This window comes from Euleptes europaea, chromosome 6 (assembly GCF_029931775.1).
Source record: "Euleptes europaea isolate rEulEur1 chromosome 6, rEulEur1.hap1, whole genome shotgun sequence".
NCBI lineage: Eukaryota > Metazoa > Chordata > Lepidosauria > Squamata > Sphaerodactylidae > Euleptes > Euleptes europaea.
In genome coordinates, this window is record NC_079317.1 from 437,313 (window position 1) to 579,805 (window position 142,493).

At 51.3% G+C, this 142,493-nt stretch overlaps 1 protein-coding gene across 1 annotated transcript; it reads left to right on the forward strand.

Moving 5' to 3' along the window:
- Positions 1-13,494: 13,494 nt before the first annotated feature.
- LRFN5 (leucine rich repeat and fibronectin type III domain containing 5) lies at positions 13,495-99,050 on the forward strand. Its single transcript, XM_056851512.1, has 3 exons — positions 13,495-13,533; positions 91,676-93,083; positions 98,068-99,050. The coding sequence occupies exons 2-3, from the start codon at positions 91,696-91,698 to the stop codon at positions 99,023-99,025; spliced, it is 2,346 nt and encodes a 781-aa protein (XP_056707490.1). The 5' UTR covers positions 13,495-13,533; positions 91,676-91,695; the 3' UTR covers positions 99,026-99,050.
- Positions 99,051-142,493: the final 43,443 nt, after the last annotated feature.

Sequence of the window (142,493 nt, forward strand, 5' to 3'; positions counted from 1 at the left end):
TCGTTGGATGCCCTTGAGTTCTAATGTTTATGGGCTCACCGTTTATGGTGTCACAGGGCATCTTGGCCATCTTCTGGGCATGGAGTAGGGGTCACTGTGTGTGTGTGTGTGTGTGTGTGTGTGTGTGTGTGTGTGTGCGGGGGAGGTAGTTGTGAAATTCCTGCATTGTGCAGGGGGTTGGACTAGATGACCCTGGTGGTCCCTTCCAACTCTATGATCCTATGATTCTAGTAGCAATGATCTCATCCCCAGTATAAGGAGACACCTGTTAGCTGTGTCATCCTTTGTTTGCAGTTTTTAGGCCTGGGAACGTATCTCAGCTGATAAGGTATGTTAGCTGGGAAAGTTTTTGGGAAAGTTATTTTGATGAGACGGCTTATGGCCTCCTATCTAGCTGTTTCAGAAATGCGCTCATAATGTGTCAAAGTGAACTGATGTGTTTGTGCTGATTTTGCTTATTACAGTAGCCAACCAGGTACTTAGAAATCGTCACGATTCTGATAAGTGACTTCAGAGATTTATCAGATAGATAAGTTTTCTCTATAACTATGCATGCTTCTGAAGATTTCCTTGGACTGAAGCTCAGCAGTCAGAGATTGAAGGACCCCTTGCTTGGTAAGCTATAGGCTTTTAAAAATATTTGTTAAGAGCAATGAACAAGAGGCTGAATTCTGATTTGTTCTAATAGACACCTAGTTTTGATATGTATTAAAACAACGTTAGGATCTATAATTGTATTCGCCTTCATATTCACATTTTGTGTAAACTCAGTAATCTTAGTTCTTTATTAAATACTGTCTTGTTTAATTAAAATAACCTTTTCCTTTTTTTAATAAAAGAAAGATTCATACAGGTGTCAATTCATTTGCTTGTTACTTGATCAGAGAAACAGAGGACCTGCGGTCCTGGAAATAACATTGTATTATCAAAGGTTGGAAGAGGTGAAAGCCTTCTCTAATATGATAAAGAAAGGAAAGTTGTGATGCTGTGGATCAAAGCCAAGAGCAAAGCCTTGGAGTATTCTCAGTTCATATCTCTCTATGAAGAGTCAGAATAACTGACCGTTACAATGGGGAGGGGGAACTCCACTTCCCCCAACACGTGTAATTTTATGAAGCTGTATCAAGTCCCCACTTAGCTGTCTTTTTTCCAAATGGAAGAGTCTCAGACTCTTCAGCCTTTCCTCAGAGGAAAGGTGTCCCAATCTCTTTATTGTCTTGGGAGCCAGCGTGGGGTAGTGGTTAAGAGCAGTGGTTTGGAGTGGTGGACTCTACTCTGGAGAACCGGGCTTGATTCCCCACTCCTCCACGTGAATGGCTAAGGCTAATCTGGTGAACCGGGTTGGTTTCCCCACTCCTCCACAAGAAGCCAAGTGGGTGACCTTGGGCTAGTCACATTCTCTTAGAGCTCTCTCAACCCCACCTACCTCACAAGGTGCCTGTTGTGGGGAGGGGAGGGGAAGGGAAGGTGATTGTAAGCCAGTTTGATTCTTCCTTAAGTGGTAGAGAAAGTTGATATATTAAAACCCTCCTTGTTCTTCTTGGTTGTTCCCTTTTTCAATTTTTGGGGAACAAATGTCCATGCCCTTGCATAGACAGGGTCGCCCATGTGACAGTCCTGACCCACACATTCAGAACCAGAATGCTGTCCTTGCTGGGCTGCTGGCAACAAAAGGAGACCCCTCTGTCACACAGGGTGGCCCAACTCTGGGTCGGGAAACCCCTGGAGACTTGGGCAGGGAGGGGTTTAGGGAGGGGATGCTGCTCAGCAGGGAGGTGATGCCAAGGAGTTCACCCTCCAAAGCTGCCCTTTCCTCCAGGAAAACTGAGCTCTGGAGATCAGTTGTCACCCCCGAAGAACTCCAGGCCCTTCCTGTCAGTTGCAAGCCCTACTCCTTTGAAAAGCATTGCCTTTACACTGCTGTGAAAATTCTGTCTTATTCTGGTGACGTTTCATTCCTTCATGTTCGTTCTCGTTCAGCATTTCTTGTGTAGACTGGCCTTACGCCTTTGAAATTTGCAAAGAGGCTGGAGAGAGAACTAGTTGGGGTGCAGAACTGGCTGGTTGGGTTGACGTTTTGCTCTCCACTTGTGTGTAGGGAGACCATTACTCATGGCGACTGAACAGGAGCCCCATGGCGGAAGGGCATGGGCCTCAGGATACGATGTGGCAGGAAGGGCTCTGGTTAGACCTCACTTAGAGTATTGTGTTCAGTTTTGGGCCCTGCAATTTAAGAAGGACGTAGACAAGCTGGAACATGTCCAGAGGAGGGCAACAAAGATGGTGAGGGGTCTGGAGACCAAGTCCTGTGAAGAAAGGTTGAAGGAGCTGGGTATGTTTAGCCTGAAGAGGAGAAGACTGGGAGGGGATATGATAACCATCTTCAAGTACTTGAGGGGCTGTCATATGGAGGAGGGTGCCGAGTAGTTTTCTGTTGCCCCAGAAGGTCGGACCAGAACCAATGGGTTGAAATTAAATCAAAAGAGTCTCCATCTAGACATTAGGAAGAATTTCCTAACAGTTAGAGCGGTTCCTCAGTGGAACAGGCTTCCTCGGGGTGAGCTCTCCTTCCCTGGAGGTTTTGAAGCAGAGGCTAGATGACCATCTGTCAGCAATGCTTGTTCTATGACCTTAGGCAGTTCATGAGAGGGAGGTCATCTTGGCCATCTTCTGGGCATGGAGTAGGGGTCACTGTGTGTGTGTGTGGGAGGAGGTAGTTGTGAATTTCCTGCATTGTGCAGGGGGTTGGACTCGATGACCCTGGTGGTCCCTTCCAACTCTATGATTCTATGATTCCAGGACAACAGATTGTCCACCATGAGAAACAGGATGCTACCCTCAGCAGACCCCAGGTCTGATCCCGCAGGGCTCCTCTTATGCTCCAGCTTCTCCTCCTCAGTCCTCCCAGCTGTGCTCTGGCACTTGTGAGGGGCGATATTCCATCCCCTCCCCAGAAGATCCACCTTGCCAGACATGCACACATAGAGACGGACTGTGGGGGTCTTCTGAAGGTGTTTGCAAGCCGAGCAGACTTCAGAACCCAGCCCAGCAGCATCAATCCCAGCGAGACAATGGAAATCCCACCAAGCCGCGAGCTGAAGGGATACGAAGCCTGATTATGGTTCACATTTTGATGACATTTCATTAATGAAAACATCATCATGCAGCAAATGGGAAGAGAAATTAATATTTTGCATGACATTTTCATGTTCATTTGCATCGATAGGAAGACCCCCATTTTGGCAGCCTGCCAACAGAACAGCCTTGCTCTTCTGTGGGGAGTGGGCCAGGTAACGTGACATGGTGGGGGTTGGGAAACGGTGGCAGCCAGCCAGGATTCCCTTGGGGGGGCCAAAGCTCTGTGCCCCCGACTCCAGGGATTCGTTTTTGAAAAGGAAGCAGCAGAAGCAGCAGAAGAAGAAGCAGAAGAAGCAGAAGCAGAAGAAGAAGAAGAGGAGAAGGAGGAGTTGGTTTTTATATGCTGACTTTCTCTACCACTTAAGGAAGAATCAACCCGTCTTACAATCACCTTCCCTTCCCCTCCCCACAACAGACACCCTGTGAGGTAGGTGGGGCTGAGAGAGCTCTAAGAGAGCTGTAACTTGCCCAAGGTCATCCAGCTGGCTTCGTGTGTAGGATGGAGAAACAAATCCAGTTCACCAGATTAGCCTCCGTTGCTCATGTGGAGGAGTGGGGAATCAAACCCAGTTCTCCAGATCAGAGTCCACCGCTCTTAACCACTACACCACACTGGGAAGGGAAGCACCATGTGAGAAAGCCATCCTGGTGCCAACCTGCTTCAGTCGGAGTCCTGGTTTTCAAAGTTCCACATTCAGATGGTTCTTGTAGGTTATCCGGGCTGTGTAACTGTGGTCTTGGTATTTTCTTTCCTGACGTTTCGCCAGCAGCTGTGGCAGGCCTCTTCAGAGGAGTAACACTGAAGGACAGTGTCTCTCAGTGTCAAGTGTGTAGGAAGAGTAATATATAGTCAGAAAGCGGTTGGGTTTGAGCTGAATCATTGTCCTGCCCAAAGTATCAAAGGTAATGTGCTAATCATTTTCCTGTAAGTATCAAGATAATGTTCTAATGAGGGTGTGGTATGTTAATATGGAACCATTGTATCCTGAAGTGATCTGTTAATGTGTGAAATCCAAAGCTAATCAGCATGGCTATTGTGGACTGTAGTCTTTGTTAGTCTGGAGGTTTTCAGGACAGGAAGCCAAGCCTTATTCATTCTTAAACTCTCTTCTTTTCTGTTAAAGTTGTGCTGATGTTTTTGAATTTCAATGGCTTCTCTGTGCAATCTGACAAAATAGTTGGTAGAATTGTCCCGTCTTTCAGTGTCTTGGAATAAGACCCTGTGTCCTGTTTGTGTCAGTCCATGTTCAGCCACTCCGGGGTATTAACTACCTCTTGTTCTTCCAAACCCATTCCTAGTTCTATGGATAGCTAAGCAGTAAAGCCAACATGGAGGCTACATGCAGAATAATGAGAACAGCAAAAGTTCGAATGTACTTTAAAATCAATCCATTTTGGAAGGCAGATGTAAACATGGTTGCGGAAAAAATAAGCATGCCTGTGCAGGGGGGGGGGGGTTGGGATGGAAGAAGAAGAGTAGGTTTTTATATGCCGATTTTCTCTACCTTTAAGGAGTCTGAAAGCGGCTTACAATCTCTTTCCCTTCCCCTCCCCCCCCACAACAGGCACCTTGTGGGGTAGGTGGGGTCAAGAGAGTTCTGAGAGAACTGTGACTGGCCCAAAGTCACCCAGCTGGCTTCATGTGCAGGAGTGGGGAATCAAACCCAGTTTTCCAGATTAGAGTCTGCCGCTCTTAACCACAACACCATGCTGGAAGCAGGAGGCTACAACAAGGGAGAACTCAGAACCGACCTACGCACGAACACATGAAGCTGCCTTATACTGAATCAGACCATCAAGGTCCATCAGCGTCAGTATTGTCTACTCTGACCAGCAGCAGCTCTCCAGGGTCTCCGGCAGAGGTCTTTCACATCACCTACTTGCCTAGTCCCTTTAACGGGAGATGCTGCTGGGGATTGAACCTGGGACCTTCTGCAAGCCAAGCAGATGCTCTACCATTGAGCCACAACTCAACATTCCTCCTTCTCGTGCAGTTTTCATCTCTTCTTGGCATCCAGAAGCATCTCTTTGTAAGCCCTGGTCTTCCTCCCGATGGGCTCAGGGGCTCTGGGAACCAGCAGCTGCCACGTCTGAACCTGCCCAAGTCAGAAGAGAGAGTCAGGTTGTGGCCCTGGGTCTCCTCAGAGACAAGGAGTAAATGCAGCTGCTGACTGAACCGCTCTTTCTGAATCAGAAGGTTAAATAGTTACACTAACCCCTCCTTAATTATTCTGGGTTTAGATAATTATGAGAGTCATTTACATGAAATTAACTCAAAAGATGTGTCACCAGTCCCATTAATTGCCGAATATCTCCCTTTCCCCTAATTAATGAGTGTTACTCCTAGACCTAGAACATCACAACTTAATCCAGTAAAATAGATCTCTGCTTTAAGATATATTCAGCGCCACGCTGAGGTCGGAAGGAGACAGCCAGTATTCTGGAGGCGAGGAAGACAGAGCGCAAAAGCAGAAAGACCCCGTAGAGCAAAGACCCCCCAGCCAGGGCAGTCGCTGTAAGGGCAGACGCTCCACCCCTTTCAGTGTTGGCAGCGAATGAGGTGATCAGCAACACAGTACACCTGGGACTCCTGTGGAGGGGTGAGAGTGCCGACCCCAGGAAGAGTTTGCCAAGATGTCCTGATCTTGCGGCTGGCCTGATTTCAGGGCACGGGACCCTTTTCATAGAATCAGAGTTGGAAGTGAAAGCACACGGGCCGCCTAAACTCCCGGACTGGACCTGGCAATCCGATATACAGACACACGACTACTGTTCCAGCCATGCGCCCGCTCCAAAGGCTACTGGACGGCCGCTGCATGCTCCGTCAAAACTAACACGGCCGCTCCTGCGAGCTCCGTGCAGCCAGCAGCTAGGAAACAGAAGCAAGGGCCACCTCCAGTGAACCTGAGAGACTCCATGTTCCTGTGCCGAATCTGTTCCAGCCGCAGCCATGTCGTGGAAAGAAGACAGTCACATAGTCAGTGCCAACACCCCCCTCTCCCATTGCAACATCTGCAGCTTAATGGGCCATCATCAGCGATCCTGATATCAGCGATGAGTCGTCCCTCCAGCTATGCAGCAGCGATCCCCAGACGTTTGCAGAGATTGCACCTTTTGCTCCAGAACGTTAATCACTTCAGCAAGAGTTCTCCCAGTTCCTCCCAGGTTGCAAAAGCCATCGGAATCAGAATAGATTTCCAAATTCTCACGTCCCCACCCCAGCAGCTGAAGATTAATCCTTTTGTCACCTTTTGTCACCTGGGAACCTAGGAGGGGTGAAACCCCTCTCCCCGCCCCCAGAAAAACAGTATATCTGGGGTGCCCCCAGCCCATTATGTCACCTTAGGTCTTTCCTGGCATCTTTGCCGTTACTCTGTTGGTTTGGTTTTGCGCAGCCTGACCACGCTCCCTCCCGCCTTGCTGGCCAAGTCTATGGGAACCCCTTGCCCCCGCCTTTGCTCTTAATTTCTTCTGTCTTAGTCTACTTGAACTTGGACAACACCTCTTCAAGAAACGGTAACTATCACCCCACCTACGATTCCTGCCATGTTGGCATCTGTGCTTGTACTACTCTCTTTTAATTTCCTAGATTTCTCTGAATGTGTGTATGCATCACTGCGTGTATGCATTTGAAAGAAAAACATAAACTCTCTTAATTTGGAATCCCTTGACTCTGTCTTTATTTGAAGGTCACAGTTACCGGCTCTGGTATACAAAGGTTGCTCTCGCTATATAAATATTGTAGTTTGCCAACTTGCTTGCTAATTCCCCAAGTTAAAGAGCAATTTGGCTAACATAAGGGTCATCTAGTCCAATTCCCTGCAAAATGCAGGAAATTCACAACTACCTCCCCCCACACCCCCAGTGACCCCTACTCCATGCCCATAAGATGGCCAAGATGCCCTCCCTCTCATGATCCGCCCAAGGTCATAGAATCGGCATTGCTGACAGATGGCCAGCTAGCCTGTGCTTAAAAATCTTCAGGGAAGGAGAGCTTACCACCTCCCAAGGAAGCCTGTTCCACTGAAGAACTGGTCTGACTGCTAGAAAATTCTTCCTAATGTCTAGATGGAGACTCTTTTGATTTCAGCCTGTTGGTTCTGGTCCGACCTTCTGGAGCAACAGGAAGCAACTCAGCACTATCCTACGACAGCCCTTCAAGTCCTTGAAGATGGTCATCATATCCCCTCTCAGCCTTCTCCTCTTGAGGCTAAACATACCCAGTTCCTTCCACCTTTCCTCATAGGACTTGGTCTCGAGACCCCTCACCATCTTCGTTGCCCTTCTCTGGACACATTCCAGCTTGTCTACATCCATCTTAAATTGTGGTGTCCAAAACTGAACACAGTACTCTAGATGATTATACTCTTGCCCAACTCCTTGCAAACGGGCCTTTTAAGGACAGGCCAGCATCAGGATCTCTTTTTTGTTTGGCTTAGCAGCATTCGCTTTAAGGACAGGCTTTTGGGCTGGGGGAGTCATCCCTGGGCTAGGCCCTTTCTAGCTCAGCCACAGACCTGCACAGGTCCCTTGAAGGACTTGGAAGGAAAGTTTCATCTTGCATGTACTTGGCGGGGGGATAACTAAGGCTGTGGCAATATTCCTGGCGGGATTTGTCTGGAAAGTTTGGAGCGCAAAGCCCGGGGAACTGCTCCCCTGGGACCACGGAGCATGCCAGGCAGAGGTTGGCTACATTTTCTAATGAAAAGTCCAAGAGCAATTTTTGATGCCGTAACCCCAGCTTAGACAGCCAGTGTGGTGTGGTGGTTAAGGTGTCTGACTAGGCCCTGGGAAACCCAGGTTCAAATCCCCACTACCGCCATGGAAGCTTGCTGGATGACCTCAGGCCAGCCACAAGCTCTGACCCTGGCTGGTATCTGGATGGGAGACCCCCAAGGAATACCAGGGGCATGATGTGGAGGCAGGCAATGGCAAACCACCTCCTGACATCACTTGAAAACCCTACGGGGTCACCATAAGTCAGCTGTGACTTGATGGCCACCCCCCCCAAATTACCACTCATCCGCTCAGCCCTCCTGAAATGGATGCCTGGCAACAAAGTGGAGGGGGTGGGCTGCCAGGGGCAGGAGCTGAAGACCTGAAGCCTGGGTGGGGAAGGAAGGCCGCCCCTGGACATCAGGGGTCCTCCAAGAAAGAATGTGGGCTCGCTTGCAGAAAGAGGCCTCCGCCTGCCTGCGCATCCCGCGATGCAAGAGCTCCCCCCGCTTCCACACAGAAGAACTGGCGCTGGAACTAGCCAGCAATGGGGGATTCTGCAGCCTCGGAAGGGATGGAGGGCACAATCCCCAGCAGCACGCCTGCCTGGAAACAAGCACCACTGAGCACCGGGGAACTTACTTTTGAGTAGACATGTATAGGATTGCATGGTTACATTCTCAGCAAAAGAGAACGAGCCACAATGCTTGTGTGTGTGTGTGTGTGTATCTCCCATTTCCAGAGTCCAGACTTTCTATTGGGGCTGGAAAGCCCCAAGGGACCCTTCCATGGTCCAGCTTTGCAGAAAACACAGACAGGATTCTGAGGCAGGGGAGCAGCTCCAGGGGTCAGTCGCTGAACAGAAAGCCGCCATGCGAGGGACGGCTCCTTTCCTTGCGGTACGGCCCTACCCACTGAAAGAGGGACATGGATATTGGTTGCTGTCAGATCTGCAGCAGTTTCTTCAATCTTCTTTACACTCTTTAGGTAATTTGCAGGGTGCCCCTGAATACAAGCAAAACACCCCTTGAAAGCGAATCTTGTGGCCCCTTAAAAGACTAGCCAAGCTTTGGTGGACTTTCCACACGAGTCTTTGGAGGACACCCCCAGGCCGCCTGTTGATTTTTGCCACAACAGCCTGACCAGGCACCTCCCTGCCCCGCCCCCCGCGATTTCCGAACCAGTCCCCTTCTGACCAGGTCAAAGAGGCACCACAGGGGCCTTGGGACAACAAACGTCCACCTTCACAGGCTTCCTCCGGATTCCTTTAGCAGGCCTCCTCTTCCCTCCCCTGGGCGCTCTGGTCCACTTCAACCCAGTTTAGAAGAAGAGTTGGGTTTTTATATGCCAATTTTCCTTTACCTTTAAGGAGTCTCAAAGCAGCTTACAATCACCTTCCCTTCCTCTCCCCACAACAGACACCTTGTAAGGCAGGTGGGGCTGAGAGAGTCTGGGGAGAACTGTGAGTGGCCCAAGGTCACCCAGCAGGCTTCATGGGGACAAGTGAGGAAACCAATGTGGTTCACCAGATGAGCCTCCGCCGCTGATGTGGAGGAGTGGGAAACCAAACCTGGTTCTCCAGATTAGGAGTCCACCACTCCAAACCACTGCTCTTAACCGCTACACCACACTGGCTGTCAATGCACTTGGGATGAGGCATCTTGTCACTAGACTTTATGATGGAAGAAGAAGAAGAGTTGGTTTTTATATCCTGATTTTCTCTATCTGTAAGGAGTCTCAAAGCGGCTTACAATCTCCTTCCCTTCCTCTCCCTCCAGCAGACACCTTGTGAGGCAGGCGGGACTGAGCTCTAAGAGAGCTGTCACTAGCCGACCCCTGGACTAGCCCAAGGTCACCCAGCAGGCTGGATGTGGAGGAGTGGGGAAACCAACCCGGTTCTCCAGATCAGAGTCCGCCGCTCTTAACCACCGCACCACGTTGGCTCTCTCTGATGCCCATAGTTAAGAGCACTTGGAACACCAGCATTAAAGTGTGTTGTCCACCCCCCCGCCCCCAAATAATAATCCATGAACGGTCTCTAACTGGAGACGAAACAATTTCTCTGCTGAAGACATTGAAGTCACTGAGGTTTGCGCCTGGTGAGGTGGGACAGTCACGTTTGAGGCACCGGCCATTCATTGCCCTTTGGTGGCACACCGGCCTTTTGGCACCTCCGCTCTGCCGCTCCTCTGCTCCAGGTGGATGGAGCCTCCCCTTTGCACCTTGACTTGAGGGCGGGGCTGACAAGAGGGGAGGACCCTCGAGTGGACACGCCACGGCTGCCTTGACTGCACCACAGCAGCGCGGCCTCGTTGACCAAGCCTGTCCAGGGCCCACCGGTCCGCTGGGGAGGGGGACATTTCGGCCGCCCTGAGACTGGCCCAGCACAGAACACGTCAAAGTCAATAAGGCTGTGATGAAGTAGGGCAAGGGGGGGGGACTAGTCAGGGGTCCGGCATAACGAAGAACAGGAACCCTCCCTTGGGGGTCTCCTGTCCATTTTGGCTGCCATCCTGAGTCTGTTTGAAGACACCAACTGTCACGACAGGCTGACTATGGAGCATGGTCAGGTTGGTCTCGCCCTCCCAAGAATTGCTAAGGGACAGCCACGTGGGGTTTACTCTCTCAAAATAAAGCAAAAATCCAGTGGGGCACCTTGGAGACAAACATTTATTTCAAGACGAGCGGAGGTCAGTCACAGCCCCCATCCCGGGACGGGCCCTCCGACGCAGTCAGCCGAATCCACGGATCTGCCCTTGATGGGGACCAGCGGTTCCGGTCCATCCTTGAGAACTTGATCCTGTTAGGGAGAGAGCTGTGGGTGCTGGCCACCCGGTACTATGGGTGGGTTCTAACCCTGTGGGCGTCATGGGTCTGGGGGGGATTTGTCTGGTGGGTACCCCTGCCTGATACTCTAACCACTGTCCCACTCTGGCGGTTATAGTGAGGGGTGGGTCAACAGGTAATTTTTGCAAAATACTAATATTGACTCATGGATAACATAGATAAGAATGAGGGGGGATTCATGGAGGTCGAACACATGAAGCTGCCTTCTACAGAGTCAGACCCCTCTTGGTCCATCAAAGTCAGTCTTGTCTACTCAGACCGCCAGCGGCTCCTCAGGGTCTCAGGCAGAGAGGGGTCTTTCCCATCACCTACTTGCCCAGTCCCTTTAAGGGGAGATGCCGGGGATTGAACCTGGGACCTCCTGCATGCCAAGCAGGGGCTCTGCCACTGAGCCACGGCCCCTCCCCTAAATGGCCATTCCCAGTGGGCCTGTGGGCCCTGGCCAGGTTGAGCTGCCGAACAGTAAAATGCAGTCTCCAGGGTCCCAAGAAGGAAGGCACCCTCTCTCTCGCTCCATCTCACATGCCCGGGGAGGAAGGCCCTTTTGGTCACGCCCTGCTTTGGGGCATCCTTCCCAGAGGCATTGGGGGGCGGGGGGGGGGAAAGCACCCTTTCAACTTCATCCAGCAGGGCAGAAAAATGCCCAAAGGGCCGCCAAGCATGTGGGGTTTCCTTCACTTTCCCCCAAGGGCAGCTGCAGCACCCCTGCGGCCCCTCTGCACGGGCACCCCAAGAGAAATCCACCGGGCACCCCCCCCCCGCCGTGGGCTGCGTCTGGAACAGCTGCTCCAGCCGAGCCGCGGCCTGGCCTCTCCGCAGCGAACCGAGCTGGGAAGAGGCAGCCCGCAGGCGGGAGCTGGGCACCGAGGCGGCAGCGGCAGCAGCAGCAGCAGCGGGGGGCTTTCCCCCCCGCCAAAGGAAGACTCCAGCCGGCTGACAACCCCCTTCCCTCCCCCGCCCCACCTCAGGCACCCGGAGAGGAGGGGGGGCCGGGAGAGCGGGGACGAGCCCAGGTCACCCAGCCGGCCTCCCGCCCAGGAGGGGCCAACCAAGCTTGTCCCCCCGATGAGCCTCCGCCGCTCCTGGGGAGGAGGAGGAGGAGGAGGACGAGGGGATCCAGGCCGGGTCTCCAGGGTCGCGTCCGCCGCTCCCAACACCGCCCCCCCCGGCAGGCAGGCTGGCAGCCCCACGGCCCTGCCAGAGGCGGAGGCGCCCGCGGGGGGGGGGCGGGGCCGCACGGCAGGCAGGCAGCGGGCAGCACAGCCCCGGGCCGCCCTGCCGGCCGAGACCCAGCGCCCCGGCGGAGCGCGCGCGCGGGGGGGGGACGAGTCCCCCTCCACCCCCCCCCCCGTAGTGTCGTTCAGCGGACTTGCGGGCGGCGGCGAGAAGCAGGCCGGGGCGGCCGGACTCGGCTGGGCCAGCTGCGCTGCGCTGCGCTACCCCCCCCCCCCCAGAGGCCTCGGCGTCCCGGCGGGGCTTGGGGCGGCTCCCCCCCGTCCGTCGCGCCACGGCAGGCGCGCGCCTCACCGCCCCCGTCCCCCCCCGCCGGCAGCCGGGAGTCCGGCCGGAGAGCCCCTCGGGCGGAGCCCCCCCCCCGCCCGCAGCCCCGCCAGCTTGGGAGCCGGCGGCCGGGCGGAGAGCCCCCCTGGGGACGCCCCGAAGCGCCGCCCGCCCGCTGCTGGGCAGCGCCCCCAAAGCCCGGCAGGCGACGAGGCCCCGCCGGGTCGAGGCGCGGCTGGAGGAGCTGTCCGGGGCTCGGCGCCCCGCTTCCCCGCCCGGGCCTCTCCCGCCGCTGCCTGGCCGGCCGTCCGGCTGGCGAGTAGAGGCTCCGTCCCCGCCGCCCCCCACCCCACCCCCCGGCCGAAAGCCCCGCTGCTGCCGCCGCCGCCGCCTCCGTCTTCCTGCCGCTCCGGGCTCCGCTCCGCGCCCTCCTTTCCCGGCCGGGGCCGCGCGGGCCAGAGGCGCGCCCGCCCGCCCGCCCGCCCGCCTTGCGCGGGACCGGCCGCCCGCCGCCGAGCGGAGGCGCTTGTGGGGTGGGGTGGGGTGGGGTGGGGTGGGGGCGCCTTTGTGCGCGCCCAGCCCCTCGCGCCCCCCGCCCGCCCGCCGCCCCGCCCCGCCCCTCGCCGGCCGCTTCCCGCCTCCGCCACTCGGGCGCGCCGCTGACTGCCGAGGAGACGCCGCCGCCGCCGCCGCCGCGGAGCGCCTTCTTGATGCGGCAGGCGGGCGGGCGGCAGCCGCCTCCTCCTCCTCCTCCTCCTCCTCCTCTTCCTGCAGCGGCGTCGTCGGGGCCCGCGGCGGCCATGGGAGCGGCGTCGTCGTCGCGGGCGGGGGTCGTGGGGGCCGGGCGGGCGGCGGCGGCCGGAGGAGCGCGGCGCTGGGCCGGGAGCGGCGGGAGCGGCGGCGGCGGCGGCGGCGGGGCTGCGCGGCGCGCCTGCTGAAGCGGCGGCCGGTCGAAGCGGGCCAGGCGGAGGCGGCGGCGGCGGCTGGGTGCGGGCTGGTCGCGCGTCCGCGGCCTGCCGGCGGGGATGTGAGCGGCGGCGGCGGCGTCGGAGGGACGGCACAAGGTCACGGGCGCCGGGCGCCGGCCCCCTCGCTCCCCCGCTCGCTCCCCATGGGCCGGGCGGCGCGGCCGGAGCGCGCCCCCCCGGCCGGGCGCCCCGGCCCCGACCCGCGCCGCTCGGGCCCCCGCCCGCCCGCCCTAGGATGCGGCCGCAGCTGAGCGCCCCCCCCTGCCGCCGCCGCCCCTCGCAGCAGCGCGACCACGGCCGCCGCGGCCAGGCGGAGCAGGAGGGAGCGCCGCCCCGGGCGGCCCGATTCCCCGGGAGGCAGCAGGTGAGCCGCGCCGCGCCGCGCCCCTCCCCGCGCCCCTCTCCCCCCGCTGCATTGCAGCCCACCGCCCACCGGGATGCGGGCCGCGCGCGGGCGGGGGAGGGCCCGGCCCCGTCCTGCGGGGCCGCCCGGCACGGAAAACGCCCACGGGGAGGGGGGGAGGGGGAGAGCGAGGCTTGGCAGTCTGGCCCAGGACAAGCGCCAGCCCCCCCCCCCCGCCGCCCCCCCGGTTTTCGGGGCTCCGGGTCCTCGGCCGGCCGGCCGCCCCTCCGTCCTCCGCCGCCTGCTGCTGCTGCTGCTGCTGCGGGTCCGGCAGGTGGGGGGAGCTGCAGCGCCGCGTTTGGAGCTGCCGGCCGGGCGGGCGGGCGGGCGGGGAGGCGGGCAGGCTCCGGACGGCGCTCCGAGGGGGGAGGCTGGCGCGGGGGGGGGAGGCTGGCCCCCTGCGTTGGGTTTTCTCCGTCTCCCCCGGGAGGGGTGTGCGTGTGTGCGTGCGGGGCTCGGCTCAAGCCGCGGTCTCCCCAATGGAGGGGGGACCCCCCGTGCCTCCCCGTGTTCGGCTGCGCGGCTGTCTTGGTGCACCAGGAGAAGCGGAGCGGCGGGGGGGGGGTCGGCGGGGCTGCTGCGGGGGGCCAGGCGCCGCCTCTCCCGCCAGCGGCCCAGTTAGGCAGGGTGTGTGTGTGTGGGGGGGGGGGTCGGAAGTCTCCTCCCGCGGGCCTCCCTGCTGATGGGGGGGGGGAATGAGCCGCGCATCGGCGGGGGTGGGGGAGCAGACTCTTTCTGCGGAGGTCCGCCCCCCCCCCAGCTGGCCTTAGAAAAGAACGACTGGAGGGGAGGGGAGGGGTCCGGCGTGGGCTGTGGGCCCCCCAGCCAAGGGGCGCTGGGAGAGAGGTGAGCCTGGGGGACAGCTGTCCGGGGTGGGGGGAGGGCCTCTGGGAAGGGGAGCCCCTTGGGGCCTGGACCCCAGAGCTGCTCTTGGGGGAGAGGGAGCAGGCCGGGTGGGGCCTCGGGCAGGTGTGTTTGGCAAGGGGGGGGCTCCTTGCCTCCTCGCCTCCTCTCTCCTCGCTGCTGTTGCTTGGCCCTAGAAGCCGGCCCTTCCCTTTGCGCTGGGGGTGTGTGTGTGTGTAGGTTCTACTACCCCCCATCTTGCTGAGGCTTGAGGGCCTTTGCTTAGGCCCATTTCTCCCAGGAGGGTGCCTGCATGGGGGGGGGGTGTCTTTAGATGCGTCCCAGGTCACCTTCCTCTTTCGGGGTTTGGGGCTCAGTTGCCCAGGCTCCCCTTCCTGTTTTCTTTGTAGACTCTTCTTCTTACTGCATCCGGACAGCTGCGCAAAAGTCTGGGGTCCAGGGTGGTGGTGGTGGTGGTGGTTTCGGGGCTGCAGCTAACCGTATGGTCTGCAAAGTCTCCTGCTTTGGGCCTCAGTGGCAGAACACCTGCTTGGCATGCGGAAGGTCCCAGGTTCAATCCCCGGCATCTCCTGTTGAAAGGGCCTCGGGCAGGAGGTGACGTGAAAGACCCCTGCCTGAGGCTGTATGAAGCGGCTGCCAGTCTGAGCAGAGGATACGGCCTTTGATGGGCCAGGGCGTCCATTCAGTCTACGGCAGCCTCATGCGTTCATGCGCGTGCGCATCTCGTCACTCGTAAGGAGGTGTTGGGTGAGCCCCTGTGGCCTCCGTCCCCATCTCCAGGCCTGTTGTGTTCGTTGCTCAGATAATGCGTGAAGAGTTGCATAAGCACCCTATCAACCTAGAAGGCACTCAGGGGCCATCTAGTCCAGCCCCCTGTCACCCCGCCTTGTCTCCACAGGCTGCCTGCACAGCAGGAAATGAGCCACCCCTGGGGCCGGCTGAGGAGGGCCGTCCGGAGGCTGCCTTGGAACATGGAGGCTTTTGCGGGCCTAATAGCTTGAAGGCCTGAAAAAACAGGGCTGGTTGTGTAGAAAAATCTGTGGGATCCCGTCAGGGCAAAACATCCTGTCCGGGCAGTGGGATGGCTTTGTGCTTAGCAGGCTGAGCCAAGCTTGAGCTGCTGTTGGAGTGTTGTGGTGTCAGGGAGCTGTGCGTGTCCCACACACAGGGCCTGTCGCTCAGGCGGGGCTGAGCGTGTGTTTAGCCAGATCCTTCCAGGAACAAGACCAGCCGTTGTCTGAATCGGGGGCGGGTGCCGGGCCCCACGGCCTCGGGGCCTGGCACGGATTAAACGCACCCGTCGCATCTCCTGGCCGGGCTTTGTCTCTAACCTGCCCATCAGTCATTCCCCAAGAAGGAGGCCAAGGCGAGCCGGGATTGGGCCACGGCTCGCCTCTCCCTCTCCTCTCCGGCACCCTTGAGCCTGAAATAGACTCTGCTTTAGAACAGAACAACAAACCTTGGAGGGACGCGCGCCTGCCTGCCTGCCTGCCCGCCGTCTGCGGGAGCTGGTGCCGCTGCCACGCTGCCCGAGGGCTGCTCCGCGTGCAGAGGAAAGAGGAGACTGGCAGCCGGCTGGGAAGGGGGCTCGCGCTGGGAAGCAATGGCAAGCGGCCCTATATCTGGGCGCCAGAGGAGCCAAAGCACCTCTGAGCCCCCCCCCCGTTGCTGACAGGAAGAGCCTGGCCAGTGGAAGAGAATCCGATGGACATTTTTTGCCTGTGTTATGGGCAACATGCATTCAAGGTGGGGTCTCGGGTTGGAGGATCTGCCCTTCCTTCTCCTTTTCTGAGGGGAGAGGAGCGTCCCTGGAGGTTGGAGTTGGACTAGTGGGGCTGGAGGGGAGAGCAAAGGCCTGCCCTCCTCCAGCTTGTCTAGGAAGGAAAGGGGTCTCCCCCCCCCCCACAGCCACCTGGAGAGCTTAGAGCAGAGTCCATCATGGGTAGGATGTTGTGTTTGGGGTGCAGTCCTTGGCTTATGGGCTTGGGAGCATGCCCCCCCCCACTGACTTGAGTAGGGGGCGGCTTCCAAGGAGACACATCCATGGTTGTGCTGTGCTGACGCTGGAGCCTCAGAGATGCTTTGCCGGAGACTCCCGGTCCGGTCGCTTTGTGCAGATTCAGATCTTGTCATTGATTTACCTGCCTTGTGCATCTTTTACCCCCCCCCTTCCTGCATGGAGTCAAGCCTGGGATACGTGGGATTCCCTTCCTCGTTTTATCTCCACAACAGCCCTGTGAGGTAGATCAGGTTGAGATACCTGTGATGCACTAGTAGCAGCTTTTCATTGGGCCCTGTTCTCTGCCCACAGTCTTCAGCCAGACAGTGGAATAAAACAGGAGATCAGCAGAACCTGACAGCAAACAACACCGACTCCAGTCAGTGTTCACGTTTTCTCGAATTAGAGCTCACTTCTTCAGAGACGTCGAAATGTCTGTCTTAGGCCAGTGCGTTTGTATTCACAGTAGAAAGGTGGTGGTGGGGAGTTTAAACCAGCCTCTTTTTGCAACACCCTGCCCCACACATGCTCAGGCTGCCCCCCTGCCATGGGTCTGATAAAGCTGGCTCTAACTCAGGACAGGACACATTCAGTGATGCAGAATCACACAACAGGAACCAACCCACAACAAACCCTGCACAACAGTACACACCACAGTCCCCAATAATTTATCCAAGTAACTTTGTGGTTGGCGGTTACCAGCCTCTGTGAAGCAACCCTGGACCTTCCTGGGCGGTCTCCCATCCAAGTACTAACCAGGGCCCACCCCGCTTAGCTTGCAAGATCTGATGAGATTGGGCTTTACTGGGCCATCCAGTTCAGGACAAAAGATACACAGATGGGGTTTGCCATTGCCTGCCTCTGCGAAGAAACCCTGGGCTTCCTTGGTGACAGGGTGGATTTGATTTAAATCAAATTGAATTTAATCATGATTTAAATCAGTAGTCAGTAAGACTAGATTTTTATGATTTAAATCACTAGTCAGTAAATCGTGGTTTTCTACATAAACAGCACTTCTGGAGATGTTGTTTCCGGCCCCCAGGCCTTGAATTTTTTGTTGCGGTGTTTGCATTTTGCACACATGCCTGCCTTACCCATAGGTAGAAGAACCTCATTAAAATATTCCCAAACTGGGTCTCTTTTACGGCCTGCTGCCATTATAGGTTTTCTCTTCCAGGGAGAGAGTAATATGAGAAACCTCAGGCTATACATTGAATGATCCCAAGACTTGTGGCGTGTTCTGCTCAAATGGTTTCACTTTCATTTTTACTGCTTGCCCCTCCCTACTCACACTTAGCTCATTGTGCAGATCTGTTCCATTCCAATCAATCTTCTATCAATTGAACTTTTTGAAACTTAGCACTTAAGGGATAAGGGGGTTGATTCTGTGTACTTGGATTTGCAAAGAAGCAATGGGATTAAGGTCTTTTTCTCTACTCTGTATGTTCATTTTATAACATTTTATAACATTTTTGCTGTGAATGTTATGCAGATACAAATTATCAGTTTTGAGAATTGCAAAACCAAGCATCTGTGATAATATCTTCTCGATAGAAAAATTGCCCAAAATAATCTCATAGAAACCTTTGGAAGAGCATGACATTATGAATGGATTAATGGAATTCATTTACCAAAAAAATGTAAGCATTGCATCAGTATGCACCCTCATGCTACATAAGTAAAAACTAATCCTTATTTCATGATGTATCTGAAATAGATTTTTTCTCAAAAAGCATTTATCAAAAAAATCCGATTTAAATTTTAAAAATCTGATTTACCGGTAAATAAAAAAATCAGATTTTTTTAATTTAAAAAAACTATTGATTTTTTAATCAACCCTGCTTGGTGGTCTCCCATCTAAGTACTAACCAGGGCTGACCCTGCGTAGCTTCGGAGATCAGGCTATCCAGGGCTATCCAGGTCAGGGTAGAGAACCATTTGGTGAGGCAAATAAATTCCTTCTCAAGTACAAATTTTGATCCTGGTTCAAAAAGGCAAGCAAATAACTCCCCTGTTTACTCAACATATTTTTGTCTGGCTGCCTCCTCCTTGACCACTGAGGGGTTCAGTGACGCAGAGTGATGCTGGAGGGAGCCCCATGTGGCCCCCCGGGCTGCGTCCTCCTCCCCATTCTGGATTTCTGGAACTTTCCCCCATTATAAGCTCAGCCGGTTACCTGTATTTTTTTCCCCAAGTGTGGGTGGGTGGGGTTAGAGGGCTTTTTTCCAGCAGGAAATTGGCTGGGGAAAAGAGTTAAAAACCCTCCCTTTTCCTTACCCTGCAAAAAAAGCAGCCCTGGCATCTGCACGGGGGAAAAGACATTTTCTGAAATGATCACCAGATGAAACTAGATTTGAGTCCGGTAGCACCTTAGAGACCGACAAGATTTGCGGGGTATGAGCTTTCGAGAGTCAAAGCTCCGTATCTGGCGAAGATATGGTATCTTCATAAGAACGTAAGAAAGGCCCTGCTGGATCAGATGAAGGCCCATCAAGTCCAGCAGTCTGTTCAACCAGGTGCCTCCAGGAAGCCCACAAACAAGACGACTGCAGCAGCATTATCCTGCCTGTCTTCCACAGCACCTAAGATAATACACATGCTTCTCTGATCCTGGACATAATAGGTGTGCATCATGACTAGTAGCCATTGGTCACCATGTCCTCTATAAGAACATAAGAAAGGTCATGCTGGATCAGACCAAGAAGGCCCATCAAGTCCAGCAATCTGTTCGCACAGTGGCCAACCAGGGGCCTCCAGGAAGCCCCCAAACAAGACGACTGCAGCAGCATTTATCCTGCTTGCGTTCCTCAGCACTTAAGATAATAGGCATGCTCATCTGACACTGGAGGGAATAGGGATGCACCATGACTAGTATCCATTTTGACTCATAGCTATGGATAGCCTTCTCTTCCATGAACATGTCCACTCTTCATATCTGATGAAAGGAGCTTTGACTCTCGAAAGCTCATACCCCGAAAATCTTGGCAGTCTCTAAGGTGCTGCCGGACTTGAATCCCGCTCTTCTGCTGCAGACCAACATGGCTGCTCTCTGACGCAAAAGGCAGTGGCTCGAACTCAACTACAAGTGGAGTGAAGCCTGCGGATGGGGTCTGTCCCTAAGGTTCAAACTGCCCCCTGGGTACAGTGCTGGGCCCAGCGTGGGGGTCTGCAGTGGAAGAGGGGAACTGGTGGGTGGAAGGCCGGCCAGCTCATCACGGGCTCCTCCTGGGCACCTCTGCTCTCTCCCCACCCCCCAGCTTGTTTCTTGTGTAGGGGAGGGTTCCCATTCCCAGCTGCATCTTGAACACATGAAGGAACACACATGTAGCTGCCTTCTACTGAATCGGACCCTGGGTTCATCAAAGTCACTATTGTCTACTGAGACCAGCAGCAGCTCTCCAGGGACTCAGGCAGAGGTCTTTCTCATCACCTACTTGCCTAGTCCCTTTAACTGGAGGTGCCGGGGATTGAACCTGGGACCTTCTGCATGCCAAGCAGAGGCTCTACCACTGAGCCACAACCCCTCCCCTTGCATCTCCACCTTGAACCAGAACCATCGGAACTGGACGTGGTTCAAGGGAGGCTCTGCCAAATGTCCAGTGTGACAGTGTTTTGGGGAGGGGGGTCTTTGGCCCCTGCGGGATGTGGGGCCACTTCAGGCTTGTCCTAGTGCTGGACCCCCGGCAGGCCAGCGGGAGACATTGGAGCCCTGAGGGCTTCCGAGGCTCCAGGAAGGCCCCTCAGGGAGGGGTGGCGAGACGGAGATAGGGCGGGTTGCGCTGAGGAAGGAAAGGCCGGGGGATTCTCCGGCTTGGGGGTTCGCCAGAGCCCATTTTCTTCTGAAGAAAGTTAATGGGCTCATTCATGACACCTTGTGCTCACATTGTCAAATTAAAGTCGGTGAGAACTTGAGAATCTTGGGCTTCTGCCTGAAAATAATGGCCCGGGTTGAGGAACTGCTGATATTTGTCCTCTTCCAATAGTCCAGAGAACTGTCTGAATTGCTTGGGTGTGTCTCAGTCATGCGCTCTGCTGAGCTGAAGCGGGAGGGTGTGTGCGGGGGTGGGGGGCACGGTCTATTTTTTCTTGTTTCTCAGTTTGATTCTCTGGCTTTTATTCTTTTGTGCATGGTCGGAGTGCCGTCTGAGGTGTTTGTTATCAGTGGCTGGTGATTCCTTTGGTCTGTGAAAATAACGTCACTTCACCTGAAATAAACTGCTTAATCTGTGACTCTTTTCTCATTGTGGGAGGATCCGTGCAAGCAGTTGTACACTGTGAGTGGCTGGGATTTCTCAGGGGTTTTACTTGAGCTTCTTACGGCCCTGGGTGCTCAACACCTATGAGCTTTAGACGAATCTCAGCATCCTCCTGTCAACCTGCTTGGTTCTCTTTTGCTTGGCCGCCTTCCATTGGGTGTCATATGTGCCTGCGAAAGGAGGGGATGTGGCTCAGTGGTAGAGCTTTTCTTTGGCATGCAGAAAGTTTCAGGAATTTTTTTTTTTTACAGTAAGGGTTGTTCAACAGTGGAATCAGCTCCCTAGGGAGGTGGGTGAGCTTTTCCCCCTCACTGGCCGTCTTTAAGCAGCAGCTGGACAAGCACTTGTCAGGGATGCTCTAGGCTGATCCTGCATTGAGCAGGGGGTTGGACTAGATGGCCTGTATGGCCCCTTCCCACTCTATGATTCTATGATAAGGTCCCAGGTTCAATCCCCTGCATCTCCTAGTAAAAGGATGAAGTGGTAGGTGATGTGAAGGATCTCTGCCCGAGGTCTTGGAGTTGGCTCTTCCCGTCCCTTAAAAAGATATTCTAGAATTGGAGAAGCTATAGAAAGGGCCAACAGAAATGAGAACGCAGATATGAATAGATGAACTACCTTAGTAGAAGTCCAGAGTCCACCCAGGTCATTCTTGCCTCCTCTGACTGGTGGCAGCTCTCCAGGGGTCTCTGGTGGAGGTTCATCACATCACCGACTACTTGATCCCCTGAACTGGAGATGCTGGGACCCAAACCTGGGATGTTCTGTTTGCAGAGCAGGTACTCTGCTACTGAGCCATGACCCTCCCCAAATGATTTATGGGATGGAGCGTGTTTTGCCCAGAGAGGTGGTCCTTCACACTTTAAAGGAAGGACAGACGCCACGTGGCGTGAAATGGCTCCCTTGCCTTCTCTCCTGAAGCACAAGCCTCTTGGGGCTGTTCAGTGAAGCCATCTGACAGGAGGAACGAGTGCAGTTTTAAGGATTTATTTCCATGAGGTGTTGAGATTGCAGATGGTTTTAAAAAGGACAAGAGAGGTTCATGGAGGGTCTGCCAATGCTTAGAAATGCTGCTTTGCCTGAGCAGGAAAGTTCCTTCTGCGTACCGGATTTTGGGGGGTGGGTGGGTCAAGGGGTGGCTGGCCCTTCCTACCTGGCAGGACATTTGGGAGTCTGCTCTTGGGATGCCCCTGAGCTCCCAAATGGGTGCTTGTCTCCCTCTGTGGAAGGGAGGGCAGGCTTAGGGGGCCTCTCTCCTGCTTTGGGTCAGGGTTCACAGCTGGTTCCTGGGGGTCGATACCTTCTTGTTTGTGGGCTTCCTAGAGGCATCTGGCTGGCCACTATGTGAACAGACTGGTGGACTCGATGGGCCTTGGTCTGATCCAGCAGGGCCCTTCTGATGTTCTTTCTTAAGTTCTTATGTTCTTCCTGGCCTGGGTAGGCCCTCTCAGGTAGAAGTGCAAATCCTCATGTGTTGGGATTCTGCCAGTCTTCTCTGAAGCGATAAGATATCCTCTTATCTGAGGTACCACTGGCAATTTTAGGGATGTACACACTCCATGTATGGACGTCAACAAATTGCCCGTGTTCCCACTCCTTGTTTCTACTGGATGCGGAGATTTGCTCCCCTTGTTTCCACTGCTGCAACATTTATTTTATACCCAGCCCCTTGCAAAAATCCTCAAGCAGGGTTATGGACTGACCTTCCTCCTGTCATCGGTCCTGCTAGTGTCTTTCAGAGTAATGTTCCTTCCTGCTGTTCTCAAGGCCAGGAGTTCACAGCAGGTGGGGCATCTATTGGCAAGGACTTGTCGGATTTCACCCGTGGTCCTGGCATGCTCTCCAGCTTCTGGGCTTGCCCTCCTCGCCCCCTCATGCTGTAGGTCTTTGGCTCTTTTTGGCCTAGAAACACAGCCATTTCAAGCATATTGTCTACGTGACGCAGAAACAGAGGGAGCAGCGGGGCTTCTGAAGGGAAAAACGGCAGAGGCTGGGTGTGCAAAGCCCTGCCGCTCCTGTCTTTGTGCTTGGCGACTCATGGAAGTACCCAGCGTGTTAGTATATCTGTGCATTTCCAAATTATTTCTGTGTACGCAAGGCTCTTTTTCTCTCTGTTGTGATGCCAGGCTGGCACATGCGGAGATGGGGATGCCCGTTTGTGCCTCCCATGGAGGACTTTGCAGCCTCAGAGGAGTCGTCAGCCTTGGAAATCTCAAGCAGCCTTTTAGGCAACGTTTTATTGCCCAGAATGTTCAATGAAATGCTTTTTAAAGTGATATTTTAGGACAGTATTGTAGCCAGTTACGCTGCTGCAATACTGCTTTGCCAGAGGAAGTGGGGATGGCTTTCCTCTAACAAACACTTTTCAGGACTCTGTGTTGGGGAGGGGCCGTGGTTCAGCGGTAGAGCATCTGCTTGGCATGCAGAAGGTCCCCGGTTCAATCCCCTGCGTCTCCGGTTAAAGGGACTAGGCGAGTAGGTGATGTGAAAGACCCTTTTCTGCCTGAGACCCTAGAGAGCCGCTGCCGCGGTGCAGAATGCAGAGGAGGAGTGAGAAATAAGGTGTGGGGGGTTGTACCGCCATCTCACCGGAGTGGGGTAGCGATTAGAGTGTTTTGCTCGGATCTGAGAGACCCAGGTTCAGATCCTCCCTCGGCTGTGAAACTCACTGGGTAGCCTTACAGGGTTGTGAGGTCTAACGGTACAGAGAACCATGTCGACTGCTGGGAGATCCGTACAGGAAGGGCTAGATGAAAATGTCTAGGAGTGACAGGCATAGCAGATTCCTAGTTTGAGTGAAGTTGTTGCAGAATGCATTACATATATTTCCACCCACACATAAAATGGGTCTTTTGATCAGGGTGGATTTGATTTAAATCAAACCGTTTAAAATCACTAGTCAGTAAGACTAGATTTTCACGATTTTCATGATGTTGTTTCATTCAGGCCATCAGGCCTTTGCATTTCTTTGTTGCGGTGTTCCTCTAACCCATAGGTAGAGGAACTTCATTAAAATATTCCCTAACTGGGTCTCTTTTATGGCCTGCTGCCATTATAGGTTTTCTCTTCTAGGGAGAAAATAGTATGATAAACCTCAGGCTCTGCACACAAAGATCCCAAGACTTGTGGAGAATTCTGCTCAAAAGGTTTCACTTTCATTTTTACTGCTTGCCCCCTCCTTCCTCTCACTTAGCTCTTTGTGCAGATCTATTCCACTCCAAACAATCTTCTGTTCATTGGACTTCTTGAAACTTAGTACTTAATAGATAAGGGGTTGATTCTGTGTACATAGATTTGCAAGGAACAATGGAATTAAGGTCTTTTTCTCTACTCCGTTTGTTTTATAACATTTTTGCTGTGAAGAAGAGGCATGTTATCTCTGCAGGCACAAATTCATAGTTTTGAGAACCGCAAAACTAAGCATCTGTGATAATATCTTCTCAATAGAAAAATTGCTCAAAATAACCTTTACAGAAACCTCTGGAAAAGCATAAGAAGAAGAAGAGTTGGTTTTTATATGCCGACTTTATCTACCACTTAACGAAGAATCAAACCAGCATACAATCACTTTCCCTCCCCTCACCCCCGCAACAGACACCCGGTGAGGTAGGTGAGGCTGAGAGAGCTCGAAGAGAGCTGTGACTAGCCCAAGGTCACCCAGCTGGCTTCATGTGGAGGAGCGGGGAATCAAACCCGGTTCTCCAGATCAGAGTCCACCACTCCAAACCACCGTTATTAACCACTACACCATGCTGGCTCTCATGGGGCAGCCTGCTGAGGCTTCCTCAGATGAAGAGGACCTTGAAGCAACAGGCAGTGGAAGGGAGAAACAGCAGCAGGCTGAGCAGTCCCAGACAGGTGAGTTCCCCCAGTGCCTGCAACCGCCCCAGGCGGACTCACCTGTGTCAGAGTGCCAGCCGCCGGCAGTGCCACCAGAGAGCCTCCCAAAGCTGCTGGAGCAGAGGCGCCAAAGGTTCAGAGCACTCCTGCACTAGACTGCAGGCCCAGCAAAGAGCACTCCCTGCTGACAGTGATGAGGCTAATGAGCTTCACCCATCAGGGAATGCTGAGTCAAAGGAACAAGCAGCAGCTGGTTCACCCTAGGCCCATTTAGGCAGGCACTCGCATCCAGGCCTGTCTGGGAACAACTTGTTATCACCACCCTGTGTTCTCGTTTGACTCTGACATCTCCGGATACTCTTGTGACGTTGACTTTAGAATGGACTTTAATGTGGCATTTGGACTTCACTTTGGATCTAGACCTACAACAGCCCGGTAGCGACCCTCGGACTGCTGACTGGCTACGCTGTCTGCCTCTGGCCCTCAGGTCTGCCGGCATTCAGGACAATAATGTTGTGAATGGATTAATGGAGTTCATTTACCAAAACAATTAAACATTGCATGAATATACAGCCTCATGCTACATGTAGCATGAGGCTATATATTCAAGCAATGTTTAATTTAAAAACAAATCATTTTTTCATTATTAATAACCTTTGGATAATGTTTCTTAAGTACAAAATTATCTTTAGACAGATTTTTCCTCAAAAAGCATTTTATCAATTTTTCAAAAATCCAATGTTTTGATTAAAAAATCATCTTTTAGCTCCTAATGTTTCAGAAACACCTGCTCTTGCAAAGGAGCGTGCATCCAAAGTTGCCGTTTCCCCTCCTCTCCCCTTCCTCTTCTAGGAGTGGAAAGAACATCTGGTAGAATAACACCAAAGGGAGGTTTCAGGTCGGGGCCGGCACCGAGGTCTGCTCTGAACACAGACCTCTGCTGCCCGCCTTGTGGGCCCAACTACCAAGTGGCCGTCCTCATCAGCTGGCAGGAAGAGAGGGGGGGTGGATTCCAGCTTGGGGAGTGGGACTGAACCCTAAATAGCAGCATGGTCCATCCCAGTGAAAGATGGGGAAGCCCTGAGGAAGCGTTGGAAGAGCGGTGCTTGTGGCAGGCAGGAAAAGAGGCAGGAGAGGTTCTGATTTTCGCCCGGGGACGGCAGGGTGCCCCTGCCCCTCCAAGGCACAGCTGTAGCATTAGGCAGCTAATTGGGATTGCCGAGGCAGAGGAGCAGACCTGAGTTGCTCTTTCCTTGGGTGGTGCAAAGGCCTGTGATGGGATGCCGGAGGATAATCTTCCTTTCACCTTGGCCTCGTTCGGCTTCCTGCTTGCATTTATAGACGGGCTCAGGGTGTTGGCTTGAGCTCCCTGCTTGTGAACGGCGGTGACGCTAACCTTGATCAGGGCGGCTGTTGTGCTGGGCAGGATCTCACCACCCCCGTCCCTCTGGAGGTGCGGTGACCTGGGCCGTTAATCGGGAAGGGGGGGCGGGTGAGACAGGACAGACAAGGGATTGAAATCTGGAGTGGGGCTCAAAACACAGCGTGCAGAGGAGGGTGCCGTGGCTTTTTGTTTTCCAACCCAGTGGTGCTTCTCCATGTTTTTAGAGAGCTCTTGTATTGCCAGACCATGAACACACACTGAATCAGCGGCTCTCCAGGGTCTCAAGCAGGGGTCTTTCACATCACCTACTTGCCTAGTCCCTGTAACTGGAGATGCCGGGGGTTGAACCTGGGACCTTTGCGTGCCAAGCAGATGCTCTGCCACTGAGCCACAGCCCCTCCCAGTTGGGTAGCGCACCTGTGAAGCTGCCTGCTGCTGGGCCCGCTCCTTGGTATTGTCCAGGTCAGCCTTGTCTCCATTGACTGACGAAGAAAGGCCTTTGCCAGCAGCTACGATCTAATGCTTGTAACATCGTGAGACTGGGAATTTCTGTATGCAAAGCCGATCCTCTGCCCCTGAGCCCTGGCCTTGGCCCCCTATGAATTTGGGACTCTGTCCTGTGGGAAGACATTGTAAGAACCCAGGAAGTGCCTGGCTGGATTTCACCCAGTATCCAGTAAACCCAGGGGTCCCTCCTGTTTTAAAGGGTGGCTGGCCTGAAACTGGTTCCTGAAACTGGAGATGAAAGCAAAAGCCCTCTTCTTCTGTTTAGTCTCCCATGTCTGGGGTCCAGAGGTGCACTGCGGAGTGTGATTTGTTCGTGTAACATCCATGGGTAATAGCCATATTTTAACTGATCCTCCTTCATGGATTGTTTTAATCAAAAAACTAATTCTGAACCAGGCCTTAGGGTTTGGATTTTATAAAATCCTCACAATGAAACCAGGGACAGATGGGGAGATTTCTGTAGAACTTGAAGGAAGCCAAAATCTAAAACAAAAAGAAATGAACAAAGAATAACCACCACCATACATTGGGGATAATGACCGCCCCCCCCAAACGCACACGCACACACCCCATTAAAAACAGAGCTAAAATTCATATAAAGACATAAAAACAGCAATTAAAATGTTGGCCAAGAAGGAGGGATCACTGAGGGAATGCCAAATGAAACAAAAAAGACTTCGCCCGCCGGTGGAAGACGGCCACAGAAGGGGACAGACGTGTCTCCCTGGGGAGACAGTTCCAGAACAATCACCTCAGCAGCTTAGAATCATAGAGTTGGAAGGGACCACCAGAGTCATCTAGTCCAACCCTCTGCACAATGCAGGAAACTCACGACTGCCTCCCCCCCACACACCCAGTGACCCCCCCTACTCCATGCCTAGAAAATGGCCAAGACGCCCTCCCTCTCAAGATCTGCCCCAGGTCATGGAATCAGCATTGCTGACAGATGGCCATCTAGCCTCTGCTTCAAAACCTCCAGGGAAGGAGAGCTCAACCACCTCTTGAGCTTGGCTGGGTCCATCCTGGAAGCCGTGGCTGCCGCACAACCTGGCCAGAGGTTTCCTGGGGAGAGGCTGCCAGGGGGAGGGGAGGGGAGGAGGGGAGGCTGAAGGGGTGTGTGATGATGGTAGGTCGGCTGGAAGGAGAGAAGGAAGCAGGGAAAGGGCTATGGGGGACTGACAGGGAAGGGGAAGAGGAGACCGTAGGGTAGGGGGTTTAGGGGCGTAATGAGATGCCCCCCACAAGTCCTTGCAGGACCCCCCCTTGTTCTCTTTTAAAGCTGGTGGCTATCACCACGTATTTTATTAAAGCATTTATACTCCATCTTTGTGAGGGGACTCCAGGTGGCTCACAAAAGCAGAGATTGGCAACCCTCCGTCGGCACAAACGTCCAGAATGGTATTTAAAAGTGTAGTAGAAGAACATTCTTTGTCTGCGGTAATTTTCTGTGATGCAACTCCTGTGCGATGAAGGTCAGCCAGCCTTTCCCGTGGCTCCCAGGGCTGCCCAGCAGGTGCAGATTTGGGCTGGGTGCATTTTACAGCTGCGGTAGAGGAGCACAGTATTGATTGGCCTAATTTGCACGACTGCAGCCGTTCATTTTCGGGTTCTGAATTTCAGGCGGGAGGCGTCGAATGCGCACAGATGGAGAAGAGGGGGCTTTGCTTTGGGGGTGAGGAAGCTGGCTCTGGCCCTCGGCTCTGTCTCCCTCAGATGCCCCGTGGGGTCCGTTCCTCCACCTGGACGTGTGTCCAGATGTGCTGAGGTGTAAAGAGGACACAGAATGTATCACTTTCTCACGCAGGGACCTCTTGGTGAAGGAGTGCATATCTCAGTGGGTAGAATCGGCGAGGAAGTGTTCGTCTGTGTCAGGTGTATTGTGTTCGGTTTGGGGCACTGCAATTTAAGATGGATGTAGACAAGTTGGAACATGTCCAGAGGAGGGCAACAAAGATGGTGAGGGGTCTGGAGACCAAGTCCTATGAGGAAAGGTTGAAGGAGCTGGGTATGTTTAGCCTGAAGAGGAGAAGACTGAGAGGGGAGATGAGAACCATGTTCAAGTACTTGAAGGGCTGTCATATAGAGGAGGGTGCCGAGTTGTTTTCTGTTGCTCCAGAAGGTCGGACCAGAGCCAACGGTGAAATTAAATCAAAAGAGTTTCCGTCTAGACATTAGGAGGAATTTTCTAACAATTATAGCGGTTCCTCAGTGGAACAGGCTTCCTCGGGAGGTGGTAAGCTCTCCTTCCCTGGAGGTTTTGAAGCAGAGGCTAGGTGGCCATCTGTCAGCAGTGCTTGTTCTATGACCTCAGGCAGTTCATGAGAGGGAGGGCATCTTGGCCATCTTCTGGACATGGAGTAGGGGTTGCTGGGTGTGTGCGTAGGAGGTAGTTGTGAAATTCCTGCCTTGCGCAGGGGGGGTGGACTAGATGAACCTGGTGGTCCCAACTCTATGATTCTAGGTGGAGAATGAACTGGAAGCCAGGTGGGCTTGAGTTACCAGCCCATTTTCCTGTACATGCCTATGGCAGAGAAGCTTCTCGGTAGAGGCAAAGGACAGATTCTGGCTGAATGGAAAAACCTTCCGGGCCTCATTCAGCTCAGTTGAATGGCCTATTCTGAGCCTGTTGGGACGAGTCTTGGCAGCTTCTGCTGTGATAGGGGTCACTGCAGTAATGGTCCTGTTACCCTCTTTATCCCTGGCCAGTCGCATTCAGCAAAATATCACGTTGCAGAGGCAGTCAAGGCGGTACTTTGGGGAATATCGATCCTTAGCGCTCGGAGGGCGGAGCCCCCCCCCCCCTTCATCTTTTGCCCCACATTCTCCAGACTTTCTGCTCTTGTATGTTCAGGAATGAGGTCTCCAGATACTAGGAGAATCAAGCCTGTGGGATTCTGCCCGGCTGGTCTTCACGTGCCCACGATTGGCTGGCAGGCACCGAACCCTTTGAAGTGTCACTGATTGACATGATCTGGCTTTACATTGTGGCCATTTATGCAGGGTCAGTTTTGATGCTCTCTCAAAGCTCTTTTTTAAAACTTGACCATTAAAATGCCTCTTCACGGTCCCGACGCAAAAGGAGAAATTCCACCCCCCGCTCACCTGCTTCTTTGTTCCTTCCATTAGAGCCAGCATGGTGTAGTGGTTAAGAGCGGTGGTTTGGAGCAGTGGGCTCCTATCTGGAGAGCCGGGTTTGATTCCCCACTTCTTCACATGAGCTATGGAGGCTAATTTGGTGAAGTGGATTTGTTTCCCCACTCCACCACACGAAGCCAGCTGGGTGATCTTGAGCTAGTCACAGCTCTCTCATCCCCACCCACCTCACAGGGTGTCTGTTGTGGGGAGGGGAAGGGAAGGTGATTGTAAGCCGGTTTGAGTCTCCCTTAAGTGGTAGAGAAAGTCGGCATATACAAATCAACTCTTCTACTTCTAGCAACTGCTGTTTGCATAGCTAACGCCTGGTTGTGATTTTGCATGCTTCCTTGAGGGGATTCTTCGAGACACTCCCAGTGACCACTACTCCATGCCCAGAAGATGGCCAAGGTGACCTCCCTCTCATGAACTGCCTAAGGTCATAGAAGCAGCATTGCTGACAGATGGCCATCTAGATTCTGGTTAAAAACCTCCAGGGAAGGAGAGCTCACCACCTCCCGAGAAAGCCTGTTCCACTGAGGGACCGCTATAATGGTCAGGAAATTCTTCCTAATGTCTAGATGGAAACTTTTTTGATTTCATTTCAACCCATTGGTTCTGGTCCAACCTTCTGGAGTAACAGAAAACAATTCAGCACCCTCCTCTATGTGACAGCCCTTCAAGTACTTGAAGATGGTCATCATATCCCCTCTCAGTCGTCTCCTCTTCAGGCTAAATATACCCAGGTCCTTTAACCTTTCCTCATAGGACTTGGTCTCCAGACCCCTCACCATCTTTGTTGCCCTCCTCTGGACACATTCCAGCTTGTCTACATCCTTCTTAAATTGCTTTGCCCAAAACTGAACACAATACTCTAGGTGAGGTCTAACGAAAGCAAAGTGATACCATCACAACTACCTGTCCCCAACACCCCCAGTGACCCCTACTCCATGCCCAGAAGATGGCCAGGATGCCCTCCCTCTCATGAACTGCCTAAGGTCACAGAATCAGCATTGCTGACAGATGGCCATCTAGCCTCTGCTTAAAAACCTCCAGGGAAGGAGCACTTACCACCTCCAGAGGAAGCCCGTTCCACTGAGGAATCGCTCTGACTGTCGGGGAAAAAAAGTCAGATACCTTGAGAGGCACTCCTGATGGATATTTCCCTGTTCCAATGTTTCACTCCTAACACATGTTGGGAGTATCCAGCGTTGATCGACCGCTAGGGTCTTTTCTGCTGTTCTTCAGGCCCTTTTGAGGGCCGCTGCTTCAAGGACTCGCCAGGGTCCTGCCCGCTGGCAGCAGGGGCCCTTTGATGTTGCAAAGGCTGATGGTTCATGGAGCGGGGGGGGGGCTCTCTTCCTGTCCCCTCTGCTCCTGCTATCTGCAGGCACTTCAAGAAGGGCTTTAATTTTGATTTGTAATTTTGAAAAGGGCATTGTTATACATTTTTTTCACTTGATTTTGGGAATATTGATATTTTTCTGATTCCAATTAAAATGGAAATTTTCCTGTCATGACCTTTACGATATGATATCAGTACTCCCAGTGCTTGATGAAAATGGTAACCGTGCCCTTCTTGGCTTTCCAGTACAAGATCAAAACAATGTGTTTTTTAAAGTGTGGATCCCAAGACGTGAACACTGTCCTGAAATGTCCAATGGGCGGTCATGTGGAAGATGGAGTAGATTTGTTGCTCCTGAGGCCAGGACTCCGACTGATGGATGGACATGATGAGGAAGTAGATTTTGACTCCGTGTCAGGAGACTTCCTGTGCAGTGGTGGATTCAATGCCTTGAAAAATGGTTGGCTCTCTTTCAGTGGAGGTCCTTCAGCAGAGGCTAGATGGTGTCTGTCCGGCATGCTGTAGTTGAATACATCTTCCTTGACCTAAGGCTAGACTAAATGATCCTTAAGGTGCCTTCCAACTCAAAGGCTTTGGCTTTTTCCTGACATGAGTTGGTGTACAGTCTTTGTAGGGACATGGGCTGTGGTTGCTTCCCACACCTTTTGGGCTTGTCTCCCTTCCCTATGTGGGGCAGCCTGAAGGATAGAATCATAGGGTTGGAAGGGGCCATAGAGGCCATCTAGTCCAACCCCTTGCTCAATTCAGGATCAGCCTAGAGCATCCCTGACAATTGTCTGTCCTGATGCTGCTTGAAGACTTCCAGTGAGGGGGAGCTCACCACCTCCCTAGGAAGCTGATTCCACTGTTGAGCTACTCTCACTGCGAAGAATTTCCCCCCTAATATCCACGCAGTACCGTTCCACCTGTAATTTAAACCCATTACTGCGAGTCTTCTGCTACCAACAGGAAGAGCTCCCTGCCCTCCTCTAAGTGACAGCCCTTCAAATACTTGCATAACATCCAGATCACAAGATGTCATAGTTCCGCTGTACACTGCATTGGTCAGGGCCGCACCTGGAATATTGGGTGTGCAGTTCTGGAGGCCTCACTTCAAAAAGGATGTGGACAGAATGGAGCGGGTGCAGAGGACAGCGATGAGGAGGACCAGGGGCCTGGAGACCTGTGAGGAAAAGCTGAGGGAGCTGGGAATGTTTAGTCTGGAGAAGAGGCTTTTGAGGGTGGACAGGATTGCTCTCTTGAAGCCTTTGAAGGGCTGCCACTTAGAGGAGGGCGGGGAGCTGTTCCTGTGGGCAGCAGAGGAGAGGACTTGCAATAATGGCTTTAAATTGGGGGCGGAAAAGTACCGGCTGGATATTAGGGGAAAAAATGTTTACACTAAGATTTGACCACTGTGGTGCATCTCCTGGTTACATCTGGATTAGATTACTGGAGTGCTAGGGTTTGGAAACTTCAATTGGCGGAGAACGCTGTAACCAGGATGTTGACTAGAGTTGGTCTTGGGGACCACATCACTCCAGTCTTGGCTCTTCTACACTGGCTTCCAATTTGTTTCCGGACACAATTCAAGGTGGCAGTTTTCAAAGCCCTATATGTTTTGGGACCAGCATACCTGAAGGACCGCCTAATCCCTTCTGAACCTGCCCAACTGTGATATGGTCATCTTTGGAGGCTCTGCTTCGGGTGCCCCCACCTTCTGAGATTAGGTGGGCGGCTACCCAGAAGAAGACCTTCTCAGTTGTGGCACCAAAGCTCTGGAACTCTCTACCCTGGGCGATCCTTCTTCTGCCCTCTTCTGTTGCCACCTCTGCCAGTGGATAAAGTCTTTTTTTTTTTTTGGCACTCCCTCCTTCCTAGCCAATATTTTATATTTTGTATGTATCTTAAGCTCTGTTTTTTTTAAAACATTTTAATGTTGTTTGAATGAGGTGTGTTTGGGAGGAAGATTATTTTAATGGTTTTATAATGTATGTTATTGTGAATATTTTAAATTCTTACCTCCCTTGGCAGCCCTTATAAGGGCAGAAAGATGGGATATAAATCTTGCAAATCAGTGAATAATAATAAAGCGTCTGCATGCTATTTGGCCATGGTAAAAAAGGCTGACAAATTCTGGCTGGAGGTCAAGTGATGTCACACCTCTCTGGGAACTGCTGGGAACTCTATGGTGCCCCTGTTTGCCTCCAATGGCACCCCCATCTCTTGCTGGTTGCCAGTCTATGCGTGGTGTAGTGGTTAAGAGTGGTGGCTTGGAGCAGTCGGCTCTGATCTGGAGAACCGGGTTTGATTCCCCACTCCTCCACATGAGCGGCGGAGGCTCATCTGGTGAGAGGCTCATCTGGTGAACTGGATTTGTTTCCCCACTCCTATGCACGAAGCTGGCTGGGTGACCTTGGGCTAGTCACAGTTCTTTCCGAGCTCTCTCAGCCCCACCTACCTCACAGGGTGTCTGTTGTGGGGAGGGGAAGGGGATTGGAAGGTGATTGGTAGAGAAAGTTGGCATATAAAAACCAGCTTCTTCTATGCCTGGCAACCCTAGGAAAAGGGGAGAGGCCAGGGGCCCTTTCAGGGAAGGGAAAGAGGTATTAGTGGGGAAGGGGAACTGAGATACCCCCACAAGTTATTGTGGGTTCTCTACTTGTGCATGTGTGTGTGTGTATGTGTGGAAAAAATTGGATTTTTTTTCAGTACTCCCTCAAATTTCCCAATTTTTCCATTGAAAAGGTTAAAAGAAAATTCTTTGGAAGACAAACATTTTTTTCCTGGGCCTTCATGCCCCTACCTCCAGGCCAATTTGCAGTTGAGAAATTTGATGCAGGCATTACCTTGTGCATATTCAGGGATTACTCAGAACGTTGATATTTAGCTCCTGGAATCCAGAAACATCCCCCCCCCCGTCCCCGTCCCCGGCTTTATCAAGCTGTTGTGGCCAATTTTGAAGTCTTTTGCCTTCTGGGTGTTTTTCAGGGGCTCAATGCGCAAAAGCCAAAAGGCCCCTATTTCCTCCTCGATCAATTATTGATGGAGCCGTTCAAATGGGGACGACTCATCTGTGCCAAACGTATAAGTGCGTCTCTTATCTCAAAGGCTCAGACGTGCAGAATGCTGAGCTAGAAGCACTAGGACTGAGAGACCCATAAAGGTTGCCGCTGCAGAGGACTCCGGGAACCCCTGCCAATCCGCCTGGGGCTCTTTTGAGCTGTGGGAGGGGGGGGGGACGACACCAGCCAGTCTCCTTGAGAGAACTGGGGTTGACTGGGATGCACGGGCTGAAAATAAAACACTTTTTTTGTCCCAAGCCACTTTCTTTAATTTTTTTTTTTTTTGGCTTGCGTCTCATTCAAAAGTTGGATTGCGTTGAAGGCCGTTTCACTTTCCAAATAACAAGTCTGATCTGCCTCTTTGACAAGGGAGATGAAGCCCGTCAACGGTGCAGGACTCCTGCAGTGAACTTAATTCATAGATAGAATGAAAATGAGAATGGAAGCTGCAACTGAACATGGCCCTGGAGTTCTGCTTCGGTGGTGCTGTCGAGGATTTCTATGGCTCGGTCCGGTCTGTGTCGAGCCAGGGCTCTCTGCTGCTGCCTGGATCTTTCTTTCAAGAACTGTCCCAGTTGTGCCTCGGCCCTCCCTCCAGGGAGCCCAGGGCAGTGCCCGTGGTTCTCCCGTGGTCATGTTATCCTTTCAACCCAGAGGATTGGGAACTGGGCCTGCCCTGTCCTGCACCATGTTCTAACCACTGCATCACACAGGAGAAAATTTACAGTTTATATTATATTATGCTTGTGCTGGCCAATGGCCGTAACAATAAATGTATGTATGTATTATATTATGCAGTACTTAATAATTGTGGACTTGCTGTTGAGTCGTTAATTGTGGACTTAATTGTGGAGGGGTCTGGAGACCAAGTACTGTGAGGAAAGGTTGAAGGAGCTGGGTATGTTTAGCCTGAAGAGGAGAAGACTGAGAGGGGAATGAGAACCATCTTCAAGTACTTGAGGGGCTGTCATATGGAGGAGGGTGCCGAGTTGTTTTCTGATGCCCCAGAAGGTCGGACCAGAACCTACGGGTTGAAATTAAATCAAAAGAGTCTCCGTCTAGACATTAGGAAGAATTTTCTAACAGAGTGGTTCCTCAGTGGAACAGGTTTCCTCGGGAGGTGGTGAGCGCTCCTTCCCTGGAGGTTTATAAGAATAGGCTAGATGGCCATCTGTCAGCATGCTGATTCTGTGACCTTACGCAGATGATGAGAGGGAGGGCACCTTTGCCATCTTCTGGGCATGGAGTAGGCGTCACTGGGGGTGTGGGGGGAGGTAGTTGTGAATTTCCTGCATTGTGCAGGGGGTTGGACTAGATGACCCTGGTAGTCCCTTCCTTAATAATTGTGGACTTGCTGTTGAACCGTTCCTCATCCTTTGAATCAAACTGTTAGAGCCTCCCTATGCTTGTAGTTTGACCCCTGGTCTCTGTTCTGTGGGTCTTCCTTCCCAGAGAAGAAGAGACATGGCCAAGTCTGTGGAACGCCTTCCCCCTTGGGCTTCCGTTTTCTCTCTAGCGTCAACTGAAGCTCAGTCATTGTGTACCCCCCCTGGCACCCAAGCTGTTCTGGGGAGGTTGGAGGCATCTAGGTGCCTTTGGCAGGCTGCTCAGAGAAGCGGTGCCAGGAATGCCTTCATGGGGGCCCCCGGGGCTCTTGTCCTGTTCTCGGGTCTCCTTGGCTTCAGGTGGGCATCGGAGGAAGGAGCCACAGGTGCTGGGAAAGCAAATGTCGGTTCACCATGAGGTGAGCAAAAAGGGAATTTGAGGAGCAGATACGTAAAAACATTAAGGCAAAAAATAAGAAGTTCTTCAAATATTTGAGGAACAGGAAATGGCCAAGGAGGCACACTTGGGCTGTTGGATGACAAAGGAATGGAATGGGAGCATTACTATAGGGAAACAGGGAGGTACGAATTCTCTGCATCTGTTTTCACTGTGAAATCTGAGCTGAGTGGATTCTGATCTGGAGAACCGGGTTCGATTCCCCACTCCTCCACATGGGCGGTGGAGGCTAATCTGGTGAACCGGATTTGTTTCCCCACTCCTCCACACGAAGTTGGCTGGGTGACCTCGTTGCTAAACAATAACTTGTTGCTAAAACCAGCATCTGTACCGGAGGACTAAAAAGTAGGAAAGGTCATACCAATTTTTTTAAAAGAGTCTAGAGGGGATCAAGGGGGCTACAGGGCTCAGCCACCTAATGTCTGTTGCAGGACATTGGTAGAGACTGTTACTAAAGACAAAATTAGTAAGAGCATCAAGGAACAAAACTTAGGCAGATCATGAGGGCAGGAAGGGATGACCCAGTGCTCGGTTCTTGTGGTGCTTTCTTATATGCCAATTTCTAGTTTGGGGTCGGGAAGGAATTTTCCTGCAGGCCAGATTGGCCCGGGGATCCTGGAGTATTTCTCCCCCACCCCCTTCCTCTGGGCATAGAGCAGGGGTAGCTGTGAATTTCCTGCATTGTTGGACTAGATGGCCCTTGGGGTGCCTTCCAGCTCTGTTTCTAATAGCTGGAAATAATGTAGACACACAGTTGAAACCCTACACAGTTGAAGAACCCAAGCAGAACACGTGAGCCTGCTTTTCGCCTCTTGCTCACTAGTTCCACACAAAGCTCCTGTTAGCACAGCTTATTCACGTGCCCCTGGTTGCACACTCCAAGATCTACTGTTTGGAGGTGGAAAGGGATGGAGCTGCACTGATACAGATGGTGGGCATGAGATGCGCCTCAGATGAATTTCCTACAAGTGCTTGCTTGATGAATTTTCACATCTTCAGGATAAATTGAACACCCCCCCCCAATAAATTAAAAGAAGTGCACATTAACCATTTACCATCTTTGGAGAGCCAGCGTGGTGTAGTAGTTAAGAGTTGTGGGCTCTAATCTGGAGAACCAGGTGCGATTCCCCACTCCTCCATGTGCAGCCTGTCACAGTTCTCTCCAGACTCTCTCAGCCCCACCTACCTCACAAGGTGCCTGTTGGGGGGGGGAGGGAAGGTGATTGTAAGCCGCTTTGAGACTCCTTTCGGTATAGAAAAGCGGGGTATAAAAAACAAGTCTTCTTCTGCTGCAAAGATTGTTTCCCTTGTGGCTCTTGTCCTTTCGGTCAGTTGTCGTTCTGCTCCGTATTTTGCTTTGAATGCTCCTTACAGTGATAAGAGCAGCCCTGCCTTGAAGAGTCCAATCAGGGTCCTTTCAGGGGGGTTGGCTCTGCTCCTCCATGGCATACCGCAGCAGGTTGGATTAGGGTTCTGGATGAAGGCGTTGTTGTTTTTAAGAGTGAAAAATTCTGGGAATAAATCTTTTTTCTTTGCAGAACCAAAAAGGGAACATTTGTTTTTAGCACAGATCTTTGACTGGAATGCGTAAATCCCCCCAACTGCCTCTTTGTGTCCTGCCTGGCACTGGGGTCATAATGAAGGGGCAGCAGCAGAATGTATTTCATTGATTTATACTCTGCCTTTCTCACTGAGGCTGAAGGCAGGTTACAGAATATACCAGAATGCACCCCAGACAGCAGAGAACAACCAATGAGCCCTGCAATAGGACTAGGATGGCAGAATTAGAAGGTAGTGTCAGCCACAGACTTCCTAGGCAAAGGGTAGAGGGAATTACGCTGGTAAAAGACAATGCAGTAAAAGCAGGAAAATGCCTCAAATAGTCATTGCCATGAACTGCGCTCCCGTTCCATTACAAAGGGGCCCTCCGGGGCTCTTCCGTTCTGCTGCAGTTTGTCATGCTGAAGGCCGAGAGGGAGGGCTGGGGGCTCAGAGCGTAGTCTGGGAAGCAGTCCAAGGTCATTCACAGTTCAGGCAGAGTCCCAGATACCAACACAGGCAAGGGCAGTCCAAGGCGTGAGTCAGGGTCAGCCCAAGAGATCAGGATGCCAGGAATCCAAAGTATGACAGGGAGACAAGGCCGATACACAGGGAAGTTGATGAGTTGCTTGCACAACAGCCAAGCCTACTTGACGGCTAAAATAGGCCTGGGGTGAGCCAGCTTTTGCTCATTACCCTGTGTTGCCATTCCCTGCCTGGTGAAGCTCGTTAGCCTCATCACGGTAGTCAGCACTCTTCACTGGGCTCTTCCCTAAGGTGTTACCGGACTCAAATCTAACTGAATTAGTAGACACTATGAACCCCAATTGCCTTGCCGTGGTGTAGTGGAAATTACGCTAGTAAATGACAATGCAGTAACAGCAAGATGATACCTAGAATAATCATTGCAGTAGATTACGACCCTTGTTAGTTATAAAGGTGTTCCATTGTACCTGTGTCCTATAAAAATGCCCTCCTGAAGATTTCTGTTTTGCAGATTTTGTAAACTCCTGAACCAATTCTGTTTTACATAGTTTGTGGAATGATAGAAGTGTGGGAGCCTTAGAATTGTAGAGTTGGAAGGGACCACCAGAGTCATCTAGTCCACCCCCCAGCACAATGCAGGAAATGCACAACTACCTCCCCCCCACACCCCCAGTGACAACGCCTTCCTGACCTCCTCAAGATGGAGGCCACAAGAGAGGATGCAGATGAGGTGAGGAGCCATGGCTCAGTGGTAGAGCATCTGTTTGACATGCAGAAGGTCCCAGGTTCAATCCCCGGCATCTCCAGTTAAAGGGACTAGGCAAGTAGGTGATGTGAAAGACCTCTGCCTGAGACCCTGGGGAGCCGCTGCCGGTCTGAGCAGACAATACTGACTTTGATGGACCAAGGGTCTGATTCAGTAGAAGGCAGCTTCAGGTACAGGCAGCTTCTAGCTTTACCCATCTGCAAGGCGGTACCCTTGGAGGGCCTTGATCAGATGAATGACGCTGTCGTTGGTGAGCACCGGGGGAAAGGCGCTGCTGCAGAGATGAGGGACCAAGGCCACGAAGGGCTTTGTGTGTGCTAGCCGGCACCTTGAGTTGAACCTGGGAACTGATGGGCAGCCAATGGAAGGATTGCGGAATGGGGCTTGTATTCTTGTTCCACTGACCTCCCCATAATCACCTAGCTGTGGCATTTTGTACCCACTGAAGTCTCTTAGTTGGCTTTAAGGGCATGCCATGTACAATGCATTACAGTAGTCTAGCATTACAATAGTCTAGGCATGCCATGTACAATGCATTACAGCCAGCCAACTCCCACAGGGGTTTCGAGAAGCCAGCTGGAGCCCAGGAGGTTGAGCAGATCTGCTTTGCCTTTGGGCCCAGAATGAGGTGAGGTGTTTGGTGCTCCCATTCCGTTCTTCCTGTGTTAGCAGAACTCTGTTGGGTAGGGGCCGTGGCTCAGTTTGTAGAGCATCTTTGACGGACCAAGGGTCTAATTCAGTAGAAGGCAGCTTCATGTGTTCATTAATTTATTTAGGAGAGAGGCCGTGGCTCAGTGGTAGACCATCTGGTCGGCATGCAGAAGGTCCCAGGTTCAATCCCCGGTATCTCCAGTTAAAGAGACTAGGCAAATAGGTGATGTGAAAGACCCCTACCTGAGACCCTGGAGAGCCATGGAGAGGGGCTGTGGCTCAGTGGTGGAGCATCTGCTTGGCATGCAGAAGGTCCCAGGTTCAATCACCAGCGTCTCTAGTTAAAAAGGACCAGGCGAGTAGGTGACGTGAAAGACCCCTGCCTGAGACCCTGGAGAGCTGCTGCCGGTCTGGGTAGACAATACTGACTTTGATGGACCGAGGGTCTGATTCAGTATAAGGCAGCTTCATGTGTGTGTGCATGTGCGTAGAATTCCTGGCTTACAATCGGGAAATACTGACTGCATCGCGGTATTGGAGTCCTTCAGGTTTTGACATCTGCCTCCTGACGGGAGAACCTTGCTGCGGAGATCTTTCTGCTAGTTGGTGGCGGCACATTCTGTCTTTGGGGCAAGTTGGGGGGCTTGGTTGTTCTTCAGCCCAGTCGTAGGACTGTGTCCTCAGGAGCGTGCTCAGTAGAACTTACTCCAAAGTAAGCGTGCCTGGGCTTCCAGCCTAAATTTGCATGGAACAAATACACCTTCTTGCATGGAAATAAGTCTATGTTGGGTATTGATTTTTTTCAAAAAAAATTATCCTGCTTTTAGTTTTATGCACCTGAACCTTGAGCTGTTCGTTCAGATTTCAGGGGTGCATACCTGCTTGCTCCAGAGTAGAATGGTTACAGTCAAGCGGTGCATGTTGGCGTTAATGGGGCAATGGATTTTGACCAGAAGTAATGATTTCAGTGGCTGAGCCCCAAGCGAGTATTTTGTTCTTCCTTTGTAGGGGAAAAGGTCTCTCTCTGTCTCTCTCTAGCGACTGCAGTGATGCGTCTTGGAAGCGCATGCTGCGGCACAGGGCCGCCACTTTTGCTGTGCCTTTTGAGGGTGTGTAATCCAATTTGCATAATGTTTTCATGAACCCGGCAGGTGCCAAACCCCAGTTGCTAAATAGTGGATGTTTTTCACTTACTTTGCAGTGTTCTCATCCAGAGATTCTTACACCCAAATGTGAAAATCTGTATCATTCCTTGAAAAATGGTGATTGCATGGCCTTTAAAAATGGCTGCATTTGCAAATCAATTTATTTCTTATTTGTCCTTCTGCTTATGATGAGTCGCATCATGTTTTCAAGAGCTAGGATTGTGAATAAAGACAGCTGGGATTCTCAGGGTTGTAGCTAGGGTTGCCAGGTCCCTCCTGGCAACTGGTGGGAGCTGTTGGGAGGCGGATACAGGGGGCATGATGACGTCACTTCCGGTGGGATGTAGAAGTGCCAGCATCGCGCTGCCCCTTCCCGATGCTCTAGCACTTTGCCGAACAAGTCTGTGGTTTCCATAGAGTTTTGGGGAGAGGGATGGAGCATCCCCCTGTGTGATGCTAGCACTTCCGCAGATCCCCCCCCATGTGATGCCATCACTTCCAGCACGATGCAGAAGTGCTGGCATCACATAGGGGGATGCTCCGTCACTCTCCCCTCCTTTCCGCCAGCCTGCTTCTGCCTGCCAAACATCTGAGTGTTGGTGGGCAGCGGCAGGAATCCCCAGGAGATTGCCACCACCAGTGGGCACCTGGGAACCGTAGTTGTTGCAAACCCTGTTGTGTGGAGTCTGGGGGCCCCACGGTCCCTCAAGGCAGGCCTGCAGAGAGCTTCAGGTTGCCCGGCCGGCTATGGAGGAACTCCCTGTCTCTAACTCACATCCTAGGATGCATTTTAGCAAGGACTGTTGGAAAAAAGCAGGCTTTGTCAGGGTTCCCCTCCCCCCCGCCCCGGTGATTGTGTGAGTTAGCCTGAGTTCCCTGGCGGCCTCCCAACAGAGCTCTGTTGGGGTCTTTTTCTTCCTTCAGCACCACACGTGGATTCTCTGCCACCTCCCAGGCAAATGACCCAAGGTCCCGCTGGGGCTTCTGCCCCCTGTCTTCTGTCCTTGTGGCCCTCGCAGGCTGCTCGACTTTGGACTCTGGGCCGTCTGGCTCACCTGGAGCCGGTTCCAAACAGAGCTGCAACCAGCTAAATTTGTGCCTTAGGCAAGAATATAAAAGTGCATCTCCCCCCTCCCCCTGGTACTTTCACGGTGATTGTAATAAGAAGCAAGAATAGCACCGTGTTTATTTTAGTCATAGAGAGCTGCATACACAATCAACTAATGCATAAGTGAGTATTTAATTTAGTGTTTTAAAAAATACAAAATTAAATTGCATCAGGTACGACCATTTTTTACAATTTCACTTTTCGTGTTGTCAGTGGTATTAACATTGAACAAAATTAATATGTTTTTTATTTTTAAAATCTGCTTGCTGGCAGGCAACCAGGAACATTAACATGAGCCACAGAGCACTGATAACTTTCATAGTTAAATTGTGGAACTCCCTGCCCCAGGATGTGACGATGGCTGCCAACTTGGATTTGATGAGCCCTCTTGGTCTGATCCAGCAGTGCCTTTCTTATGTTCTTATGAACTGTCTTAGTTGTTTCTATTTCAAACTTTCTCTGATGCCACAAAGCAACCAACCACTGTTCTCGAATAGAGTGGCGAGGGTCGGGGGAGCAGGCAGCCTGGAACCGTCAACGTCCACGCTACCACGCAAAGGCTGACATTTGCAAGGCTTGGTTGCAGCTGGTGGCTGTGGAGCCTAGTGGGACTGGTAGGACAGAGAGCAGCAAATGGCGGGCACGGGCAGAGCAAACCAACCCTCACTTGGTCCCCATCCCCGCCCCTTGCACATTAAAAAAACTCAAGTACGGTTATCAGTTTCTTAACAGATAGATGCCATGTAAATGCACTTCAGAAGAGTCTCTTCAGCTCAGCAGGCTTCTGTGTGATTCTCTGTAGGGAGAAATGGTGTCGTCTCTTCCCCCACCCCTTCCAACCACCTCTCCCTACCACCAGCCCTTCAACCACTTCATAATGGTTTGCCTTTGTTCAGGTAAAATTTTAGATGTCAACAGCTCTCTATATTGAGATGCTTTTCATCTTAAGCTTGTTCCTCTGCCTCCCTGGCTTCTGCTGTGTTGCCTGGCTGCAGAAAGGCCTTGTCTGGTTTGAAAAACCAGAGGACCGACTGGCGTCCTTGAGCTTTGTTTCCCTTCCCTTTCTTTTGCATTCTTATGGTTCTGGCTGCCTGATTTATAACCGCTGCTAGCCAGGCAGCAGGTGGTGTGCAGGTGTTTGTGAATGAAGTAAACCCTTGTGTGTATTTTGGGCCTGTGAATCCTGGAAGAAGAATCGGCACTTGCTCCCACTGTCTTGTGCTTTGCTGTGCCCTGCCCACCAGCCGTCCCTCCCCCTGCCAATGCCAAAGGGGAGGGGCCGTGGCTCAGTTTGTAGAGCATCTGCTTGGCATGCAGAAGGTCCCAGGTTCAATCCCCGGCATCTCCAGTTAAAGGGACTAGGCAGGTAGGTGATGTGAAAGACCTCAGCCTGAGACCCTGGAGAGCTGCTGCCGGTCTGGGTAGACAATACTGACTTTGATGGACTGAGGATCTGGTTCAGTATAAAGGCAGCTTCATGTGTTCAACTCTGGGACGGCTAATTCTTGATGGGGTAGAGCCAGGAGGGTCCAGCAGTTTGGAGCATCACTTGGGATTGCTGCTCTAACCCCTTCTGTTTTGCCTCTGGCAAATCTCACAAGGTCTGGACAAGAAATACAAGGAATCAAGCTCCTATAAATATCCTCATCAGAGAGGGTCTCCTCAGCTTGCTCCTCGTGGGAAAAGGGAAGTGCAGCCTGGCCAGGCCCTTCTAGACTACAGAGATCAGCTCTCCTGGCCAAAACGGCTGATTTAGAGAGGGGGCCGTGCAGCATTATACCCTCCTGAGGTCCCTCTCCTCCAGGAATGTCTCAGCCTGGAGCTGGCTGCCCTATGGCAGAGGTGGCCAGGCTGGTGTTGGGGCCATGGAGGTGGGTCCAAACGGCCCTTCTTGTCTGGCATGACCCTTCATAAGAACATAAGAAAGGCCCTGCTGGATTAGAGCAAAGCCCATCAAGTCCAGCCGTCTGTTCACACAGTGGCCAACCAGGTGCCTCTAGGAAGCCCTCAAACAAGACAGCTGCAGCAGGTATTATCCTGCCTGTCTTCCACAGCACCTCATAGAATAGGCCTGCTCCTCTGACCCTGGAGAGAATAGGTACGCATCATGACGAGTAGCCATGGATAGCCCTCTTCTCCTCCATAAACATGCCCACTCCCCTCTTAAAGCCTTCCAAGTTGGCAGCTATCACCACATCCTGGGGCAGGGAGTTCCACAATTTAACTATGCATTGTGTGAAGAAATAATTGGAGGAGGCATGCTCCTCTGTTACTGGAGAGAATAGGTATGCATCATGACTAGTATTCATAATAAGATAAGAAAATTCCTTCTAGATCAGACCCAGGCCCATCAAGTCCAGCCGTCTGTTCACACAGTGGCCAACCAGGTGCCTCCAGGAAGCCCAGAAACAATACGGCTGCAGCAGCATTGTCCTGCCTGTGCGCCAAAACACCTAACAATAATAGGCATGCTCCTCTGACCCTGGAGAGAATAGGTACTGTATGCATCATGACTAGTACTCATTTTGACTTATAGCCCTCTCCTCCATGAACGTGTCCCCTCCCCTCTTAAAGCCTTCCATGTCGGCGGCCATCACCATATCCTGGGGCAGGGAGTTCCACAATTTAACTGTGCATAGTGTGAAGAAATAATTGGAGGAGAGCTGCACAGCAAGGCTTCCTTGGGCTGAGCCCGTCGGCCCGACGACCAGCCAGGTAAGAGGAGCAAGAGAGGCCTCCCGCTTGATGGCCACCACCCGTCTTCTTTGCATGGCAAACAGAGCAGGCACCTCTGGGTTTCTTGAGGATGTTCGTGTGGGAGAAGACTACACTCCAGAGGCCCCACTCCCCCAGACTCTTCAGGGCAATTGTTATTGTTGTTGTTGTTCAACTTTTATTCTGCTCTTCCCAACAAAAATCGGGCTCAGAGCAGATATTTATTTATTTATTACTTGCATTTATATCCCGCCCTCATTCCCAGCAAGCCGGGCTCAGAGCAGGTCACAACATGATTATAAAAGCATCAATAACTATATTCTATATCATTAAATAGAACAGGGCATACAAACCAATTTAAAACTGTAAAACCTGAGATTAACAATCTGTCTAACCATCTGTCTAAATAAAACCTGATTAGCAGTATATCTAAATAAATGTTAACAATATATCTAAATAAAACCCGAGATTAACAATATATCTAAATTACGTGAGTTTTCCCTTAACAAAGGGTGAACAAGCAGCAGCAGCAGTACATTTTAAAAAAAATACACCATAAGGAAAGGCCCTCCTGGATCAGACCCAGGCCCATCAAGTCCAGCAGTCTGTTTGCACAGTGGCCAACCAGGTGCCTCCAGGAAGCCCACAAACAAGGTGACTGCAGCAGCATCATCCTGCCTGCTGTACCTAATATATCCACAGGACCTAATATATTCAGCATGCTCCTCTGATCCTGGAGAGAATAGGTATGCATCATGACTAATATCCATTTTGACTAGTAGGTAGGGCTGTTGATTCGGTTCGGCCTGAACTGAAAAACAGCCAAATTTCCCCTGATTCGGTGGTTTTTAGTTTGGGACGAACCAAACTCAAAAATGGGGGGAAAACGTGGGAGCCGAATTCAGCGAGTTCGGGAGTTCACGAATAAATTCGGCAAATTCGGGGCGCAGCAGCATAACCGTCATAAGCAGCATTCTCCCCCGGCCAATCGGTGGCCAAGCTGGGTCTTCTTCTGGCCAATCAGTCAGGATTGAGTACTGGAGGAATCAGCTTCTGCGCGGCCCGGCCGGGGAGAGAAAGAGAGAGAAATCCTCGTGGGGGGGTGCGTGTGCACATTCACTCCTTTTCCGTGGCTGCAGGGGGTGCATTTTGGGGGGTAGAGACCCCAAACTTTCAGCGGAGCTTCAGACGAGCCTTCTTAAGAGACCCCCCAAGTTTTGTAAACATTGGGTCAGGGGGTCCCGAGATATGGTCTCCACCCCTTTTCCCTCCCCCCTTTTCCATTTCTGTGGCTGCAGGGGGCGCTTTTTTGGGGGTGCAGCCCTCAAACTTTCAGCATAGTTTCAGACGAGCCTTGTTAAGAGACCCCCCCCATGTTTTGTAAAGATGGGTTCAGTGGGGGCAGAAATATGGGCTCCCCCCTTATCTCTTTCCGTGGCTGCAGGGGGTGCATTTTTGGGGGTGCAGCCCCCAAACATTCAGCATAGCTTCAGACGAGCCTTCTTAAGAGACCCCCCAGGTTTTGTAAACATTGGGTCAGGGGGTCCCGAGATATGGGCTTTCCCCTTTTCCCTATTGGGATGAATGGATCACCAGATCCTGTATGCATCTCCAGAGCGGCAAATCCAAGGCAAAACCTCCCGTGCTTAAATAGATTCGTATTGGATTACCCAGTCCTCCCAGCCCCTCCTGATGGAACAGAAGACAGCCACAGTAAGACCCCTTTGGGGGCTTTAATCTATAATTTTTCTCCTGTGTGTGTGTGTGTGTGTGGGGAAAGCAGAGTCTGTGTGTGGGTGGGGAGAGAGCTGTTTCTAGGGGTGGGGGGGAAGCCAAAGGGGGCTTTCGCCCATTCTGCCTGGGGTGTGTGTGCCCCCTCGAGTCTCTCTCTCCCTGGTTTGAGGGAGGGGGGCTTCAGTTGTGTGTCCTCAGGTTTTTCCTAATTCATAAGATCGGTTAGGTCTATTTTGATGCTTGCTCAAAACTGGTTTTCAAATGGTGACTTAAAGAATGCATTTGCCTGGTCCCGAGTCCGATGCAAAAGGGGAAATTCCACCCCCTCCTGCTCATTATGCATAGCTAGCTGCCTCTGTCCCTTTCCATGGTTTGCAAACTCCCAGGTGTCAGGTGTTGCTTTGCATGGTTGCAAACGTGTTGCTTTGCATGGTTGTGTTGCTTTGCAGTTGTGTTGCTTTGCAAACTTCTTCGCACCTGCCCCGCCCTTGCTCCCCACAGCTCAGCTGTTTGTCGGGGCTGGGAGCTTTGTGCTGGGCGGCAAGCTCTGCTTAGAGATGCACATTAAGGGTGGGTGGGACCCCTTTCGGGGCCCATATCTCAGCCCCCCCGACCCAATCTTAACAAAACTTGGGGGGGTCTTGCAAGAAGGGTTCTTTGAAGCTCCGCTGAAAGTTTGGGACCTCTACCCCCCAAAATGCCCCCCCGGAGCCGCGGAAAGGCGCAGTTGTGTTTTTAATGGCTTTATTCGGCCAAATTTTTCCCCTGAACTTTGAATTTGCGCCGAATTGCACGGACCCGAAGCGGGGGAGTTCAGACTTTGGCATATCCCGAATCCAGACGGGCCGAATTTGGCCGAATCCGAACTATACCAATTTTTTTTTTCAACAGCCTTACTAGTAGGCATGAATAGCCCTCTCCTCCATGAACATGTGGGATCTTGCATGGTGGGGGGAGGATTGGGGTCACTGGGGATGTGGGGGGGGTAATTGTTAATTTCCTGCAATAGGCAGGGGGTTGGACTAGATGACCCTGGTGGTCCCTTCCAACTCTATGATTCTATGAACATGTTCACACCCCTCTTAAAGCTTTCCAAGTTGTCAGCCATCACCACATCCTGGGGCAGGGAGTTCCACAATTTTACTATGCGTTGTGTGAAGAAATACTTCCTTTTATCTCTTTGAATCTCTCACCTTCCAGCTTCAGCAGATGACCCCGCGTTCTAGTATTATGAGACAGGGAGAAAAGCTTCTCCCTTTCCAGTATCTCTGTGCCATGCATAGTCAGATATAATAGCATAACGGCACAGTGCAGGGACAAACAGCAAGAGAGGATTTCCTGAGAGGGTCCAGCAGGGAGGCCAACTGATGTACAACCGTCGCTGCCCTCAACCATAGGCCCGGCACAACTGAACCAAGTCCTTCAGGGCTCGAGTTTCACTTGACCGCGAGTTCTACCGGGCTGGTGACAGGGCCGGAAAAACCCTGGCTCTGATTGAAGACAGCTGGGTATGCCTTGGGCCAGGGATCACCAGCAGGTCGGCTCCAGATGAGTGCAGTGCTCTTTGGAGGATGTATTGGGAGAGGCGGTCCCATAGGTATGATGGTCCCAGATTGTTTAGGGCTTTAAAGGTCAAATACCAAATCCTTGAACTGGATTCAATACTCAAACTGGAGCCAGTGCAGCTGGCGGAGCTCGGATTGACTATGCACTCTCCACAGGGTCCCTGCTGCCGTGTTCTGAAGCAGTTGTAGTTTCCGGAGCAGTCTCAAGGGTAACCCTGCATAGAGTGAGTTACAGTAGTCTAGCCTGGATCGCTGTGGCCAGATCAGGATGGGACGGGTAGGGGACCAGCTGCCTAATTTGGTGAAGGTGAAAACACGCCCTCCTGGCAGTATCTGTGACTTGGGCCTTCCTTGTAAGGAAGGCATCCAGGACCACGCCTAGGCTCCTGGTACCAGTGGAACCCCATCAAGACTCGGGAGCTGAAGCCCAAACTCTCTTCCTCCCCGACCCAGCCACGGGACCGCCATCTTTGTTGGATTCAATTTCAGCTGACTTGGCTTCAACCATTTCTCCACAGCTCCCAGGCGCATGGCCGGCGTCTCTGGGACGGCACCCAACCGGCTGTTCATCAGCAGATATAACTAGGTGCCATTTGCATATTGATGCCACCCTAGCCTGAAACTCCGGACTAGCTGGCCGAGGGGGGCATATATAGATATTAACAAGCATTGAGGTGAAGATCGCCTCACTCTGTGGCTACGGATTGTTTCTCTGTGGGGTATCTGGTTCAAGGATTTGGTATTGACCTTTAAAGCCCTAAATGGTGAGAGCCAGTGTGGTGTTGTGGTTAAGAGAGGTGGTTTGGAGCAGTGGAGTCTGATCTGGAGAACCGGGTTTGATTCCCCACTCCTCCATGTGAGCGGTGGAGGCTAATTTGGTGAACTGGAGTTGTTTCCCCACTACTACACACAAAGCCAGCTGGGTGACCTTGGCCCAGTCACAGCTCTCTCAGCCCCACCTACCTCATAGGGTGTCTGTTGTGGGGAGGGGAAGGGAAGGTGATTGTAAGCCGGTTTGATTCTTCCCTCAGTGGTAGAGAAAGTCATCGTCTACTACTACTACTACTACTGCTACTACTACTACTACTACTACTACCTGCCCCATGTTTCGGGAAAGTGGGCAAGGCCCTTGTCCGGTGGGCTTCTGGTTGTCAGGTGGTTTCCATCTTGAAACAGCCATGGCCAGAGGAGTGGACAAACGGTCATTCCTTCCGGCACCCAGGCCTCATTCCAGGGAGGGAAGGAAGCGTGGCGGTTTTAGCCGAATGTGGCTCTCTCGGAGCCGTCGCCCGAGTCCCGTCGGTTTGAAAGGTCAGAACTGGCACTTTGTCCGGGGCGCAGGAGGCAGGCGGAGGAGGCTGCGTTTATTTAGAATATCGATGTCCCTCGCTGCTTGGTAGTTAAAAGCCTCCACTATGATACCAGCAAGCAAAAATGCAGTGAAAAAGTAGTGAATAAATAAGCAGCCTCTGGAGAGGGAAGAGGAAAAATGCGTTCTTATGAAAGTTGCAGGCGAATAAAACCATCACCTTTAATCAACAAAGGAATGGCTGGAAGTAAATCTTCCTGCCCCAAGAAAAGGACGAATAACCGGCACCATTCTGCTGGCTGCCTAGGGTGCATAAATACCACGTTCCTCTGGCGCCTGCGAGCTGAACGGACCTGGGTCTCAGCAAAGCGCTGTGGTTTGTCACACACCTTTTGACCTCTCAACTGATGGGCAGGTTCGCTGGGGCATAGGATCCAGGCTGCCTGCTCTGGGGATCCTGCCCCCTCTGGCAGCCACATTGCAGGCAAGCTGCACTTCTCTGAATGTCTAACAAGGGGTCACAGAATGAGTTGCAGCAACATGATCCCATTGCTAATGCTTGGGGGGGGCAGGCTGAGATCTCTCCTGTCCAGGAAGTGTATGGGGTAAAGCTCACTTATTTAACAGTACGTGGCTGCTAGACTCTAAGAAAGCTGTAGACAAACTGGAACATGTCCAGAGGAGGGCAACAAAGATGGTGAGGGGTCTGGAGACCAAATCCTATGAGGAAAGGAGCTGGGTATGTTTAGCCTGAAGAGGAGAAGACTGAGAGGGGATAACCACCTTCAAGTACTTGAAGGGCTGTCATATAGAGGAGGGTGCCGAATTGTTTTCTGTTGCCTCAGAAGGTCGGACCAGAACCAACAGGTTGAAATTAAATCAAAAGAGTTTCCATCTAGACATTAGGAAGAATTTTCTAACAGAGCAGTTCCTAGGTGGAACAGGCTTCCTCAGGAGGTGGTGAGCTCTCCTTCCCTCGAGGTTTTTAAGCAGAGGCTAGATGGCCATCTGTCAGCAATGCTGATTCTATGAACTTTGCAGGTCATGGGAGGGGGGCATCTTGGCCATCTTCTGGGCATGGAAGAGGGGTCACTGGGTGTGTGTAGGGGGGAGATAGTTGTGAATTTCCTGCATTGTGCAGGGGGTTGGTCTAGATGACTCTGGTGGTACTTTCCAACTCTATGATTCTAGATTAACTGGTCACCAAGGGATGCTCACTGCAATTACTGAAACTATGCAATTGCATAAGCGATCCAAGTCACTGGAATAACGCCGCAATAATATTCTGGTAGCTGCAACAGCTGCACAGCAGTCAGGAGTGAAGAGCTGCCACATGGCTCTTCAGAAAGAGGGTCTCTGCCTGAGATGGGTACTTGTCTGACACACCTGGGAAGGAACGGCACAGACCAGGCACCGCCCAGAAATGGCCCCAGCTCCCCGGCTTCCAGTGGTCAGATGCCTGTCCAAAGCAGTGTCTGTGCAGGGAGTCTGGATAGCCATAAGAACGTAAGAAAGGCCCCGCTCGATCAGACCCAGGTCCACCAAGTCCAGCAGTCTGTTCACACAGGGGCCAACTAGGGGCCTCCAGGAAGCCCCCAAACAAAATGACTGCAGCAGCACCATCCTGCCTGTCTTCTACAGGTGGCTTCAGTACCCTGCTGCTGTTGAGGGTGTCTGGCCTGAAGAAGACCGGCAACCAGTGAGGAGCCTTGATCCCCGGTCTGCACTGTGGGTGAAGGTTCCTGGGAAGCTCTGGAATTCCTGCTCTTTGTTGGTGGCTCCATGGTGCCCTCCCTGCCAGGGCTGAGCCGGGGGAGGGGCTCTTCTCATCCAGCGCCCACTTTAATTCATTTGTGGGCACCCCACTGCTTTTCCTTGTGGGTGCTGGCTGCTTGGCAGAAGGGCTTTGTGTTGCTGAGACAGGCAGACTTGCTTCGTGGTTGGGCCTTGCAAGTGGAGGTCGCCCAAGCCATGCTGGAGGTGAGTGAGGGACCATGCGGTGTTTTGGCAGAGGCTGCAGTAGGTGGGGCTTCCGGACAGGCAGGGAGCCCCTTTTAGCTGTCGAGCGGCGGCTGCTTGATCGGTCCCCTGTGGATTTGCTCAGTGCTGTTGTGTATGTGTGTGTGAAGTGCCATCAAGTCGCTTCCGACTCATGGCGACCCTATGAATGAAAGTCCTCCAAAATGTCCTATCTTTGACAGCCTTGCTCAGGTCTTGCAAATTGAGGGCTGTGGCTTCCTTTATTGAGTCAGTCCATCTCTTGTTGGGTCTTCCTCTTTTCCTGCTGCCCTCAGCTTTTCCTAGCATGACTGTCTTTTCCAGTGACTCTTGTCGTCTCAGTTTAGTCATTTTAGCTTCTAGGGTCAGTTCAGGCTTGATTTGATCTATAACCCACTGATTTGGTTTTTTGGCCATCCACGGAATCCGTAACACTCTCCTCCAACACCACATTTCAAAGGAATCTATTTTCTTCCTATCAGCTTTCTTTACTGCCCAGCTTTCACACCCATACATAGTAATAGGGAATACGATGGCATGTATTAATCTAGTCTTGGTGGCCAGTGACACATCCTTACACTTCATCCTTTGTGCTGTTGCCACCAGGTAACTGCCGGTCCCTCTGTCCCCTGTAGTGCGAGGGTGAGGAGCTGTGAAAGGTGCTGGAGAATTGCCCCCCAAGGACCACCACTTTTCTCTCCACCCCCTCGATCTCTTGGCTGCTGCCCCTGTGGTTGGTGATTCCCCCGCCTTTCTCTGCACAGGGGGCTTCTGGGACTGCACCCCCTTCCTCCCTGGTTGCTTCTTCTTTCCCAAGGGGGGGCACTTTTCCTCAGAGTGTCTGTCTCCATTGGGGCTCTCTGCTGGCCCCTGGGCAAATCCCAGGGCTTTCCCTCTGGCCTGGGATGCTGGCATCTGGCTGCTCCCCTTCCCCCTCCTTCTGTGCAAAACTAATCTCTGTGCAAAACTAATCTCTGCCCCCTCACCCAGCCTTCCTCTCCTCCTCTCCCTCCCTCCCTCTTCCTCTCCCTTTCACAGACACCTTGTGTGGTAGGTGAGGCTAAGAGAGCTCTAAGAGAACTGCCCAAGGTCACCCAGCTGGCTTCATGTGGAGGAGTGGGGAAACCAACCTGGTTCTCCCGATTAGCCTCCGCCACTCATGTGGAGGAGTGGGGAATCAAACTTGGTTCTCCAGATTGGAGTCCGCCGCTCTTAACCACCACATTGCGGTGGCTCTCAGAAGACTGGGCTGCAGAGACCCAGAGCAGTTCTTGTGGGGAGCCTCATGTGCCTCCTGTGGCTCGCAGCTCCATTGGGCTTGGGAAGGCATGGCTGCAGACCATGCAAGTGGAACGGCAGCCTGGGGCTGTGGGCTGCTGTGCCACCCCAGGGATGCCAGAGGTCCCTGGCACAGCGGGTGCTGTGGGTGCTGCTAGGTGTATCCACAGTGAGAACTGGTGTTGACGTTCTGGACCTCTGGCAATGATGGGATAATGGGATGCTGTTCCCCACTGGCAGATCAGAATTGGGGCATGGCTGTGTGTTCTGCGCATGACGTTGTGTTGCCTGCTGCTCCCCAGTACAAGTGGTTGTCCACTGTGTGAAATCGGACATCAAACGAGATGGGCCTCTGGCCGCTGTGATTCAGCAGGGTTGCTCTGGGGGTACTTTGGCCAAGGATGAGCCCCCCGGCCAGCCCTTCTCTTGTCTGTCGCCTTTATTTACACTTTTGTCTGAGCTCACTGTCGCCTGCTCTTCGGATTTGTAGATTCCTCTGCATTTTGTACACACACCGAGCGGTTTTAGTGTTCAATTTACATGGCATTTATGCCTCCAGTGTACACCTATAATGTATAACACTAATTTATTGGTTTGCACATTTTTCAGTTTTTGTACTTTTATGGGAAACATTTGGTGTGAGGAAACAGAAAATGGCAGGCAAATAAAGAATCACGAGCTCAGCTACCGGATGGGAGAAGGCAAAATGGGGGTTGGGGGAAGAAGGAAGGGTGGGCAAGTGCTTTGCACAGCGAGGGGTCACAGTTGCTTACTTGACTTGCCTCGGGGACACAAATGCCTTTCTCAGAGAACAGCAGCTGCCCAGCCTGGAGGGACACTTTGTGGGGAACTGGCCATAGTTGGGATCCGAGCAGGCCTGGGGAGGGCCAGGGAACACCAGGCATTCTCCCCCAGTGGACCTTGAGGCGGGGCTTGAAAAGCTGGCCGGTCTTTCTTGGATGTGCAGAACTCCAGCTGGCTTCTCCTCACCCTATAATCATAGAATCATAGAGTTGGGTCCACCAGGGCCATCAAGTCCAACCTCCTGCACAATGCAGGAAATTCACAACTACCTCCCACCCCCACACCTAGTGACCAGAAGATGACCAAGATGCCCTCCCTCTTATCATCTGCCTAAGGTCACAAAATCAGAATCTGTCGGAGGGATGCAGGGCTCAGGGATCTTGGACAGATACAGTCCTCCCCTCTGGTCCCCACCTGAGTCAGACCACATCTCTCTCTTTTTTTGCCGACATCCCTCAAAATGTATGTCCCCATTTTATATCAGACAAACTGCTTCTTAGTGCTTTTTCAAACCATGCTTGTTAAGCCTAGAGATGTGAAGTTTGAGAAAACTCCAGGCGATTTTATGTACGGCACCACCATAAGAATATAAGAAAGTCCCTGCTGGATCAGATCAAGTCCAGCAGTCTAGCCAACCAGGTGCCTCTAGGAAGCTGGACCTCTGGGTTTCTCAAAAACAGGTCATGCCAAACTAATGTCAAATCTTTTTTTGAAAGAGTGACAAGTATAGTAGATGAAGGGAATGCTGTAGATGTAGTGTACCTTGATTTCAGTAAAGCCTTTGATAAAGTCCCCCAAGATCTTCTTGAAACAAAGCTAGTAAAATGTGGGCTGGACACTGCCTCTGTTAGGTGGATTGGTAATTGGTTGACCAACCAAACCCAAAGGGTGCAAATGAATGGCACAACTTCATCCTGGAGAGGAGTGACCAGTGGGGTACCATAAGGGTCTGTCCTGGGACCGGTACTATTTAATGTTTTTATAAATGACTTGGATGATGGGATAGAGAGCATGCTAATCAAATTTGCAGATGACACCAAGTTAGGAGGGGTAGTTAATACCCCGGAGGGTAGGGTCAGAGTTCAGAATGACCTCGATAGACTCGAGAGCTGGGCCATAAGCAATAAAATGGATTTCAATAGGGAGAAGTGTAAGGTTCTTCACCTAGGCAGAAACAACATAAGGCACAGGTACAGGATGGGAGAGAGTTGGCTTGACAACAGTACACGTGAAAGAGATCTGGGAGTCTTAGTGGACCACAAACTGAACATGAGTCAACAGTGTGATATGGCAGCTAAGAAGGCCAATGCAATTCTGGGCTGCATCAATAGGAGTATTGTGTCTAGATCAAGGGAAGTAATACTACCACTCTATTCTGCATTGGTCAGACCTCACTTGAAATACTGTTTCTAGTTTTGGGCTCCACAATTTAAGAAGGATGTTGACAAGTTGGAGCGTGTCCAGAGGAGGGTGACCAAAATGATCAAAGGTCTGGAATCCATGCCCTATGACCGTGTTGGTGAACCTATGGCATGCGTGCCGCAGCCGGCACGCCAAGCCCTCTCTGTGGGCACTTGCGGACCCGTCGCCTCTGCCTAGGGCTGTGCCGTGTTGAGGGCGCTGAGGGCGGTGCTCCTTCTCCCCAAGCCCATGCTCCCCAAGCCTGTGCTGGCACCCTCCCTCTCCTTGCACCCGGGGCAAGCCCCTCCCTCTCTCTCAGCTGAGCTGCGGCTGCAGCTCCGCTGTTTGTCGGGCGCCCCACCCATCTTCAGTTTGGACCGGGAGGCTTTGGCAGAGCACCTTGCTACGCCCCCCTCTCAGCTGAGCTGCAGGGCAGCTCAGCTGTTTGTCGGCCCCCCCGCCCGTCTTCAGTTTGTCTGGGGCCCCGCCTGTCTAAAAAAGCATTTAGAAAATTCTACAACATTTACAGACAATCCTACAAGCCATCAGGAAATCTACAAGGGATTTTCTAGCATTGTAGCAGCTGCAAAGGTGAATTTTAGTAACAGATTTTTACAGTTCCATAAGATGGAGACAACCCTGTGTTTTCTTACTTCTCCAGATAAAGCCAAATTTGAAGAACTTGATCTTTCCTGCCTACACTGGTTAGATTTAGAAAATCTGGAAATGGAGCTAATAGAATTTCAAGAAAGCTCTATCTGGAAAAATAAATTCTATGACCTGTGTGAAACACTTGAGAAGATAGAAGGGCTGCCAAAGGACAGCACAGTTAGTTCTGAAAATGAAATCCTTAAAGTGTGGAATTCTCTGCCAAATAATTTTAAGTCAATGAAAGCACTTGGGATTGCTTTCCTTACTTTGTTTGGATCATCTTATGCTTGTGAGCAGCTGTTTTCAGCTTTGAATTATATCAAATCTGACACCAGAAACAGGCTAACAGATGACCTGAGTGCTGCATGTGTTGCTCTCAAACTTACAAAGTATGAGCCAAGGGTAGACAAATTATCAGCATACACACAACAGCAGCAAAAATCACATTAATTGTTCCAAAAAATTGACGATGTCCTCAAAGATGTCACAAAAATGGTGAATTACATCAAAACTCGTGCTCAGTTTCAAGCACTTCTTCAGGAGGTTCAGGCACAGTATAATTGTTTACTTATGTACAATAATGTCTGGTGGCTGAGCAGAGGACGAGTCCTGGAGAGATGCATGCCAAATGCAAACTTTTACCTTTCAATAAAAAGTTGTTTGTATTATTGAAAGCTCTGTTATTGTGTTTTTCTTTTAACACAAAATATGAATGTGAGTTGTTTTTTTCTAAATTGAAACCTCAGTATTCAGGTTAAATTGCCGTATTGGCACTTGGCGATAAATAAGTGGGTTTTGGGCTGCAGTTTGGGCACTCGGTCTCTAAAAGGTTCGCCATCACTCCCCTTTGAGGAGAGACTTAGGGAGTTGGGTTTGTTTAGTTTGGAGAAGAGAAGGTTGAGGGGAGACATGATAGCCATGTTTAAATATTTGAAGGGATGTCATGTTGATGAGGGAACTAGCTTGTTCTTTGTTGCTCCAGAGACTAGGACACGGAGTAATGGATTTAAAGTAATAGAAAAGTGATTCCACCTAAACATTAGGAAGAACTTCCTGACAGTGAGGGCTGTTTGATGGTGGAATGCCCTGCCTCGGAGGGTGGTGGAGTCCCCGTCTTTGGAGGTCTTTAAGCAGAGGCTGGATGGCCATCTGTCGGGAGTGCTTTGATTGTGGGATCCTGCATGGCGGGGGGAGAGTTGGGGTCACTGGGGATGTGGGGGGAGGTAGTTGTGAATTTCCTGCATTGTGCAGGAGGTTGGACTAGATGACCCTGGTGGTACCTTCCAACTCTATGATTCTAAGCTCACAAACAAGATGACTGCAGCAGCATTGTCCTGCCTGTGTTCCACAGCACATCATAGAGTTGGAAGGGACCACCAGGATCATCTAGTCCAACCCCCTGCACAATGCAGGAAATTCACAACTACCTCCCCCCACACCCCAGTGACCCATACTTCATATAATAGGCATGCTTTCTGATCCTGGAGAGAATAGGTATGTATCATGACTAGTATCCATTTTGACTAGTAGCCCTGGATAGTCCTCTCCTCCATGAACATGTCTACTCCCCTCTTCAAGCCTTCCATGTTGGCAGCCATCACCACATCCTGGGGCAGGGAGTTCCACAATTTAACCATCCCTGAGTTAAACCTGCATATGGCTTAACCGGCATCTGAGGTCCTTTGAAGACTGGGTTTAGGATTGCACCAGGAGAGTGGTTCTGTCCGAACTGTACACTCCTTTTTGTTTCCTGCAAAATTTGTGTTTTCTCTTTTCACGGCTTTTCTGGGTCACAGATGGCGAAACTAAGCTACATGTGCTAAGGTAGCCAAAGGTGTCGCACTTTGCAGCTCTCTCTCAAACAGGGCTTCCTGCTGCATCCCAACCATTCCTTTCACAAACAGAGTTTACTCTTTGCCGCCGCCACCACCAGGATAGGAGTTGGAGGGAGAGATGTCTACCTGGACACTAGACGCTGGGGAGGGGGGAGCCTTTGGGAATCTCATTAGCTATGTTGCCGACTAGGTGGATTGTCCCTGCTTCCCTCTTATGCCTGATATGCATGAATCATGGTTGGGGGGGGGGTCTCTGATTGCAAAGACCAAAGTATACATATAGAAAAAAAAAACCATTGCTTACAGCAAGTAAAAGTGTGAAGCTAAAGAGCATCTGAGCATAAGGGTCAGCCCCGCCCCCCACAGTCGCTGGTTCGGAGTGTAAATCCCTCTCCCTCCACAAACCAGGGCCATATCCCCTTGAGAAATTTGTTTTTCTGCCCGCACGAATCAGGGCCGCTGCATCTGCTTTGGCCTTCCGGGGTCTGGACCTTCCACCTCCCAATTTTGCTCTGCGCTGTAACAATTGAAACGGAAAATGCACAAAAAATGCCGCGTCCCCTGCAAATCCACACCTGACCTGAAATTAGCATAATTGTGCTCATTGCTAATCTGAATTCAAATTGGCTGCCTTGAAAGCAGGGGCATTGATAGCATTTTCAGTCAAATTGATGAACAGCTGACCATTTGACTCCAATGCAGCAATTTCCACACAGTGTTTCTTTCCAACCTCCTTTGGGAGGACCCAAGAAAGGCGGGGAAAATGAGATGGGGTGGCTGGAGAGAGCGGAGGGACTCTCTTCTGGGCTTCTGGTCCCCTCCCTTGTGATCAGATTTACATGATGGCTTCCAGTAGAGCATCACTGTGCTGATTTTACGTAGTCTTGCTTTCAAACAGGGTGGGTCTGATTTAAATCAAATCAATTTAATTCGCTAGTCAGTAAGACTAGATTTAAATAATGGTTTTCTACATAAACAGCACTTAGAATCATAAAGTTGGAAGGGACCACCTGGGTCATCTAGTCCAATTCCCTGCACAATGCAGGAAATTCACAACTATCTCCCCCCCCCACACACCCCCAGTGACCCCTTCTTCATGCCCAGAAGATGGCCAAGATGCCCTTCCTCTCATGAACTGCCTAAGTTCATAGAATCAGCATTGCTGACAGATGGCCATCTAGCCTCTGCTTAAAAACCTCCAGGGAAGGAGAGCTCACCACCTCCCGAGGAAGCCTGTTCCACTGAGGAACCGCTCAAACTGTTAGAAAATTCTTCCTACCCACTCTCAGGATGTTGTTTCATTTCAGGCCTTGCATTTCTTTGCTGCTGTGTTTGCCATGTGCACACATGCTTTCCTTACCCATTGGTAGAGGATCCTCATTAAAATATTCCCCAACTGGGTCTCTTTTACAGCCTGCTGCCATTATAGGTTTTCTCCTTGAGGGAAAGAATACTTGTAAAGTATTCTGCTCAAAAAGTTTCAATTTCATTTTTACTGCTTGCCCCTCCCTACTCGCACTTAACTCCTTCTGCAGATCAATTTTACACCAAACTATCTTCTATTCATTGATAGGGTTGCCAGGTCCCTCTTTGCCACTGGCAGGAGGTTTTTGGGGTGAAGTCTGAGGTGTAGATCTCCTGGCGGGGGGGGAGAGGCTGGGGTTGCCAGGTCTCCAGCCACCACCTGGAGGTTGGCAACCCTAGGAGAGGCTATGCAAAGGAAGGAAGGAAATTGGCTTTCCCCCCTACACACACACACACACACAGTCACCGGCGCGATCGGGGGAAGCCTTCCAGGTTTCCCCCACATGCACGCGTGCGGCCCTGCTGTGGCAATGGCAGCTTCCGTGGGAGAGTCCGCGGGCCGCACCAAATGATGTCGCGGGCCTTAAACAGCCTGCAGGCCGGAGGTTCCCCACCCCTGACTTAAGAGGTAAGGTGTTGATTCTGTGTACATAGGTTTGCAAAGGAGCAATGGGATTAAGGTCTTTTTTTTTCAACGCTGTGTGTTTATTTATAACATCTTTACTGTGAAGAAGAGGCATGTTATCTCTGCAGACACAAATTCACAGTTTTGAGAGCTGCAAAACCAGGCATCTGTGATAATATCTTCTAGATAGAAAAACTGCTCAAAATAATCTTACAGAAACCTCTGGAAGAGCATAACATTGTGAATGGATTAATGGAATACCTTTCCCAAAAAAATAAAATAAACATTACATGAATATACAGCCAAAAAAACAAATCAGTGGATTATAGATCAAATCAAGCCTGAACTGACCCTAGAAGCTAAAATGACTAAACTGAGGCTGTCGTATTTTGGTCACATCAAGAGACGACAAGAGTCACTAAAAAAGACAGTCATGCTAGGAAAAGTTGAGGGCAGCAGGAAAAGAGGAAGACCCAACAAGAGATGGACTGACTCAATAAAGGAATAGAAAAGGGCAAGAGTCCAGTAGCACCTTAAAGACTAACAGAAATATTTTCTGGTAGGGTATGAGCTTTCGTGAGCCACAGCTCACTTCTTCAGATCTTCAGTTCTGAAGAAGTGAGCTGTGGCTCACGAAAGCTCATACCCTACCAGAAAATATTTCTGTTAGTCTTTAAGGTGCTACTAGACTCTTGCCCTTTTCTACTACTGCAGACGGCTACCCACTGTGAATTATCAATAAAGGAAGCGGCAGCCCTCCATTTGCAAGGTCTGAGCAAGGCTGTCAAAGATAGGACATTTTGGAGGACTTTCATTCAAGGGTCGCCATGAGTCGGAAGCGACTTGATGGTACTTAACACACACACACACAGCCTCACTAATCCTTATTTCATGATGAATAACCTTTGAGTTATTCTTAAATATCTTAAATAGAAAATTATCATTAGATTTTTCCTCAAAATGCATTTTATTTTTTAAAAATCCAATTTAAATTTTAAATTTAAAATGTCTATGAAAAAAATCTGATTTTTTCAAAAAGCCATTGGTTTTTTATCCACCTTGATTTCAACAACCCTGTGATATAGTATGGTACTGTTTGCATTTTGCAGGTGAAAGGCTGAGGCTACGAGAAACTGGCTGAGCTGGTATCTGGCCCCCTCCAAAATCCTCTCCGCAGGCTGACCAATGCCTGTCTCCCCCTGACTGCACAGGGGAATGACCCTGTGGACATGGACCTGGGTGGGGGCACAAAAGGCAGCTTCTGGGGGGGGGGAAGGAGGAGCAGCTGTGGTGTCCGGCAGGGGCCACCTCTGACTCCTGTGGAAGGGGCTGTGGCTCAGTTTGTAGAGCATCTGCTTGGCATGCAGAAGGTCCCCGGTTCAATCCACAGCATCTCTGGTTAAAGGGACCAGGCAGGTAGGTGATGTGAAAAGACACCTGCCTGAGACCCTGGAGAGCTGCTGATTCAGTAGAAGGCAGCTTCATGTGTTCATGGGAAGCCTGGTGAAGGCTTGAGGGGACGGCCCTTGCCAGTGGGGAGGGGCCCCCACAGCCCTTCTCCTTAAGGCCTTTGAACATAAGAGCATAAGAAAGGCCCTGCTGGATCAGACCCAGGCCCATCAAGTCCAGCAGTCGGTTCACACAGGGGCCAACCAGGTGCTTCTAAGAAGCCCCCAAACAAGACCACTGTAGCAGCACCGTCCTGCCTGTGTTCCACCGCACCCAAAATAACAGGCCTGCTCCTCTGATCCTGGAGAGAATAGGGATGCATCATGACTAGTATCCATTTTAAGTAGTAGCCATGAATACCCCTCTCTTCCATGAACATGTCCAGTCCCCTCTTAAAGCCTTCCAAGTTGGCAGCCATCACCACATCCTGGGGCAGGGAGTTCCACAATTTAACTAAGCATTGTGTGAAAAAAATACTTCTTTTGTCTGTTTTGAATCTCTCAGCCTCCAGCTTCAGCAGTTGACCCCACGTTCTAGTATTATGGGAGAGGGAGAAAAACCTCTCCCTGTCCACTCTCTCCAAACCATGCACAGTTTGGCCTTCCACAAGGAAGGAGACAAGCCTCCCCACCCTCGCCCGAGGCCCAAGCAATGTCTCTGCCTCTACCCCACGTGGGGGCTCGGGGCAATATTTCCCATGTGCTCTGCATGGCTCAGTGCCACAGGCCTGCCCGCCCCCCCATGAGCCTCTTGGAGTTCCATAGTTGTCCCCAGAGACCCCCGTGCCTTTACGGAGGTGGATGCGCGATCAGCCAGAGGCTCAGCAGAGGCTTAGGGACAGAGTCAGGCTCCGTTGGGGTCATCGGTCTTGTCCCCTTGGCCTGCCTTCCGCACCCTGGGGCTTGCATGCGGCAGAAGGTGCAAATCCCGGCGGCCCTTGGCAGCCAGCCAGCACACGGGCACTGCCGCCTGCCCTGCAGTCCTTTGGGCTGCGGGAGGAGCACGTGGTGCTGCTACGGCTGTGAGTGACTCCCTCCCGGCACTCTGCTGCTTTCCTTGCCTGCTTTCACACTTCTGGTGTGAAAGCATGTGTGCCCCCCCCCCATGGCACTCTGTGTGTGTGGGCTGCCAGGCCTGGAGAAGCACAGCCTGCTCCCTCTCTGCGGAGAACTCTGTTTAGCAGCTGGTCGGGGGGGGGGGCAGGGGAGGGCCGTGACTCAGCGGCAGAGCATCTGCTTGGCGTGTGGAAGGTCCTGGGGTTCAGTCCCCGACGTCTCCCGTTAACGGGCTCTGTGGAGCCGGGCAGCAGAGCTGGGGCTGTGGGGCATCCCTCGGCAGATGTTTGGCAGTTGAACTGCGCCCCGTCCGACGTGCGCGGCCAGGCCCTGAGCCAGCCAGGGGTACGTTTGCCTGCACCAGACAACTTCAGCAGCTGCCTCTCGGCTGAAAGTGGACCGACGACTAACAGCGAGCCAGTGGGGAGCGGGCTTCGAGTGCCCCCTCAGCCAAATAGCCACGCCGTGAAGAAGAGAAAGAGCCCCTTTTCCTCCCCCTCCCCTCCATGCAGACTGGGAGCAGGAGGCTTCTTGCCTTGCAAGGGGGGGGGAGGGGAGAGGGCTTCTTTCTGTTCTGCCCCCTCCAAGCCGGGCAGGGACACAAGCAGCGCTTCTAACCTGGGGTTGTCCAGTCCCTCTTCACCACCTGCGGGAGGTTTTTGAGGCGGATCCTGAGGAGGGCGAGGTTTGGGGAGGGGAGGGACTTCAATGCCATAGAGTCCAATTGCCGAAGCGGCCATTTTTCTCCAGGGGAACTGATCTCTATCGGCTGGAGATCAGTTGTACTAGCAGGAGATCTCCAGCTACTACCTGGAGGTTGGCAAACCTATTCCAACCTCCCCGTGGCAAAAGGAAGAGGAGTAAGAGCCCATTTCTCTACTCGTCTCTGCAGTCCAGGTCAACAGCTTATGGTGGGGAGAGGAAAAAAAGGAAAACCAGCTACGCTCCTGATCAAACCCCTCCCTCCATTTGCTGCATCTCAGCAAGCCTGGAAAGTTTCCAGGATGGGCGATCAGAGGAACGCAGCTTCCCACAGAAGGAACAGGGGGGCTCTTCCTGCTAGTCCCTTGCTTCTGTGATAGGAGGTGGAGATGGGGTGGCTGGGTGCACCTGTCTCAGGATTACCTCATATGGGCTATTTAGTCTTCAGTGTGGTCCTCCCTCTTTTTGGCCCACACAAGCAGGGTGGGTAAAAAGATGGGGGTCTCTCGTTCACCCTTCCCATGTATCTTGAGAAGGTTCAGAAAAGAGCAACCAAAATGATCAGGGGGCTAGAGCAACTGTCCTATGGGGAGCAGTTAAAACACTTAGGGCTGTTTAGGATGGAAAGAAGGCGACTAAGGGCAGGCATGATAGGGGTCTATAAAATTATGCATAATATGGAGAGAGTGGGCAGGGAGAAGCTTTTCTCCCTCTCCCATAATACCAGAACGCGGGGTCATCTGCTGAAGCTGGAGGGTGAGAGATTCAAAACAGATAAAAGGAAGTATTTCTTCACACAATGCATAGTTCAATTGTGGAACTCCCTGCCCCAGGATGTGGTGATGGCTGCCTACTTGGAAGGCTTTAAGAGGGGAGTGGACATGTTCATGGAGGAGAGGGGTATTCGTGGCTGTTAGTTAGAATGGATACTAGTCATGCTGCATACCTATTCTCTCTAGTATCAGAGGAGCAGGCCTATTATTTTGGGTGCGGAGGAGCACAGGCAGGATGCTGCTGCTGCTGTCTTCTTGTTGGTGGGGCTTCCTGGAGGCACCTGGTTGGCCACTGGGTGAACAGACTGCTGGACTTGATGGGACTCGGTCTGATCCAGCAGGGCTTTTCTTGTGTTCTTATCTTTCCAGCATATTATTCTATGCTCAGGGTGGCTCTCCCCTCCTCTGTTTTATCCTCGCAACGACCCTATGAAGTAGGCTGCCCCAGGAGCGTGTGATTGGCCCAGGGCCAACCGGAGAGCTCTGTTGAGTGAGCTGCTGCCGTCGAATCCCCAGACTTGAGTCAGAATCCGAGGGGAGCGGCTCTGGACTCTGCGGCGGCCTTAGGACGTGCGGCGTAATGACGCTCCCTGCAGCGTAATTGTGCCGCTCTGATTAATTACATAAGGGAACAGCATGGTTTAAGTGGGGGTGTAAAATCTGGGTGGTTGGAGCCATGAAGCTGGATCTGATGGCGATGCATAAGGATGAAGCAATCCAAGAAAATCCCGTTTGGACCTTGTAGGCAGTTTCAAAAAAGGTTTTGTGTGGTGTGTGTGTGAGAGAGAGACTGAGAGAGAGAGAGAGAGAAATTGTCCCTTGCCTTGGTGACAGAACACCTCCAGCTGGCTCCAGCGTCAACTAGTAACACCCATTGGTCTTTCTGGGCCGTGCTGGTTGTCGGCCACTCCGCCACTCCGCTCCTGTGTTAGCAGCTCTTCCTTTTATCTTCCGACGGCTGTGCGATTGTGACTTTGAGGCCTGTCGTATGTGATTTTCCAATGTCCCTTATTGCATCCTTCTTGGGAGATGCTTATCGAAAGTGGCCTATAAGTGGTGCTTAGATTAGATACATAATAAGTGAAGATCGGTGTTCTAGAGACACGGAAATGAAATCAAAAACAATCATGAGTTGTTGGTATTTCATTTTTTTTTTCAAATTTCGAAGGAAATTCAAGCCCCATCCAGTATTGCTGTCTTCAGACCGGTTGCCGGCATTTCAAAGGCAATTTCAAAATTGACTTGATGCTCACAGCAGGCAGTCGTCAAAAATAATCCAGCTAGTTTTGCAGTTGTCAGGGGGTGTTTAAATATCCTGGATTTAGTTGATTTCAGGATTTAAGCAAATGGAGCAAAGCAGTGCTCCCCCCCCCCTCGAAAATGCAATCTGTGGTCCTCTAGTGATGATGAAGCGGGTTCAAGCAAGGAGAGGGAAGGATGGTTTCCCAGGCTTGCCAACCTCCAGGTGGGACCTGGAAATCTGGAATTCCAACTGGTCTCCAGATGACTAAGATCAATTCCCCTGGCGAAAAGGGCTACTTTGGAAGGTGGGTGGTATGGGCTTCTATCCCTCTGAGATCTCTCCCTTCCCACATCTTGGTCATCTTCTGGGCATGGAGTAGGGGTCTCTGGGTGTGTGTGTGGGGGGGAGGTAGTTTTGAATTTCCTGCATTGTTTTAGAATAGAATCCTAGTGTTGGAAGGGACCACCAGGGTCATCTAGTACAGCCCCCTGCACAATGCAGGAAACTCACAACTACCTCCCCCCCTACACCCCCAGTGACCCCTACTCCATGCCCAGAAGATGGCCAAGATGTCCTCCCTCTCATCATCTGCCTAAGGTCATAGAATCAGCCTTGCTGACAGATGGCCATCTACCCTCTGCTGAAAAAACCTCCAGGGAAGGAGCGCTTACCACCTCCCGAGGAAGCCTGTTCCACTGAGGAACATTGTGCAGAGGGTTGGGCTAGATGACCATCGAGGTACCTTCCAACTCTATGATTCTAAGTGGTGTTTATGTAGAAAACAATGATTTAAATCTAGTCTTACTGACTAGTGATTTAAATTGATTTGATTTAAATCAGATCCACCAATGCAGGAAGGAGGCCCTGATCCGTAGCATGTGCTGGTTCATTCCAACCAGTTGGTTCTGTGTGTGACCCCCAAATTCCATGCGGAAAGGATAGAACGGACCAGAACTGTGGTAGGCTGCGCTACCTGGGATTAAAGTATGGGAGAAAATGGGAGAAAACAGGATTATGGAATGTACCTTAAAAGCTCTCTCCATCTTGCCAGTGGCAATAGAAAAGAATCAATTGGAAATATTTTTTCTCTTTTGAAGTTTTTTATAGGTAAATGTAGTCCCTTGGGGTGATGTCACATCACGTTTACTAGGTAGACTATATTTACAGGATGGTTTGCCATTGCCTTCCCCTGTCGTCTACACGAGTTTTTACTTATTCCACATGTGTAGAATGAAGAATTGTAAGTAAGGCAATCTACAAAGTTACCTGGTTCCTGTATGTAGTAGTACAAGAAGAAGGGTTGGTATTTATATATCTACTTTCTTCACCTTTAAGGAGTCTCAAAGCAGCTTACAATCATCTTCCCTCCCCCTCCCCACAACAGACACCTTGTGAGGTAGGTGGGGCTGAGAGAGCTCTAAGAGAGCTGTGACTAGCCCAAGGACACCCAGCTGGCTTCATGTGTAGGAGTGGGGAAACAAATCCGGTTCACCAGATGAGCCTCCGCCGTTCATGTGGAGGAGTGGGGAATCAAACCCAGTTCTCCAGATCAGAGTCCACCGCTCCAAACCACTGCTTTTAACCACTACACCACTCTGGCTCTCCAATGTAGTTTAGATATACACAACGTATTTTGAAGTATAGATTGTTTAATTGTGAGGAACGTGCTCTGCCGAGTACGATAATGCTATTGAAGATTTCAAAGCTTTCAGTATTACCACGTTTGCCTCCATGTGCAAACCTGCTTCTGGTTCAGCAGTGACTTCTGAGTCTGCTTCCGTCCAGGTCATTTGCTCCCCCCCCTTCTTTGCTACAAAACTCGTGCGTTCTGCTTTCAAGTTTTATTTTCCCTCCCACTCAGATGGCAAAAACTAAAGGATACAGATGATGAAGGCAAGCGAGGCCAGCCGCTGTGAGCAGCTCTCTCTCAGGACCTTTTAAGTTTCATAAATATGCCTAATAGTACATCAGGGTAAGCTAACCACAGTAGGAATTATTCATTTTCTGTTGTTAAAGTACTGAAATAAATTTAGATTTGAGAAGCAGGAATATTGCATAGACTTCCATTTACTCCCCAAACGTTCATGTTTTTTGGGGGGGGGGGTGAAAAAAAGTCCCCCTCCCTCCTGGCATCAGCATTTCTGGAAACGTTCTGTCTCTGGGTGGCTGGATGAGGCCTGGCTGCAGGTATGAGGTCAACCTCTTTGGCTTGCAGCAAGGCCTGGACTGGGAGCCAGTGAGGAAGGCTGAGCACCCGCTGGGTGGCCCGTGGTCCGTGCAGAGATGCCAACTGGGCCTGGTCCTCGAGGAGGAAGAAGAGAGAGGAGCCCCCCAGGGTGCCAGACGGCTCTCTCTGCCTTCTCCACAATTTAAGAAGGATGTAGAGAAGCTGGAACATGTCCAGAGGAGGGCAACAAAGATGGTGAGGGGTCTGGAGACCAAGTCCTATGAGGAAAGGTTGAAGGAGCTGGGTATGTTCAGTCCGGAGAGGAGAAGACTGAGAGGTGATATGATAACCATCTTCAGGTACTTGAAGGGCTGTCATATAGAGGAGGGTGCCGAGTTGTTTTCTGTGGCCCAAGAAGGTCAGACCAGAACCAACAGGTTGAAATTAAATCAGAAGAGTTTCCGTCTAGACATTAGGAAGAACTTTCTAACAGTCAGAGCGGTTCCTCAGTGGAACAGGCTTCCTCGGGAGGTGGTGAGCTCTCCTTCCCTGGAGGTTTTTAAGCAGAGGCTAGATGACCATCTGTCAGCAATGCTGATTCTATGACCTTGGGCAGATCATGAGAAGGAGGGCACCTTGGCCTTCTTCTGGGCATGGAGGAGGGGTCACTGTGGTGTGGTGGTGGGGGGAGTTAGTTGTGAGTTTCCTGCATTGTGCAGGTGGGTGGAGTAGATGACCCTGGTGGTCCCTTCCAACTCTATGATTCTATGAATCTATGATTCTCTCCTCATTGCTGGGCAGGATTTCCAGGGGTGGGTGGAGGGGTGTGTGCGTGAGGGAGTGAAGGTCTCTCCTCCTCCTCTGCTGTGTCCTTGCCACAGATGAGGGAGCTAACAACACAGGGAAAGACGTCTGTGCTTGAGGAGCGAGGCAAGCCCCTGGGGCGAGGAGGCTGCCTTCCCCAGGAAGCACCTGAGACTGAATCAGGGCCCCCTTGGTCCCTCAATGCCAGTATTGCCCACTCAGACTGGCAGCGGCTCTCCTGGGTCTCAGGCAGAGGTCTTTCACATCATCTACTGCCTGGTCCTTTTAACTGGAGATGTCTTCAGGATTGAACCGGGGACCTTCTGCATGCCAAGCAGGTGCTCTGCCTATGAGGCACTGCCCCTTCCTCTGGAGGCAGCATCCTTGACTCTCTGGTCTGAAGCCTCCCCCTCCTGTTCAAAGAAAGGGGGGAAGAGAGGTGAGATGTGGGGGCAGGAGGGGCTGCAGTTTTGCTTGCAGGGACCTCCTTTTGACCGGCCTCTTCATTGGGGCTCTCCAGAAATGTGGGTCTGGGAGCAGCTGCCCAGTGGGAGCCTCCAGCCCAGGTCTCATTCGAGCAGTGCCCAAGGGCAGACCTTGAGGAGGCAGGCGGTGACCCCCCCCCCATCAGTGGCCCCCAGCCTCCCCCTCTGTTGAGGCTGTCTTCTCAGGGGTGTGTGGAGTCCTTGGCCCCTTCGGTGGCGCTTGCAAGCTCTCGCTCGTCTGCTGCTGCTGCAGCCCCTGGCTTGGTGCCTCTTCACAAGTCAAAGAGTAAACTCTGTTTGTGAAAGGAATGGTTGGGATGCAGCAGGAAGCCCTGCTTGAGAGAGAGCTGCGAAGTGCGACACCTTTGGCTACCTTAGCACTTGTAGCTTAGTTTCGCCATCTGTGACCCAGAAAAGCCGTGAAAAGAGAAAACACAAATTTTGCAGGAAACAAAAAGGAGTGTACAGTTCGGACAGAACCACTCTCCTGGTGCAATCCTAAACCCAGTCTTCAAAGGACCTCAGATGCCGGTTAAGCCATATGCAGGTTTAACTCAGGGATGGTTAAATTGTGGAACTCCCTGCCCCCGGATGTGGTGATGGCTGCCAACATGGAAGGCTTGAAGAGGGGAGTGGACATGTTCATGGAGGAGAGGACTATCCAGGGCTACTAGTCAAAATGGATACTAGTCATGTTACATACCTATTCTCTCCAGGATCAGAAACCATGCCTATTATATGAAGTATGGGTCACTGGGGTGTGGGGGGGGAGGTAGTGAATTTCCTGCAATGTGCAGGGGGTTGGACTAGATGACCCTGGTGCTCCCTTCCAACTCTATGATTCTATGAGGTGCGGTGGAACGCAGGCAGGACAATGCTGCTGAAGTGGTCTTGCTTGTGGGCTTCCTGGAGGCACCTGGCTGGCCACGGTGTGAACAGACTGCCGGACTGGATGGGCTGTGGTCTGATTCAGCAGGGCTTTTTCTTATGTAACACACGGATTGGCAATGCCAGCCACAAAAGTGGAGGAACTGATAAAGGCTTTCAGGGCCAACACAAGAGCACAAAAAGAAGGCCCAAGTGTGTGTGTGTGTGTGTGTTTGGCAGGTCTCTCATACACCAAACAATAACTGCACTGGGGGATGTCTTGGGGGGCGGTGCCCCTCCCATTTTGTTCAGCTCTACGGTGATCCCTTCTGGGTGATTTGAGCCTGGTAGCACCTTAAGCTTTTCTACAGCAGACCAGTACAGCTCCCCTTCAGAGCGGGGAGCCAGTGTGGGAGAGCACTGAGGGTGTTGGGCTGGGACTGGGAGACCTGGGTTCAAATTCCTGATCTGGGAGGCGTCCCCTGCCTCACAGCATTCTTGGGAGGAGGGGAGAGCAGTGGGTGCAGGATAAAGAGAGGATGAGGAAGGGGGCAGAGGAGCAGTAGGGGAACTGGGCCCTGGCAGATGTGGGGGGGGGCAGTGCCCAGCAGGTCATGGCGGGGGTGGTGGTGGAGGGAGATGCTCCCAGTTCGCCTGCCTGTCCTGTTCCTGGAGATTATTCTTTGCACCTTAAAGAGCAGAAGTGACTACACTTCTGCTTGCTCTTTTCTTTCCATAATGTATGCACACGGACAAAATATTGTAGTGCATTAAAGCTGAACACATCCCGTCTTAACCTTTGAAAACAAGCAGTGAACAACGAATAGTCCTCGAATCTGAGTATATCACAACATGTAACCTTCATAACAATACCAAATATTATGTTAAATGAGAAGCAAATTTGGAGTCTAAATATATAATAGAATTTCAGCCTGCACATGTTCCTCTGGTTTCAGCTTATTCCACTGAGTTATAAAAGGCCTCCATCTTTTAATAAATACTTCATATGGATATGCCTTTTTTTACTCTTAATTATGTCCATATTGTGATTGTATCCATGATCCTATTAAACCAGCATTTTCTTAACCAAATTTCTATTGTGGTTGTCGACTTCTGCCTGAGACCCTGGAGAGCCGTTGCCAGTCTGAGTAGACAATGCTGACTTTGATGGACCGGGGGGTGGGGGTCTGATTCAGGATAAGGCAGCTTCATGTGTTCATATGTTCTTTGTCCAATATTTTGCAACAGATATTCTTGCTGTTACTATCAGATTTCATAATAAACATCCATGTTTTCCACTAACCATTTCCCCAAACAAAATTAGCATTGAGCTACAAAACACATTATACTTAGTGTTCTTACTAATTATTTCATATATAACTTGCCAAAATTGATTCACAACTGGACAATTCTAGCAAGTATGTAAAATATTCTTTTACTTGAAAATGTTGCCAACATTGGTCCACACCATTTTGTAAAATGTTTTTGCAAATTCTAGCCAGGGTGGAAGATTACCTATACATTAGTTTTAAGCCGCTGCAGTCAACTTGTTTGAGGCTTCCTGGAGGCTCCTGGTTGGCCACTGTGTGAACAGACTGCTGGACTGGATGGGCCTCAGTCTGATCCAGCAGGGTCTTTCTTATGTACTTATGATGCATACCTATTCTCTCCTGGATCAGAGGAGCATGCCTGTTATATTAGGTGCTGTGGAAAGCAGGCAGGATGGTGCCGCTGCAGCCGTCTTGTTTGTGGGCTTCCTAGAGGCACCTGGCTGGCCATTGTGTGGACAGGCTGCTGGACTTTATGGGCCTTCTGGGTCTGATCCAGCAGGGCTTTTCTTACATTCTTATTTGAACTAACAGCCTTTCCTCTTTCCTGCCTGCTGCATCTTCTGGCTTTCTTTCTTGCAGGCTCTCCCCACTTGTAAGTGATCGTGGTACTTGTTTGGGAGTGGGGTGGGGGCCTGTGGGCCTTTACCAGGCTTCCCTGGTTGGTCTCAGCATACTCAGGGTGCATCACGCCTTGCCTCAGGGATGCCCAGACAGCAGCTGTGGCTCCAGCAAGACTCCCTCTCCATCCATCAAAGCGAGAGGGGAGAGGGCAGGAGCCCCGGAGGGCGACAGGCCCTGGCTGCAGAGGGGCTGGTGTGCTGTGGCTGCCTCTGGCCTCATGGGTACCACTCCTCTCTGTTCTCTTCCTGCTGGCCAAGAGGCCGAGAAAGAGGCTGCCCCCTGCTCAGGGCCCATGAGAGGCAGGTGTGCTGACTGCCCAAAGAAGCAGACTTCTGACAAATGCTCTCTGGCCCAACACGTCAGAACAGTGGATGCAGTCCGGCGTGGAGGTCCCGCTGCAGGCGCCGAGTGCCTAGAGTGGGGCGGTGTCGGCCCTTGTGATTGGCAGGCAACACGAAGCTTCCTGACTGGCCATGTTGGATGCTGGTTCTGGCAGCCTGGCCTTCTCTCTTGGGCCCCCGGTTGCATGTGGGGAGCCTGGGCTGCAGTCCTTGGATCCGGGGCTGGCTGCTGAGATCTCGTCCCCATACCAAAGACTGCCATGCACCACCATCCTTGGGACACTCATTTGTGCCCTTGAAAGTTGGGGTACAGAGACCTCCGTTCCGGTGGACAGGCAGAGAAAACTCTCAGCTCCCTCAGTGCTTCTTCCATGAAGGTCCTTCAGCTGTCCTTGGGGAGGCGGCATCAGCCGACCATTCCATATTCGGGTTGAGATTCTGTGGCGAGGCCTTCATATAGAAGAAGAAGAGTTGGTTTTTATATGCCAACTTTCTCTACCATTTAAGGAAGAATCAAACCGGCTTACAGTCACCTTCCCCTCCCCACATCAGACACCCGCTGAGGTAGGTGGGGCTGAGAGAGCTGTGACTAGCCCAAGGTCACCCAGCTGGCTTCATGTGGAGGAGTGGAGAAACCAACCCGGTTCACCAGATTAGCTTCCGCCGCTCATGTGGAGGAGTGGAGAATCGTACCCGGTTCTCCAGTTTAGAGTCCACCACTCCAAATCCCTGCTCTTAACCACGACACCATGCTCGCTCACAGAGAAAGTGACATTTGTCCTGGAAGGTGGGTGATGGGCAAACTTGCCCCAGCAGGATTTTTCTGAGCATTCTTAGAAATTCTCAAGACAAACTAAATTTGTTTCTGAGAAATTCTGGGGGAGCGCTTGCCCCCTATCTCCCCTAATCACCTGGAAAGGGAAGGATGGTGAATAGGGCTTCCAGAGCTGGTTGCCCTGGAAGATTTTGATTCTTTTATTTATTAATTTACAATGCTTTTCTCTTCTTGTAGTAGGCTGGCTCTGCGTTCCAGTCTGGCGTTGTTGTTCTGCTTCTTCACTATACTGGGATAATAGTGTAATCTAGCCTGAATAGCCCAGCTTGGCCTGAGCTCAGAAGCTAAGCAGGGTCAGACCTGATTAGTACTTGCATGCGAGACCACCAAGGAAAACCGGGGTTGCTCTGCAGAGGAAGGCAATGGCAAACCACCTCTGCTTAACTACCTTGAAAACCCTGCAAGGGGCCTGCAACTTGGTGGTGTAGCCGCAGCAACAATATTACTACTCTTTTCCTGCTGAGTTCATAGAATCAAAGAATCATAGAGTTGGAAGGAACCATCAGGGTCAAAGTTTGCAAATTAACAAAGAGTTCATCTGCGTGGCTTCTATGCAGTCCCACATTGGGACTGCACAGGCGCAGGCCAGCCACGGATACGATTTGTCAGCTTCTAGCAAAATCTAAAAGAAAGTGCTCCCCCTCCCCTTGGGGCATGCAATCTCCCCGCCCACGGTCACATGACCCAAGGAGGAGGGAGCACTCTTCCCTCCAGTTCTCTTTCTGCCGCCATGGAGAGAGAACGTGTCAGCATCTCTCTCTAGCCATGAAGCCCAAAAAAGCTCCACTTTTCAAGAAATGCACTGTGTGTGGTACTAAGATGGCGAAGAATGACACCCACACTGAATGCCTTCTTTGTCTGGGGGAAGGCCACATTCCGGCAGCTTGTAAAAGTTGCTCGAAACTCACCAGCAAGGCCTTGAAGGTTCGGTCGACCCAATTACTTTCTCATCTCTACAAAGAGTCGCTTCGCCCACGAGGTCGTTCTGCTGAACCGGGTACTTCGACCGGTAAGTCCCAATCCGAAGTGGGACCCACTACTAAAAAGCCCAAAAAAGTTGGCCCTTCTAAGAAGCCTTCCTCCGTCATTATTCGGCCATCAAAGTTTATTGCTCCGTTTTCGCAAGATGGCCACGGCCGCGGCTCATGCTTTCCACTCTAAATCGCCTCGGCGTCGATCACCTTTGAGGTTGCCGAAGTCCCTTCGATGCCGATCGCCTTCGGCATCTCCTCGATGCCGATCCCAAGCCAAGTCGCCTCGTTCGCCTCGTCTGTCTGAGTCGCAAGCTCCCGTTGAAGCAGCACAGCAGCCCATTACCATTGAGGATTCGCCTCCTCATTCCCTGGCTACCCCCTCAGTTCCGTGTCCAAGCAGGGCCCAGGAAGACTCGGCTGAGTTCAAACAGCACCTCCTTCACCTTTATAAAGATGTGCCTCCGGGGCTTAACAAGTCCCCATGGCCCGATGAAAAGGGCCTTGGGCAGAACCTACAGAGCTCCAGGTCGGTGCCGATCAACCACCCCCTCCTGTGAGTGCTCAACAAGACTCCCAACATTTGCTTGAAAGGAATCAAGCGGAGTCTCCTAAGGGTTCGTCCCATCTCCAGCCCGGCCAACGGCCTCGGCGTCAATTGACTTCTCGGTGCCAGTCTCTATCCCCGGCTTCGTCTGGATCCAGTCGGCGTCGGTCGAACTCACGTCGTCGCTGATCTACCCGTCGCAGCTGGTCTTCTTCTTGACGTCGATCGTCTTCTCGGCGTCGAGCCGATCGTCGGAGTCGATCCGTTTCCTGCAGATGCTGGTCATCTCGTGGGAGCCGATCCCATCGTCAGAGTCGATCCCTTCATCGGAGCCGTTCATCCCGTCGGAGCCGTTCATCCCGTCGGAGCCGATCCTATCGTCAGAGCCGTCAGAGCCCATCCGGTCGTCGGCGCCGGCCCATTTCTCGCCGCTCCCAATCTCATCGGTCTTCATCTAGACAGTCTTCTTCCGGTCATAGCCGTTCATCCCGCTCACGTACTCCAGCCGTTCAACAACACCAGTCATCACCTAAACAGTCAGTTACCGGACATTGCCGTTCACTTAATCCAATTGGTACAGATGTTCAACCTCGCCGTTCTTCATTCAAGCAGCCAATCACTGGACATAGCCGTTCACTTCATTCACGCACTCCAATCATTCAGAGGTGCCGTTACTCCTCTAGGAGCTGGTCTCCCTCTCGTCAGCATGGAGAGGTTTCTCGATGCCGATATCCTACTCCTTCCGTCTACTCGGGCTCTTCGGTTGACCGACGTTGTCGTCATCGATGCTCCGGGTCTCGCTTGCCTTCTGGAGGCTCTTCTCAGTGTCTACACACGCCATCTCATCGTCCTGATAATCTTTCCAAGGATTCCGCTCGTCCAAGGCAAGAGTCGCTTCGCAAGCCTCCACTTTCCAGGTCTCCTATGTCAAGGGACACTGATCCATCCGAGTATGACACCTCCTACTCCCCTGATGAGGATAAGGATGAGGAATCCTGCACTTCAGCACCCTCACCAGAGGGTTGGGGACTCTAAGCCGCTCTCTCCTATGGGAGATGTCCGTTTATATGCGGAGCAGCTCATTTGCATGGCAAAAGCTCTCACAATTGAATTTAAACCGGAGTATTCCGGCCCTATATTGGCCATCAAGCCAACCAATCTTCCCGCCCATATCGTTTCCAGGGTTCCTTCCAACGACCCTCCTTCCGTCTGTCATTTCCCCTCCCGCAGCAGGACAGTAAGTTCCCACCCAAACTAAGGGCCCCTAAAGATCCCAGAGGGTCTTCCGGCCAGTACAACAAACCAAAGCAGGCATGACTAGACGTGTCTGCTTGTTTTCTTGATCGCCTGTCGGTTTTCTACCACTCATGGTCTGCTATTACCACTGATGTTTGGGTTCTCAAAATAATAAATGTTGGCTACTTCATAGAATTTGATATGTTACCTCCATACAGGCCCACGGGCTGCTCCTTTTTGCCAGCCCCAGACCTACTCGTACAAGAGGTTGCCACTCTCCTGTCTAAGGGAGCTATTTCAGAGGTTGCACCTTTGGTCCAGAAGGTGCAACCTCTGAAACCTCCTGCTTTTTTCTTGTGGATAAAAAAGGGGGGGAAGTGCCCTATCCTGGATCTCTAGGACCTTAACGTCTTTATTAGGACCAGGAAGTTCCATATGCTCACGCTCCCAGAAGTGCTTCCCCTCCTGGATAAGCACATGTGGTTCGTGGTGTTAGATCTCCGCGTCGCTTATTTCCATATCACAATTCATACTGAGTGTCGCCAATACCTAAGGTTTGAATGCAACGGAAAATGTTACCAGTACAATGTGTTGCCCTTCTGGTTGTCCACAGCCCCCAGGACCTTTACGAAGTGCCTTGCAGTAGTGGTAGCCCACCTTGCCTTGAAGGGTTGCGTGATATTTCCCTACCTTGACGATTGGTTGGTGGTGGGTCCGTCACAGTCGGAATTGGCCACACAGGTGGACTTAATCCTCTCAGTCCTCAATAATCTGGGTCTTTTGGTTCACTTTTCTAAATCTAAGCTCGTACCTGCGCAAATACAAACCTTCATTGGAGTGCAGTTGGATGCTGTCCAAGCCAGGGCCTTCCTCCCTGTACAGAGAGCTTGCGCCATTCAGAAAATAGTGGCTAGATTCACAAAAAAAGGTTTCAAATGGCCCATCATATTCAGAGGTTATTAGGCCTTATGGCCTCTACCACGGCCGTGGTAGAGTTTGCGAGGCTCCGTATGCGTCTGCTCCAAAACTGGTTCCTCCGGGCGTTCAGGCTCAATGTTGATCCCCAATACAAATGCCTTTCCATCCCCAGATATGTTATTTCCTCCTTGCAATGGTGGGTGCATGATGCCAACATCCTCTCAGGTGTCCCCTTTCATCGCCCTTCTCCTCAGAGGTACCTGTTCACAGACACTTCCCTATCAGGATGGGGGGCTCATTGTGGTGACCTTACGGCCCGGGGCACCTGATCTTTCCTAGAATCCCGGTTGCACATCAATTTGTTGGAGCTGCGTGCCATCCATCTTGCTCTGTCTTCATTCACAGGGCACCTGGACGGACAGCACATTCAGATCGTCACAGACAGCTCCACTGCCCAGTTCTATATAAACAAGCAGGGTGGCACAGGGTCTGTTTCGCTCTCCAAGGAAGCCAGCGACATCTGGGAATGGGCCATAGCTCACCGCGCTACACTCGTAGCGATTCACATTGCGGGCAAGAGCAACACACTAGCAGACGCTCTGAGTCGCCTTCCCAATCAAGCCCACGAGCTCACACTGAGCAGCGATTGTCTCCACCAAATATTCCACCTGTGGGGTTATCCGCAAGTAGACCTTTTTGCAACACACCTCAACTCAGTGTGTCCCAAGTTCTATTCGAGGGCAGGAGCCAGCCTGGGCTCAATGGGAGATGCCTTTCAGGCTGTTTGGAACGGGGCTCTGTTTTATTTCTTTCCCCCATTCCCTCTATTTCACAAGGCCCTAGCTAAAATGAACCACGACAAGACAGATGCCATCATTGTCACTCTGTTTTGGCCCAGGAGGTTGTGGTTTGCAGTGCTCATGTCACTTGCACAAGGGAATTACATTCTTCTTCCGAAGAATCCCTTCCACTCCCCGGCGGACCTGCAACTTGCGGCCTGGAGGGTGCTACCCCGGGGCAGTGGTCTGACAGGGTAGCTAAGGTTCTGTTGCATTCGTTAAAGTCTTCCACTCGGCGGTCCTACAACGCTAAATGGAGACATTTTTCTGATTGGGCTAAGGTTATAAATGTTTCACCAATCATTGGTTCTTGTAGGTTATCTGGGCTGTGTAACCGTGGTCTTGGAATTTTCTTTCCTGACGTTTCGCCAGCAGCTGTGGCAGGCATCTTCAGAGACAGCCCGGATAACCTACAAGAACCAATGAACTCTGACCGTGAAAGCCTTCAACAATATTTTGTTTCACCAATCAATTGCCCACTGTCTGTTGTGTTTGATTACCTTCTATCTCTCAAAGATGTTGGTTTATCTAATTCTTCCATTAAAGTTTATTTAGCCGCAATATCGGCTTTTCACCCGGAGATTGACTCCTTCTCAGTTTTTTCTCACCCCCTTTCAAAAAGTTTCTGAAGGGTCTCAATAACTTGTACCTTCCTGTCACTCCACCAGTTCCCCAGTGGAGTCTCTCCTTAGTCCTTTCACAGCTCATGAGACCTCCGTTTGAGCCATTAGCTACTTGCGAATTGGCCCTACTATCCTTCAAGGCGGCCTTCTTAGTAGCCATTACCTCGGCAAGGAGGGTGAGCGACATCTCAGCACTGTCACATTCCCCTCCTTATACAAAGTTCCACTCGGATAGAGTAGTATTGAAGCCTAAAATTTCCTTTTTACCTAAGGTCGTTTCAGCCTTCCACCTTACACAGGACATTGTCCTTCCCGTTTTTTTCCCTCATCCATCCTCCAATGCTGATAGGGCATTACATTCCCTAGATGTCCGCAGAGCCCTTCTTTTTTACATTAAAAGGTCTCAGAACTTTCGTAAAGATGACAACCTTTTTGTTTGCTTCGGCGGGCATCGCAAAGGTCGTCGTGCTTCTCCTCAGATCCTCTCGAGGTGGATCACGTCAACCATCAAGATGGCATACGAGTTTGCTCACCAGGAGTGCCCTCCTATGATCAAAGCACATTCTACCAGAGCTTATGCGGCTTCCATCGCCTTCTCCTCTAAGATAGATCTCTGGGACATCTGTAAGGCTGCTACCTGGTCCACGCCCTCTACGTTTATGAAACACTACGCGATGGATGTGGACTCGGCAAGAGATGCAGCCGTGGGATATGCTGAATTGCAGTCTTTATTTCGGTGACTGTCCCACACCCACCGTCCTGGTAAGCGAACTCGCTACTCTCCCAATGTGGGACTGCATAGAAGCCATGCAGATGAAAAACAGAGTTTCACTTACCTGTAACTGTTGTTCATCTGGTGGATCTTCTATGCAGGCACACATCCCTCCCTCCTTCCCCGCTGTGGGACCTCTCCGCTAGACCAGTGGTTGGTTCCGTGGCAGCAGGTTGGAGAACTGGAGGGAAGAGTGCTCCCTCCTCCTTGGGTCATGTGACCGGTGGGCAGGGAGATTGCAAGCCCCAAGGGGAGGGGGAGCACTCTCTTTTAGATTTTGCTAGAAGCTGACAAATCTTATCCTTGGCTGTCCTGCGCCTGCGCAGTCCCAATGTGGGACTGCATAGAAGATCCACCAGATGAACAACAGTTACAGGTAAGTGAAACTCTGTTTTTCACTCATTTTTCAACTGTCAATGAACTCCGTTACGTAGAGCTACTTTCATCTTAGACAGTTAGTTGAAACAGTTGCAGAAAAATGTTAGACTAATTGTTTTTTTTTTAATAAAGGTTAAGAGCTGAGACTGGCCAATTTATCTTGCTATATCGATTGTGACTCATATGCACATGCTAATTGGCTTATTTGCACTTACGTTGATTATCTCATATTTAGAACCATACAGTTGTCTAGATATGATCACATGATTATAATAGATCAGATTTAGAGAAAGATAAGATTGATAGATCAGATTTAGAGAAAGGTAAGATATGCACTAGTCTGACAAGCAAATCAGATTTCTCTGGATGGTAGTTTCAGAAGAAGACAAGGTGAGATTTCTGGGTGGGTTATGTGGACTTTTTGATAATCCCTAAAAGCAGTGAGACAACATATGAACATATGAATATATATGAACCCTTGGTCCATCAAAGTCAGTATTGTCTACTCAGACCGGCAGCGGCTCTCCAGGGTCTCAGGCGAAGGTCTTTCCCATCACCTACTCGCCTAGTTCCTTTTAATTGGAGATGCCGGGGATTGAACCTGGGACCTTCTGCATGCTAAGTAAATGCTCTACCACTGAGCCACGCCCCCTCCCCGAACAAGTTGAACTTTAAAACTATTACTTGCTATAATGTGATTAAGCAATTCTTGGAACTTTAATAATTTTAGTATATATCTTCACAGTAATGGTAGGGTTAATTCCCCCCCCCCCGTTCTGCTCAATAAAAATAATATTTTTATTTTCACAACCAAAGGTAAAAGTGTCTACAGGTGTTCTGTCTGGTTTGCTGGTCAATAGTTCAGAGAACCAAACTAAATCCCTTGACTCTTTTGTATTATCAGAATTAAAGGTTGTTAATCTCCCTTTAATAGATAAATCCTGGAGAATTCTGCTGCTAGACAGTTTTTCACAGGCAAAGCCTTTAAAATTGTTTAGTGCAGGTCCTCTAATAGGATGCGGGAGGGAATCTCTCCTTAGAGTGGCATTTTTATTATTATTATTGTAATCCAATAATTGCTTTTTATAAATCCTCAAGGTGAGAGGTCCTGGATGAAGGACAGGAGCAAATGTGCTTTACTGTAGGCTATTGTTTAAAATATATATTCTAGATGGTAGTTAGAGGCATGCAGGTATGTCTAGTGGTCAGTGGGTTTTTGATAGAAGATGGTTGTTATGTGTCCATTTCAAAGGTTCACAGTGGTATCTAGCAAATATGCCTGTTGTATTCCTTGCTCCATGCTGAGATTCTTGTTCAAGTGACAACTGTTACAGTCCTGGTGGATTCTTTCCAGAGTTTCTCTCCCATGGATCCAGTTGGTGAAAATGCCATCAGAACATCTTAAGTCCAGAGACAGTTGATGTGCCCAATTGCTGATAGTCCGTCTGGAGATCAAGTCCTGTGAGGAAAGGTTGAAGGAGCTGGGTATGTTTAGCCTGGAGAGGAGAAGACTGAGAGGGGAGATGATAACCATCTTCAAGGACTTGAAGGGCTGTCATATGGAGGAGGGTGCCGAGTTGTTTTCTGTTGCCCCAGAAGGTCAGACCAGAACCAACGGGTTGAAATTAAATCAAAAGAGTTTCTGTCTAGACGTTAGGAAGAACTTTCTAACGGAGTGGTTCCTCGGTGGAAAAGGCTTCCTCGGGAGGTGGTGAGCTCTCCTTCCCTGGAGGATTTTAAGCAGAAGCTGGATGGCCATCTGTCAGCAATGCTGATTCTATGACCTTAAGCAGATGATGAGAGAGAGGGCATCTTGGCCATCTTCTGGGCATGGAGAAGGGGTCGCTGGGGGTGTGGGGGGGAGGTAGTTGTGAATTTCCTGCATTGTGCACGGGGTTGGACTAGATGACCCTGATGGTCCCTTCCAACTCTATGATTCTATGAGTTATACCATTCTTCCAAACTTCCTGGGATTATGGGGAGGATGGGTGTGATACATGTACATAGGCAGGATTATCTTGCAGCAGCACATATCCAGCCATTTCAATTTCCCTGGTAGCCCAAGGGCATAAACCCTCACGAAGCGGCACACTGTGGGATCTTCCTTCTCATAAAGCGGATGGAAGAACATTGAGACGGGCAAGGATGAAAGCTCCTGCATTTGGGAATTGATACATTTGCTAAATAGTATGACCATTCTTGTTCCTAAAGTGATGGTATTTTGCAGCAGAATTTAAATGGTGTTGAAGTTGAATGTCCCAAATCCTTTGCTTGATTTCAGATTTAGTTTCGGAATAACCCAAGGCTGTTAAGCTGCTAGGAGAACATCCAATGGATTGTAATTTCTCTGAAAGGGACCTTTTCCATTTTGACTGAAAGGCAGTCTGTTAGTGTCAAAGATGCAAGACCCAGAGGAGAGAAAACATTCTTCAGCCAGTAATACATGAGCTTCCAGAGAAATTAAACCCTCTTCTGACGCAAAACTGCATTAGGAACACAGTAGGGAACCGCAAGTATGGGTCTCAGAAATTCAGCCTGAACTATTTCGAGGGATCTGTAGTTATCAGAAGCACAGCCACAGTACTAATACTGGAGCCAGTAGGGTATCGAGTGTTTCCTGGTTTTTGAATCTTGGGTGGTAGATAGAAAATACCATGTTGGGGTTCCTGAGGTGTATCCATGTCAATTTGTTCCTGTATACACACGGGTAGCTCCTTCATAGTCTTGTTAAGATCTTTCTGGAGTTATTTTGTGGAGTCTGTGGAAAATGGTGTCTGAAATGGGTGGTTTTAGAGAGTTGTAGCTTCCTGTTTGCTGCCCAGTTTCACATGAGGCTGCCTTATACTGAATCAGACCCTTGGTTCATCAAAGTCAGTATTAAGAACATAAATGCCCTGCTGGATCAGACCCAGGCCCATCAAGTCCAGCAGTCTGTTCACACGGTGGCCAACCAGGTGCTCCTAGGAAGCCCACAAACAAGACGACTGCAGCAGCATTTATCCTGCCTGTGTTCCACAGCACCTAAGATAATAGGCACGCTCCTCTGATCCTGGAGAGTATTGTCTGCTCAGACCGGCAGCGGCTCCCCAGGGTCTCAGGCAGAGGTCTTTCACATCACCTACTTGCCTGGTCCCTTTAACTGGAGATTCCGGGGATTGAACCTGGGAATCTTCTGCCTGCCAAGCAGAGGCTCTACCACTGAGCCGCAGAATGAGTTTCACTTCTTTGTCATTTTCCTTGATCATGAATCCAGCGCCTTAAGAGGCCAACAAGATTTCCAGGCTGTAAGTTTCTGAAAGTCAGAGCTCCCTTCACCTGATATGGCATCTGACGAAAGGAGCTTTGACTCTTGAAAGCTCGGACCACTGAAATCTCGTTGGTCTCAAAGGTGCGACTAGCCTCGAATCTGGCTATTCTATTGCAGACCAACAGGGCTACCCTCTGAAATAAGGCCAGGGTTGTTTTTGAGGCTGCACGGGGCATCCCTTTCTGCAAGGCTGAGGTTGTCTTGCAAATGGTGCTTTTTGTTGATCACTTTGGTTTAGGCACGGTTAGGAAAGCCCTGGATGTCGTGATCCAGGGAGGCATGGTGTGTGACCTTCAGCAGAGGTTCCAGGTTTGGTTCAGCTTCTGAAAACCCCTCCTCATGCCCCCTCCCTCGTGTGCATGCTGAAGACCCGGGAGGCTTGTTCTGCAGGCCAAGTGAGTCAGCAGAAGAAGCAGCAGCAGACAGGTTTGCGTGAAGGGGGGGGCTTGCACCCCCATGCAGGGGAGGTGGTGGCGATGGATTAGAATCATAGAATCATAGAGTTGGAAGGGACCACCAGGGCCATCAAGTCCAACCCCCTGCACAATGCAGGAAATTCACAACTACCTCCCCCCTACACACCCCTAGTGACCAGAAGATGGCCAAGATGTCCTCCCTCTCATCATCTGCCTAAGGTCACAGAATCAGCATTGCTGACAGATGGTCATCTAACCTCTTCTTAAAAACCTCCAGGGAAGGAGAGCTTACCACCTCCTGAGGAAGCCTGTTCCACTGAGGAACCGCTCTAACTGTTAGAAAATTCTGCCTAATGTCTCGACCGAAACTCTTTTGATTTAATTTCAACCCGTTGGTTCTGGTCCGACCTTCTTGAGCAACAGAAAATGGCACCCTCCTCTATATGACAGCCCTTCAAGTACTTGAACATGGTTATCCTATCCCCTCTCAGTCTTCTCCTCTCCAGGCTAAACATACCCAGCTCCTTCAACCTTTCCTCATAGGACTTGGTCTCCAGACCCCTCACCATCTTTGTTGCCCTCCTCTGGACACGTCCCAGCTTGTCTACATCTTTTTTAAATTGTGGTGCCCAAAACTGAACACACAGTACTCTAGGTGAGGTCTAACCAGAGCGGAGCAAAGCGATACCATCACTTTGCGTGATCTGGACACTATACTTCTGTTGATGCAGCCCAAGACTGCGTTTGCCTTTTTAGTTACAGCATCACATTAGACGGCTGGTAGCTCTGGCAAAGGTCTGTGTGGGATTGGCTGATCTGATGCAGGTCCCGGTCTGTTAAAAAGGGAGCTCCGAGTGTGTCCCCAGTGCTGCAAACGTCTTGCTGTGTTGCTGTCTGTGTTGGGCAGGATCTCCAGCACGGAGAAATCCGCCCCAGATGTAAAAAGTTGACTTCTTTCGATATAATTCCTGGCCGCTTCAGACAGGAATGGTGTGAAACAATTTTTAGGGTGAAACAGTTCCTAAGTCAGGATCAAAGTGTTACGCTTGTGTAGCTTGTCCGTTGCCGTGATCCAAGAGGACTGTCCCCATGTGCTGATTTCCTGGGCCAAATGTGGCTTCCCAGCACACATGAGCAAGCAGGCGCTTACGGGTAGGCAGGAGCAGCCTGTGTGCTGAAGCCGTGTCTCCACCAGCAATGCCTCCTCATCCCCTCTTGGTGGTAGGGGGGCATCTGCCTGCCCACCCTGCTTTGGCTTCTGGCAGCACCTGAGGTGGAAAGGCAAGGCAGGCTGTGTGGCAGCAGGCTTCTTTGTGTGGCTGGAAGGCAGTCATGGGATTGGGGACATGGAAGAGGACACTGCCAGCTGGGAAGGCTTTAAGAGGGGAGTGGACATGTTCATGGGGGAGAGGGCTATCTCTGGCTGCTAGTCAAAATGAATAATAGTCATAATATACACCTATTCCCTCCAGTGTAAGATGGGCATGCCTATTCTATGAGGTGCTGTGGAACGCAGGCAGGATGGTGCTGCTGCAGTCGTCTTGCTTGGGGGCTTCCTAGAGGTACCTGGCTGGCCACTGGGCCAGACTGCTGGACGCAATGGGCGTGGGTCTGATCCAGCAGGACCTTTTCTTATGTTCTTAAGAGGAATTTGATTGACAGCCATTTGCATTTAATTTGCATGGCCCGTCCAACTAGAGGCTCCTCCTTCACCATCACTGCGAAGAGGATTCGTTTTCTTTAAGGAAGGTGCATTCTTGAAACCGGCCCGGCTTTCCTCCTTCAGCTGGGTCACGACTCAGGAATTGCTTGGAGGTTCCTTTAGCGAAGAAAGCCTCTGCTTTCAAGCCGGAGCCCCCCCAGCAATGGGTAGCCACAATGTTTTCAGTTCTGCGGCAAACAGCTGTGTTACAAATCCCGGGCGGGGGCCCTTTATCTTCTCTAAAGGCTTCTGCTTCAGTAATTTCAGGAGCCATTTGGAAAGGAGCCCTCGCTGTCTCTCGTTACTATAGCAATCCGGTCGGAAAGACCAAGCGAGACGAAAGTGCTTTGCTTCCATTTTGTGGCCAAGAGAACGATGCCATTTGCCGTGTTCAGGCTGCAAACGGCGGCTCTCCGGGCTGACTGTCGTGTTGCTGATCTGACTCATCCAAATACATACCCGACGCGGTACGGAAGCCTGCCAAGGAACGGACGCATGTCTCGCTCAGACACATCCTTGCTTGTGTGCAGCGCTTTTCCGTCATGATTAGTGAGATGCAGCTTGCCTTGCAGAGTTCTCCAAGGGTATCAAGCAACTATTTACTTTTCTGGACGTGCCGATCTATAGATGGAAGTGATTCTTTTTTGCTGCCATTTATCAATGGAAAGTTCTTAGGTGCCTCCTCCGCCCCCCCCCCCCCCGCATGCTGAGTGATGATCTTCACCCCCTCCAGACAGGAGCAAGAACAAAAATGGAAGAAGGGAGAGAAGCCGATGATACAGCCGGCAGCCCCCAGCCCACTGGAAAGGGCCAGGACAATGTGAGCAGAGTTGGGGAAATAATCCTGTCCCACACCCCTAGCGCTGCTCTCACTGGACTTTTCCTGAAGCATCAGGATTTGCAAAGAACATTTGCTAACTGTGGGCCTTCCAACTGCAGAGAGACCCACAGGATACAACAACGTAGTCGCAGGCAGAGAGGAAACAAAGAAGAAGAAGAATTGTTTTTTATATGCCAACTTTCTCTACCACTTAACAAAGAATCAAACCCACATACAATCTCTTTCCCTTCCCCTCCCCACAACAGACACCCTGGGAGGTAGGTGAGGCTGAGAGAGCTCCAAGAGAACTGTGACTAGCCCAAGGTCACCCAGCTGGCTTCATGTGTAGGAGTGAGGAAACCGACCCGGTTCACCAGATTACCACCAGAGATGACACGGGTGGTCCCTTCCAACTCTATGATTCTATAACCTACCTTTATCAATAAAACAGAGGAGGAGAATGATGTTAGCTGCTCTGGATCCCCATTCGGGTGAAAGGTGGGATATAAATAAAGAAAATAAATAACTATGTATGCACCTGTCATAGTGAGGATGGTGCTGAGTTGTTTTCTGTTGCCCAAGAAGGTCGGACCAGAATCAACGGGTTGAAATTAAATCAAAAGAGTTTCCGTCTAGACATTAGGAAGAATTCCCTAGCAGAGCGGTTCCTCGGTGGAACAGACGTCCCCGGGAGGTGGTGAGCTCTCCTTCCCTGGAGGTTTTTAAAGAAGAGGCTAGATGGCCATCTGTCAGCAATGGTGATTCTGTGATGAGACAGCAAGGTAGATTTCCCCACAATATGGAAGATCCATTTAAGCAGTCTGATTTAATAAGTTTGTAATAACCTTTTTTCCTTTCTGTAAATGTATTGAAAATGTATTAGGACAGCAAGGAATTAGCTTGTTGCTGGGCAGGATAACTCTATGCGTGTGTGTGTTGAGTTACCAGGGGAAGAATGTCTGTCTGGATACTAGCTAGCTGTGTGTGTGTGCTAAGTTAGTAGGGTAAATGTCAGGGAAAAGTTACTGTGAACAATAACAAGAACTGGAACTGGAAACAACTGCCTGAGCTCGAGAGGCTCCAGTCTTTGTAAACAACCCGATAGGCGGGGAATGTTGACGCCTCCTCTCAAGGCATCGATTTTGGTTAAAAGCGTGCCCCCCAGTATAATCGGGGCCCAGGTATTTTGCTTGCTAGAGCAATTGGGTGACCAGCTGGAATAAACCGTTTTTCTTGATAATGATCTCGGGTCTCTCTCCCCCCCCACGACCCCCCGTTTACCACGTCAGTGACCTTCGGCAGATCATGAGAGGGAGAGCAGGAAGGGTTGCGTCAGTGTTTGGCTCTTCTGGCCCTTTCTTACAAGCCCAGGGCAATGCCGATTGGCACTGGGGGGTTCAGGAAGGAATTTTCCTGCAGGACAGATTGGTCCAGATTGGATCCTGGAGGGTTTTTTTTTCCTTTTGCTATCTTCTGGGCATGGAGTACGGGCCTCTGGGTGTGTGTGGGGGGGAGGCAATTGTGAATTTCCTGCATTGTGTAGGGGTTGGACTAGATGACCCTGGTGGTCCCTTCCAACTCTATGATTCTAAGATGCCACAATGGCACCTATCCCCAAGAAAAAGGGGGAAGAGTAGAGGGAGGAGCAGGAAAGTAGGGCTGGCAGTGGAAGCTGCGAGGGCTGTCCTGGTATGCTGCTGGTGGTGCCAACTGGCCAAGCTCAGAAAAGGCCACCTTGGATTGGTCCTTGTAGGTTATCCGGGCTGTGTGACCGTGGTCTGGAGGTTTTCAGGACAGGAAGCCAAGCCTTATTCATTCTTAAACTCTCTTCTTTTCTGTTAAAGTTATGCTGATGTTTATGAATTTCAATGGCTTCTCTGTGCAATCTGACAAAATAGTTGGTAGAATTGTCCCGTCTTTCAGTGTCTTGGAATAAGACCTCCAGACTAACAAAGACTACAGTCCACAATAGCCACGCGGATTAGCTTTGGATTTCACACATTAACAGATCACTTAAGGATACAATGGTTCCACATTAACATACCACACCCTCATTAGCACATTATCTTGAGACTTACAGGACAATGGTTAGCACATTACCTTGGATACTTTTTGCAGGACAATGATTCAGCTCAAACCCAACCCCTTTCTGACTATATATTACTCTTCCTACACACTTGACACTGAGAGACACTGTCCTTCAGTGTTACTCCTCCGAAGATGCCTGCCACAGCTGCTGGCGAAACGTCAGGAACGAAAATACCAAGACCACAGACACACACCCCGGATAACCTACAAGAACCAATGACCTCTGACCGTGAAAGCCTTTGACAATATTTTGAACGCCACATTGGATGCTCAAAATGGGGGGTGGGTACTTGTGGCGTGGAGCATGTGTGGCTGTATGCTCCACTGAGAGCATTTGGTGGTTGCTCCTGCCAAAAGAACGTGCGAACTCTGCAGGCAGCTTGCAGCCCCACTCACCTCTAGAGCACTGGAAACACGCTGGGCACGCTTCGAAAAGAAGTGCAACTGAGTGTGTGTGGGGTGGGGTGGGGGCGGTTGCAGCAATAATGGGTTTAAACTCCAGGTGGAAAGGTTGGATATTGGGGGGGGGGAATTTACAGTAAGAGTTGTTGGAGTGTGGAATGGGCTGCCGAGGGAGGTGGTGAGCCTCCCCCTCACTGGCAGTCTTCAAGCAGCTGTTCCTGCATTGAGCAGGGGGTTGGACTAGATGGCCCGTATGGCCCCTTCCAACTCTGTGATTCTATGATTATCTGGCTGCCAGGAGCTCTGCCTGTATGCTGTAGTTGTGAATTTCCTGCATTGTGCAGGGGGTTGGACTAGATGACCCTGGAGGCCCCTTTCTAACTCTATGATTCTATAAAATCTTGGTAGCCTTTAAGGAGTCACCGGCTTCCTGCTTGTTATTGAAGTGGTTTATGTTTCCACACCATCTTGAGCATGCCAAATTATGACTCTTGTATCCTTTGCAACTCACTTTGAGGCCTGTGTGCTGATCCGTCCCTGACTTTGCATAAGGGAAGTGTGGCCTCGTGAACAGGAGCATGAAAGGGAATTTGACCAGCCTGTCGGGCAAAGTAAAAAGATGGATCCAATGCCAAGCTGGCTAGAATGATTCCATCCGGACACACATGTACTCACATGAAGCTGCCGAACCCTGAATCAGACCCTGGCTCCATCAAGGTCGGTATGGTCTACTCTGACTGGCAGCAGCTCTCCTGGGCCTCAGGCAGAGAAAGGCCTTTCCAATCACCTGCTTCCAAACCTTTTCAAGGGGTGTTGCTGGGGATTCAACCTGGGACTTTCTGCATGCCAAGCAGGTGCTCTACCACTGAGCCACGGCCCCTTTACTGGTTGTGTGATATGGCGGGTGGGGAGGTCATGTGAGTCCCTCAGCTTATCCCCTCCCCTGTCTCTAGCCAGCCTCCGGCCCACCTCCTCACCCCCTCCAAGAAGGAGCTGCCTTCCGCAGGGATGGGTGTTTGGAGCCCTCCACGGCTGACCCACATGGGAGGTTTCCCACAGCTTGTGACTGGGACCTGCTCCAAAGGAGTCCCACCCTTCCCATTGGGAGACATTCCAGCGTCTGAGACAAGATGTCTCATCCTCAAAAATGTACTTAAAGATCACCCTCGAAGTTTGCTTACTGCCAGAATTAATACCGAAATTATTCTCAGTGGAGCAGTACCGATGGCTTTATTCTAAATTTTGACAATTTCTTGCAGGAACCATCTCCCTCCCCTGAGTTCGGGGCGAGCAGGAAAAGGAACACATTTAATTGGTACATTTACAGTCCTGGGCTGTCTGGCTCTGTGCTAAGGAGTCCAGTTGCTTCCTTTCTAACGGGATGTATAAATTGGGGCGGTATCGGCTTCTGCAGAGAAGAGATGGCCCTCTCAGCTGCCTGTAAAAATGGATTGGCTTTTATAAGCCTTTCCCGCTTCATCCAGCGAAGGCAGGTTTTCTCGAGTGTCTGTGACAGCCGGGCCAGTCAGCTGCATTGCCCAACCTTTGGTCTGCGATGTGAGGGGCTGGAACCCAGTGCCTGGCAAAGGGGGGGGCGCGCACACTCTTCACCCACAGCAAGGGGCTGTGAGTCGGGAGGCAAGGATTTCTTTATTGGTTGGCAAACAGTTTTGTGAAGGAGAAAGTCAAACAGGAATGCGGTGTCATCTGGGAGAGTTTGCATTTGGGTCTGAAATCAGAAACGTCCTTCCAGGGGAAACGGCACCCTTGGCGAATGCACCGGATTAACCCCTTCCCACCCCCAAAGTCTGCCTTATTGACAGAGACCCGCCAGTCTGGATGCCAGCATCCCTTCCAGGGGCATAATCAGAACGGGCAGCCTCTCTGTCATGGTTCGGGGCGTCTGGAGCCTTTGTGTGCACGGTTTTTGTATCCATGCTGCACTCTCAGTCCTTTGCAAGTGGGGGGGGGCAGGGCTGAGAGAGAAGGGGTTTGCCCAGCATGGTCTAGTGAGGCTGGACCGGGGTGGGTGGGTGGGTGCGGGGGGCTGTTCAGGTCCCACGCTGAGCCTTCTCCCTTGGGAAGGAAGCCCCGGCTGGGTTGTTGCCTCATCTCTTTGAGACCAAGTCTGGCCTCAGATGACTGGCAGCAGCATGAAGTGGGGTGGGGGGGACCTTGCCACTTGTCATCCCCTGTAGTATTGGAGCAGGGGTGGAAGGAACATAAGAACATAAGAAAAGCCCTGCTGGATCAGGCCAAGGCCCATCAAGTCCAGCAGTCTGTTCACACAGTGGCCAACCAGGTGCCTCCGGGAAGCCCACAAACAAGACGACTGCAGCAACATTATCATGCCTGCTTTCCACAGCACCCAAGATAATAGGCCTGCTCCTCTGATCCTGGAGAGAATAGGTATGCAGCATGACTAGTATCCATTCTAACTAATAGCCATGAATACCCCTTTCCTCCATGAATATGTCCACTCCCCTCTTAAAGCCTTCCAAGTTGGCAGCCATCACCACATCCTGGGGCAGGGAATTCCACAATTTAACTATGCGTTGTGTGAAAAAATACTTCCTTTTATCAGTTTTGAATTTCTTACCCTTCAGCTTCAGCAGATGACCCCCCGCATTCTAGTATTATGAGAACCCTCCAGGGGGCTTTACTGGTGGCCCCTTTCCATGGCCTGTGGTTTGACTGGGGTATGTCAACTCTGGCCATGGTGCCTGTGTCCCCACTGGTCTTCAAAGGTATTTGCAAACTTGCCCCTCTTAACTAACATCCTGATGTGACTGATGTCTTGTTGCTCGTGTTTTTAGCATTCCCAAAAGCTGGAGTGGGGGGGTGGGGGTGGAGATCAGTTAACTTGATCACCACAATGCAGAAACGAGCGAGTTTTCCTCCAGTGATTGTAAGCCAAGTACACCAAAGTGTGCGCAGGCAGGACTGAGTCACACATTTTTCTCCCGTGGGAGAAGTTATGGCTCAGTGGTAGAGCCTCTGTTTTGTATACAGAAGATACCAGGTCCATCCCCTGGCATTTGCAGCCAAAAGGATCAGGAAGGGCAAGTGATGTGAAAGATCTCTGCCTGAGACCCCCAAAGAGCTGCTGCCGGTCAGAGCAGGCAAGACTGACCATGAACAACCAAGGGTCTGACTAGGTGTGGCTGATAATTCCCAAATGTTCAAAATACATGAGAGGCTGGGGAAGCTGTCCAAGGACAAAGTCTGCTTTTTTTCTAAGTGGGTGTGTGAGGAACCTGAAGAAGTACAGGGAAATGATGAGAAAGTTGAAAAGAGCAATCATCCATAGTATCATAGATTGAATCATAAAGTTGGAAGGGACCACCAGGGTCATCTAGTCCAACCCCCTGCACAATGCAAGAAATTCACAACTACCTCCCCCCCCACACACACACACCCAGTGGCCAGAAGATGGCCAAGATGCCCTCCCTCTCATCATCTGCCTAAGGTCATAGAATCAGCATTGCTGACAGATGGCCATCTAGCCTATTCTTATAAACCTCCAGGGAAGGAGCGCTTACCACCTCCCAAGGAAGCCTCTGTTCCACTGGAACCGCTCTGACTGTGAGAAAATTCTTCCTAATGTCTAGACGGAAACTGTTTTGATTTAATTTCAACCCGTTGGTTCTGGTCTGACCTTCTGGGGCCATAGAAAACCACTCGGCACCCTCCTCTCTATGATAGCCCTTCAAGTACTTGAAGATGGTTCTCCTATCCCCTCTCAGTCTTCTCCTCTTCAGGCTAAGCATACCCAGCTCCTTCAACCTTTCCTCATAGGACTTGGTCTTTAGACCCCTCACCATCTTTGTTGCCCTTCTCTGGACACGTTCCAGCTTCTCTACATCCTTCTTAAATTGCTGTGCCCAGTAGCACCTTAAAGACTAACACAATTCCTGGCAGGGTATGTGTGAGCTTTCTTGAGTCACAGCTCACTTCTGTGATAAAGTTAGCCCTGATAGAAAATGTCCTAAGGGCTTCTTGGAAGACTGCACAAAGTAGAGGTGCAAATTTTACAGTGCATGAACATCGGCACCGACAAAGGGAGTTAAAGGTGGGACTGGTACAAGAGGCAAGGAGGGGGGCACGTAAGTGAGGGTCTTTCTGCTCAGGTGCTGAAGTTCAGGGTCTGAAGCAGGTTGTGTTTTTGAAGGTTGCTTCTAGCACGTGGTCCTAGCGGGAGGGGTCTCTGCTCTTTGAGGTGAGTCATCTGATACAGCCTCCTATTTTGTGAGGCCTGGGGGAGGAGCTGGAAGTCATAAGAACATCGGAAAGGCCCCGCTGGATCAGACCCAGAAGGCCCATCAAGTCCAGCAGTCTGTTCACACAGGGGCCACCCAGGGGCCTCTAGGAAGCCCTCAAACCAGACGACTTCGTAAAGCAGAGCTATCCAGAGGTCGGGGCTCTAAGGAATCAGGCAGCACCTCATGGCACATGAACATTAGGCAGACATGCGCTAACAGAGGGAGTTAAACTTGGGAATTGCGCGGGTACGTTTGAGTCAGAGCAGGAGGCAACCACAGAAGTGAAGCAGCTCTAAACCAGAAGGACATGTGAGCGAAGCTCCTCTGTGAATTCAGGGTTGAGGTGGCAGAGCAGCTTCTGAACTAATACCTTGAAGAAAGACAACAGCAGGGGGGGAAAGACTGTAGTGGAATGGCCCCAGTGGCCAAGGGGTGGTGGCACAAATCCTGGGGAAATGTGAGTGGGAGCAGGCGGGAACTTGAGAATAAGAGTTGGGCGGGTAGTCAGAAGACAATCCTGGAGGGCCATGCGTGGAAACCTAGGGGAGGTCTGAGGGAGGGCGGGGGGCTTCCTTAGAGAGGGACATGAGCTACAGGTGCCTGTATACCAGTTGACTTGCAGGTAAATTATGCTATTTTCAACCAACTCCCCAAGTAAAGTGTCTTTGCATTGTGGCCCCAGTTGCTTTGTGCAAACGTTTCTTATGATGGTTTATATTTGGGATGTAGTTTTGATTTTCAGAAATAACCAAAACTAAGGCAACTTTGTAGTCATGCGTCATTGGTATGGAAATGAGCCATTGATTTTTAGTTATGACGCCCACTGAAGTATCCTTAAATATCCCCTGTGTTTTGTAGTTCACTGAATGTCATTATTAAGGCTAGACGGGTAACTTATTTCATTCTGGATATGGCAAGAGGCATCTGAAATCCCTGTGTCGGTCATCAGTGAAGCCCCCCCCCCGCCATCCTCTCTCTCGCCTGCGCTTTCGTGTCCGTATCTTTCACGCAGGATTTCATCTGAGGTTCCCCAATAATGCCTCTTCTCTGCTCTCTCTTTCAGGATCCTGACCCCGCTCTACAATGGAAAAACTGCTTTTGTATCTGCTGTTCATTGGCTTAGTGGTGAAGGCCCAGATTTGCCCCAAGCGCTGTGTGTGCCAGATCCTGTCTCCAAACCTTGCGACGCTTTGTGCCAAGAAAGGGCTTCTGTTTGTCCCTCCCAACATTGACAGGAGGACCGTGGAGCTGCGGCTGGCGGACAACTTTGTGACCAATATCAAACGGAAGGATTTTGCTAACATGACCAGCTTGGTGGACCTCACGCTCTCGAGGAATACAATTAGCTTTGTTACGCCTCACGCCTTTGCGGACCTGCGGAACCTGAGGGCCCTGCACCTGAACAGCAACCGGCTGACCAAGATCACCCACGACATGCTCAGCGGGCTCTCCAACCTGCACCACTTGATCCTTAACAACAACCAGCTGACTTTGATCTTCTCCACAGCGTTTGACGACGTCCTGGCTCTCGAGGAGCTGGATTTGTCCTACAACAACCTGGAGACGATTCCGTGGGATGCTGTGGAGAAGATGGTCAGCCTGCACACCCTCAGTTTAGACCACAACATGATCGACAACATCCCCAAGGGGACGTTCTCTCACCTCCACAAGATGACCCGGCTGGACGTCACGTCCAACAAACTGCATAAGCTGCCCCCTGATCCCCTCTTCCAGCGAGCCCAGGTCTTGGCCACCTCAGGGATCATCAGTCCGTCCACATTTGCGTTGAGCTTTGGGGGGAATCCTCTGCATTGCAACTGTGAGCTGCTGTGGCTGAGGCGGCTGTCCCGGGAGGACGACCTGGAGACGTGTGCTTCCCCCCCTCTCTTGTCGGGTCGCTATTTTTGGTCCGTCCCTGAGGAGGAGTTCCTGTGCGAGCCTCCCCTCATCACGAGACACACCCATGAACTGAGGGTGCTGGAGGGCCAAAGAGCGATCCTGAGGTGCAAAGCCCGTGGAGATCCGGAGCCCGCCATCCACTGGATCTCCCCTGAAGGCAAGCTGATTTCCAATGCCACGCGGTCCCTGGTGCACGACAACGGAACCCTGGATATCCAGATCACCACCATGAAGGACACGGGGGCGTTCACTTGCATCGCTTCCAACCCGGCGGGGGAAGCCACGCAGTCCGTGGACCTCCACATAATAAAGCTGCCTCACATACTGAACAGCACTAACCACATCCACGAGCCGGACCCCGGCTCTTCGGACATCTCGACTTCCACCAAGTCTGGCTCGAACGCCAGCAGTAGCAACGGGGAGACAAAAGTCAGCCAGGACAAGAAGGTGGTCGTGGCAGAAGCCACGGCGTCCACTGCCCTGCTGAAGTTCAATTTCCAAAGGAATATACCTGGAATCCGTATGTTCCAAATTCAGTACAATGGGACTTACGATGACTCGCTTGTTTACAGGTAAGTGGCCCCCCAAACCCCCCTCTGCTTCTCACTTGCCTTGAAAGCCCCTTGCTGGGGTGGCCGGAGTTTGGTTGGGAGTTGATGGCACAGATGTATGTCTGTTGGGCTTGTGGCCGCAGCGACTTCCTCTGCCCGTTGTTGACTTTGGAAGCGTGTGGGGCTGGCAAGATGCAAGGAACTGACTGGGCCTGCCCCAGAGACAAAGCTATGGGGTGGCACAGAGATGGGCATCGGAGAGAGAGGCCCATCCCGTGGCTTTGGCTAGCTTTGAGAAGGATTTTCAGCACTGTGTGTGCGAGGCCTGGGTTTTGAGGTCAGCATAGTTGCTTAAGGCTTTTTATCCCATGAGGGGGTTTAGCGCTGGTTTCAGTCGAATTTTGAAATGGGCAGTGTTTGCGTGAAGCTGTGGACACAGCATGGAGTTAGGCTGTGGAAACTTGGCTGTCCAGCCCCTAGGGCTCATGGAGGCTTCTGGCTATGTTGAGCCTCCATATACAGAGGCAATGAACCTCTGAATACCAGTGCTAGGGTCAGGAGCCTGGAGACCAAGCCCTACGAGGAAAGGCTGAGGGACTTGGAATGTCCAGTCTGGAGAAGAGGCGGTTGAGTTGGGACAGGATTGCTCTCTTGAAGGATTTGAAGGTTTGCCACTTGGAGGAGGGCAGGGAGCTGTTCCTGTGGGCAGCAGAGGACAGGACTCGCAATAATGGGTTTCAATTATGGGCAGAATGGTACCAGCTGGATATTTTGGTGAAATTTGCAATAAGGGTTGTTCAACTGTGGAATGGGCTACCTAGGGAGGCAGTGAGCTCCCCCTCACTGGCAGTCTTCAAGCAGAGGCTGGACAAATACTTATCAGGGATGCTCTAGGCTGATCCTGCATTGAGCAGGGGGGTTGGACTAGACAGCCAGTATGCCCCCTTCCAACTTTATGATTCTATGAGGCTACATCAGGGGGAGTCCTTGGCCCCTGGGTCCTGTTTGTTTCGCCCTCCAGGCTAACTGGTTGGCTGCTGCATGAAACAGGTTGCTTAACTAGGTGGGACCCTCACTGGTTTGATTCAACAGGGCTCTTCTGAGGTTCTATGACCTTAGGCGGATGATGAGAGGAGCATGGAGGAGGGGTCACTGGGGGTGTGTGGAGTGGGGAGGTAGTTGTGAGTTTCCTGCATTGTTCAGGGGGTTGGACTAGATGGCCCTGGTGGTCCCTTCCAACTCTATGATTCTTACGATGGGCCGCCACACCAGTGTTGCTCATATAGCAGTTTGCTTGGGGCCACTGTCATGGCAGTGGATCTAGGCCTTGTGCCTGGGTGTCTTGCAGAGAACCAGAGGAAGCCACAAAAGAAACCTCACTCAGTGGAGGGAAGGGCCGGCCACTCCAGGAACGGTGTTTGGCTCGGCCTGGGGAGATGTGTGTCCAGCCCACCCTGAAGTGGTCGAAAGCGCAGCCAGAATGATGGTTTGTGAGCTTTTCTTCCCTTTACTCAAGAATTTGAGGTAGAGAGGGCAAGGACTGTGCACCCTGTCGCAAGCAGAGGCACCTCAGAAGACTGAGGAGGAAGTGCGAGAGGATAAGAGGGTCTCGCTTTGAGGCCTGCGAATTGGCCAGTCACACCTTTCAAATCCAATTTGTCAAAAAATGTTGTTTCTTGAAAAGAAAAGAAAAAGTTTCCCAGTCTCTTGCTGGTAACGTGAAAGCAGCACGTATGAAAACCGTAGTGACGGACGGACGCCGACTGTGGGCTTCGCAGGGCTGTATGTAAATAACAATAGCCGGGCAGAAAGCGCTTGGCAACCTGATCCGAGGGCAGGTTTTACAGGAGTCTCTTCAGTAGGAAGAGGCTCAGGCAGGGATCCCCAATGAAGCCTCAGAGCCTCCGCCTTAGCCTGACTGAGGTCACGTGGAGACAGAGGCCTGGAGAATCAAAGCCCTGCGAGGAAAGGCGGAGGGACCTGGGAATGTCCAGTCTGGAGAAGAGGAGGCTGGCGGGGGGCAGGATAGGTCTCTTGGAGTATTTGAAGGGCTGACACTTGGGCAGGGAGCTGTTCCTGTTGGCAGCAGAGGAGAGGACACACAATCATGGTTTTTAAATTGCAGGCGGAAAGTACAGGCTGGATGTTAGGGGGGAAAAACCTTTACAGTAAGAGTTGTTGGACGGTGGAATCGGCTCCCTGGGAGGTGGTGAGCTCTCCGTCACTGGCAGTCTTCAAGCACTTGTCAGGGATGGCTGGAGAAGCACTTGTCAGGGATGCTGTAGGCTGATCCTGCATTGAGCAGGGGGTTGGGCTAGATGGCCTCTAGGGCCCCTTCCAACTCTATCATTCTATGACTCTCACCTTAACTGTTGTGTTTGCTTGGCTTTGTGCAAAATAATCTGTCATTTGTGCCTGTGGTTCTTGTCTGGCCTGGAAGCTGTGGCATCCTCTCTCTATGGGTCACCACTAGTTTAGTCCACTGTGGCAAGAAATTTTTCTTCCAACCTTAAGTGCAGGCTGTATTGGGATGCCTCTCTTCTCTGAGAAGCAGTGTGGGGTAGTGGTCAGAGCAGTGCTGCTCAGTGGCTCTTTGATAAGCCCCTTGTTGCTCTTCCCCTGTTTGGCACCTGCCCCATCTTTCAGAAAAGTAGACAAGGCCCTGGCCTCGTGGGACTTGTGGCTGGCAGGTAGTTTTCACCTTGAAACGGCTGCCACTGGAAGAATGGGTATGCTTTGAGTAGGGTAGCTAGCCGGGCTTTTCACTTTGGCAGTAGTAAAAATGGGTGGAGCAACATAGTGTGATGTCACTTCTGGTTGTATCTGGAAATGACATCACAGCTTTCTAGGAATTTCCTGATCTCTCTGGTAAAAACCAGAAGTGACGTCATTGCTTCCAACCCCACACTTGTACTCCCACTGGAGTGACGACCGGAGGCAGGGACTGGGGGATGCGGCAGGCAACCTGGCAAGCCTCTCCGTGGGCCTCCTTGTCTGTGGGCCTCACGTCCAGGATGGGAGTCAAGGCAACTCTGCTGGTTGACCATAATTGCATACGATTGCCGCTGTGTCAGGGTGCTAGGCTAAGAGCTGGGAGACCCCAATTCACAGAATCACAGAATCATAGAGTTGGAAGGGACCACCAGGGTCATCTAGTCCAACCCCCTGCACAATGCAGGAAATTCACAACTATCTGCAAATTTAATAAGCATCCCCTCTATTCCTTCATCCAAATCAATTATAGAGATGTTGGACAACACAGGGCCCAGGACAGATCTCTGAGGCACTCCACTAGTCACTCCTCTCCAAGTGGACGAGGAACCATTAACAAGCACTCTTTGGGTGCGATCTGTCAACCAGTTGCAGATCCACCTAACACTATCAGGATCTAAATCACATTTTCCCAATTTGTCAACAGTTCAAACCCCCACTCTGTCACAAAGGTCCTGGGAGACCCTGGGCCAATCATACGCTTTCAGCCAAACCTGCCTCACAGGGTTGGGGTGAGGGTAACAAGGTGAGGAGAGCGCCATTCAAGTCGCAGCCGACTTATGGTGACCCCAACAAGGGGTTTTCAAGGCAAGTGGTTCAGCAGAGGTGGTCTTCCATTGCCTTCCTGTGCAGAGCCTTCATTGGTGGTTCCCCCATCCAAACACCGACCCAGCTTAGCTTCCGTGATCTGATGAGATGGGGCGATACTATGCCATTCCACACCCCAGAGCGTTCCATAGACTGCTGTATATTCTTCCTTCAAGGAAGAGCTGGATAAAAATGCTCTCTCTCTCTGTGCAATGTACCATTTCGACGTACGATCCTCCTTCAACCACTAGAGCAGAAGTGAGCCCCCCAAACAACAATGCCCTTATGGCCGTACGCAGCAGATGCAAGCGGGGGAAGGGATTTGAGGATGATGATGATGATGATGAAGAAGAAGAAGAGTTGGTTTTTATATGCTGACTTTCTCTACCACTTAAGGGAGACTCAAACTGGCTTACAATCGCCTTCCCTTCCCCTCCCCACAACAGACACCCTGTGAGGTAGGTGGGGCTGAGAGAGTTCGGAGAAAGCTGTGACTGGCCCAAGGTCACCCAGCTGACTTCATGTGGAGGAGCGGGAACACAAATCCAGTTCACCAGATTAGCCTCCGCTGCTCACTTGGAGGAGTGGGGAATCAAACCCGGTTCTCCAGATCAGACTCCACCACTCCAAACCACTGCTGTTAACCACTACACCACGCTGGCCACCATGATGATGATGATGATGATGATAATAATAATTTATTGCAGTCATAGACCAGTAAATATCATATTGTATTGCTACGCTACAAATCCAAAATCTATAACCTTACATTTAAAAAACTGGTAACAGGACAAATAAAATAACTATCCGCAGTATAAAACTTGGAGCAGAGTTACTAGACTTATTAAATGTCCTTATCCTTTCCATCAGCCCTTTTCTTGCTCCGGGCTTTTATCATAGCAGCACAAAAAGTTTGCCACTTGTTTTGAGATCATAGGATTTTCATCAATTAATAATTTATCCAGCCATACTTGCTCTGGACTTTCTGTGAATTTGACTATTATAGGATGGACAAACTTAACCCTCAGGCCACTATAATATGGGCATCGAAAAAGACACGCTTCGTTGTCTCGACCTCTTCCATGGAACGTGGGCAGAGTCTCTCTAGATATGAGTTTGTTTGTTTTATGTATTTGCCATCCAGTAATGCCGAGGGCAGAGCCCCACATCTTGCCCGAGTGAAAGCTCTCCTAATTCGGTGGGCTTCAAGTTGTGAGAGATAAGAGGCCGGGGGATTTGAGGAGTGCTAGGAGGACCGACCAAAGATTATTCCCACCCACCCCCAGCAAATCTAGCTGCCCCAAGCACTGCTTTTATTAGAAGGACTCCTGTTCTGGGTGGGGGTGGGAACGGAGGTGCTGGGCTGCTATGGTTCAACCCCCACCCCCAGAGCTGCCTGCTAACACTTCTCTCTGTCACCCCCTAGAATGATCCCTCCCACGAGCAAAACCTTCTTGGTCAACAACCTGGCTGCCGGGACCACCTACGACTTGTGTGTCTTGGCGATCTACGACGACGGCATCACGTCCCTGACGGCCACGCGGGTGGTGGGCTGCATCCAGTTCACGACGGAGCAGGACTACGTGCGCTGCCACTTCATGCAGTCCCAGTTCCTGGGGGGCACCATGATCATCATCATCGGAGGCATCATCGTGGCCTCCGTGCTGGTCTTCATCATCATCCTCATGATCCGGTACAAGGTGTGTAACAATGGCGGGCATCACAAGGTGACCAAGGTCAGCAACGTTTACTCCCAGACCAACGGGGCGCAAGGCCAGGGGTGCAGCGGAGCCGCCGTGCCCCCGTCCGGCTCCAAGCAGGCCGTGACGGGGCACGAGGAGAGCGTGCAGTGTTGCAAGGTCGGCAGCGACAGGGCGGGGCAGTCGTCGGACGCCTGCTGCAGCCAAGACTCTTCCACCGCTACCAACACTTTGCCTCACGCGTGGACTCCGGGCCCTTCCGCTTCCCAAAAGCTGAAGCGGAAGCCCATGCCCAATCCCGGCAGCGAGCCGCCGCCCCCCAGCGAAGGTGCCGCCCCCAGCCTGGAGGCCCAGAACACTAACCGCAACAACTCCACGGCCCTGCAGCTGGCCAGCCGTCCCCCGGACTGGGCCAAGGGGGGCCCCGCGTACAAAAGAGCACAAGGCAAGCCAAGTAAGTTCCTCACTTTGCCAGCCGACCCCTCCCGGGCCAAACGCAGGTACTCCTTGAACGGGGAATACGTGGAATACCGTGGTTGTGTGAGCTCCCCGGCCCCGGGGGGTTTCTGGTCCAAGCGGAGCTTGTCCATGAACGGGATGCTCGTGCAGATGGACGGCTCCGACGTGGATAGTGGCAAAGCAACTTTTTCCAGTTCTGAGTGGATATTGGAAAGCACGGTGTGAGCAGCTGTGGTGGTTTTTTTCTTTTCTTTTTGGTTTTTTTCCATTAAAAAAAGTGCAGCAAACCTCACCTACCCAACGCTGCCTGAGGACTCCCGGAGCCTCCCGGGCAAGGGGGCACACTCCCGGCCCCGCTCGCGTCTGCGTGGAGTTGTGCGTGAGCCACACAGCACTTCTGCCCTTTCTGTGGGGGTTTTTGTTTTACTTAAGGCGGCAACTGAAGGCAGATCATTTTAAAAGCTCATTTTTTAAAAGGAAAAAAAAAGGAAATATCTATATGTTTAAAGGGGAACCGCATGAAATAACACCCGTGCCTTCTCCTCCTCTAGGATTGGCATCCTGATTCCGCAGTAGCAGAAAGCAAACGTGAGCGCAGTGGCAGGAAAAGAGCCTTTTTGTAGAAAGGGGATCGCTCTGCCCTCCGCACCAACCAACGGCCACTTAATGGATCAGTCCGTATTATACAGTTTTTTAAGCGATCCGACTCTCGTTCTCTCGCTCTCTCCCGTTTTCTTTTCCAGTGACGATGGTCTTGCCTTCATTTTCAGGCAACTGCTGTACAGAACCAACAACTCTGTGTTGTTATGTTGTGTAAAATAAAATATTCCATAAACACAATCAGCTGGTGTTCCCACCAACCCACCCCCAACCCCGGCATCATCCTTGGCACTGCTGTCTGGAGGAGCCCTGGGCGGAGCTTCCTTTGGCCCCGTCTTTTTTTTGGGGGGGAGGGCACGACCAGGGGACACAATGGAGGGTCAATGTGGGGGGGGGCCACCGGAGCTCCCGCTCGGCTGGGAAAGGCCAGGCCGGGCTGGGGGAAAGGCCTCTGATGCCATTAGCTAAGCCTTCCTGCCTCGAGCTTTAGCGGGGGTGGGGGGACATCCCAGAATGATTTCCTTGGCCATTTATGCTTGGTAATTAGCAGCCCGTTCCAGGCTGAAGTGCCCTGCATATTTTTTTGAGTTTTTCCCGCTGAACCGTCATTCAGGAAGCGACTGTGAAGCCAGCCCAGACCTGCTTGGCATTCCTTAAGAGCCCCTTTAACACGACCTTTTGTGTTTGCTTCGCCTCCAAACTGAAGAATCCCCTCAAGGAAGCACGCAAAACGTCAGCCGTGCATTAGCTATGCAAACGGCGTTTGGCTAATGGAAGGAGCGAAGGGGCAGGCGAGGGGTGTGTGCGTGTGTAATTTCTCCTTTTGCGTCGGGACCGTGAATAGGCATTTTAAAGGTTGCATTTTTAAAAAACGGCTTTGAGCGAGCATCAAAACTGACCCTGCATAAATGGCCCTTGGCTCCAATACGGGGGAGTTTACTGGGTGGAACCAGCAGTAGTTTGGGTGAAGATTCCATTCTTGTACTTCTTTTAAACGCTGTGAGTCCCCTTTGCAAAGTCATCCCCCTCCCACACCAGCCCAGTAAAACAGAATTAAAGAATACAGAAGCAAAGAGTTAAATTTAAAAAAGTGTTTGTGAGGCCTCCCCCCACCTCCCCCTCGGTGGGTGCATATAAAATTCTCCTCGTCCAAATTTCTTCCCTAATTTGTGGATGCTGAATGCCTCGTTCTTTGTCCCAGTACAGATAGCCATGATTCCCTGGGCTGGATTCCGGGTGCTTCTTCAGCACGGACCGCAATTGGTCCTCACAATGACCTGGGGGTGCTGGGACATGGGCATACTGGTTACAGGGTGGTGCTAACAGAATCGTCGTGTGGGGTGATTTTTGCATGGTGGTTTTTAATTTTATTCTCAAAATACAATATTGTGTATAAGCCCAATTAAATCATACATTTAAGAATAAGAAATATACATCAACTATATACAGGAAGAAGTGTACACTGCAACTGTAAACTAAAGCCAAGGCATAAACACTGTTCCGGTAGGTGATATGCTCAAGGGCGCCCAAAGTCAGGAAAAAACTCCTTGTAAATGCATTCGTTCTCCACACACACACAAACACACACACATGCACACAAACCCCATGGGTACACTCAGAGAATTTAATCATGGAAACGGTGCAGGGAGGAAAGCGTGTTCTGCCTCCCTGTGGTCCCAATCCGCACCAGACCCTGGAGTTGCATTTCCAGCGAGGAACTCGCAAAACATCAGAGTGAAAATCCTCATGGCCGACCTTGAGACAACCGCAATGAATAGTTTGGCCCTTAGATCGTGTCCTTGGAGTCTAGTACCCTCAAAGCAATATCTTCAAAGCATTCTCGGTGATCTCAGCATTGCTAAATGAGTTGCGTCTCTTATTAAATAATTTATACTAAGTTTGCTGCCTTTTTTGAACTGTGATTTAAGGCATGCGCATATCTCCTGGCACACCATGTTAATTTATAAAGGAAAAAAGGGTGACACGCTAAATAATGTAGGAAGCTTTGCCGTTATCACTCTGAAGTTCGTTGTAGAAGTTCTCAAGGTAAATCGAGTGGCAGGCAGAGAGGAGCCTGGGGCGCAGAGAGCCCTGGGACCGGGAATGGAACGGACGTCATCTGCTCTTCCCGCAAGGTTTCTTTCCTTGCAAGTCTGGGCAGCTGCGTGGCCAGTCAGGGGTCCCGGAATGGACAGCCGTTTGCCCCCTTGGCATCTCCCTCCAAGCACGACTGGCGACTCCCATTCTGAAACAGCCAAGCCTTGGTGGTCCCACTTTGGGGTCTCCTTCTGGTTAGCCGTGCCCCCTTTACCGCAACTAGCATCTACCCAAATGAGGCAACTCCTGTTTCTTTGTTCAGAGGATGCATTTGCTCCCTCTGCAGAGACCTGCTCTTCTCTCTGCATCTCAAAAGTCTATCAGCACCAAAAATGAAACCTGAGTTTGTAACCCAAAATTCGATCTCAACAGAAATGGCCTTGCTCGCCTCCTGAGGATGGGCAAGAGGAAGCTCAGTGGGGCCTCTCTTGGGAGGGCGTTCCCGAGACGGCCACGGCCCGGATCTTGCCCTCTTTCACCTCTTGTGGAGAGGAGGGGCACAGTGCCGGACCCCATGAATGGCTGGCTTCCTCTTGGCATTCCTCAAAGGGGGGCATTTGCAGCCCCTCTTCCCTGCCTGAGCCAAAGGGCGCTTCCTTGGCCTCCGGAGTGACAGTGTCCATTCAGAAGAAGTGCCTTTCAGGCTACCGGCCCTTGCTTGCGTTCAGCCTCAACAGAGCAGCCAGCCCCTTGGTTGCTCCAGCAGAGCTTGCCGTGGCCGCTTCAGCCGTGGGGGGCTTGGGCTGCTGTGGCTCGAAGCCCGACTGTTGAGGGGGCGGCTCCCACCGTGTGGCAAAACCTGGCCTCATCCCCTGCTTCTGGGTTTCCAAGCATTTGGCATAATCCAGTGACTGTTTTGTTGGGACGGCTGAAGGGGCAGGGAGCTTTGGCTTCTACGTTGGCAATGCCAGTGCCTCCTTCCTTGCCAATTGGAGCCAGGGAGCCCCCAAGGACTTTCCCCCCAGGGCAAGCATTCCTGGGATTATTCCACTTCGTGCAAATGGAATTTCCCATTTAGGGTGAGAAGGCGGGGCTCTGGCCTTCTGGTCAGCTGGGCAGAGGAGGGCCTTTGAGCCAGTGCAGCTGGCCATGACGGCGGTGGCCATGGCTGAAATGGCTTTTTGTTGTTGTTGTTGTTGTTGGACAGTTATTAGGGCACAAGAAGCCTGAATGTTTCTGTGTTGTCCCCAGCTAGGGTTGCCAGGCTGTGCTGGCAGAAGGGTTGCTTGAGGAGCAGCCTTCCAGGAGAGAAATTTCAAAGAAAAAAATTAGGCCTCTTCTACTTACAGGAAGCTCTGACCATAGGACTCCTGGTGATTCCTAGGGCTACCCAGAAGTGACAAGAGGTAGCTCTAAGAATTGCTGAAAACTCTGTAAGCAGATGAGTCCTTCTTTTTCTTTTTTAAATTTTCTCTGCTGGAAGTGGGGGTGGGCAGCAGCACTGTGGCTCAGAGACGCAGGTTCCGGGTTCGATCCCTGACCTCCCCCTTCCCTGCCCAGGACCCTGGAGAGCCACATCTGGCCAGAGCAGCCAACTCAGAGCTAGACAGACGGAGGCTCTGACTCAGCTCTGGAGGTTCTTGGGAGGTGGGGAACCTTGAGGGCCTTGATAAGCAAAGGCGTCACATGCAGAAGGCTTCTCCTAGCTCAGCAGGAGAGAGGCAGCTGGGTCAGGAGGCAGCCTCACCCCGGCGGCTTTTTCCCACCCCCTCTGGTGCACCTTTCCCTTGGCCTCTTTCCTGGGCTCTGCAGTCCTTCCTGGGTTGGGCTGGGGCTCCACAAGACAGGGTCCTTCTGCCCTTTCTCCTGAGTCTGAGTGGAAATCCCTCGTCACTCCCTCTGAAGCAACAGGTTGGAGATGCAAACCCCAGCCAAGCGCTGCTTTGCAAAGATGATGCTCAGAGTCTCCCGCATCCCTTTCCACTGTCTCCTGTCTTCTCTCTCTGGCCTCTCTCCATTGAAGCCCTAACGATGGGTGTTGCAGAGCAGAGGAGCCAGAGCCAATTGACTGAAATAAAATGCAGGGTAGTCGCTCTGAAGGGGTAGAGGGTCTGTGCGCAGTTGCTCACGTGGTTCTTGCCACTGGCTGAGGCTGGTCTTTTAGATAAGAGAGGGGATGTTTCCATGTTCCTTCTGGAGCCCTGTGGGACTGTGCATGGGGTGTGCCGTGCTCCAGCGCTGACACCTTTGTATCTGGGACTCTTCTGGGACAGTCCTGAGCCTGCTTTCAGATCCTGGGGCAGAAGGTGCTGTCATGATATCTTCTGTCGTTTGGCAACTGTGGTTTTCCAAAGCGAAATCCGGATAGGCTGGGGTTCCCTTTTAACGGCTGGCTTATTCCATTGGTGAGAACAAAAGCGACGCTGAATGAAGAAATTCTGCCACGGTGTTAGGGTGAAGCTCATCCCCCTGGGCAAGAGTAGCAGGGCCCGAGACGGCAACTTCCATGGGATAAAAGAAAACCTCTTTAACCATCAGTCCAGCACGAACTGGCAATATTTATGCCGCTTGAGTGACAATCATAAATATTTCTAATTGGCCGCAAGAGGCACCTGCCCTCCCGATGTGGGGCTGCTTGACCTCCCAAGCCAGATATTTCTGCCCGTCGTCTGCTGTTTCGAGTGGCGCAGAAGCAGAAACACAAGTGGGCTGAGCGCAGTGTGGCTTGTGCTGCAGCCGGTGCTCTCCTCCCTCCAGTGCCCAGAATCTGGCGTCCCCAGATCATGTTTGCCTTCGCACAAGCAGCTGCTGCGGCCTTGGCCTTGCCCCTCGCCCGGCTCTAGAGCTCTTGTGCAGGTGGACATTTTGCACTGGGTCCGACCCCAGGCGTGCTCCATCGATGCAGCGTTAGCAGGCAGGGAGAGGCAGGGAGTTGGGCGTTCCTTGCAAAGTCATTTGCAGGCTGCTCCAAGGGCCCTGCCTTTCTGTGCTTTCTCAGAGGGGGGAAGGGAAGCCTTGGCGGGGGTCACAGACCCAGTCAGCCCAGACTGGCTGCCAAGCGTCCTCTGCTCCCAGAGGTGCTGTTTGCTGCATAAAGAGCAGCGCTGAAAGGAGGAGGGGAGAGGCGTTCCTGGACCCTGGAGGGCTGCCCCCCTGGTGCCGGTGGCCCTTGGCATGATGCATGATTGCGAGAGTTGCAATATTGCTTTCAGGCTTACACCAAAAACCAGAGTGGGGTGAAAGGCAGCCTTTTTTGCAGGGGACCAAAGCAGGCGAGGGACGTACCAGCAAGGAGGGCCTGAGAGAAGGGCCGTCCCCCGCTCTTACCATGGCCCTGAATTCCAAGAGGGTCCCGAGCAGGGAAGCACCGGGCGGTGTGGAGGACCAGATTCTGGCCACCTGGTGGCACCTGCTTGATCAGGGTGTGTGTGTGGGTGTGCAAAGGCCACTGGGCCACAAAGTCTGTGACTTTCGGGGGTATCTTTGTTTTCGACCTGAATAATTCCCGCCTAGTGATGAGCGTGGCTCAGTTCAAACATGTTCAGCCTGTGCCGAGCGGAGGCAGGGTGGCTACCCCGGACCTCCCGTCCCCTGGCTCCTCCTGGCCATTTGCTGGCAATGCACCCCCCCGCTTCCCCCCTTCAGGCTCCCATGGGCTCAGAGCCCCCAGGAAGCCCGGCTGGATCTTTTCCTGCCCGTAGAACTGCAGGGATGGTGACTGAGCCGAGTCGGACGCATGGCCTCCTCATGGTCTTCTCTGTTTCTGTTTCCGCTACACAGAAGCCGGCCTCAGCCTGAAGAGCGCTTGTCCGCCTCCGCCTCCCGAAAGCGTGGTCAGTAACCCTTGCACACGACCCAAATCCCTCCGGTTTCAACCCGCGGATGACTGATAGGGCCCAGGGCTGCTCCGCCGGCAGGACCTTCGGACCCGGCGCTTCGGGCCGGCACCAAGGACCTCCCACAGAGACCGAGGACGCTGGAGCAAGGGCCTCCCCCAGCCGGGTTGCGGAAGGCCCGATGCCCTCCCGACCTCCTGCTCATTGCGAGGGTCTTTCTCTGGCCTTGGAGACTTTTTGTGCCGCAAACCGGGTGGGAGAGGGGCGGGGAGGGGCTCTGCTGTGGCCCCCGTTCAGATTTCGTACTGCAGGTGGTCAAGGCACCGATGGTAAAACGCTGCAGGATGTCTCTCCCCAAATAAATGGTTTACTATGAGAGTTCACATGGATTTATTTGTGGAAGGGCCAAGGGGAGGGGCTGTGGCTCAGTGGAGGAGCGCCAGTTTGGCATGCGGGTGTGCCCGCACTCAGCCCCTGCAGGCATCGCCAACACCAAGACCATTCTGTCGGAGGGGCTGGAGAACAGCCTCCTTCGCCTGTCACGGTCGTTAGCTTAGATGGGCCGAGGGTCTGACCCCAAGCGCAGGCAGCTCCCCAAACATCCACTCCCGCAGAGAGGAATCCCTCTCTCACCGATATGGTGGGGTTTGGGTCAGCGCCCTCCCCCCACACACACATCTGTTCCCATATCAGTGCCTCCTTGTGGTGGAGAGAACATTGAAAGAACACCTGATGAAGGTTCTGGCTTCTGGGCACAGCAAAGAGGAGGCTGATGTCTAAGTTCATCTCCTTCCCAGCAGCACATGAGACTTCTTCTTTGAAATGTGCCCCCTACCCCCTTGCGGAGGCAGGAGTGCTTAGGAAGATTATCTTCTGGGGAGAGGCCATGGCTCAGTGGTAGAACATCTGCATGGCACGCAGAAGAGCCTGAGTTCAATCCCTGGCATCTCCAGGTGAAAGGACCAGGCAGGAGGTAATGCAGAGAGCTGCTGCCAGTCTGGGTAGGCAATACTGACCTTGATGGGCTGAGGGTCTGATTTAGTAGAAGGCAGCTTCGTATGTGTATGGTGACCTTGAGAGTCTGACACATAGCAGAGAGAGATCATGTGACCCTCAGATTCACATTCAAGCCAAAATCGGGAATTCCAGCGGATCTGAGAGCCAGTGTGGTGTAGTGGTTAAGAGCGGGGGACTCTGATCTGGAGAACCAGGTTCGATTTCCCACTCCTCCACATGAGCAGCAGACTCTAATCTGATGAACCAGGTTGGTTTCCCCACTCCTACACACGAAGCCTGATGGGTGACCTTGGGCCAGTCACAGTTCTCTCTGAACTCTCTTCGTCCCACCTACCTCACAAGGTGCCTGTTGTGTGTGTGTGTGGGGGGGGGGGGAGCAATTGTAATTGTTTGAGACTCCTTTCGGTAGAGAAAAGTGGGGTATAAAAACAAACTTCTGAAGAAGATTCTATGTTCTGATTGCTAAGAAATGGATGCTCGAAGGCGGTGGGACCAGTCCAGCCCCAAGTCAGCTGTAGTCCAGCGTCCACGTCTCCTGTTGGGCTGTGTCCAGGGAATTCTGCTCCCAATGCTGGTTAATGTGCCTAGCGAAGCAGCTGAGGAGGTTGTGGCACTGAAGTTCTCAGAGTTCCTTCCCAGATGCTCAACTGAATGGCTGCCTTGCTTCAGCTTCCTGGCAGCCAGATCACATGAACACATGAAGCAGCAGCCCACCCACGGAATCAGACCCTCCTGGGTCCATCAACGTCAGTACGGTCTACTCAGGATGGAAGTGGTCCTCCTGGGTCTCTTGTGGAGGTCTTTCCTATCACCTATCCCTTTATCTGTTAAACTGGAGATGATGGGGATTGAACCTCAGCATGCAAAGCAGAGGTTCTTCTACTGAGCCAGGCCCCCTCCCTGTTGTCTCTGGGGCTGAGCAATTCTTCCTGGGGATTCAAGACACGTTCACGATATCCATTTGTCTCGGTGTGTGGCAACTTCGGACTGGAGCCAACCATCAAAGAGAAGGAAGCCCCCTTCCCTGGCTGGCTCCTCCTCACTCCAAGGTGATCATGGGACACGCCATGAATGCTGATCTTGGGCACAGTCAGTCAGAACTATCCCCTCCACCCTTCCTACATGTGCTGTGAAGGATAGATTTCATTGACCCCCATCAAGGGCCGCTTCACCTTGCGATAGTCCCACCACCTTTCTCCCCCCCAAAAAACAAACAGTGTCCAAAAGACTCCACAACGGAGCACTCGCCACAAACCCCCAAGCCCACCAAGAAGAGAAGTCCACCATTCATTTGGCTCTTGTAGCCCACCTCTCCAGATGGGGACTGTCGGAATCGGCCCCTGCGTGGTTTCTCCAAATGGAACAGGAAGGTACACGTCCCAGGTGAGGGACAAGCCCCCCCCCGCCCCCCCCCAGAGGCCAGTCGCCATCACACCCTCTCCTCACTACACAGCCCTGCCAAGCAAAATCTGGGAAACGGCCCAAAGGTTCATGCTGCAGATTGCTTTGATGGGAACTCTGAATTATTAACGATCCGCGCGGTGCATATTAATGAGGCTGCCGCCTTTTGCAGCAGTCGCCGGCAAAGAGCAAAAGCCGGGGCCTGCCTTCCGTTCCTGCCAGGAGGAAGCGAGCGGTGGGTGGGAAGGAAATATTTTCGCAGGGCTGTGGGTCCTGGCTGCAGCCATCTGATGAGCTGGTGGTTGTTTGTCAGCGGGATTTTCAGTGGTTCCTTCTGCCTCGCTGTCCAAGCACAACGAGGGCGAGCAGCAAGGTCCTCTCTGGAGAGGAGGGCGAGCCAGGTTGTGGCTTCCAGCCGCAGGAAAGAGGATGCTTGTTCTGCTGCATACCTAATTGCATGTTGCAACGTGCCTGAACAAAACTCGATTGATGGTGCCGTGGCTAATACTGACAACGTAAGGAGGAGCGATTGGATCCGGCCCTAACAGGAATTCCGCACAGGAGAAGTCCAGGAAGAGCCAGTTGAAACTACGGCCAGATCAAGACATGCTGAGGCCCTAAGCAAAGTCATGTTTAAAAGGCTCCAGCATAATATGACTCCCCCCCAAAAAATGTTTATTAACAAAATGTAGCACTTTTTTGTGTCCAGGGGCTCCACATAAAAATGAGGCCCTGTGTGTTACTGTACTTAATTGGTTCATCAATCCGGGTTTGATTCCCCACTCCTCCACATGAGTGGTGGAGGCTAATCTGGTGAACCGGGTTGGTTTCCCCACTCCTCCACATGAAGCCAGCTGGGTGACCTTGGGCTAGTCACAGCTCTCTCAGACCCACATACCTCACGGGTGTCTGTTGTGGGGGGGAAGGGGATTGTAAGCTGGTTTGATTCTTCCTTAAGCGGTAGAGAAAGGTGGCATATAAAAACCAACTCTCCTCCTGCTCCTCTGCCTCTACTACTTCTTCTTCAAGCCAAAGAATGGACCAGGAGCTCAACAGAGAGCCAGATGGTGCACCGGTTAGCGTGTTGGTTTTGGTCCAGAGACCACCAGGATTCCCATTTCTGCCGAGCTGTGAAGCCTTTGCTTGCTTGGCCTGACTGCCCTGTCATGAGAATAAGAAAGGGAGCCACCATGCACTGCCACCTCCCCCTGGGGAATGTCTACGGTCGAAATGTGTGTTGTGCCGCGGAGTCCTGGCTGAAGAGGAGCCAAGTGCTTCCCAAAGGGACTCCAAGCTGTGGGAGAAGGGATCTAGCTAGGCTTATGAGTGAGGGATAGCTCAGTGTGGCTTGGGGGCAGGTCTGGGCAGGAGTGGCTCTCAGAGGCGGCATAAGGACAAGCCTCCCCCCGCCCCCATTAGCTCTGCATCTCCCACTGGAAGGTCAGGAGTCAGCAAACAAAGCCCTGAGGCAGCTAACCAGGGGCCGTCCCTACACACACACACACACACACACACACACACACACACACAGCTTGGCCAATAGATTCTGCCCGGGCTTTCCAAACAGCGTGCACAAGGATGCCCAATGCAGGCTGGCTCATCTTCAGCTGGGGTCTGGACCCTTGACCCACGGGCCTGAAGTCGGGGTTTCTGAGTGGAAAAGAAGGCAGAGTTGGCTCCCCCAAGCGGCGTTGGCTTCCCTGAGATCCGTGCCCTTTTGCCATTCTCTCTCTGGCAGAGCTCAAGATGCAGCTGGTAGGCACAGGCGTTTGTCACTGGATTATCTAATGACTCCTGTCATTACCAAATGGAATCCATTTCCAGGAGGAGCAGATGGGATGGAGGGGGGCTCCTGTCCCTCTACGAGTTGTGTGGGAGAGGGAATTCTTGGCAGGCGGAGTGAGTCGTGTTCGGCTAAGACGCTGCACCTGTTGAAGTTGCCTCTTCCGCCTGTCCCGTGGGCTAAGATCAGAGCTACGGGAAGTTTCCAGCAGTGCAACAAGATGCCCAAAACTGTGTTCTGCTTAGCCTGGAGGCTTGCTCCATAGGCATGAATGGATAAATGATGAGCTGTGGCTCAGCGGTAGAGCATCTGCTCAGCATGCAGAAGTTCCCCGGTTCAATCCCCAGCAGCATCTCCCGTTAAAGGGACCAGGCAAGTAGGTGATGTGAAAGACCTCTGCCTAAGACCCTGGAGAGCTGCTGTCGGTCTGAGTATACAATACTGAACTTGAGGGGCCAATAGTCTGATTCAGTATAAGGCAGCTTCATGTGTTAAACCTTGTGGGGAGGGGCCGTGGCTCAATGGTAGAACATCTGCTTGGTATGCAGAAGGTCCCAGATTCAATCCCCGGCATCTCCAGTTAAAGGGACTAGGCAAAGTAGGTGATGTGAAAGACCTTTATCTGAGACTCTGGAGAGCCGATGCCAGTCTGAGTAGACAATTCTGAATTTGATGGACCAGTGGTCTGATTCAGTGTAAGGCAGCTTCACGTGTTCATGTGATCCTGCTTCAGCGACAGGCTGTTGGAAGGATGCGTCGCTCCCGGACCTCTGGCTTGCGTGATGTCTCTCACGTGGGCAGCCCTCAGAACAGAACTCCAAGTCCCAGACTCCACCGAGAGGCTAATGACACTCCCCCACCCCACCCCACCCCACCCCGCCAGTAGCCAGGCAGTTCTCAGGCTCCATTTCAAGCTTCTAGTTACAGAGACAAGGAAGGGAGAGGAGCTGACTCTTCCGCCCCCAAACAGAACACTGTTTCTCACAGAACAAATGAGCTGGTTCCTTGAGGTTCCCAGGTGTATCTTCCAAGCACCTGGAGCCCGCTCAGGGCACCTCATCCTAAACAGGGAGATGGCCTTTTGCTTTGCTGCAGGGGGGGTCACACGAGGGCAGCTGCCCCCATGGGGTGCCCCATGAGCTCCTTCCAGGAGGCATGGCTGGGTTGGCATTTTATTTGCTCCCAGTCTCGTGAAGGCCCCAGTCAGGGCAGTCCCCACGGCCCTTCCAGGGTACCCAGGTTGTGTGGATGGAGCGTGGTTTTTTCTCACAGGAGGGGGGCCGTGGGATGGCCACTTGGGTTCCTCTGGGACTCCTCTTCTGATGGCCCTTGGCACGGTTTGTGCCCCGGGCAGCTGCTGCCCGCCTCAAGGAGCCTCTTGGGTGGTTCTCGTTGGTTGGGGGGGGAGCTTCTCACGTCGGATGTCGCCACAGAGGCCCGCAGGGCGGAGCGGGGCCACCCCTGGCTGCCAAACCAGACTGGGTCGTGAAACGGCGGCATTCCAGCAGGTACCAGACCTGTTCCAGAAATGGGTGGAGGCCTCGGCTGCAGGGAAGGGAAGGGTCTTTTGCCCCTCCTGACAGTTGGTCACGTGAGGGAGCAGCACACCCTACCCTGCCCGAGAGGGACCTGTGACGGACGGGGCAGCGTTTTCCCTGGGCCCCACTGGACTGGAGAGTGAGTTCTCCCGTCCCGGGATGTGCTGTCTGCTTGCTGAGGTGGAAGGAAGGTCTGAGTGAAAGCAGTACGTTGGTAACCTCCCCCCACCCCCAAGCTAGTGGTGTCTGGGAGTCCACCCCCCCCTCAGTTACTCAACACCAGAAGAGCCCAAAAGCTGGGGAGAGCGGCCCCGCCTGGTCTCTGGGCCCTCGTTGGCAGCCATTCGGCCCTCCCCTCTGAATGAAGAGCCCCCCCTCCCCACTGATGTGCCTTGAGACCAGTCCTCCATATCCAGAAGGACTCATCCCAAAACAACCGCCTGGCCTCCAAGCCGGAAAAGCCCATTAGATTCCCCCCAGTCCATCCCATCTCCTCGGTGGTGCCCAGCTTGGCTGTTGCCGGCTGTCAGCACAGGAGGCTGAGAGTGGTGCTGCCCCCTCTTTCTGGTGGGGGGAGGGGGCACCAGGCTGTCCCACCCCCGAGCTGGGTGGGGGACTTTGAAATGAAAAATTGACCCTGGTTTCCAGCACGCCCACACCGGCCTGCAGACCCGGCCGGCAGGTGCTCCTTGCTGCGTCCTCCCAGGACTGTTCCCGGAAGGCAGCGCTCTCTCTCGCTTTCCCAGCAGGCTGCAGCCTTGGCCCACCACTGTCTGTCTGCCCTGCAGCCCACCCCCACTTCCCCCTGCCGTTGTGCCCCCCCCAAAAGGCCTGCCCTGGGCCACAAAGGGGGTCTGAAATGTCTCCAGTAAGATGTACGGAGAGTCCCCTGTGCTCTGTTACAGTGCAGGCGTTGTGCCTGCCAGGATGTGCGTGAGGTCGTGAGCAAGCACAGGCAGCGCAAACCAAAAAGCCTCCAGTGCGAATGTCACCATGAATGGCAGGGTGGCCTCAGGCAATGCTGTGACCCCCCCCCCCAGCCATGGAGCCAGTGGGGTCCGTCACAGTTTTAGTTACCCTCCCAGGGCTGCTGTCAAAGGGAGGAGGGCAGAAGGGTGTAGCTGTCTTGAGCTCCTTGGAAGAAAGGCAAGAAGAGCAGGAGGCCCCCAGCGGCAAGAGGGGAATAATCGTGCCGTCATAAAACACGAGGCAGAAATTCTCAGTCTTCCTCCTCCTCCTTCGTGGGTGTGATTCCAGAGCCCTGCTTCATGCCACGGCCTCCTGCTTCCTTGTGCAATCGCTGGCCACCTTTTCTCACGCAGCATCACACCAAGCGGGGTGGATTGCTACACTGCAGCCCCTGCCTGGCCGTGAAGAAGGGCTCAAGGGCTGGTCCTCTGTCCACACCAAGGAGAATGCTGGCATCCATAAGGAATAAGGCCGTAAGAACCTAAGAGGAGCCCTGCCGGATTAGCCCATCTGGTCCAGCATCTTGTCTCACACAGTGGCCAACCAGTTCTTCTGGAGGCCCAACAACAGGGCATAGGGGTCAAACTGCCTTCACTGGTGTCACCTCCTGCCACTGGGATTCAGAGGTTCACTGCCTCTGAACATGGAGGTTCCCTTCAGTCACCATGGCTAGCAGCTACTGATAGACTTTTCTTCTGTGAATCTGTCCAATCCCCCTTGAAAGGTGTGCATGCCTGTGGCCATCCCTACATCCTCTGGCAGTGAATCCCACATTTTAATCACTTTCTCTGTAAACAAGCATTTCCTTTTGTCCATCCCGAATCTGCTGCCCGTCACCTTCATTGGATGTCCTCAAGGTCTACTATTTTTGGAGAGGGAGAAAAAGTTCTCGTTGTCAACTGTCAACACCACTTGTTTAATTTTACAAACCTCTTATCATGTCTCCCCTTAGTCATCTCTTTCTAAGCTGAAAAGGCCCAGACTCTTCAGCCTTTCCTCATAGGGAAGGTGGTCCCAATCATCTTTGTCGTCCTCTGCTGTACCTTTTCAAGCTCTGCAATGTCCTCTTTGAGCTATGGTGACATGGGCTGTGCGTATCAGTAAACCCAACCTAAAAATAAAGCCGAAAAAGGCCTTTCCCCCCAGCTTTTTTTGGATTTGATTTAAGCCGAATATTAAAACTGGGAATGAAGCCTAAATTGAATAGGCAATTGCCGAAAAAGCCAAATACCTATTTGGTTTATTTCAGCTTCAGCTTTCCCCAGGCTTTTCCCGATGGGAATTTTTTAATGAGCTCTGGGGGGTGGGGTGGGATTTTTGAGGTAGAGTCACCAAATGTGTAGTGTAGCTGCAAGGGACTCTCCTTGCATGAACCCCAAAGTTTGGTAAAGTTTGGAACAGGGGGTACAATTTTATGGGCCCCTGAAGGGGTCACCTCCCTCCTCCATAGGAAAGCATGGTAGAGTTGCTCACCATAGCTTTGTGCGGGCCTACTGCAAGCATACTGAATTTTCCCATGATTCTTGGGTGCACAAGCAGCCATTACAGACTATGAAAAGTAGGTATTTATTCTCCTGGAGGGGGCATTTTTCGAGGTAGAGTCACCAAATTTTCAGGTTAGCTGCAAGGGAGTCTCCTTACATGAACCCCAACGTTTGGTAAAGTTTGGGACAGGGGGTCCAATTTTATGGGCCTCTGGAGGGATAACTGACTGGGGAATTCAAGGAAAGTCCCTTGCAGCTACCCTTAAAATTTGATGACTCTACCTTGAAAAATACCGCCCCCCAGAGCTCCCCCCCAAATTATATATTTATATTATAATGGACCTGAATTTTGGGGGGAAACCCAGAAATAGAAGAAGAGTTGGTTTTTATATGCGGACTTTCTCTACCATTTAAGGAAGAATCAAACCAGCTTACAATCGCCTTCCCTTCCCCTCCCCACAACAGACACCCTGTGAGGTAGGTGAGGCTGAGAGAGTGTGACTAGCCCAAGGTCACCCAGCTGGCTTCATGTGTAGGAGTGGGGAAACCAGCCCAATTCTCCAGATTAGCCTCTGCCACTCATGTGGAGGAGGGGGGAATCAAACCCTGTTCTCCAGACCAGTCCACTGCTCCAAACCACTGCTCTTAACCACTACACCATGCTGAAAGTCGAAATACCCATTTACCGGTATGAGTATTTGGCTTATTTCAGATTTCCTGAAAAAAATTGGGTTCAATAAACCCGAACCCAAAATTAACCAGAAATATTTTTTTTGCACAGCCCTAATGGTGACCAGGAAGAGCCCCGTGTCACAGAGTGGTAAGCTGCAGTACTGCAGTCAAAAGCTTTGCTCATGACCTGAGTTCGATCCCAATGGAAGTTGGTTTCAGGTAGCCTGCTCAAGGTTGACTCAGCCTTCCATCCTTCCGAGGTCAGTAAAATGAGTACCCAGCTTGCTGGGGGTAAAGTGTAGACGACTGGATAAGGCACTGGCAAACCACCCTGCAAACAAAGTCTGCCTAGAAAACGTCGGGATGTGACGTCACCCCATGGGTCAGGAATGACCCGGTGCTTGCACAGGGGACCTTTACCTTTTAATGGTGTCCAGAACTGCCCACAGTATTCCAAACGAGGCCCCACCACTGATCTGGATGGGGGCATTATAATATCAACCATTTTATTTTCAGTCCCTTTCCTAATAATCCCCAACAGAGTTTGCCTTTTTTGCCGCTGCAGCACAGGGGGTTGACACTTCCGTTGAGCCGTCTACTACACGCCCCCGAGATGTTTCCCCCTCTCCATCTCAGCAGACCCCATTAGCCTATACTTGAAGTTGGGATTTTTTGATCCAATGTGCATCACCTTACGGTTGCCAGCAATGAACTTAATTTGTCGCATTGTTGCCCATCCACCCAATTTGAGGGCAGGGTTTTGAGCTGAAGCCCCTTTGCAAAGGAGGGGAGACGGGCAGCCTGGGCAAGGGGGGCATAGGTAAGGGGCAGCAAGTGTGAGGTGAGGGGGAGGAGGAAACGTTGCAGGGCAGGAAGGGATTAGTAGGAGGAGACTTATGGAGCTGGGTTTGTTTAGTCAGGAGAAGAGACGGTTGAGGGGTGACACGATAGCCATGTTTAAATATTTGAAGGGATGCCATGTTGATGAGGGAACTAGCTTGTTCTCTGTTGCTCCAGAGACTAGGACACGGAGTAATGGATTTAAACTAATAGAAAAGTGATTCCACCTAAACATTAGGAAGAACTTTCTGACGGTGAGGGCTGTTTGATGGTGGAATGCGCTGCCTTGGAGGGTGGTGGAGTCCCCGTCTTTGGAGGTCTTTAAGCAGAGGCTGGATGGCCATCTGTCGGGAGTGCTTTGATTGTGGGATCCTGCATGGCAGGGGGTTGGACTGGATGGCCCTTGTGGTCTCTTCCAACCTTGTGTGATTTTGTGATTTTTGTGATTTGAACAAGTACTTTAGCGTTTTGGCGGCCTTAGTGCACCTAAGCAGAAGAACAAGACTTCTCCCTTGAGGGCCATGTATGTGCTGAACAGTTTGTTTTCTGTCTTCCCGGAGGATCTCTGCAGTGAGAAAGGCAGCATTCCCTTCCAACCAGGGGTGGGGGTGAATCTACTAGTGTTCTTCCAGACTTTCATGAGTCTCAGTTTTCACTAAGGGGAGGGGTCAAGGCTCAATGGTCCTCTGCTTGCCAGGCAGAAGGTCCCAGGTTCAATCCCCGGCATCTCCACTTAAAAGGACCAATCAGTAGGTGATGTGAAAGACCTCCACCTGAGATCATGGGGAGCAGTTGTGAGTCCGTGTTGACAATACTGACCTTGGTGGGCCGGGGGTCTGATTCAGTACAAGGCAGCTGTGAGGGTCTCTGTCTTTGTGTCTCTGCTTTCCATCACCTGCTGTGTTATCAGTGAACTCGTAAAAGCAGTTCACACCTTCTGGTCTCAGGCGCCAGGCCTGATGGCCCATGTATCTTCCCCCCCCCCGCTGTTCTTCCTGCCAGTACTCCCTCAGGCCGATGCGGCCTTGGAAGTGTGATAGCCGCCCAGACTTCCTGGGATCTGTCTGATGTTTTGTATTATGCCAAGCTTGTAACTTCCCATAACAATAAGTGTGAACCCCAGTGCCCCAGTGCCCTGGAGTCAATATATTCTGTAAACCCGTATAGCCCCTCACTTGCAACTTTCTACCTGTGCCTGTCTCATCTCCTGAAGGCTTCAATAAATCGATTGTTTCTGTATCAACGTCTGAGCAACTGATTTGGAGAAGCAAACTCAGAGAGGGGGATCTCTCACATTAAGTTGCAAGTCCTTGCCTCTCGGACTGCAGCTGTACCGCTTTGGACAGAATGTCAGCCGACGAGGACACCACCCCTAACCCCGATGCCCCCAAGGAACCGGACGAGCCGGAGAAGCCGGACCCTAAAGAGGAGGGAGCCAAGCCAAAGAAACCGAAGGGTCGCGCCCCCGACCAAGATCGGGACGGACGTCCCCGGGGGCTCACTTATTGGCTGGACTCTCCCAAGGGCTGGTCGCTCTCGCGGACTGCGGCGAAGGATCGCCGGTTGGCCTTCCCCAGCACGGGACTCGAAGGGGACCCGGCCCGCAAAGAGGCCCTCATGGAGGAAGAACGAAAGCAGTGGCAGGAAGACCGCCGGGCTATGCAGGAACAGATGGAGATCATGCAACGCGTAATGGGTGAGATGGCCACGACCCTAGATGCGCTGAAATTGCAACCTCCAGCCGGTGCTCCCCCAGACGGGGCGCCAGTAGTTCCGCCCGCAACCCCTGCCCCCCCGGCCCGTCGGGACCTGAAAGTCACGTATGACGGGTCGGGAGACCAGTTGACCTTTTTTATGGTCCAAGTAGACATTTTTATGCGGGAACAAGGCCGAACCTTCGTTTCTGAGGAGTCCCGGGTGCAGTACGTGGCTTCCTTACTGCAAGGGGAGGCGGCTGCCTGGATGGTGTTGCAGTATGAACTCCGCTCGCCAGTGCTGCGAACCCTGGACGAGTTCATGGTAGCACTCCGAAACCGTTTTGAGGACCCGACTCTAGGTGAGCGGGCTAAAGCCTCCCTGATGCAACTGCGCCAAGGGACTAAGTCGGTGGCGCAGTATGCAAGTGAGTTCCAGTCACTGGCTAGCCGAATTCTGGACTGGAGTGAGGCTACCTTGGTACAATGTTTCAGGGAGGGTCTCAACCCAGACCTCCAACATTGGGCCTTCATGCAAGGGAACCCCCCGGATGTGGAAGGTTGGGTTCGCCATGCTGCTGACATCGAGAATCGCAAACAACTCCTGAACTTGTCCAAGCAACGGATTGGGCGAGACCCCAGGCCCCGGGGTGACCGTGGCCGGGAACTCCGGCAAGGGGGTGGCGGGGTCCTCTCGGCCGCGGAACGCCGCAAGCGGTTCGAGGCCGGCGTCTGCCTGATCTGCGGGGGAAAGGGTCACTTTGCATCGCAATGCCCCTCTCGCTCAGGCCGTCCGACCCCTCCCCGCCAAACCCAGGCCGAGCCGACGAAACCGGCCGCCGACAGCCAGCCTCGCCGCAGAAGTGGACCACTGAGCCGGCGCTCCGGCGCACCCTCCGCTCTCCACGCACGTCCCCAGGATGGGGCATCCGACTCTACGGTCCCATCGGGGTCCCGGATTACAAATACCGTCTTTGATTCGGACGGCTCCCCGGAGGCCACTACCCCGTCCCCCTCTTCCAGCGAGGAGGAAGAGTGGGAACAGCCGGCAAAAAACGCCGTCGGTCTGCTGTAGAGGGGGCTCCGCAGCAGACCGTCCCTATCGTTGTGCAAGGAGCTCCACCGATGGTAAGCGCCCAAGAGGACAATGTATTTGTGCGTGTCCATCTGTCCCTACCCAAAGGGGGTCCCCCGTTAGAGGTCCCCGCGTTGGTCGACTCGGGGTGTGCCCGCACCATGATAAATGAGGAAACTGCCAAGAAGTTGGGTGTCCGGCGCAAGCGGCTTCCGGGACCCCTCCGTTTTTCCCAAATGGACGGGAGTGACTTTAAACGGGGCCCGGTGACCCACAGAACTGCAGCCGTGATTATGTCCGTGGGGGAACATTGGGAACGGTTGTATTTCACTATCGCCCCTATTGTAACCCCTGTGGTGTTAGGGATGAACTGGTTAAGGGGGCACAATCCCTCCATTGATTGGGTTAAACGGGTGCTTTCCTTCCCCGAAAACCCCTGTGGGTTGCATGACAAGGAACGGGTACTCAGGACTCCAGCCGCCGCACTGGTAGGGTCCCCCGCCCCAGTCTCTCCTCAATTACCCTCTGAGTACTCGCAATTTACTGATGTTTTTGATGTTAGAGAGTGCGACGAACTGCCTCCCCACAGAGAAACGGACTGTGCCATCGAGATTGTAGGGGAAGGCAAACTGTCTAAGGGAAAGGTTTACCCCATGAGCCCTAGTGAAAAGACAGTGTTGCGAGACTATCTGGATGTCAATCTGGCGAGGGGTTTCATACGCCCCTCCAAGGCTCCTTATTCAGCCCCAGCTTTCTTTGTAAAGAAAAAGACGGGAGATTTAAGACTGTGTATTGACTTTCGCAGACTGAACGCAGTCACCCAGTCTAATGCTTACCCCCTCCCTCTTATTCCTGACCTTCTAGCACAATTAAAGGAGGGCCGAATCTTCACCAAACTGGACTTGGTAGAAGCCTACCACCGCATTCGCATCAAAGAAGGAGACGAACCCAAAACGGCCTTTTCCAGTTGTTTTGGGATGTTTGAGTACCTAGTCATGCCGTTCGGACTTTCGGGGGCTCCGAGTGTCTTTATGCAATTAATTAATGAGGTTTTGCATGATTTGCTGTTTCGGGGGGTGGTGGTATTTCTCGATGACATCCTTATTTACTCTGAAACCATGGAAGACCATGTGCGCCTAGTGCGAGAGGTGCTCCAGCGGCTGCGGGAGCACAAACTGTATGCTAAGGTGTCCAAATGTGAATTCCACCAACCCTCCATTACATTTCTGGGGTATGTGATCTCCCACCAAGGGTTGGAAATGGACCCCGCCAAGGTCCAGGCAGTGCGGGACTGGGAACCCCCCACTACCCGCCGCCAACTTCAGCAGTTTTTGGGGTTTGCCAATTTTTACCGGAACTTCATTCCTAACTTTGCCCAAGTTGCGCTTCCCCTCACTGCCCTGTTGCGTACCAAGGACAAGGGGGCTAGCGCCGCGCTTCCCTCAGCCCGTTTGCAATGGTCCCCCCAGTGCCAGCTAGCTTTTGAACGTTTGAAGCTACTTTTTTCATCCGAACCCGTTTTGGCTCACCCAGATTGCACCAAGCCTTTTGTGGTGCAAGTGGATGCCTCGGATGTAGCCATGGGCGGGGCCCTATTGCAGAGGGATGAGGGGGGACGGTTGAGACCATGCGCCTACTTCTCCAAGAAGTTTTCCCAGTCTGAAATCAACTGGGCCATTTGGGAGAAGGAGGCAGCAGCGGTCAAACATGCCCTTACCATATGGCGACACTTCTTGGAAGGGGCCGAACTGCCATTCGAAGTGTGTACCGATCACAAGAATCTTGAGGCCCTCAAGGGGGCTAGAAAACTCAATGCCAAACAGGTTCGGTGGGCCCAATTTTTCGCTAAGTTCCGGTTCACTCTCAGACATGTCCCTGGCAAAGAAAATGCCCTAGCCGACGCTTTGTCACGACTTCCCCAGTATCGCAACGATTTCGATCGCCCAGTCGACTCCCTGTTCACTCCCGAGCAGCGAGGGGAAGTTCCTAGCTTAGCCGTCACCACCCGGTCCCAAGCCCGACCACCGGAGACCCCCCCTACACTCAAAGGCATCCCGGAAGCCTTCCAACAGCGACTCCGGGACGCCTCCTTGCAGGAGGAGGAGCATCATCTCCTCCCCACTGGTCTGGAACGTACCAACACTTGGTGGGTGCAAGGGGGGAAACTGTACGTCCCCTCCTCTCTTCGCAAGGAAGTATTGGGACTTGTACATGGTGCCAGGCTAGCGGGTCATTTTGGTTTCATAAAAACGCTTCACCTGGTTCGAAGACAATTCTGGTGGCCCGGTATGAGATCTGATGTAGAGTTGTATGTGCGCAGCTGCCCAACCTGCGCCACAGCCAAGAAACGGATGGGAAAACCCCCAGGGCTTCTCAAACCGCTTGAGAGCCCCTCCCGTCCCTGGGAAGTCATCGCCATGGATTTTATCACCGACCTACCTCCGAGTCGGGGAAAAACGGTTCTTTGGGTTATCACAGACCTCTTTTCCAAACAGGTTCACTTCGTTCCATGTGCAGGCCTTCCTTCAGCCCAGGGCTTAGCTAAACTGTTCATCACACACGTCCTCAGGCTACACTCGATCCCGAGGAAGGTCCTCTCCGACCGGGGGGTCCAGTTTGTTGCCAAATTCTGGCGGGCCTTCCTAAAGTTAATGGGAGTGGAAGAGCAGGGCCTTTCTTCCGCCTATCACCCCCAAACGGATGGTCAAACAGAACGAGTAAATGCGGTGGTAGAATGTTATTTGCGTTGCTATGTAAATTTCCACCAGGACGACTGGGTCGACCTGCTGCCATTTGCCGAATATGCGTATAACAATGCGCCTCATTCCTCTACCGGCTTTAGTCCCTTCCAAGTTATATACGGGACGGATTTCGGCCCTTTCGGTTCTGCCCCCGTCTCGCCAGAGCTCCAGTCTACCCCTGACCTTCAGGAGTGGATTCAGGTGGTTAAATCCACCTGGCCATGGTTGCTCAAAAATCTGGAAAGGGCAAAAAGCAAGTACAAGGAACAAGCAGACAAACACCGGTCTCCGGGATGGGAACTCAAGGTGGGGGAGCAAGTCTATCTGTCCACCAAAAACCTCCGCTCTCTTCGCCCCTGCAAAAAACTGAGCGACCGTTATGTGGGACCTTTCCCCATTACCAGAGTAATCAACGAGGTTACTGTGGAACTGGACCTCCCAAAAACTCTGAAAGGAGTCCATCCAGTCTTTCATATAAGCCTCCTCAAACCCTATGTGGCAGCCCCCCAGTTCCACCCCCCTCCCGCACACGAGATTCCTACCGTAGTAGGAGGGGACACCCATTTGGAAATATCCAAGGTTTTAGACTCCAAATGGAAGAAAGGGAAACTGTTTTACTTTGTTCGCTGGAAAAACCTTGGCTCCGCTCATGACGAATGGGTGGCCGCACCCCACATGGCGGCTCCTCGCTTAGTCCGGGAATTCCACCTTGCTTATCCCGATAAGCCTCGTCCTCTCGGGGACCCCGGGGGGGGGCCTTAAGGGGGGCAGAATGTGAGGGTCTCTGTCTTTGTGTCTCTGCTTTCCATCACCTGCTGTGTTATCAGTGAACTCGTAAAAGCAGTTCACACCTTCTGGTCTCAGGCGCCAGGCCTGATGGCCCATGTATCTTCCCCCCCCCGCTGTTCTTCCTGCCAGTACTCCCTCAGGCCGATGCGGCCTTGGAAGTGTGATAGCCGCCCAGACTTCCTGGGATCTGTCTGATGTTTTGTATTATGCCAAGCTTGTAACTTCCCATAACAATAAGTGTGAACCCCAGTGCCCCAGTGCCCCTGGAGTCAATATATTCTGTAAACCCGTATAGCCCCTCACTTGCAACTTTCTACCTGTGCCTGTCTCATCTCCTGAAGGCTTCAATAAATCGATTGTTTCTGTATCAACGTCTGAGCAACTGATTTGGAGAAGCAAACTCAGAGAGGGGGATCTCTCACAGCAGCTTCATGTGTTCCTTGTGAAAGTTGCCACAAGGCTTTTGACACGTTCTCTCCCTTCACCCTTCGGTGTATTTTCATGTGCCTCCACTCTACTGCATCTTGGGAGAGGGGAGGGGGCTCTGTCCACCACCACCTGTCCTTGCGGCATCTTTCATTGCCCCCCCCCATCGCTGCTCCTTGAGGCTTCCTCCTGGTCTAGCTCTTGGATCCGGGCCCCCTGCTGGGTCAGGCTCAAGATAGGGCCGCACATTGTCCCCCACCTCACCGAAGAGGGGGGAGCATTGGCCCGGCTGCCATGGCAACAGAGTTAGGCTCCCTCTCCCCGTGGACAGCAGTTCCCTTGCAAACTGCTTCTCATCACAAGGGGATGTGCAACCCTTGGCCCAACATGGGCCAGATGCTCCTGCCTCCAGCTCAACCTTTTCAAGGGAAAAGAGGCCATAGGTTCACTGCTGGGTGAAAATGGAGAAACTGACAGAAGGCAGAGAGAAAGCAGCAAAGCTCAATGCCTCAGTTTTCTCCCTGAAGAAGAGAACTAGAGATTATAGTAGACAAGCCACAGGATCCAGGCTGCTGGTTGACATGAATAGGGAGGTAGTTGAGAAACAACTGGTTGCATTGGATGAGTACAGATCCCCCAGGCCAGATGGTATGCACCCGGGAGTGCTCAAAGAACTTTCTAGAGAGCTTGCGGAGCCTTTGTCAATCATCTACCAAACCTCTTGGAGGATGGAAGATGTGCCACAAGATTGGAGGAGGGCGAACATTATCCCAATTTTTAAAAAAGGGTGACCCAGGAAACTACAGGACAGTCAGTTTGGCCTCTATCCCAGGGAAGATACTGGAGCAGATATTAAAGAGATCAATAGGCAAGCATCTGAAGGACAACTTGGTAATCCCTTACTGCTGGTTAGCTTGGAAAGAAGGTGGCTAAGGGGAGACATGATAGAGGTGTATAAAATTATGCACGGCATGAAGAGAGTGGACAGGGAGAAGCTTTTCTCCCTTTCTCATAATACTAGAATGCAGGGTCATCTGCTGAACCTGGAGGGTGAGAGATTCAAAACAGATAAAAGGAAGTATTTCTTCACACAATGGATTTCCTGGATATTAGGGGGGAAAGTTTACAGTAAGTTGTTCCACAGTAGAATCAGCTCCCTAGGGAAGTGGCGAGCTCCCCCTCACTGGCAGTTTTTAAGCAGAGGCTGGACAAGCCCTTGTCAGGGATGCTCTAGGCTGATCCTGCATTAAGCAGGGGGTTGGACTAGATGTCCTGTATGGCCCCTTCCAGCTTTATGATTCTGTGATTCTCTTATTCTAAGGGTCTGAGCCTGTGCCTCCCTCACCTGCATGCAGATACTTTTCTGCTTCTTACATAGGATGGCTGCATTTCCGCAGGGAACCATTCCAAATGGATGGTCGCCCTTCTTGATTAGAAAAGGCGCAAGATGAGCTCCTTCCCTGCTAATGTTTCCCAGAGCTTGTTAACATTTCTGGAACTTTCCCTTCTTAATGGTCAGAATTGGACCCCTTCAGTACTGCCACATATGTAGCCTCTTAGGCAGTGTTCTGTTCCACCCCCCACCCCCACCCCCATCGCCTGTGTCTTTGACCTGCTAAACGTTCTTCCCTGCTTAATTTCCTACTCTTGGAGCTCCCTTCATTACAGGATCGGAGCAGAGGAATTAAGTGTCCCTAATAGCCTCTTTGGAGGGCCATTATCAAAGGCCCAGTGAGCTTCCTTAAATGCTCCTCGGCAGGCAGCCGGAGGCCGCTCCGGGCTCTCTCTCCTGGCCGACTGAGTACAGCGGTTCTTGCTGGAGGCAGCCGGGAGGGATTGCAGCAGGTCAGCTGGAAAGCTGAGCCGGAGCAACACACCGTTCCTGTGCATTGTTGTGCGTGCTGGAAAAGGTTCATCCCAATTGCGCTCTCTCTCTCTCTCTCTCTCTCTCTTCCCCCACCCCCCCGGTATCTGAGTGTGTGTGTGAGAGAGTTCTTATCCCATCTATGCTTAGGGTTGCCAACTCCCAGGTAATAACAAAAACAGCAGAGAACCTGTGCTGCAGCAGACCAAGTTAATATAAGGAACAGAACGAAAGGCTCAAAGAAGAAGCAACTATTCAATATATGTTTACTAACCATCTACTTAACAAATATACAGATGTAGACCTATACATGCACTACATAAGCACTGCAACACAAATCCTATACATAGATAATGTGTGTGTGCATTAAGTGCCATCAAGCTGCTTCCGACTCATGGTGACCCTATGAATTAATGTCCTCCAAAATGTCCTATCTTTGATAGCCTTGCTCACATCTTGCAAACTGAGGGTCGTGGCTTCCTTTATTGAGTCCATCCATCTAGGGCTGTTGAAAAAAAAATTCGGTAAAATTTGGATTCGGCAAAATTTGGCCCGTTTTTATTTGGGAAATGCCAAAGTCCAAATACCCCCGATTTGGATCCGTGGAATTCGGCACTAAGTTCAGATTTCATGATTAAATTCGGCCATTTAAAGCCATTAAAAACACATGTATGCCTTTCCGTGGCTCCGGGGGAGCATGTTTGGAGGTAGAGGTCCCACACTTTCAGTGTAGCTTGAGGGGACCCTTCTTGCAAGAACCCCCAAGTTTTGTGAAGATTGGGTCAGGGGGTCCCGAGTCATGGGGCCCGAAAGGGGTCCCCCATTTGCCCATTGGAATAAAGCCATTAAAAGGGATGTACTAAAACGAATGACAAGTCAGCCCATTGGAAGCAATGGGAGAGGCTGCCCAGACCATTCAAGATAAATGGGAGAGGGGAATGTTGGTTGACTTGCATTGACTCCATTGAAATACATTACAGGGGATGTACGAAAACGAATGACAGGCTAGCGCATTCGAAACAACAGGAGCGGCTGCACAGCCCATTGGAAACAATAGGAACCAGCCAGAGAGAAACTCACTGACTCACAGTTAACTCCACACGAAGTTGGCAACCGGTGAAAAGCACAGTCCCACACAGAGGCAATCAAGCCCACCCCCAGCAGAACAGGTAAACCCACCCCCGTTGGCTTCCTCCCTCACACACACACACAGAGAGAGAGAGAGAGAAACCCCCCCATACACACACACAGGAAAAAAATTATAGAGAAAAGCCCCCAAATGGGTCAAACTATGGATGTCTTCTCTTCCATCAGGAGCAGGGACTGGGAGTCAGGACTCAGGAGTAATCCAATATGATTCTAGCAGACTCAACCACACATACTCTCTGGCCATTTATGCACGTGAGGTTTTGCCTTGGATTTGTCGCTCTCTAGATGCACATTAAGGATTGCCTGCTCCCATTCATTCCAATGGGTGGATGGGGGGGACCCCATAACTCGGGATTAATTGCCTTTTAGTCAGACCCCCGGGCTGGGGTAATGGTACGGCCCAACTGCCGAGGCAACCACAACGGCCTTCTCCCGCGCTGCATGGGAGGAATCCGCAGCAAACGGGGCTGGCCCAGAAGAAGACCCAGCTTGGCCACTGATTGGCCGTGGGAGAATGCTGCTTCGGGGGTGCCGAATTTGCCCGAATTTATTCGGCGCCTGCTGGAACTCGCTGAATTCGGCTCGTCGTTTTCCCGCCTTTTTTTAAAATTCGGTTCCATCCGAACTGAAAACTGCTGAATCAGGGAACATTCGGCTGTTTTTCAGTTTGGATGGAACTGAATCAACAGCCCTACATCCATCTCTTGTTGTGTCTTCCCCTTTTCCTGCTGCCTTCAACTTTTCCTATCATGATTGTGTTCTCCAGTGATAATACTATGCAGAAACAATACTCAAAATCTGCGTTCATAAATCCAAACAGTCCCCAGAAATTCCTATTGATGAGAGGGAGGGCACCCTGGCCATCTTCTGGGCATGGAGTAGGGGGCACTGGGTGTGTGTGTGGGGGACGTAGTTGTGCATTTCCTACATTATGCAGGGGGGTGGACTAGATGACCCTGGTGGTCCCTTCCAACTCTATGATTCTAAGTAAATAAATATCAACGTGCTATTCAAATTCGGGACTCCCATATACACCGGGCAGTGATCCCTTAGTTTAATTTTGCCTGGGAACGCACATGTATGTGCTTTACATGCAGAGGGGAGGCTCCAAACATTGAGGGTCATACGCATGTAGGTCATTAGGGTAACAGCGTGGCTTTTTTGGTGGTGGAGCATCACCTATGGAATGTCCTTCCCCAGAGGCTCCTTTGGGACCTACCTTACTCTCCTTTAGGCGCTAGGCCAGGGGTCCCCCAAAGTGGGCACTGAGGCATTTGCCAACATCTTTCCTGGCACCCACCAACCATTTTTAGAAAGAAGATGGAGCCATGTGGGGTTCTTGCCCTGCGGGGCTTCTGATTTTCTGCGCAGAATAAAACAACACTATTTCAGTTACAGCTTCTGCTGCAGTGTCATTTTCATTTTCTCTCATTCTTCTTTCTAGTGTATTTTTTTTTTAAAACTCCCCCTCTTCTTCTCCCCTTCACTTGGGCTTCTTCTGTGGGTGTGGCTCCACCCCCCGTGGCCACCATTTTGTAGTTCTGGCCACTGCCCTTTGTCAGAACTTCAAAGGTGAACCAAACTATCACTATGCAAGAGATCACTTCAGCAATTGCAAACCAGAAAACAAACAAAGCACTGGGCCCAGTTGATTTGACCGCAAGATACTACAAATGCTTTGAAGAAGAAGTAGCCCTACATTTGCAAATCTGTTGAATGATATACCAGGAAGCAAAAATATTCCAGAAACGTGGCAAGAAGCGCATATTACATTAATTCATAAAGAAGGAAATGATCCACAATTGCCTGCTTCGTATAGACTGATATCCTTACTAAACATGGATTATAAAATATTTGCTTCTATCCTGGCTGAAAGATTAAAAAAAAAAAAAGGCCAAATCATACACTTTGATCAAACTAGCTTTATCTCGAAAAGACTTATGCGGGACAATGTGTGTTTAATTATTAATGCCATAGAACATGTAAAACAGAAAAAATCCAAAGCAGCTTTTATTTTTCTAGATGCAGAAAAAGCATTTGATAATATTCAATGGGACTTTCTATTAAAGACTATCCAAAACCTGAACTGTGGTAACAAATACATACAATGGATTCAGAGCATATATCAAAGACAATCAGCAAGACTAGTGATTAATGGGAGATTATCTGAAAAATTTGAAATTAATACATGCACCAGACAAGGCTGTCTGTTATCTCTGCTCCTGTTCAACATGGCCTTGGAAGTACTAACAACCAGATTAAGGCAAGATGAAAAAATTGCTGGTTTGAAAGCTTCTGGCGAGGAGTATAAATTAAAGTGCTATGCTGATGATGTGGTCTTAACTCTGGAAAATCCGGCAGAATCAATAGTACATCTTATGAAAGAAATTGAAAAATATGGTCAATTATCAAGAAACAAAATAAATAAAAACAAAACAAAGATCATCTTATAAAACATAGAAAACCTGGAGAAGCAAAATACCCAGCAAATAACAGGATGAAAATAACAGAAGAACTGGTAAGATATCTGGGAATCTACCTTACTGGAAAAAATCAAACATTGTTAAAGGACAAAATATAAAAAAACCTGGCTATTGATACAGAATGACCTAGAAAGATGGACTAAATTAAATCTGTCTTGGACGGGAAGAATAGCAGTAATAAAGATGAATGTGTTACCGAGATTGACCTTTCTTTTTCAAATGCTCTCAATACAAATAGAAGAAAAAATACTGGCTGAATGGCAAAGACAAATTAACAAATTTGTGTGGGCTGGTAAAAAACCAAGGATCAACTTTAAAGTCATGCAAGATGAGAAGAAAAGAGGAGGACTGGCATTGCCAAACATTAAGTTATATCATCAAGCGGTAGGACTATATTGGATTGCCGATTGGATGAGAGATCCAAATCAAAAAATGTTGAAGATAGAAAAGGGAACATGGGATCATGGTTTCCACTATTATCTATGGAAAGCAAAAAAAGTCAGAGATCTTTACACAGAAACACATCATTAAAGATGGATTGATGAAGACCTGGATCATGAACAAAAACAGATTAAGTCCTCTACCATCTCTAATCATGTCTCCTACAGATACATATTTAAGTAAGGGAGAGAGAAAATGCACAGATTTTATAAGATATCAGGACATGTTAAATGAACAAGAGGAAATAAAATCTTCGGATGAAATGAAGCAGATCAAAAATGTAGATTGGCTAATCTACAATCAAACTATCATGAAAATACGGCACGACTGTAATCAACAGACTAATTTAAAAAAGAATACAGAATTTGAAAATCTAATCAGTAAAGAGAACACAAATTGGGGAAAATTTACAAATTATTGCTCAAATTTGAAACGGAACAAGAGCAAGTTAAAGTATGCATGATTAAATGGATGGAAATTTTTAAGAAGGAGATAACAAGGCAGCAATGGGAAAGACTATGGACTAGGTCAATTAAATTTACTGCCAGTAATAATGTGCGGGAAACTGGTACAAACAATTTTTTAGATGGTACATCACACCAATGGATATTAAAAAGACAGACAAAACATACGATTGCCGCTGCTGGAAATGCAAAGACAAAGATGGAAGTTACTTCCATCTGTGGTGGACTTGTAAAAAAAGTTAAGAAATTTTGGATACAGATTCATCAAGAAATGCAAAAGATTTTGAAAATCAAATTTCCAATGAATCCGGAAATAATGTTATTGGGGATGGCACCAGAGAATCTGGAAAATAATCATAGAGAACTTTTTGGATATCTGACGACTGCAGCAAGGATAGTACTGGCAGCATCATGGAAACAAGAGACTGTTCCGGATTTAGAAAAGTGGCAACAAAAAATGGAAGAATACGCGGTGATGGCCAGATTAACTAACATCTTGAAAGAAAGAATGATTGAAGACTCATTGAAGAAATGGGAATGTTATTTTGAATATGCTAATTGGAAACTGTAGGGAATTTTTTTTAATAGAGATAGAAAACAATAGTCACATATCTTGAATAAGTAGTAAATAAAGATAAATTTTTGGAGTATAAGCACAGTTAAGTTCAGCAATGTTTAAGTAAATAACAACAGAACAATGTTCATGTAAACTGATAACCTGAAGTAAGCACAACATGTATAAATGGAAGTGTTTGAATATGTTTGTTCATTATCTTTTGCTTTTGAAGATGTTAATAAAATATCTTTTAAAAAAACGAACTCCAAAGGTGCGCCTTGAAAGGTTGGGGTCCCATTTGGCCAGGCTAAAACGTTTCTTTTTGCCCAGACTGTTAACAAAAGGGGTTGAGGTTTCTGTGCTCTGCTCTAGCCTGAAGACGGTCTTTTATGTGTAGTGGTTATGTTTACTTTTATGTTTTTTTTTAATCCTCTGGCCTTTTTTAACAGCGTGTTTACTGTAATTGTTTGGCCACCTCAATCACGTCTCTGGACGGGGGGCGCGGACATTTCCCAAATAAACAAAAGCCTGCAAGATCAAGAATATTGTGTCGGCTTGTCCTGGTCTAGCAGGCAGAATACACAGGAAGAGCCCTCCTGGAGCTAATATAAACATTAAAGAATCATAGTATCATAGTGCTGAGAAGGGTCCTAGAGGCCATCTAGTCCAATCCACCATACAATGCAGGAAACCCAAAGCTGCAGCATTCCAAATGGATGGCTGCTGCTACACCTCCAGTGAAGGAGAATCTACCTTTCCATACCTTAAGGTCGGTCTCAGAAATGTCAATGTCCCTCTCCCACTTTTAGTATCCATCTGGGTGTGTGTGTGTGTGGGGGGGTAGTTTGGAATTTCCTGAGCCTTTTTGCTCAACCGAGTTGGTTTCCCCACTCCTCCATGTGAAGCCAGCTGGGTGACCTTGGGCTAGTCACAGCTCTCTTACAGCTCTCTCAGCCCCACCCACCTCCACAGGGTGTCTGTTGTGGGGAGAGGAAGAGAAGGTGATTGTAAGACAGTTTGATTCTCCTTAAAAGGGTAGAGAGAATCAGGGTACAAAAACCAACTCTTCTTCTTCCTCTTCTTCTTCCTCTTTTTCTAGGCCTCCTCCTCTCTCCTTGCTTGTGACCTGCAGAGCTCAGCAGCCCTGGTGGAAGAGAAGGCGGCTCTGGGCCACCCCTCCCCTCCCCTCCCCTCCCCTCCCCGTGAGCAGCTCTGCCATTGGCCATTCTGAGCACACCCCACAGCAGATGAAGGATAAAATTCCCTGATACTTCAGCGGCGAGGTTTTACATTAAATCTCTGCGATCATCTCTCTCGCATTCAGTGCAAAAAAAAAGCTCCTCTGGGGGGGGGGGTCATTTGCATCCTGCCAAACTGCTTGATGCTCTCAATCACGCCCCCCCCCCCACCGTGGCCCACTTGATCCGTTGACAGAGCCTCTGTCAGGGAGCCTGCTAGGGCCCCGCAGGAGGAGGATTTGCATTCCTTGGCCAAAGTTTACCCCGAGAAGCGGGAAGTGTCTCATCTGGCTTAATGGCTGCTAATGAAGCACGGAGGCAAGCAGCAGGGAGCAACAGAGAGACGGATGGATGGGGGGTCACCTGTTTGCGGAGGTGAAAAGGGGGAGGGCAGATGCTGGTCTGCACCCCCCAATGGTCCCCAGAGGGGCTGAGGAGGTGTTTCCTGGGTCCTGGATCCTGCCACATTCAACCACCTGCCACTGCTGATGAGAGCACACTGTTGCCAATTCAGAGAATCAAGAGGTCCCAGGGCCAGAAGCTGCAAATTCCTGTTGAGTTAGCACAAGGCGGATTGTCATTTCTTCAGCATCTTTGCAGTGGAAAATGATAGAGGGAGGGGGCTGGACCACTCTCCCATTCCTGGCTTTTCTCTGAATCTCTCTCTCTGCAGTTCCCCCCCCCTCCTTTCAGGAGATCAGAAAGGAATTCACCTCCAAAACACAACTCTAGAATGACACAGAGTGCAAAGGGGATGGGAGAAAAGGCTTTGCCTTCTCCCCGACTTTCACCCCTTCTGAAGGCTGTTCGCAATGGAGCTGCTGTCATCCCCCCCACCCCCACCCCCAAATGACTTTGCTGGGTAGATAGTAAATTTCCCCAGCAGGAGATCAGAATCCGACTCCCAGCTGATCCCTCACCTGCTGAGAGTCGGCTGGTGGTGGCTGCAAGAAGCCTGTTCTGGCCAATTCACACAAATAGGTTGCGATCAGCCCAAGAGCCCACCGATTTATTGGCTTCCTGATCCCCACCGCTGCATGGGAAGTGAGCTGAACTGGCACATGTTTGAGCATCCCTAAGTAGAACACGGAGGATAGCTGGGGCTGGAGAGCATGAGTGGGGGGCATAAAAATACTCTATGTAAATGAAAACCCGACCAATGAGCCGGAAATAGGCCTTGCAGCACTGCTCAAGAAGCCAGGCTTCCCTTCTGCTGAGGCTACCATATGAACATAAGAAAAGCCCCGCTGGATCAGACCCAGGCCCATCAAGTCCAGCAGTCTGTTCACACAGTGGCCAACCAGGGGCCTCCAGGAAACCCACAAACAGGACGGCTGCAGCAGCATTGTCCTGCCTGTGTTCCACAGCACCTAATATAATAGGCCTGCTCCTCTGATCCTGGAGACAATGGGTATGCATCATGACTAGTATCCATTTGGACTAGTAGCCATGGATAGCCCTCCATGAACATGTCCACTCCCCATATGTCCGCCCCCAGCCCAGACCCCAGGCAGCCATAGTAGGGCTGGAAATGTCCACAGTTCCACACAGCAGGTACTGCCATATTGGGTGAGTGGGGGGAAACCTGTTTGGTGGGCTGCCCAGTCACCACTTCTTCTGGGTCTGGTGTGCTACTGTGCTAGGGAAAGGGAAGCCCAGCATCACAGACAGGCACCACAAATGCCTGGAGAGAGGTGTGGGGTTCCTCCCCTCCTACCCCCAGGTCTGCCATGCAGGTGCCACTTCCTGTGCCAGCTGTTCCCAAACTGGCCCCCAGCTGCTGCAACAAGGGACCCCCCCCCGCACCCTGTTAGAGGACCCGCACGAAACACTTCTGAAGGCTTTGCCTGTGCAAAACTGTCTAGAAGGAGAGGAAGAGGAAGAAGAGTTGGTTTTTGTACCCTGATTTTCTCTAACTTTTTAAGGAGAATCAAAACCATCTTACAATCTCCTTGCCTTCCCCTCCCCACAACAGACACCCTGTGGAGGTAGGTGGGGCTGTGAGAGCTCTAAGAGAGCTGTGACTAGCCCAAGGTCACCCAGCTGGCTTCATGTGGAGGAGTGGGGAGACAAATACAGTTCACCATATTAGCCTCCACCGCTCATGTGGAGGAGCGGGGAATCAAACCCGGTTCTCCAGATTAGAGTCCACCGCTCTTAACCACCACACCACACTGGCTCTAGCAGCAGAGTCCTCCAAAATCTATCTCTTAAAGGTTGATTGACAACTTTTAATTCTGACAATACAAAAGAGGGGTGAGCTCAGTTCTTTGAACTTTTAACAGCAAACCAGATAAAACACCAGTAGAAACGTTTATCTTTTATTAAGATAAAATTATTTTTATTGAGCCAGACAGCAAAAAATTCAGGCATGAAAAAGTTAACCCTACAATTATTGTGAAGATGAATGCTGAAATTATCAACGTTCCTTGCGTTGCTTAATCATATTATAGCAAATAATAGTTTTAAAAGCAAATCAGGTTCCAGCATTTTGTCTCACTGCTTTTAAAGATTATCAAAAAGCCCAAATTATCTCACCTAGTTGTCTTCGGAGACTTCCATCCAGAGAAATCTGATTTGCTTGTCACAGTAGTGCATATTTAAAGAAACATTTCAGTCTTATCTTTCTCTAAATTTGTTCTATCTTAATGATGTGATTACTATCCGGATAACTGATTGGTTCATAACTAAATATGTGATAATCAACCTAAGAGCAAATAAGCCAGTCAGCATGGGCACATGAGTCCCATCAGATACAGCAAGATAAGAGGGCCAATCACAACTCTTAGCTTCTATTAAAAAGCAATTAATCTAACTTTTCTGTAACAGCTTCAATCAACTGTCCAAGATGAAAGGGACTCTAAGCAGAGTTGGCTGACAGTTGACAAGTGCCTGAACGCTCGGCTAGCTTGCAAACCCAGCAAGGAAAGGCTAGTGGTGTTACAGCTTCCGCTACAGTGCAGTTCCTTAGAAGGGTGTAGGGCTGAGAGGAAGTGAGTGACTCAGCCATGAGGGTGCGTGTGCATGTACACTGGGTGGTAACCTGGGTGTGGAGACAATATGGTCTATGCCCACCATCTAGGGTTGCCAGGTCCCTCTTTGCCACTGGCGGGAGGTTTTTGGGGTGGAGCCTGAGGAGGGTGGGGTTTGGGGATTCCTCAGGCCTCACCCCAAAATCCTCCAGCCGGTGGCAAAGAGGGACCTGGCAACCCTAGATGGTGGGCATAGACCATATTGTCTCCACACCCAGGGTCTCCAGGGCTTTTGCTCAGAAGGTGCCAGGTTCAACCCCTGGCATCTCCAGTTGGCAGGACCTGGGGCTGCAGAAGACTTGTCTAACTGAGACGGAGCCACTACTGGTCAGGGAAGACAAGATGGAGGCAGCACCCTTTGCTGACATTCCTGCCATTCAGATGGATCTTCTCCCGCTGACCAACATGTACCCCTCCTCCCATTTCCCAGCTGGCTCCCAGGCACTGAGTGGGACAGGGGTCCGCCAAGGTCCACCTGCTCCCCTCTCCCCAGGCTTCTGCTTCCCGGTTCACCCCAGTGCCCCTTTCCGTGAGCCTCTGGCTCAGAGACGCCCCCACCCATGGGGTGCTTGCAGATCCCCACTAGGCCCGGCTTCCTCTTCTGGAAATCCTTTCCCGGGTGGTCGATTTTGGGTATATTCTTGTCTAACTCTGCTCCTTTCACTCATGGCGACCCCATTTCTCTCAGGCTCTTGTCATAAGGGAGTCTCCCCCTTTCCTAACGATGCAACATTAGTTTTGAAGCCGGCTAAAGAGATTTAGTGAGACGGGGGGGGGGGGAAGCTCCCTTGTGCCCTTTGTGTTCCTTCCCTGCCAGCAAAAGCCAGAGGCTGGTCTTCTGCCTCGCCCTCCCAGCCTGAGGCCAGAAAAGGGTAAATAATGTGTGGAGAGAAGAAGGATCGCCTCTTTCCCTGCCGTGGGGGCCTTAGAGGACCAAGGGGCTTATCACGACCCAGATGCCACCTGACTTTGTCAGTAGGGTTTCCAGCTCTGGGCTGGGAAATACATTTTGTGGGTGGAGCCTGAGGAGTGGGGAGGGTTTGGGGGAGGGGAAGGACTTCAGTGGGGTATAATGCCATATATTCCACATTCCAAAGGGGCCATTTTCTCCAGGGCAACTAATCTCTGTCACCTGGAGATCAGTTGCAATAGCAGGAGATCGCCCGTTACCACCTGGAGGTTGGCAACTCTATTTGTCAGACTGGGGGTCTGGGTGGTATCATTCTACACTAGGGTTGCCGTTTTGCCAACCTCCAGGTACTAGAAACAAATGAAAGGAATTCCCTATGCTGCAATAAGTGTGACTTAATACAAAAAATACAGCACAAGGCTCACAAAATGCTTAACCCACAATGCAAGAAATGTTCACTTAAGGTGAACTAATAGTGAACACAGAGAACAAACAGACATAGTGCTGTACAACAATAAGCATATGAGAACACACAACTACTTATCAAAGAGCATATATACAAAAACAGTCCAACCGTTGACTTCCAATATCAGAAACAGTGCTCCTGTAGGGCGGTCTGTTAACTTTTCAATGGAGCTGTTTCAAAAGTGCATCCTCTGCTGCTCGGAAAGTAGCGTGGCAAACGCAATAAGCGTAACGGGGCTTGGTTGTAGCGTATCCACTGATCCTTTTGAGGTGTTCTTATTTATATCCCTCAGGCTTTATATTTAGGTATATTACAACAATAAAGCGGTACGTGTATCCCAGGTATTTAAATCCATGTTTCACCCTGAGGCTTCTTCAGCCTATAAAGAATTTAAAACAACCACTGTGATAAGTAGTTGTGTGTTCTCATATGCTTATTGTTGTACAGCACAATGTTTGTTTGTTCTCTGTGTTCACTATTAGTTCACCTTAAGTAAACATTTCTTGCATTGTGGGTTAAGCATTTTGTGAGCCTTGTGCTGTATTTTTTGTATTAAACCTCCAGGTACTGGCTGGAGATCTCCTGCTATTTCAGCTGATCTCCAGCCGACAAAGATCAGTTACCGTGGAGAAAATGGCCGCTTTGGCAATTGGACTCTATTGCATGGAAGCCCCTCCCCAAACCCCGCCCTCCTCAGGCTTTGCTCCCCTCCCCCAAAAAAATCTCCAGGTATTTCCCAACCCGGAGCTACAAAAACATTGCTGCTTCTGGACGTTGATTTCTGCCTACTTATTTGTGTGTGTGTGTGTGGGGGGGAGGCGTGCTGTCAAGTCACAACTGACTTATGCCAACGCCATGGGACAGGGGTGTCAAACATAAGGCCTATGGACCAGATCCGGCCCCTTGAGAGCTCTTATGTGGCCTGCGAGCCACTCAAGGCAGCCACCACCACCCCACACACCCACACACACTCGATCTGGGCTGGCGAGGCCTGGCCCGGCCGACCAAGTGACATTTACGTCATATCGGCCCTCATAACAATTGAGTTCGACACCCCTGCCGTAGGGTTTTCCAGGCAAGAGATGTTCGGAGGCAGTTTGCCATCGCCTGCCTCCACGTCACGTCCCCAGTAGTCCTTGGAGGTCTCCCACTCAAATTTTAACCAGGTCCAACCCTGCTTAGCTTTTGAGATCTGACGAGATCAAGCTAGCCTGGGGCGATCCAGGTCAGGGCGCCTACTTATTACAAGCAGGAAACTAGGGTGGAGGCCTTCTTCATGGCTGGGGGGGGGCTTCCCATGAGCTGGGGTGGCCTTGGCCCCCTCCCACTTATCATAGAATCATACAATCATAGAGTTGGAAGGGGCCACCAGGGTCATCTAGTCCAACCCCCTGCACAATGTAGGAAATTCACAACTACCTCCTTCCCCGACACCCCCAGTGCCCAAAAGATGGCCAATATGCCCTCCCTCTCATGGACTGCCTAAGTTAATAGAATCAGCATTGCTGTCAGATGGCCATCTAGCCTCTGCTTAAAATCCTCCAGGGAAGGAGAGCTCAGCTCACCCCCCCCCCCGAGGAAGCCTCTTCCACTGTTAGAAAATTCCTCCTAATGTCTAGACAGAAACACTTTTGATTTAATTTCAACCCGTTGATTCTGGTCCGACCTTCTTGGGCAACAGAAAACAACTTCTCCTCTGCTTGCAAGCCAGTGTACAATATCAGTTTCCTTCTCAGCATCTCTCCTCAAATAGGAACCACAGCTTTATGGATTGACTTGAAAGGGTTTTTATGCTGTTTTCCCACAAAATGTGTTAGTGTGGCTTACAAATTGGTCAATTTTTAGTATTTCTTTTTTTAAAAAAATAAACATTCCCTGTCCCACCTGATCTCTCAAGGCAGCAACCAGGTTGGGAGGACATACATTATTCAATATGAAGAAATGGGCCTAAAAGCAGTGAACAACATAGCAATGAGATCTTGCTCAGCTGGTGGCGGGGTGGGGGAGAGCGAAAGTCTTCCAAAACGAGCCACTTCACAGCCGGTACGTGCGCGCTCTACCCTACCAGAGCCCAACCTAAAGGGACGGCCGCCAAGAGAACATTAGCTAGTTTATTGCAGGAAAAAAAGTTCTCGTGCCCAGAAGATGTTAATTACCCAACGATTAAGAGCAGATTGAAAAGATTGCAGAAGAGCAGAGAGAAATGTCAGCTGCAGCGGCCTCATGATTTCCTGTTTACTCATCATACACCTGGCCTATTATTCTAAATGTTCCTCCATCATTAATTAGGAGAAAACCTTTGCCGGCAGCGCAGGAGCAGTTCTGGCTTCCCAAAACAAGTGTTTGGAAAACATTTACTTCCCAGCATCAGGCAGCATTCTGCTGAGCGATGCTCCCCGGTGACCCCCTTGCGGCCCTTCCCCCCTTCATCATGTCCACCCAAGATGCTTTGGATTCCAGAGCAGAGCAAAAGAATGCAAGAGGATGACACATGGATCAAACTGGGGATCCATCCGGTCCAGGACCCTGTCTCTAGCAGTGAGCTACCAGAGGGGCTGTGGAGGGGCCATGGCTCAGTGGTAGAGCACCCACTTGACATGCAGAAGGTCCCAGGTTCAATTCCCGGCATCTCCAGTTAAAGGGACTGGGCAGGTAGGTGATGTGAATAGACCTTTGCCTGAGGGCCGCTGCCGGTCTGAGTTTGATGGACCAAGGGTCTGATTCAGTATAAGGCAGCTTTATGTGTTCTGATACCTTTAAGAAGTCCATAAGCAGGGTGACAGCCGTTCCTCACAACGGGTAATCTGTGGCACTTTGCCTTTGAACATGGAGGCTCTACTTAGCCATCTTCCATGATCTAATGGCCCTCACTGCATCTCGGCCCTCAGTTTGCAAGTCTGTTAAAGACAGGATATTTTGGAGGACATTGATTCATAGGGTCAGCATGAGTTGGGAGTGACTTGATGGCACTGAACGCTAATGAAGGACTTGTGGACAATGTCAGCTTTAACCGTGGTCTTCCTCTTGTGGGCTTCCTAGAGGCCCCTGGTTGGCCACTGTGTGAACAGACTGCTGGACTTGATGGGCCTGGGTCTGATCCAGCAGGGCCTTTCTTGTGTTCTTATGTTATATTGTCCCCAGTGGGAGTGATCAAAGAGGAGCTTCTGTATTCCTCACATGGGGGGTGGCATGTTCCCAGGAGTACGGCATTTTAGTAAAATAACTACTAGGCTAAGAGGCACAGTTGCACTCTTGCTTTTGGTTTTTTTGCTTTAATTCCCAGTGTCTGTTCACCAATTCGCATAATCTATGCTACCGTTATGCAGGCAGATTCCATCAGAAGCAAGTTGTGGTTTGCTGAAATTCTTTCAAGGGGCGTATTAGGATCTGTTCAGCTTTCAGAGGAAGGCAAGAGGGTCTCATCTGTGAAACCACCAATTTGGCTGTGTGTCAGGTAAGCCCTTAAGTGTATTATTTTTTAAAGTGTACTCGGAAAGGGTTTGCAAACGTGGCCATCGCCTCTTGACAGGTGTGGGTCTCTGTGAACGTAATGGTGCCCGTCTTGAGGCAAATGCCTTGGCTTCCCACTCGCCTCAGGGCTCCGGCCGGGGTCTTCCAGGCCCTGCAGAAGCACCTTCCATCGCTTTTGCTGGTCTTATTGGGCAATGACAGAATTAGAGCTCTTTGTGGATGTTGTGCTGTATTGATGCTATGATTTATTTGATTTATTGCCTGCATTTGCAAGATGAAGCAGGGCCCACATTTTATTTATATCTATAAAGTGAATACTTGAAAGGGCAAACACAACAAGTAGAGGCAGCATGTTGCATGCACCCTAAGGGGCCTTATATTTGCAGCCACTCTCTGTTGCATGAACCGACATTCTGCGGCAGGCAAGGACATGCTTCTAGTGCATAAAAGAATCATAGAATCATAGAGTTGGAAGGGACCACCAGGGTTATCTAGTCCAACCCCCTGCACAATGCAGGAAATTCACAACTACCTCCCCGCCCACACCCTCAGAGACCCCTCTTCCATGCCCAGAAGATGGCCAAGATGCCCTCCCTCTCATGATCTGCCTAAGGTCATAGAATCAACATTGCTGACAGATGGCCATCTAGCCTCTGCTTAAAAACCTCCAAGTAAGGAGAGCTTACCACCTCCCGAGGAAGCCTGTTCCACCGAGGAACTGCTCTGTTAGAAAGTTCTTCCTAATGTCCGGACTCTTTTGATTTAATTTCAACCCGCTGGTTCTGGTCCGACCTTCTGGGGCAACAGAAAACAACTCGGCACCCTCCTCCGTATGACAGCCCTTCAAGTACTTGAACATGGCTATCATCTCCCCTCTCAGCCTTCTCCTCTTCAGGCTAAACATACCCAGCTCCTTCAACCTTTCCTCACAGGACTTGGTCTCCAGACCCCTCACCATCTTTGTTGTCCTCCTCTGGACCCGTTCCAGCTTGTCTACCTCTTTCTTAAATTGGGGTGCCCAAAGAGAAGTGCTGCACCTGATGCGAAGGCACACAAGTCATTGCCCTCGCCGTGTCCAGAGCTGGCTCTTCTGTGGGTGCTTGCAGGAGGGGTATCTGGCTGTAGAAGGCAAAGCCCCCCTCGGGAGTCCTGTCCCTGGCAGGTCCGTATTGTCCTATCTGGGGCTCCACCAGCGCTGTGTCCTGACAGGTCTGCCTAACCACAGAGGCCGGGGTGCTTTGACTTCTGCTCCAGGATCCAGTAGGGTATAGTGGTTAAGAGCATCAGATTCTAATCCGGAGAACCGGGTTCGATTCCCCACTACTCCTCCACATGAAGCCTGCTGGGTGACCTTGGGCCAGTCACAGCTCTCTCCTAATTCTCTCAGCCCCACCTACCTCACAAGGTGTCTGTTGTGGGGAGGGGAACGGAAGGAGATTGTAAGCTGGTTTGAGTCTCCTTAAAAGGTAGAAAAAGGTTGTTTCACTCATGTTTGCCCCTGGTCTGACTCGGTTGTTCCTTGGAGTTATGCATGAGTTTTCCGCCTATTAGAGATGACCTCACTGCCAGCCCTCACAAATCCTGGGACTTCCCGTTCCTCTGTTAACCCGATTCTTCCCTCCCTGCTGAGCTCATCCCCATGCATAAAGCAAAGCATGGGACACACAAGCTTGGTTTCTCTCACAGCTAATCACAAAGTAGCGTGTAAAGAGGCCAGGATTCAAATGCTTCCTGCTTCCTGGGAGCTCTTTCTGAGCAGAAGAAAGGCTTTTAAAAACCAAGGCTTGGATTTCTTCCCCCCTTCTTTCAAATTGCTCTGTTTTTTGTCTTTTGTTCTTAAAATGCTTTGTTATATAGCAATTGGGTTTTGGAGGGAGGGGAATTTTCTCTCACAATAAGCTCTACAAAGTAAGGCAATTACAAAGCAGCATTTAAAGTGGTGGGACTTGATTTGAACTTGGAGACTGCTGGCGCAGAGATTCCCAAAAGGAAAGTGTGGGTCCAGCGAGCAACAAATCTCAGGTAAAACACCCAGGCATAAACGACCATCATCAGCATATAAAAACCAACTCTTCTTCTTCCATCATCTGCCTGCAGCTGACCTTGGGCCAAAGCAGCTCAGTGCTCGGGAGAAGAATCCTGCGGAAGGGAACAGCGGAGAAGCAGAGAACAAGACTGGCAAGGGGTGTGTGTGTGTGTGTCTGCTGTGGGCCTAAATAATTTGGAGGCATCTGCAAACTCAACCATTTTTAGGGTTGCCAGCCTCCAGGTGGTAACTGGAGATTTCCCGCTATTGCAACCAATCTCCAGGCGACCAGAGATCATTTCCCCTGGAGAAAATGGCCACTTTGGCAATTGAACTCTATGGCATTATACCCCATGGAAGTCTCTCCTCTCCCCAAATCCTGCCGTCCTCAGGATCCACCCCCCAAATCTTCCAACTTAGAGCTGGCAACCCCAGCCATTTTACAGCTGCCCCCAAATTCCAGATCATTTCAGAATGAAAAGAATAGCACATGCCTCGTACCAGCCCCCTGGAGGATCCCGCTGCTCAACCTCCTCCACTGAGCACACCTTTGCTCCTCCTTGTACCTACTCCATGGGAGGCCCCCTCCTCTTACACTAGGACTGCTACTTTTACCCAAGAGGCTTGGGTCAGGGGATGGGTCAAACGTTTTGGGGGAAGTCCAGACAAACTGATCCTGCTTCAGCTAGTCTTTTTCTTTTGCAGGATTGCAAGCCAATGTTCAGAAGATGTCACCCGGGGCTCTGCAGGTTCAGCATCCTGGGCCTCGCCTTGTCATAGGAGAAATTATATGGATACTCTGCAGTGGAGTCATCTGAGGACACAGGGTTGTGCAAACCGGGGTGAACGGCAGTTCACATCTGCGGTGTCAACAGAATAAACCCTGCTTGGTACCGGATGCAGAACGCTTCCCCTGAAAGGCCCTGTGCTCCCGCCATGCCATTTTAGCAAAGGGAACTTTTCACTTTAGCCCATCTCTTTCCCAGAAGGAGCTCCTTCCTCCTCCTTCCCTCCATCAACTGGCCTTCTGCACTGCTGGTTTTGGCTCCGTCATCGCACACAGCCTGCCAATTTCGGGGTTATTTTGCCTCAAACAAATATCGCATCTCATTTTCCACTGTAATCCATTTAATTGCTGGAAGAATGGAAACAGCTGGCTTGCGAGCCTTTTAAATGCAAAGCGCCCGCGTCTCCTTGTCAATAACAGCTTATTGCTCTGTAAGGAAAGGGAATTGGAGACAGTTGATGTGTCAGTTGACAAGGAAACTCCAGGACTGCCAGACAAGGCAGAGATCCTCCACGAAGATGAACCATGCAAGAGCGGGTGACTCAGGACAATCAGCTCAGCAGAATTTGTCAGAAGAAAACGATTATTGTCAGTGCAGCCAGGGCACTGAACGAAGAGGGGCTGTGGCTCAGAGGTAGAGCACCTGCTTGGCAGGAAGCAGGTCCCCTGCTCAACTCCCAGAATCACCAGTTAAAGCAGTGATGGCGAACCTTTCAGAGACCGAGTGCCCAAACTTCAACCCAAAACCCACTTATTTATCGCCGAGTGCCAATGCGGCAATTTAACCTGAATACCACCCCCAGAGGGGGCCCAGAGGGAGAGGCTAGGGTTGCCAAGTTTCTCTTTGTCATGAGTGGGAGATTTTTGGGGTGGCGCCTGAGAAGGGCGGGGTTTGGGGAAGGACTTCAGTGCCATAGAGTCCAATTGCCAAAGTGGCAATTTTTTCCAGGGGAACTGATCTCTATTGGTTGGAGATCACTTGTAATAGCAGGAGATCTCCAGCTAGTACCTGGAGATTGAGAACTAGTTCCTTAGTGTTTTCTCTCTACATATCAAGACAAATGGAAAGGTGTTTGGAGGATGGCTTGTGGGCACTTCAAAGGGGGGATAGGACTGCACGCCCCTCCGCCCGCACCGACCCAGAGGGCGCCGGAGAAGCCTCTGGAGGGAAAGAAGGAAGGAAGGAAAGAAGGAAGAAAGGGAAGGGAGGGGGAAAGGGAAGAAAGGGAGGGAAAGAAAAAGAGAAAGGGAAAAAGAAATGGAGTGAGGGAGAGAAAGAAAAATAGGGAAAGAAAAGGACGGAGGGAGACGGAGAAAGGAAGAGGCCACTCAAGTATGGGAAGTTTTGCCTTGGATTTGCCACTCTCCAGATGCACATTTTCCCCCATCCGGGGCAGGGCAGAGCCGGAATGGCCAGCGGCTTGGAGGAACCACACGTGCCGGCAGAGAGGGCTACGCGTGCCGGAAGTGGCACCCGTGCCATAGGTTCGCCAACACGGAGTTAAAGGGATCATGTAGTAAACGATGTGAAAGGCCTTTCTGCACCTGAGACCCTGGAGAGAGAGCCGCTGCCAGTCAGAGTACAAAGTATTTTATTCATTTTCATAGAATAGAATCATAGAGTTGGAAGGGACCAACCAGGGTCATCTAGTCCAACCCCCTGCACAATGCAGGAAATTCACAACTACACCTCCACACCCCCAGTGACCCCTACTCCATGCCCAGAAGATGGCCAAGATGCCCTACCTCTCATCATTTGCCTAGGGTCACAGAATCAGCATTGCTGACAGATGGCCATCTAGCCTCTGCTTAAAAACCTCCAGGGAAGGAGCACTTCCCACTTCCCAAGGAAGCCTGTTCCACTGAGGAACCACTCTGACTGTTAGAAAATTCTTCCTAATGTC

Bases quoted from the DNA above. Each gene is read 5' to 3' on its own strand.
- LRFN5 (XM_056851512.1), top strand. From the start codon at position 91,696: ATGGAAAAACTGCTTTTGTATCTGCTGTTCATTGGCTTAGTGGTGAAG. The intron at 93,084-98,067 runs GTAAGTGGCCCC...GTCACCCCCTAG, and splicing joins GATGACTCGCTTGTTTACAG to AATGATCCCTCCCACGAGCA.